General features: G+C 49.3%; 1 protein-coding gene and 1 long non-coding RNA gene across 4 annotated transcripts in view; both read left to right on the plus strand.

Annotated features, from left to right (window-relative positions):
- The first annotated feature begins 13,284 nt into the window (after nt 1-13,284).
- On the plus strand, nt 13,285-94,142 carry DNAJB6 (DnaJ heat shock protein family (Hsp40) member B6). 3 transcript variants are annotated; one of them, XM_058428598.1, is made up of 10 exons: nt 13,285-13,428; nt 34,490-34,580; nt 39,108-39,217; nt 42,475-42,534; nt 43,345-43,455; nt 58,535-58,666; nt 61,151-61,292; nt 61,824-61,894; nt 86,574-86,780; nt 92,801-94,142. In XM_058428598.1, exons 2-10 carry the CDS (start codon nt 34,516-34,518, stop codon nt 92,881-92,883), a joined length of 981 nt encoding a protein of 326 aa, XP_058284581.1. In that variant the 5' UTR covers nt 13,285-13,428; nt 34,490-34,515; the 3' UTR covers nt 92,884-94,142. The 3 variants fall into 3 exon arrangements, with proteins under 3 accessions (XP_058284581.1, XP_032609125.2, XP_058284579.1); XM_032753234.2 differs by lacking the exon at nt 92,801-94,142 and having other exon boundaries at nt 86,574-86,902; XM_058428596.1 differs by lacking the exons at nt 13,285-13,428; nt 92,801-94,142 and adding an exon at nt 19,625-19,718 and having other exon boundaries at nt 86,574-86,902.
- Nucleotides 94,143-120,098: 25,956 nt separating this feature from the next.
- LOC131383039 (uncharacterized) overlaps nt 120,099-129,353 on the plus strand; it is a 16,749-nt gene continuing 7,494 nt past the window's right edge. The window contains exons 1-3 of the long non-coding RNA XR_009212744.1: nt 120,099-120,337; nt 122,987-123,089; nt 123,733-123,848. This is a non-coding gene — a long non-coding RNA (uncharacterized LOC131383039). The remainder of the gene's footprint in view (nt 120,338-122,986; nt 123,090-123,732; nt 123,849-129,353) is intronic.

Below are 129,353 nucleotides of genomic sequence, written 5' to 3' on the forward strand. Positions count from 1 at the left end.
AAAAAAAAAAAAAAACAAAAAAAATCTCTGATCCCCGAATGCTCCGGGAGACTGATTTAATAATAAAACTCCTGTCTCCCTCACAGTCTGCTCTGGGTGAATCACCCTTTCTCCATTGCAATTCCCCTATCTTGATGAATCGGCTCTGGGCAGCGGGCAAGGTGAGCCCATTGGGCGGTTACACAATGAGTGCCCAGAGCCTTTGATCTTCTAAAAAAGTCACTCACCTCTCTAGTGTGTCCATGTCCAATTAAGCCACTGTCCAAGAATACGTTCGTTCATTCACACATTCCATAAATATTTGATGGACACCAGGAGGGCGCGGTGGTTCACGCCTGTAATCCCGGCACTTTGGGAGGCCAAGGTGAGCGGATCACCTGAGGTCAGGAGTTTGAGACCAGCCTGGCCAACATGGCAAAACCCTGTCTCTAATAAAAATACAAAAATTAGCTGGGCATGGTGGCGGGTGCCTGTAGTCCTAGCTACTCGGGAGGCTGAGGCAGGAGAATCGCTTGATCCCACAAGGCGGAGGTTGCAGTGAGCCAAGATTGTGCCATTGCACTCCAGCCCAGGAGAAAAGAGTGAAATTCCGTCTCAAAAACAAAACAAAAAAAACAGGAGATAATTTTCAAACAACTTGGGGACACTTACCTATGGGTTACATACCAGCCCATATTATTGAATAAATGTTTTCTTGGGAGAGTCAAAAGACAAAATTAGGCCGTGCGCGGTGGCTCACACCTGTAATCCTAGCACTTTGAGAGGCTGAGGCAGGCAGATCACTTAAGCCCTCTTGGGTAGGAGTTCAAGGCCAGCCTGGGCAACATAGTGAGCCCTTATCTCTACCAAAAATACAAAAATGAGCCAGGCTTAGTAGTGTGTGCCTGTGGTTCCAGCTACTCAGGAAGCTGAGGTGGGAGGATCGCTTAAGCTGGGGAGGTTGAGGCTGCAGTGAGCTGAGATCAGGCCACTGCACTCCAGCCTGGGCAGCAAAAGAGCAAGAGTTTGTCTCAAAAAATAATAATAATAATAAGTGAATAAAAATAAGGAAAGCTATGGAGAAAAGGTACCACTTGGTGAATACCTTTTGAAGGTTTGCAGGTGTTCACTTGATTATTTTTTCTTTTTTTTTTTTTTTTGAGACAGAGTCTCGCTGTTGCCCAGGCTGGAGTGCAGTGGCGCGATCTCGGCTAACTGCAGGCTCCACCCCCCAGGGTTCACACCATTCTCCTGCCTCAGCCTCCCGAGTAGCTGGGACTACAGGCACCCGCCACCTCGCCTGGCTAATTTTTTGTATTTTTAGTAGAGATGGGGGTTCACTGTGTTAGCCAGGATGGTCTCGATCTCCTGACCTCGTGATCCACCTGCCTCGGCCTCCCAAAGTGCTGGGATTACAGGCATGAGCCACCGCGCCCGGCCTATTTTTTCAAATTTTCTGTAGGTTTGAAAAATGAAATCAGAAACTGGGACAGTGTTTTGTGTTTTGTGTTTTTTTTTTGTTTGTTTGTTTGTTTGTTTTTTTTTTTGAGACGGAGTCTTGCTCTGTCGCCCAGGCTGGAGTGCAGTGGCGCGATCTCGGCTCACTGCAAGCTCCGCCTCCCGGGTTCACGCCATTCTCCTGCCTCAGCCTCTCCGAGTAGCTGGGACTACAGGCGCCCGCCACCACGCCCGGCTAATTTTTTGTATTTTTTTTTAATAGAGACGGGGTTTCACCGTGGTCTCGATCTCCTGACCTCGTGATCCGCCCGCCTCGGCCTCCCAAAGTGCTGGGATTACAAGCGTGAGCCACCGCGCCCGGCCTTGTGTTTTGTGTTAAAGGGATGGTCAGCTGGCACATGGGGCCTCTGCAGCCTGGCTTTGGGCCCTTGGACGCTGATGACCCCGCCGTGCCCAGGATCCCTGGGTGGCTCCCTTGGGCTGCAGGTTGAGCTTGTCAGGGCCTGCCCAGTGGCTGCTGGGCAGGGACAGGGAAAATCCTGCCCTGTCATTTCATAGGGCTGAGCATCAACTAGAAAAGAAAATTTCCCAGATTTCAAACTTCAAAAAAGTTGGGGAAGTGTGGGGAAAATCTACTGATTGACTAAAAATGAGAAAACATTCCCTCTGGAGGGGACGCAGCTTCACAGGCTGAGTGCTAGAGAAGCTTGGAAGAGCAACGAAGGTCCGGCTTTAGTTTCCTCAACAGAATCTGCCTGTTCTTTCACTCTGCTGATCACTCTCAGGGTTCAGGCATGAAGAGGAGAGCTCAGCGTTCTGAGCCCAGGACAGTCACTTCCTTCTGGCTCAGCTAAGGGTTCCTGGAGGCGTTTGCTGGTGTCTGAGCTCTAAGGTGAGGAAGCTCTCGGCCCAGTGCCCTCACTCACCTGCCTCTCCGGATCCAGATCCAGAACTGCCCATGAATCCCTTCGTGGATGTCTCAACCTGTTTCCTCTTTGAAAGATGAGGCCTCTGTATCTGGTACCGTCTGAGACCCCTTCCTGCTGGAAATCTGCCTGATTCTTTGCCAGTCCAGCCTCATTACAGAACTGACTCAATTTATGGCCCGTGGAAGAAAATGAAAGGGACTGTTTAGGGACTTTACATACTCTTAGGACCTTTATTAAAATCCCATGTCCTGGCTGGGCATGGTGGCTTAGGCCTGTAATCCCAGCACTTTGGGAGGCCGAGGCGGGTGAATCACCTGAGGTCAGGAGTTGGAGACCAGCCTGGCCAACATGGTGAAATGCTGTCTCTAATAAAAATACAAAAATTAGCCAGGTGTGGTAGTGGCTGCCTTTAATCCCAGTTACTCAGGAGGCTGTAGCAGGAGTATCGCTTGAACCCAGGAGGTGGAGGTTGCAGTGAGCCGAGATCCTGCCACTGCACTCCAGCCTGGGTGACAGGCGACAGTTCTGGGATTACAGGCATGAGCCACTGCGCCCAGCCAAAAAAAAAAACTTTATTAAATTATAAAAAGAGAGAGATGGCCGGACATGGTGGCTCACACCTGTAATTTTAGCACTTTGGGGAGGCCAAGGCAGGTGGATCACCTGAGGTCAGGAGTTCGAGACCAGCCTGACCAAAATGGAGAAACCCCATCTCTACTAAAAATACAAAATTAGCTGCGCATGGTGGGTGCATGCCTGTAATCCCAGCTACTCGGGAGGCTGAGGCAGGAGAATTGCTTGAACCCGGGAGGCGGAGTTTGCGGTGAGCCAAGATTGCGCCATTGCACTCCAGCCTGGGCAACAAGAGCAAAACTCCGTCTCAAAACAAAAATAAATACATAAAAATAAAAGTACAAAGAGATGCAGAGATGACTGGAAGGAAAGGGAGCCAGGTCCTCTGCACCCTGGCCTCTTTGAGTGCACCATTGTGGTCAGCACCAGAGTTTTGAATTGGCAGGACGTCTAGTACTCCTGGTTTAACCCTCATGGTTTGAATTTCCTCTCAAATAGCATAACAGAGATTAGTCTGCTCTGAGTTTGATGCCTCTCATTACTCCATGGGGCAGCCCCTTCCATTTGGAGAAGCATTGATGAAAATTATTGCAAACACCCACCTCCTCTGTAAAGCTCCCCCGTGTCTGTCACCCTGATGACCTTTTAGAGCCCAGGCAGGGACCTGAAGGCTACTGCTAGGGGCAGTTTATAAGGGGGGACTACATGTCCCTCAAGAGAGGCCACGAGTAGCATAGATTATGCACGGAGCTGTGGTTGGCCTGGAAGGTCACCCCGAGGATCTCATCCTGAGCTATGGTTGGCCTGGAAGGTCACCCCAGGATCTCATCCTGAGCTATGGTTGGCCTGGAAGGTCACACCGAGGATCTCATCCTGAGCTATGACTGGGCCTGGAAGGTCACCCCTGGATCTCATCCTGAGCTATGATTGGGCCTGGAAGGTCACCCCTGGATCTCATCCTGAGCTATGATTGGGCCTGGAAGGTCACCCCTTGATCTCATCCTGGCTCCCGCTCAGTGTAGGGCTTGTCTTTGTTTTGTTGAGACAGAGACTTGCTCTGTAGTCCGGGCTGGAGTGCAGTGGCTCCATCCCAGCTCGCTGCAGCCTCCACCTTACGGGCTCAAGTGATTCTCATACCTCAGCCTCCTGAGTAGCTGGGATTAAAGGCAAGCACCACCACACCTGGTTAATGTTTATATTTTCAGTACAGTCAGGGTTTCACCATGTTGGCCAGGCTGGTCTTGAAGTCCTGACCTCAAGTCCCGATCCACGTGCCTCGGCCTCCCAAAGTGTTGGCATTACAGGCTTGAGCCACCTTGGGCTTGTCTTTGAGATGGAGTCTCACTCTGTCGCCCAGGCTGCAGTGCAGTGGCGCCATTTCAGCTCACTGCAACCTCCATTTCCTGGGTTCAAGTGATTCTCCTGCCTCAGCCTCCTGAGTAGCTGGGATTACAGGTGTACGCCACCACACCTGGCTAATTTTTTTTTTTTTTGTATTTTTAGTAGAGACGGGGTTTCAACATGTTGATCAGGCTGGTCTGAAACTCCTGACCTCATGATCTGCGCGCCTTGGCCTCCCAAAGTGTGGGGATTACGGGCTTGAGCTACCGCCCCCGGCCTGGGTTTGTCTTTTGTTGTTGTTGTTGTTGCTAAGGCTGGTCTGAAGCTCCTATGCTGAGTGATCCTATTGCCTCAGACCTTCAAGTAGCTGGAACTATAGGCGTAAGCCACCACAGCATTCTGAGCCCAGAACTCTGAGCTCAGAGCCTGGCTTTTGCATTTTTATACTGTGGTTTTTGAAAAGCAAAAGTGTTTAATTTTGGAGAGATCTAATTTATAAGTTTTCTTTTTTTTTTTTCTTTTGAGATGGAGTCTCACTCTGTTGCCCAGGCTGGAGGACAGTGGCGCAATCTTGGCTCACTGCAACCTCTGACTCTTGGGTTCAAGCAATTCTCCTGCCTCAGCCTCCCTCGTAGCTGGGATTACAGGTACCTGCCACCGTGCCTGGCTAATTTTTGTATTTTTAGTGCAGGCGGTGTTACACCAACTTGGCCAGGCTGGTCTTGAACTTTTGACCTTGCGATCCACCTGCCTCGGCCTCCCAAAGTGCTGGGATTACAGGCATGAGCCTCTGCGCCCAGCCATGGGAATTTTTTTATTTTATGGCAAATGCTTTCGGTATCCTGAGCAAAAAAACTCTGCCTCCCAGAAAGTCTCAATGATTTTCACCTGTTTTCTTCTAGAAGTGTTATTGTTTCAGATTTTCATTTGAGTTTGTGATCTCTCCTGAGTTAATGTTTGTATACAGTGCAAGGTAGGGATATTTATATTTATTTTTATTTTTGGAGATAGAGTCTCACTCTCGCCCAGGCTGGAGTGGAGTGGCGTGATCTCAGTTCACTGCAACCTCCACCTCCTGGGTTCAAGTGATTATTGTGCCTCAGCCTCCCAAGTAGCTGGGATTACAGGCATGCACCACCATGCCCGGCTAATTTTTGCATTTTTCTTAGAAACAGGGTTTCACCATGTGGGCCAGGCTGGTCTCAAACTCCTGACCTCAAGTGATCTGTCTGCCTCGGCCTCCCAAAGTGCTGGGGTTACAGGCATAAGCCACTGTGTTGGGCCACCTAATTTTCAAAAGTTTGGTAGAAATGGGGTCTCACTATGTTACTCAGCCTGGTCTTGAACTCCTGAGCTCAAGCTATCCTCCTGTCTCGGTTTCCCAAAGTGCTGGGATTATAGGGATGAGCCCCTGCATCCAGCGGAAATAAAATTTTTAAAATAAAACTCTTGCATTTTTTGATGGCAGCCCTTATATACTTGGTGTTATTATTACTACTATGAATGATATTGAAATCACAGTGAATGCCAACTTGTAAAACATGAAATACAGAATTAGGCCGGGCGTGGTGACTCATGCCTGTAATCCCAGCACTTTGGGAGGCCGAGGCGGGTGGATCATGAGGTCAAGAGATTGAGACCATCCTGGCCAACATGGTGAAACCCTGTCTCTACTAAAAATACAAAACTTAGCTGGGCGTGGTGATGCATGCCTGTAGTCCCAGCTACTTGGGAGGCTGAGGCAGGAGAATTGCTTGAATTCGGGAGGCGGAGGTTGCAGTGAGCTGAGATGGAGCCACTGCACTCTAGCCTGGTGACAGAGTGAAAACTCCATCTCAAAAAAATAAAATAAATAAATACAGAATTAATTTCAGTTATGAGCAACTAAGTTTTAACTGATAAAATAGAAAGCCCTTAGCAAGGTCAGGAGCTCAAACATGGCCGGGTGTGGTGGCTCACACCTGTAATACCAGCACTTTGGTAGGCCAAGGTGGGTGGATCACGAGGTCAGGAGATTGAGACCATCCTGGCTACGGTGAAACCCAGTCTCTACTAAAAATACAAAAAAAATTAGCCGGGTGTGGTGGCTGGCACCTGTAGTCCCAGCTACTTGGGAGGCAGAGGCAGGAGAATGGCGTGAAGCAAGGAGGCGGAGCTTGCAGTGAGCCAAGATCATGCTACTGCACTCCAGTCTGGGCAACAGAGCTAGACTCCATCTCAAAAAAAAAAAAAAAAGAGCTCAAACATGTATTGCTTTATATCAAAATAATGATTTGGTTACATACTTTGATCTGGGAAGGGTAGGGAATATCTCTTCAATAGAAATTTGGCCGGGTGCGGTGGCTCATGTCTGTAATCCCAGCACTTTGGGGGGCCGAGGCTCGTGGATCACCTGAAGTCAGGAGTTTGAGACCACGCTGGCCAACATGGAGAAACCCCGTCTCTACTAAAAATACAAAAATTAGCTGGGCGTGGTGGCGTATGCCCGTAATCGCAGCTACTTGGGAGGCTGAGGCATGAGAATCACTTGAACCCAGGAGGTGCAGGTTACAGGGGGCTGAGATCATGCCACTGTACTCCAGCCTGGGCGACAGAGCGAGATTCTGTCTCAATAAATAAATAAATAAACCAAAAACAGGCACATGCCTGTTGTCCTAGCTACTCAGGAAGCTGAGGTGGGAGGATTACTTGAGCTGGGGAGATCAAGGCTGCAGAGAGCCGTGATCATGCACTTCGTTCTAGCTTGGGCAACATGGTGAGACTGTGTAAAAAATATATTTTTAAAAATAAATACAAATGAAAATATTATTTCAATTAAATTGATTATAATTGAAAATTATAATAATTTGAAAACAGTAAATATTTTATTGAACCTGAATCTGAAGCGCTAACACAGATTCAACATATTTCTAGGGTAGATGGCAGGTCTTAAGGCTCAGCTCTGTTGAAAGGGACGGTGTCTGTGAAACTAACTGGAGCCTCCTGGGGCCAAAACAATTTTAAAGCTAAAGAAAAATTAATAGAATAGGCTGAGTGTGGTAGCTCATGCCTGTAATCCCAGCTCTTTGGGAGGCTGAGGCAGGTGGATCACTTGAGGTCAGGAGTTCGAGAACAGCCTGACCAACATGGTTAAACCCTGCCTCTACTGAAAATCCAAAAATTAGCCAGGCGTGGTGGTGCATGCTTGTAATCCCAGCTATTTGGGAGGCTGAGGTGGCAGTATTGCTTATACCCACTTGAACCCTGGAGGCGGAAGTTGCAGTGAGCTAAGATCATGCCACTTCCCTCCAGCCTGGGCGATAGAACAAGACTTCATCTCAAAAAAAAAGTGCATATATATATATATATATATATGTGTATATATATATGTTTATGTCTATTAAACATATATTTTGATATTTTTACTAAATATATATATTTTTAAAACATTAAACATATATATCCATTTTGATATTTTTTATTAAGCATATATATGTTTAACGGCAATATATTCACATAGTTTAAAACATATTCCGTGAATATCATTTTACCCTCGGCCCCTCTGCTCTGTATTTTCTGCCCCATTCCCCAATGTCTTAAGTGTAATTGCAGAGTTTCTTATACAAATGCATGTTCTTTTTCTCTCTCCTTGCTGTACACACTGTTCTAATGTTTTAAACCTTGCCTTTTTTTCTTACTTAGCAACATATCTTGATGATGATAAGATAAAGTGATTTCTAAGAATATATGTGAATAATTCTGTAATACAGTGAAAGTTCCTTCCTCCTGGCCTCAAGTCATCCTCCCACCTCAGTTTTCCAAAGTGCTGGCATTATAGGCATGAGAAAGTTCCTGTTTAGTGTGTTTGAATAATCAGGGATTAAGCTAATATTTCTCTTTTTTTAAGCTAACATTTCTAAAACGAGCAGTGGGTAATTTATTTTGATGGCAGGAAACGTAACAAGTAAAACACTTATATATAGGATTCTTCAAAGGTAATCAAATCTTAGGTATTCTTTGACAGTTTTGATTTACATCCTTTCCTCTGAGGGTTTGAGCACAGGGATTTCATTAGAGAAACATTAAATAAGTATGTGTGTGAAATACCACAGTTCTCATACACTGCCCTGTTTATTTCTGATACCAGTACAGTAGCTATCCTTCTTCCTATTTTACAGACAGGGAAACCGAGGCTTGTTGATGTGGGTAAAGTCAGTGCGTCATCAGCCCTAAAGTTTTATTGGGCATCAGGGGATGCGGGCACCACAGGGAACCATGCCTCGTGTCCCTGTGGTCACTCCTCAGCCTCCAGGCTGGCCCCAGTCAGCACTGGGCCCTCTTCCCTCCCCCCAAGAGCAGAGCTGCCCTGCAGCCTCTGTGCTTGCTGGCCCATGAAGCTTCTCGGTCCACTTTTGGCCTTGAACATTTCAGCTGCCTTCAACCCCCAGGGCTCCCTGCAAGCCATTACCCCAAATCCATCCACATTCTCCATGCTCCTCCTTTCTTTCTTTTATTTTTTGAGATGGAGTTTCACTCCTGTTGCCCAGGCTGGAGTGCAATGGCGCGATCTCATCTCACTGCGACCTCTGCCTCCTAGGTTCAAGTGATCCTCCTGCCTTAGCCTCCCGAGTAGCTGGGATTACAGGTATGCGCCACCACACCCAGCTACTTTTTGTATTTTTAGTAGAGATCAGGTTTTACCATGTTGACCAGGCTGGTCTTGAACTCCTGACCTCAGGGGATCCGCCCACCTTGGCCTCCCAAAGTGCTGGGATTACAGGCATGAGCCACCACGCTCGGTCTCCAAAGACTTTTCACTCCTATTTAAATCTTTTCTGGGATAAGTCCTTGTCATTGAAAGATCTCATTGTTTCAAAAGAGTTAATTAAATATTACCATTTAATCTCCAAGGTGTTTATACCTGTCCTCCCTAACTGCTATGTGAAGTCCATCAAGGATGGGGACCTTGTTTTGTACTGGTTGCTTTGTTTCATGATAAAATTTATTGTATTGACATGCTTCTTAAAAATTATGTATGTATTTATTTGGAGACAGAGTCTTGCTCTGGCACCCAGGCTGCAGTGCCATGATGACTGTTCACTGCAGCCTCAACCTCCTAGTCTCAAGTGCTCAAGTGATCCTCTTACCTCAGCTTCTTGAGTAGCTGGGACTATAGGTGTGTGCCACCATGCCCAGAATTTTCTTTTTTCTTTTTTGTTTTTCCAGAGACAGAGTCTTGCTTTGTCACCCAGGCTAGAGTACAGAGGCATGATCTCTGCTCACTGCAACCTCTGCCTCCCGGGTTCAAGTGATTCTCCTGCCTCAGCCTCCTGTGTAGCTGGGACTATAGGCATGTGCCACCACGTCGGGCTAATTTTTTGTATTTTTAGTAGACATGGGGTTTCACCATGTTGGCCAGGCTGGTCTCGAACTCCTGACCTTGTAATCTGCCCACCTCAGCCTCCCAAAGAGCTGGGATTATAGGCGTGAGCCACTGTGCCTGGTCATAATTTTCTATGTATTTATTCTTGAGACAGGGTCTCACTGTGTTGCCTAGACTGGAGTACAGTGGTGCTCTACTGAAGCCTGGACCTCCCTGGGCTGAGGTGATCCTCCCACCTCAGCCTCCTGAGTAGTTGGGACTATAGGTGTGTGCCACCGCACTTGGCTAATTTTGCTATGTTTTGTACAGATGGAGTTTCACCAAGTTGCCCAGGCTGCTGTCGAACTCTTGAGCTCAAGCAATCTTCTTGCCTCGGCCTCCCAAAGTGCCAGAAAAAAATAAATATTTTTTTTTTTTTTTTTTTTTTTGTAGAAATGGCGTCTTGTGGTGTTACCTAGGCTGGTCTGGAATTCCTAGGTTCAAGCAATCCTCCTGCCTCAGCTTCCCAAAGTGCTGGGATTACAGGTGTGCACCACTGTGACCAGCCTGATACACGTTTTAATAAGTGTCTCTCTGTGTATATATATATACACATACATACACATATATTTTCTTTTTCGAAGGGGGAAAAGCTATTTGTGGCTAGCCTACCACTTACAATGTAAAATTCATGTCTGTGCTGCCTACATTTCAAGATTAGCTCACAATCACTGTAGGGACGTATTGACATGTAAAATGTCCCATGATAGTACTGTCTGTCCACACTGAGATGGAACTAAACCTCCATCAACCTGCAAGCAGATAGGTTACATGTGACAGTGCCAAGCTGTGCATATATCTGAAATTCCAGTCTTTGCTGAGATTATTTTAGGTTTTATTATGAGATGCCCATACTAACACAAATTATTATTTCTCCCCTTTGAACAGTCATTTATATAACCAGTAAAAAAAGACAATAGAGGCTGGGCTTGGTGGCTCATGCCTGTAATCCCAGCACTTCGGGAGGCTGAGGTGGGTGGATCACCTAAGGTCAGGAGTTTGAGACCAGCCTGGCCAACATTGTGAAAGCCCATCTCAATTAAAAATACAAAAAATTAGGCATGTATGGTTGCTCATGCCTGTAATTCCAGCTACTCAGGAAGCTGAGACAAGAGAATCACTTAAACCTGGGAGGTGGAGGGTGCAGTGACCCGAGATTGTGCCACTGCACTCCAGCCTGGATGACAGAACGAGACTCAGTCTCAAATAAGAATAGAGAATCCAGTCAGATTTTCCTTTGCTAACTGATCATTTGCTAGAAATGACATGCAGTAATACAATCAAAGTTTAAGAAACACAAAAAACGAAACGAGCACAGCGGCTCATGCTGGTAAACCCAGCACTTTGGGAGGCTGAGGCAGGAGGACTGCTTGAGCCCAGGAGGTCAAGGCTGCAGTGAGGCATGATTGAACCACTGCACTCCAGCCTGGGTGACAGAGCAAGACCCTGTCTCAAAAAAAAAAAAAAAAAAAAAAAAAAATAGGCAGTATTTCATTTTGAAGTATAACAATTACAGCCATTAACCAAGTGTTTCAGTTGTCTAAAACGAGGCGGGTGTAGACGGAAAATTTTCCCTGTACTCTCCGAAGGTTTCACAACTGAGTCTCTGAACTAAGCTGACAATAAACAGATTCGTAAAAGTATACAAATCTATAACATGTACTAGGGCATCCCAGAATCCAGTGAGATCTGGAAGCTTATGTAGCCCCTTCATAGAAGAGAGGGGAGGCAGATGCAGGCAGCTCAGGGGAGAGAGAATGATTTTTTGCTTTCAGAAGAATAGGTGGTGGCCTGGGGCAAAATCTGTCTGGGTGTGGAGCTGACGTCCCTTGAAGCTCTTCTCCCGTGATACTGGCTCATTCTTCCCAGTTGATGAAACTTCCAGGGAGGGGGTCAAGACAATTGAGTCCCTTTGGGATGATCTGTCTTTATGTAGATAATCGGGGATTCACAGAATGCCCCTCCCTGCACTGGCAGGTCCCCATGTGCCCTGTTTGAGGGCATACCAATGTGGTAATCAGTGAACTAGTTAGTAATCAGTATCCTAATATGGTATAATTCGGGGTGGCATTTCTCCAACTCTTTCATTACTAACCAGCTATTTTAAACCAAAAGTGATTCAAGTGTTAAAGTGCCTTTTACTTGAATATCTTCCAGGCCTAAATGATCACGAATTCATAAGTGTTGTTAGTTCAGAAGGTGGCTGGGCAGTCCCCCCAGAATTCAGTGTCAGCATGCCACAGGATCTGAAGTTCAGGAAAGGTGTGACAAAAAGGGATTTTTCTTTCTTTCTTTTTTTTTTTTTTTTTTTGAGAGAGCGTTTTGCTCTTGTTGCCCAGGCTGGAGTGCAATGGTGTGACCTCCGCTCACTGCAACCTCCTCCTCCTGGGTTCAAGTGATTCTTCTGCCTCAGTCTCCGGAGTAGATGGGATTACAGGCATGCACCACCACACCTGTCTAATTTTTTTTGCATTTTTAGTAGAGATGGGGTTTCTCCATGTGTCAGGCTGGTCTCGAACTCCCAACCTCAGGTGATCCGCCCCCCCTTGGCCTCCCAAAGTGTTGGGATTACAGGCGTGAGCCACCGAAAGGAAAGCATAAGGTGGGCCAGGACTAAGCCAACACAGTAGCAAACATCTGGCTGAATGCTGGAGAGGAAGACAGTGGGAGATGCAGGACAGGCTCCATGCACGATCTGCTTGTTGGCCTCCTTAGGCTTTGGGTCTGCGGGACCCTTTCGCTACTGGGAACGGGAGCCTGTCTGACTGCGCGGGGTCTGAGGCTCCCTGCTCCCGCTGGTCACCGTCTACACGCATGTGGTGTTGGTCTCCAGGGTTAGAACCAGAACCCCTGAGGACGCGGGAAAGGCTGGGGAGCCTGGGGATGACCTAAAGTCCAGCGATCAAAATGCGCCGCGTTTTCAGGAAAACTACTGCCACGATTTAACCTAAAAAGCTTCATCTGTATTTTCTGCCACAGTTTGCTTCCGTTTCCTTCAGTCATTACTCCCTGGCGAAGTCTCCACGCGCTCCCGTTCGCCGGGGAACTTAGGGTATCTGGGCTTCCCTAAATTGACGAGCGGGGGCCAGCGCCTTCGCCCGCCTTCCCTGGCCGCCGCTTGGTTTGTTTTTCCTCCCCTTCGGGGACTTCGCCCGCGCCCCAGCTTTCGACCCGCTGTGCGGAGATGCCACCCAGCTCCACCGCAGGACCGCGGAGCGAGAGGCGGCAGACGCGCTCCGGGGGCCGTCGGTCAAGGGGAAGATGAAAGGCGCGACGACTTCGCGGTTTCCAGAATGGGCTCCTTCTAGCCCAACAATCACTGCCATTTTGAATCTTCTCGGCCTTCTCTGCGCCTTCCGCGCGTCTGGGCTCCCCGATACCGTAGACCCGGCCCCGAGCTCCGCCCCCTCGCCCTGGGATTCCCCGCCCCCTCGCCCCCAGTCTCCCGGCCTCTTCGGGGCGGCGGAAGAGCCGAGAACCTTCGCGAAGGTAGGGCGGGCGCCTCCGAGATTGGGCCCACGGTATGGGCAGTGGAAACTGCGCATGCGCGGCGTCAGGGTCGGGCGGAAGTTGACGTCGCTGTGCCGCCGTTGCGTGACGCATTTCCTGTTTGTTGTTGGAGAAAGGAGAGAAAGGAAAGCGCGAGGAGGCGCCGCCACTACCAGCGCAGCAGTCCTGGAGCTGTGAGGAGATTCGGGCGGTCACCCTGCCTCCCCTGCGTCCCGCCACCGGCCGCTTCCGTCCTCGGTGAGGGTCTGTTCCGAGGGCCGGGGGGGGTCGCCTAGGGCCCCGCGCGCGCCCGGCAGACGGCCGACCTGACCCGGCGCCTGGCAACAGCGCGGGGGGTGACCGGGGTCGCCGGCCGGGGAAAGGACTGGACGGGGCGGGGGCCGTGGCCGGGGTTGCGAGGCGAAGGGTGGGCGGGGTTCTCTGGGTCTGGTCTGGGGCCGGGGCCGGGGCTGGGGTCTGGGGCCGCCCGGCCGCGTCCTCCCCGCCCGGCGTCCTTGCCGGAACGCGGCCCAGCCTCCGCGGCGGCGGTTGGGGGTGGGGCCCGGCCTGGGAGCGGCCGGCTGGGGCTCTGCTGGGGCTCGGCTGGGCCGGCAGCGTGGGAGGCATGGAGCGCCTTCTTTTCCTGAGGCTCCCGCGCTCGAGTCTGAAACCAGAAACGCGAGTGGCTTGCGGAGCAGGAATGCTGCAGCCGTGCCGCCAAGTTCGGAGGGAGACGAAGCAGGTGGTGGACCGCAGAGCCCTGTTTCTAGAACTCTGGACGGATTGTTCGGAAGTTTGTGGAAGAGCAGGCTGCCTTTCTTACTCAGAACGTTTGTCTGCTTTGCTTTGCGTTAAAGAATCTGCACCGTAGTTGATGCAACTGAAGTTTATATAACAAGTTTACATTAACTCTCACCCAACTAAGGAAGAAGGTCGGTGACACACGTAGTGTAAACTGCACACCATATATTGGCTCGAGAAAGGTTTCGGCGCTAGCGAATTTTTTAAAGGATGGGTTTGCTAGTCAGACGTAAACTTCTGTGCTAACTTTCTCACGTAAACGAGGCAGGAAATAGCCCGAGTAGAATGATCGTGCCACCACCGAAGGGATGCCGCCTGCGAGCTGGGAGGCTTCAGCCTGTTTGGGAAGAGTAGGCTGAGCGGCGCTCTTCGTAGTTTTCAACGTTTTTATTAATATGAGTTGCGAATATTAGTAAGGATTTGTGGCTACAATTTAAGCCAAATTATTGATTTAGTAGAAAAGTTAGACTGAAGACCGAAGAAAGGAAACAGACTTTAACCATTAGAACTTGATTGCTGCTGCTTCGTGTTTAACCGCACTTTTCCAAATAATGTTGCATATCAGAACGATTCATGATTTCTGAAAGGAATTATATGCATCCGCCTTACTCCTCCGCAAGTCCACCCGTCTCGTGTTCTCTCTGGGTTTACTCCAGACTTTTTTTTTTTTTTTTTCTGAGACGGAGTCTGTTCTGTTGCCCAGGCCAGAGTGCAGTGGCTCGATCTCCACCCACTGCAACCTCCAGCTCCCAGGTTCAAGCGATTCTCCTGCCTCAGCCTCCTGAGTAGCTGGGGTTACAGGTGCTCGCCACCACGTCCGACTAATTTTTGTATTTTTAGTAGAGACAGGGTTTCACCGCGTTGGCCAGGCTGGTCTCGAACTTCTGACCTAAAGTGATCCGCCTGCCTCGGCCTCCCAAAGTGTTGGGATTGGAGCCGTGAGCCACCGCGCCTCGCCGACTCCAGACTTGTTTCCACTCCTGAGGGCCTTAAGCTCCCTTGGAGTTCGTGCTTTCACATTTTTTTCTGCCTTCTGTGATAAAGGGATGAATAGTTTTTATGCACACTTTAATGAGCTGTGGGGTTTTGTGGATTATGCCGACTGTGAAATTTGGGAAGTAGCCTTAAGTTGGTAGATGCGGAGACTTGACCGGAAGTGGGAGAACAAAAGGGTTGAGAAGCTTTTGAAAAGTGTCTAACTAGGCTTAATCTGTGCTGTGGAAGATGAGAAAGTTGGGAATTTCAGAGGGCAATGGTCTTAAAGAATTTGAGATGAGTTCAGCACTCTTTTCAAAACAATCAGTGTTTTAAAATTTATTTTCTTCTGGATATGAAAGTGTTAGGTTTGGGAAGTAATTCTGGCTGTACGACAGTTTTTCCGGAACACTACGTGGGGAGTATTGTTGAATATTGTGAAGACTAAAATATGGATATGGTTGGTATTACAGTGTGATACCTGTAACTGAGTGGCGTACATTAGCTTTCATTTTTAAGCAAGTCCGTAATTCCCTTCTATTAACTCTGTTTTGGACAGTTTCAAACGAACAGTGGTACCCATCACTCTCATCAGTTTTCAACCTAGATAACCCAAATCCAGGTCTGAGGTGGGGGTGGAATGGTCAGTTTGCACCTTTTTTTTTTTTTTTTTTGAGACGGAGTCTTGCTCTGTCGTCCAGGCTGTAATGCGGTGGGCGCGATCTCGGCTCACTGCAAGCTCCACCTCCAGGGTTCACACCATTCTCCTGCCTCAGCCTCCCGAGTAGCTGGGACTACAGGCGCCCGCCACCACACACGGCTAATTTTTTTGTATTTTTTTTTTTTAGTAGAGACGGGGTTTCACCGTGTTAGCCAGGATGGTCTGGGACTCCTGACCTCGTGATCCGCCTGCCTCGGCCTCCCAAAGTGCTGGGATTACAGGCGTGAGCCACCGCGTCCGTCCGTGTGTGTGTGTGTGTGTGTGTGTGTGTGTGTGTATGTGTATGATGGAGTTTCGCTCTTGCCCCTGCTGGAGTACAATGCCACCATCTCGGCTCACTGCAACTTCACCTCCCAGGTTCAAGCGATTCTCTTGCCTCAGCCTCCCAAATAGCTGGGATTACAGGCATGTGCCACCACGCCAAGCTAATTTTTTCTATTTTTATTAGAGACGAGGTTTCACCATGTTGTTCAGGCTGATCTCGAACTCCTGACCTCAGGTGATCCACCCGCCTCGGCTTCGCAAAGTGCTGGATTACAGGTGTGAGCCCCCGCGTCCGGCTGTCGCTTTTTAAGAGTATTACAAGAGGGCACTTCAAAACTTGGGCAGGTATTTTTAGTCATCTTGAACGTGTCGCTGTGGGCAGAGTGTCATCGCGGGACCTCACAGACACCTTATTGTCGTCTGCTGTAAAGGTCAGCTTCTATATTGGTTAATGCTTACAGATACCTGTTGAGGAATAAGAGAATGTAATTAAGGCCGGGCGCGGTGGCTCACGCTTGTAATCCCAGCACTTTGGGAGGCCGAGGTGGGCGGATCACGAGGTCAGGAGATCGAGACCACGGTGAAACCCCGTCTCTACTAAAAATACAAAAAATTAGCCGGGCGTGGTGGCGGGCGCCTGTAGTCCCAGCTACTCGGAGAGGCTGAGGCAGGAGAATGGCGTGAACCCGGCAGGCGGAGCTTGCAGTGAGCCGAGATCGCGCCACTGCACTCCAGCCTGGGTGACAGAGCAAGACTCCGTCTCAAAAAAAAAAAAAAAGAGAGTGTAATTAGCCTTTGTATTTGTGAGTTGACGTTTTGACAGGATTTTTACTTCTTAGTATTTATTTGCATCGAGGTTACACACTGGATTAACAGCGTTTTTTAGAAACGTTTGTAAAACTTTTTCATTTCCTCGGAAATGATTCTGTTCAAAATCTGGTTTGGTTAAATTTGTCCAGGACCCCACCTGGTGGTGAGAGGCGGGTAACTGCAGGCTCATTAGCGAGTAAGAATAGGATCAGTGGCAGGATTTAGCAAACGGTGTAGTTCCAGGATGAATAGAATTTGAGAATATCAAACTCAAAAAAATGAGGTTAATGAGAAGAAAAGCAAAGTTGGTGAAAACAAGAATATGTTAGAAACGATGATGTAGGAATGGAAAAATGACAACGCCTACTTGGAGAAAAGTGAACTAGTAAAAATGTGATTTTTTGTATTGATATTAATGAGGTGTTTTGTCAAACAAAACCCTTTATGTTTTTGTATGGACATAAATCACTGTTGACCTATTTCGTGTTCCTGGAGATATCCTACTTGAGAAGGAAGATTGATTGATTGACTGGTTTACTTGAGATGGAGTCCTTGCTCTGTGTCCCAGGCTGGAGTGCAGTGGCGCGGTCTTGGCTCACTGCACTCCTGGATTCAAGCCATTCTCCTGCCTTAGTCTGCCAGGTAGCTGGGATGACAGGCGCGTGTCACCACACCTGGCTAATTTTTGTGTTTTTAGTAGAGACGGTTTCACTATGTTGGCCAGGCTGGTCTCGAACACCTGACCTCGGGTGATCCGCTGCCTCGGCCTCCCAAAGTGCTGGGATTACAGGCGTGACCCACCGCACCTGGCTTTGTGTGTGTGTGTGTGTGTGTGTGTGTGTATGCGTGCTCAGGTGGAATCGCCCTGTGTGCCCAGGCTGGTCTCTAACTCCTGGCCTCAAGTGATTCTTCCATCCCGGCCTGTTAAAGTGCTAGAATTACAAGTGTGAGCCAGGTGCCTGGCCAGATTTTAGAATTTTTTTTTTTTTGGTTGAGATGGAATCTCATATTGCCTAGGCTGGATGCAGTGGTGCCATCTCGGCTCACTGCAGCCTCTGCCGCGCGGGTTCAAGCGATTCTCCTGCCTCAGCCTCCCGAGTAGCTGTGATTACAGGCACCTGCCACTGCGCCCGGCTGATTTTTGTATTTTTAGTAGAGATGGGGTTTCACCATCTTGGCCAGGCTGGTCTTGAACTCGACCTCGTGATCCACCTGCCTCGGCCTCCCAAAGTGCTGGGATCACAGGTGTGAGCCACTGCGCCAGGCCAGATTTTAGAATTCTTAAGTTCTGTTTCAAAATTACATGTCTTTGGAAGAGTGATTTAGTTTACACTACATATGATTTTGCCCCCATTGATATTTTTCTACCTACCTTTTGCCACCAAAGGCTTAAATTAAAAGAGTGTTTTATATTTGTGTTGTGCATATACACGTGTGTGCTCTAGTTGGTATGCTTATGAACTGTTTACTAATACTTATCCCTCTCTGCCACCTTGAGATGGCATATACCACTTGGGTGGGCTTTGAATCTGAAGTTACTTGTGTTTATAGGAATGTCCAGGACACAGAGTGCTCAGAAAATATTGATCGAATTAGATTCTTTCTAGTTTGTCTGTGTCCTGATGACCTTCCTGTGATTAATAATGGAATGCAGAATTCAAGAAAGTTGGAAAAAATAAGTTTCAGCAGCACTGGAGACTGAGTACTTAACCGAGTGTTGCTTTGTTTATTTTAAAGTCTCACACTGTCACCCAGGCTGGAGTGCAGTGTCATGATCTTGGCTCACTGCAACCTCCACCTCTGGGGTTCAAGTGATTTTCCTGCCTCAGCCTCCCTGATAGCTGAGATTACAGGCGTTCGCCACCACACCTGGCTAATTGCTGTTATTTAGTAGAGAGTGGGTTTCGCCATGTTGGTCAGACTGGCTTGGAACTCCTGACCTCAGGTGATCCACCTGCTTCGACCTCCCAAAGTGCTGGGATTACAGGTGTGAACCACCACTGCGCCTGGCCCTCTTTTATTATAATAATAATTTTTTTTTGAGACAGGGTCTCACTCTGTCACGCGATCCCAGTCACCCCACCTCCGCCTTAGGTCCAAGTGTTCTCTGCCTCAGGTCCATAGTGGATTACAGGCACCCCACTATTTTTTTTTTTTTGAGTTTCACTCTTGTTGCCCAGGCTGGAGTGCAGTGGTGCAATCTCAGCTCACTGCAACCTCTGCCTCCCAGGTTAAAGCGATTCTCCTGCCTCAGCCTCCCGAGTACCTGGGATTACAGGCATGCACCACCATACCCAGCTAATTTTGTATTTTTAGTAGAAACAGGGTTTTGCCCTGTTGGTCAGGCTGGTCTCCAACTCCTGACCTCAGGTCATCCGCCTGCCTCGGCCTCCCAAAGTGTTGGGATTACAGGTGTGAGCCAGCGCGCTGGCCTAACTTTTGTATTTTTAGTAGAGATGGGGTTTCACCATGTTGGCCAAGCTGGTCTTGAACTCGTGACCTCAAATAATCCACCTGCCTCGACCTTCCAAAGTGCTGGGATTACAGGTGTGAGCCACCAAGCCTGGCCTATTATGATTTTTTAATGAAAGAGAGTTAAGCTTGGAAGTATCTAATAGGTGATGAGTGCCAGTTGAAGGAATGGTCTCTGATCTTGAGTAATGGGGAAATAACTTCCTGTGTTCGTTTCAGAAATATTTTAGGACATACTGGGTAAGAATGAAATAAGTAGGTGATGTGTGTGATAAGGAATGAAAATTCACTGCTGTGGGTTTTTTTTATCCTCCCTCTCTGTACTTTTTTTGTTTTTGCTTTTTTTTGGTTGTTCGGGACCAAGTCTTACTCTTGTCACCTAGGCTGGAGTGCAGCGGGGTGATCCTGGCTCACTGCAATCTTTGCCTGCCAGGCTCAAGCAATTCTTGTGCCTCAGCCTTCTTTCTGAGTAGCTGGGATTACAGACGTGCACCACCACACCCAGGTAATTTTTTTTTTTTTAGATGGAGTCTTGCTCTGTTGCTCAGGCAGGAGTGCAGTGGCACTATCTTGGCTCACTGCAGTCTCCACCTCCCAGGTTCAAGCAATTCTCCTGCTTCAGCCTGCCGAGTAGCTGGGACTATAGGCGCTCACCACCATGCCTGGCTAATTTTTGTATTTTTAGTAGAGAAGGGGGTTTGCCATGTTGGCCAGGCTGATCTTGAACACCTCAGGTGATCTGCGTGCCTCGGCCCTCCAAAGTGCTGGGATTACAGGCGTGAGCCACCTCGCCTGGCCTCAGGTGAATTTAGAAACCACCTTTTTTTTTTTTTTTTTTTTGGGATGGAGTCTCGTTCTGTTGCCCGGGCTGGAGTGCAGTGGTGCGATCTCAGCTCACTGCAAACTCTCTCGGGTTCAAGCAGTTCTCCTGCCACACCTGGAACTACAGGCGCCACCACATCCGACTGGGTTTTGTATTTTTAGTGGAGACGGGGTTTCACCATGTTGGCCATGCTGTTCCTCAAACTGTTGACCCCAGGTGATCCACCTACCTTGGACTCCCAAAGTGCTGGGATTATATGCATGAGCTACCCACACCTAATCTTTATGTGACATGTTTTTTAAAAGTCCTAAACTTAAAGGTCATTGAATTTATTGGAGAAGGTTATTTTTGATTAATGGCGATTAGGCTAATTCTTTTTGTGGTTTTAATAGAGATTTTTCGTTTTTTTAAACTTGATTTAGATGTATTGCTTTTGGAAATTGCAGAAATTAGCAAACCTAGTTTTCCTAAGAAATATTTTTTCTTAATTTCTTAATTGAAAGGTTTTCTATAGCTTCCTTAATAGACAGTAGGACCTAGTTAATAGAAGTTTAAAGAAGTTTCATAATTGCTATTAGAAATGTTAATTATGGGCCGGGTGCGGTGGCTCACACCTGTAATCCCGGTACTTTGGGAGGCCAAGGTGGTCAGATCATAAGGTCAGGAGTTCAAGACCATCCTGGCTAGCATGGTGAAACCCCGTCTCTACTAAAACGATACAAAAATCAGCTGGACGTGATGGCAGGCGCCTGTAGTCCCAGCTACTCGGGAGGCTGAGGCAAGAGAATGGCGTGAACCTGGGAGGTGGAGCTTGCAGTGAGCTGAGATCGCTCCACTGCCCTCCAGCCTGGGTGACAAAGGGAGGACCCAACTCAAAAAAAAAAAAAAAAAAAGAAATGTCAATTTTGTAGTTAAAGAATATCTTCCTGCTCTACCCAAATTCTTTTCCAGCCTGAAGTGATTTGTTTTTACATTTTTATTTTAAAAAAATTTATTATTTTTGTGATAGGGTCTTGCTCCGTTATATAGGCTGGAGGGCATTGGTGCGTTCACGTCTCACTAGCATCGACGGCCTGGGCTCAAGTGATTTTCCTGCCTCAGCCGCCCCCAGTAGCTGGGACCACAGGTGCACACTACCACACCCTACTGAGTTTTTATATTTTGTAGAGACAAGGTCTTGCTGTGTTACTCAGCCTGGTCTTGAACTCCTGAGCTCAAGTGATCCCCCTGCCTCAGCCTCCCAAAGTGTTAGGATTACAGGCATGAGCTACCGTACCCAGCTGTGATTTCTTTTAAAATGCCACTTTACAGCACTGTCACTTTTATTTTATCATTTTTAACTTTAAAGTTTTTTATTTATTTTTATTTATTTTATTTTTTGAGGTGAAATTTTGCCCTTGTTGCCCAGGCTAGAGTGCAATGGAGTGGTCTCGGCTCACTGCAACCTCTGCCTTCCAGGTTCAAGTGATTCTCCCGCCTCAGCCTCCCAAGTAACTGGGATTACAGGTGCCCTCCACCACACCCAGCTAATTTTTGTATTTTTCGTAGAGACAGGGTTTCACCATGTTGTCCAGACTGGTCTTGAATTCCTGACCTCAGGTGATCCACCCGCCTCAGCCTCCCAAAGTGCTGGGATTACAGGCATGAGCCACGGCACCCGGCTTAAAATTTTTATTTTATTTTTTATATATTTTTTTCTGAAACAGGGCCTTGCCCTCTCTCTTGTCCAAGTTGGAGTGCAGTAACACGACATGGCTCACAGCATCCTCGATCTCCTGCGCTCAAGTGATCCTCCCATTTCAGCCTCGTGCTTTGCTGGGAGTACAGGCGTGTGCCACCCCACTCAGCTAATTTTTTTATCTTTTTGTAGAGATGGTGTCTTACTGTGTTGCCCAGGGTCTCAAGCTCTTGGGCTCAAGTGATCCTTCTGCACATTTCCAAGGTTGTTTAACTCTTGTGTCTTTGCTGTCTGGAAGCTTTTTAGTGTGATGTATTCCCACTTGTCTGTTTTGGCTTTTGTTCCCTGTGCTTTTTGGGGTCATATCCAAACAAAGATTGCTGAGAGGCCAAATTTTAAATTGTGTTTAATTTTAATGACTTCAGATTTAAATAGCTGCATTTGGCTTATGGAGTCTTTTGAGCTGCACGGTTTTGAAAAGGTTTTTGCCAAGTGGGGTTCTAGTGGACACCTATGCTTGCAGAGCTCTGATGTGAGTGATCTGCTGTAGAAATTACTTCTTTTGATTTAGTATATGATTTTAAAATGCAGGTGATGCACTGGTTTCTTGGTGAGGGAAGCTGGTTTTTCCTGGCTGAGCTTCTGTAGGGTGGAGGGCTGGAGTCCAGGCTCTCGCTGGGCAGGGAAGGCAGCTTGACTGTGCCTTCCAGTCCTCCTGAGGGCCCCCGTTTTTCTGGGATCACCCGTTTTCTGTAATGTGCATTGAACACAAGGGCCAGGAGAAGAGGGAAGTAGAGGAGCTTTGTCCTCTGTTCTCATCCTCACAGTGCTGGGCGGGCCACAAGGATTCTGGGCCAACCTTAGGGAGATGAAGGCCTCTTAAAATGTTTTATTGCCACAGATGGTGTCTTTTAGGAAATAAATCCATGTATTTTACACTTAAATGATATTAGGCTACTCCGGGCACACTGCCTATGGGGGTAGCCCTGCTCTGCAAAGAGTAGTAAAAAAAAAAAAAAAGAAAAAGAAAAATAATGTTAAAGATTCAACTTAGTTTCTCTGTGAATAGGGAAACCATCCAAGTATGTATCAAATAACACCAATCGGTACCTAGTTGTATATCTTGATGAGGCAACTTTTTGCTTAAAATTGGTTTGGAATGCAGTAGTATTTCTACAGCTTCAGGCTGCTTTATCATCTAATACACAGTTGGATATTTAATATATAGTTTTATCAGTTTTTTTTAAACACTGTTTTTGAGAGGTCTGAGGGAAAAAAACAGTGTTACGAGAAATACTTCTACAGGGAAATACTGATAGAAATGTATAGGTAGCTTTGAAGTTCTGAGGTTAATAAATAAATTTGAATGCAGGTAACCTTTCATGGAGTTTGTCAAATTTTCAATTGTGTCTTACATCAGTGATGACTCTGAAGCAGTAAGGAGTGAGTTAGCTTGCAGCAAACAGTGGGGATTGTTGCAGCATCAGCACTTCAGCCGGCTCTGCAGGTTTCCTTGGAGATACATGTGGATCTCTCTTTCTAGACCTTCAGCTATTTTCTTTTTCTTTTTTTTTTTTTTTTTTGTGACGGAGTCTTGCTCTGTTGCGCAGGCTGGAGTGCAGTGGCGTGATCTTGGCTCACTGCAAGCTCCACCTCCCGGGTTCACACCATTCTCCTGCCTCAGCCTCCCAAGTAGCTGGGACTACAGGCACCCGCCACCATGCCCAGCTAATTTTTTCTATTTTTAGTAGAGACAGGGTTTCACCATGTTAGCTAGGGTGGTCTCGATCACCTGACCTCATGATCCACCCGCCTCGGCCTCCCAAAGTGCTGGGATTACAGGCATGAGCCACTGCGCCCGGCCAGCTATTTTCATTTTGTTGTTTCTGTAATGCGTATTTGTATTTATTTAATTTATATTCTAAATTTGTTAGTCTTACTGGCATTTGATGAAAACTAAAAAGGTAATTTTGGGATTTCAAGTACTGGTGAGAGAATGTCCCATAGTCTTGAGCACTGGAATTGTGTACATGGACGGCATAGTGCCATGGGTACAGGCTAGTGTGAGTTCTGGAGGCAAACTTGGATTCTTACTGTTTTTAAAGATGCGGTGTCTTTGCTGTGTTGCCCAGGTCGAACTCAGACTCCCGGGCTGAAGCCATCCTCCTGCCTCAGCCTTCTGAGTCACTGGGCCTTCAGGTGCACGTGACTGTGCTTGGCTCAGACTTGGGTTTTGAACTTGCTCGAACACTGACATTTAATTCCTTTGAGCCCTCGTTTCCTCACCTACAAACGGTAACTCACAGAATGACTGTGATGGAATACGTACCTGTAACAGTGGGTGACACATGAGTCAGTAACACATTGTTGCCCCAGCTCGTTTCCCCCTTAATCAGCTAATAACTAAGCCTCAATTATTAGTAAACTAATTGAGTATCATGTGACATGATGATTAGCATGTCACGTTTAAAATTACCTGTTGTCATTCGGGTTATAAGAAGTTTGTTTATTTATTTGTTTTTTTGAGATGGAGTCTTGCTCTGTCACCCTGGCTGGAGTGCAGTGGCGTGATCTTGGTTTACTGCAACCTCTGCCTCCGGGCTCAAGCGATTCCTCTGTCTCAGCCTCCCGAGTAGCTGGGATTACAGGCGCACACTACCATGCCCAGCTAATTTTCGTATTTTTAGTAGAGATGGTGTTACGTCATGTTGGTCAGGCTGGTCTTGAACTCTTGACCTCAGGTGATCCACCTACCTCAGCCTCCCAAAGTGCTGGGATTACAGGCGTGAGCCACCACGCCCGGCTTTATTTTATTTTTTTGAGATGGAGTCTCGCTCTGTGGCTCAGGCTGGAGTGCAATAGCGTGATCTAGGCTCACTGCGACCTCTGCCTCCCGGGTTCAAGCAATTCTCCTGCCTCAGCCTCCTGAGTAGCTGGGATTACAGGTGCCCACCACCTTGCCCGGCTAATTTTTTGCATTTTTAGTAGAGACGGGGTTTCGCCATGTTGGCCACGCTGGTCTCGAACTCCTGACCTCAGGTGATGCACTCGTCTTGGCCTCCCAAAGTGCTGGAATTACAGGCGTGAGCCACCGCGCCCAGTCTTATTTTTTAAATATTGCCATATTTTAAATAGGAATGGAAGATTTCTGCACCAGTTGTAGCGTTTGTGGATGTGCATGGAACCCTGTTGGTGAAGTTTTCTTGCCTTGGAGAAGGACCCTAAACAGCTTCCTAAATAGCTCTCCTGTCTGCTGCTCGGTTGCATTCCTGTCGTTTCTGATTCCGGCACGTAGCATTTGGAGCATCTTAGTAACCCTGCCGTCCAGTCATCACTCTCTTAAGTCCATCTCCCTTGTAGTTAGAAGTTATCTTTCCAAATACTCCTGTTGACTTCACACCACTGCTTAACTCTTCTACAGTTGCGCCTTGTTCTTTCTTGTGCTGACTCCCTCCCCTCCCTCTTACTCCCAGCACCCTCACACTGACGTTCCACCCTACTAACTTGCTGCGTCCCACGTGGGCTGTGTGCTGTCATTCTTTTGCTTGAGCATACGCTGTTACTTGTGTGTGGAATACTTTTGCCTCTGTTCTCTGGCTGGGGAGCTTACTCTTGTTTTTCGTTTCATCAGTAAAATGTCAGTGTTAATTTTTCCTTTCCTCATGGTCTCTATACCATCTCCCCAGCACTCTGTGCATATTTGTCTTTTTAAACTTTTATTTTTTGTGTAGATGAGGCTTTGCTGTGTTGCTCAGGCTTATCTGGAATTCCTGGGCTGAAGCAGTCTTCCAACCTCGGCCTCCCAATAGTGCTGGGATTACAGGTGTGAGCCCCTGCAACAGCCATGTGCATATTTGTCTTAATTGTGAACGACTGGTTTGTTTACATGCCTGTCTTCCACTAAACTTGGTGACTTTTATTATTTCCAAAGCTAGCATAGTGTGTGTTATAAATAGTAAGTTTGTATGGTTAAATTCAATCAGAATGACAGTGTTCTTTTAATACTAGGAACGCTTTGATTGGTTGACTAATGGGGCCAGTCTCACTAAAATGAAACAGTTGGGCAAACTGTGACCTTCCCTTCCCTTGAGAGTCTCACCTGCCCAAAGGTAATGGGAAGGCAGGACCGTGACCCCAGGTTAGAAAACAGGGGACTTAGCAGAGTTTTATTACTTTTTTTTTTTTTTTTTTTGAGTCAGAGTCTTGCTCTGTCACCCAGGTTGGAGTGCAGTGGTAAAATCACGGCTCACTGCAGCCTAGACCTCCTGGGCTCAAGTCATCCTCCCACCTCAGCCTCCGGAGTAGCTGGGACCATACGCTGTGCCATCATGCCTGGCTAATTATTTTATTTTTTGAGACGGAGTCTCGCTCTGTCACCCAGGCTGGAGTGCAGTGGCACGATCTCAGCTCACTGCAACCTCCGCCTCCCGGGTTCAAGCAATTCTCATGCCTTAGTCTCCTGAGTAACTGGGATTACAGGTGCACGCCACCACACCCAGCTAATTTTTGTATTTTTAGTAGAGAGTGTTTTGCCATGTCAGCCAGGCTGGTCTCGAACTCCTGGCGTCAGGTGATCTGTCCGCCTCAGCCTCCCAGAGTGGTGAGATTTCAGACATGAGCCACCGCGCCTGGCCAAAGCCCGGCTAATTATTTTATTTTTAATAGATTCAGAATCTCCTTTTGTTGTCCAGGCTGGTCTTGAGCTCCTTAGCTCAAGCGTTCCCTCTTCCTCTTTCCCCAGAACACTGGGATTACAGTCATGAACCATTGCACCCTGCCCGAATTTTATTGTTAATTGTAGCATCCTGGTCCATATTCCCGTCCTGATCGGAAAGAGAGCTGTGGGTCTTGTTATCTTTTGTTGGTGACAGTTGGACTGTCCCTGGAGTATCTGTGTTGGATTGGGGGCACTAAGACATTACAACATTGGAGCTTGCTCAGAGGGGAGGGGCCAAGTAGGTCAGGGTTTCTCAGGAGGAACTGTGAAGAATTCTAAGGGTATATGTGCCTAGAGACAGAAAAACTTGCCAAGATAAAGCCCCCAAATATCCAAAGGCAACTATGCGGAAGAAAAATTGAACCTGTATCGCATAATTTGAACAAGGACCAAAGGGTGAAAATTCCTTGGAGACCCCTACTCCCCAGCATAAGGAAGAATTCCTGTAGTTAACTAAAATTCAGGGCTTGACTTTGGAGATAATGAGTTCCAGTCACTGGCGTTTGTTCAGACAGAGAAAGGTTGCACTAATTAGTGATTATTGAAGTGTGGATGCCTTATGAGTCAGAGCTTGAACTTGGTGATATAAAGTTCCTTTTATTTAATAAGAATTTGAAGAAGACGCCCAATATGGCACTTTTCTCGAAGTACTTGTAGACAACAACCTTTTTTTTTTTTTTGAGATGGAGTCTTACTCTGTCTCCCAGGCTGGAGTGCAGTGGTGCGATCTTGGCTCTCTGCAACCACCACCTCCCAGGTTCAAGTGAGTCTCCTGCCTCAGCCTCCCGAGTCTTAGCTGGCGTTACAGGTGTTAGCCACCAGACCTGGCCAGAGACAACAACTTTTTAATTCTGAGATTCTGTAGTAACATATGCCAGACATTAGCCAGCCAGCTGCTTAACTTTTGTCCAGCCTTTTTTTTTTTTTTTTTGGAGACAGAGTTTCGCTCTTGTTGGCCAGGCTGGAGTGCGATGGCGCAATCTCGGCTCACTGCAACCTCTGCCTCCCAGGTTCAAGCAATTCTCTTGCCTCAGCCTCCCGAGTAGCTGGGATTATAGGAATGTGCCACCATGCCTAGTTAATTTTGTATTTTTAGTAGAGACAGTTTCTCCGTGTTGGTCAGGCTGGTCTTGAACTCTCTACCTCAGGTGATCCGCCCCCCTCAGCCTGAGCCACCATACCCATCTTGTCTTTGAATACTGTCTCACTGTTTTTGTTCTGAGTCTTTGAAAAGAATGTTAAAGGTCAATAGTAGTTGGAAGAATTAAGCCTGACAGTCTCCCAACTCATGGTTTTACCAAAAACTCTATTAAAAAACTGTTGTGGGCCGGGCGCGGTGGCTTGCGCCTGTAATCCCAGCACTTTCGGAGGCCGAGGAGGGCGGATCACAAGGTCAGGAGATGAGACCATCCTGGCCAGCATGGTGAAACCCCGTCTCTACTAAAAATACAAAAAAAAAAAATTAGCCAGGTGTGGTGGTGGATGCCTGGTAGTCCCAGCTACTCAGGAGGCTGAGGCAGGAGAATGGCGTGAACCCCGGAGGTGGAGCTTGCAGTGAGCTGAGATTGCGCCACTGCACTCCAGCCTGGGTGACAGAGTGAGACTCCGTCTCAAAAACAAACAAACAACAAAAAAACTTGTTTGGCCGGATATGGTGTATGCCCGTAATCCCAGCACTTTGGGAGGCCCAGGTGGACGGATCACCTGAGGTCAGGAGTTTGAAACCAGCCTGGCCAACATGGTGAAACCCTATGTCTACTTAAAAAAAAAAAAAAATACAAAAAATTAGTCGGTGTGGTGGCACATGCCTGTAGTCCCAGCTAGTTGAGAGGCTGAGGCAGGAGAATTGCTTTGAACCTGGGAGGCGGGGAGGTTTCAGTGAGTCCAGATTGCGCCGCTGCACTCCAGCCCGGGCGTCAGAGAGCGAGACACTATCTCAAAAAAAAAAAAAAAAAAAAAAAAAAACCAAAACCGTTGTCAGTTTAAAATATTTACTCCAAATTGTGGCTCACGCCTGTAATCCCAGCACTTTGGGAGGCTGAGGTGGGCGGATCACAAGGTCAGGAGATCGAGACCATCCTGGCCAACATGGTGAAACCCGTCCTTACTAAAAATACAAAAATTAGCTAGGCGTAGTGGTGGGCACCTGTAATCTCAGCTACTCCGGAGGCTGTGACAGGAAAGTCGCTTGAACCAGGGAGTTGGAGGTTGCAGTGAGCCAAAATTGTGCCACTCTAGCAACAGAGCAAGACTCTGTCTCAAAAAAATATATATGTATGTATATATATATAAACTTTTTTTTACTTCAAGTAAGCTAGGAGTATTTTCAGTATTGCTGAAGGCTTTACTTAATCATGCAGTGTGTTTGATCGTGGATGACTCTCTCAATATTTATTCAGCTGAATGTGGAATGAGGTGGTATGATAATGGGGGTGGGGGTGATTGGAGCCAAAGTCCTTCGACTGTTCCTGCTGGCTCCCTAGTGAGGGTGTGGCATCTCTGCAGATGAGTTCTCCTGACTGTGCTCAGGCAGCTCTCTGTGCCCATCGCTGCTGCCTGCTTTTCTCTTTCCTTCCCACTTCCTCATTGTGTGAGACCATCCACTCCGTGTATTACTAGTTCCTTTCTACTTCATCACAAGCAGGTAGCACTTAGGATGTTCTAGATGGCGCCCAGGGCTTTCTTCCTTTGGAGAGCATCATCTATAAATAACTATGGAAGTGGATGTCACCCACTTCACAGGGTGGGGAAGCAACCACAGTGAGTAGGTAGTTTTCCAGGGAACCACGGCTTGTTTACAATAAACACCCAGTTCACTTCCAAGTTTCTACGCTGTGAACATTATTGCTTCCCTATATGGGGAAGGCAGGGTGGTAAATCCTTGATTCTTAGTGCTTGCTGGCTTTTTAGAGTGACATGAACTCAAGAATTTTAAATGTAGGTTTTAAATTCAATTCAGTCAGTTCACTTCGAAGCCCACATTCTCGTTAAGGTCAGGAATTGTCCTATCAATTTTTTTTTTTTTTAATTTTTAAAATTTTTTGTAGAGACAGGGTTTCGCCGTGTTGCCAAGGCTGGTCTCGAACTGCTGGGCTCACGCAATTTGTCCACCTCGGGCTCCTAAAGTGTTGAGATTACAGGTGTGAGTTACCACACCCGGTCCAGTTCGGTTTCTGTGTCCTTCTGACGTACGCTTCGTCTTTTTGAACTTCTTAAACTTTATTTTGAAATAGTTTTAGGTTTACAGAAAAGTTGTAAAGATAGTACAGGGATTTTCCTGTATACCCTTCACCCAACTTTCCTTAATCTTTCTGTAACTGTGGTAACTATGGTGAATTTCTCAAAAGTAAGCAGTTGACACCGCTACAGTACTGTTAAATGTGGACTTTATTCATATTCCACCTGTTTTTCTGCTAATGTCCTTTTCCTGTTCTAGAAACCATCCGAGGAACACAGATTGTATTTAGTTGTCATTTATTCTTAGTTATAGGTTGTCTGTCTCCTTGTTTTTCTTGACCAGGGGCGTGTGTGTGTGTGTGTGTGTGTGTGTGTGTGTGTGTGTGTGTTTTGTGGTAAGTTGGGCCTGGTTAGTGCTTGCATGGGAGGTAGGGTCTCGTTCTGTTGCCTATGCTGGAATGCCGTGGTGCAGTCATGACACACTGCAGCCTTGACGACCTTCCTGGCCCAAGTGATCCTCCCACCTCAGCCTCCTGAGTAGCTAGGATGACAGACACATGCCACAGCTACTTAAAATTTTTTTTTGTTGCGCAGAGTTCTCACTGTGTTTCCCAGGCTGATCTTGAACTCCTGGGCTCAAGCAGTCCTCCTGCCTCGGCCTCCCAAAGTGCTGGAATTACAGGAGTGAGCCACTGCACCTGGTCTGAGTCTGTGATTTTTGGATAGCTTTTTAAATTTTCTTGCTTGATCTAGCATTAGCCAGTATAGTAAATTTTTATTTCAATCTAATTCTGAATTGACTTGTCCTTTATAGCTGGTTTTGTCCAGGGTAGGACCACAGATTGTATGTGTTGTGATAATAATCTACACATTTATTCATTTTTGTTTCTTTTGAGATGGAGTTTTGTTCTTGTTGCCCAGGCTGGAGTGCAATGGCACGATCTCGGCTCACCGCAACCTCCGCTTCCTGGGTTCAAGCGATTCTCCTGCCTCAGCCTCTTGAGTAGCTGGGATTACAGGCATGTGCCACCACGCCCGGCTAATTTTGTATTTTTAGTAAAGACGAGGTTGCTCCATGTTGATCAGGCTGGTCTGGAACTCCTGACCTCAGGTGGTCCACCCACCTTGGCCTCCCAAAGTGCTGGGATTATAGGTGTGAGCCACTGCGCCCAGCTATTCATTTTTAGTTTTAATTTTTTTTTTAAATTTGTTTTCATTTTTTTGGAGACAGGTATCACTCTCACCCAAGCTGGAGTGCTGTGGCACGCTCTCGAACAGGTCTCCAACTCCTGGGCTCAAGGAATCCTCCCACTTTGGTCTCACAAAGTTCCGGGATTACAGGTGTGTGCCACCGTGCCCAGCCAATATCTGCACATTTATAAGCTGACATCTCTGAGAGCACAGGGCAGGATGAAATTAGAGGCTGCCGAAGGTCAGGGTAAGGGATAATGATGCTGGTGAAGATAAAGAACAGTGAATGAATTTCAGATATTTCAGAGGTAGACTTGACAGAACTTTGTGATTTATTTGTGTCTGCGTGCTGAGTGTAGTGATGTTGGCGAAGGTGAACATTTCACAGGCACCTCGGAGCTCAAGGTAGAATTTACTAGAAAAAGACCAGGTATGTAGGAGGTGGGGAGGATTAAGAGTTAAATTTTGGTCGTGTTCTATTTAGGATGTCTGCTGGACATCGAAGTGGCTGTGTCAAATAGTCATCTGTCTATTTGTGTCTGAAGTGCCCAGGAGAGGCCTGATCTTGGAGCTTACATCTGGGAGTCATTGCTAAGTAAATGATACTTATGTAATGGGAAAGGATGAGAACCCACATGTAGGATGAGGGTTGGCCTTGAGCCTTTAGCGTTCCCATAGTTTTCTTCAGCCGGCCAGTGGAGGGGTGAAAGTTGGTGATGGAAGGCAGATGGAGAGAGAAGTTGGATGAGGAGAGTTGGGAAACGTCTGTGGGTGGTGCTGTGGGTTTTTTACTGACCTTAAATAAGAGCCTCCAGTGGCAGGCAGTGGGGAGCTGCAGCAGGACTGGGGGATGAGTCCAGGCAAGGAAGTGGAGCGGCTAAGGGTAAGCGGTGCAGGAGGAGCGCGGAGGTGAGGGCGTCCACTCCAGGGGGTGGCCCTCATTACTGCCTTTATGCTTGCTTTGTAGGGTAGCCTTCATTTGGTAAGGAAAGTAGCCATTTGATGGAGTGCTGCATGAATACTGGGTGCTGTTAATGGATGCTGCACGTACATGACAGAGCAGGCTTTCAGTGAGAGTGTTTTTGGTGGTGAAGTAAATCACAGCATTCCCCAGCTGGCCATGCGGCCCTTGCCCACACCCATGTTCTCACCTCTGTGCTCGCTGCCTTGGGGGGGTGTCTTTCTCCCATTCCCACCACCACATGCACAAACACAGGCACCCAAGTGCAGGCAGAAGATGAGCTGTTTGGACTTGGGAGGGCACGTGTGCTTGGTGTGTGGCACATTGAATGGTCTCTTGCTATATATAGTGCTCAGAGGGGATGATCCAGGTGTCTGGCATGGGAAGATTGGTACTGAGATTTCTGCTCTTGTTCTGTTAGTGAGAGTGGATTAGCAGCTTCCCCCTGTTTCTGCTAGGTACTGCCGCTGGCATCACTGCCAAAATGCCACCTCAGATCCTTGGCAGCAAACTGGAGCTCGAGTGAAAATAACCTCACGTAGTCACTCAGCCAAGGGAGTTGAGGGAGACGTGAAGAAACGCTGGCTTTCCTGCTGCTTGTTGGCTGCTCTGCCTTATGTGCTGTGACTGATGGGCAGGTTTTTAGTTACTGAAAGAAGATTGCGGTGTTCCTACTTATGGGAATCGACTCCTGTCTTTTCTCTAGAGACTGGTTGGACTTGTGTGGCCTGAATCCTGTATGTTGCCATGTCATTCTAACTACCAGGGAGGAAATCTTTCATAATTGGGTTTTCCTTAGCTTGTAACTTATTAAATAAAAAAGTCCCTAATATTTTATATTGAATATTTCCAAATGGAGTGGAAAGAACTGTGCTGTGGGATACCCTTAGGCTCATTCTCCAATTAATATTTTATCTTTGTTTTATTATGTATCCAGCAAAACTGATAACGTTAAATTGGAATAATTATAAGAAAATAGGAACCATAGAAGTTTTTTTCTAAGTTGTAATTTTAAAAATACTGGGAACAGATCTACTTAAGAAAAAGAACATTTTGATGCTCTAAATTCTATATTTTGTAGTTGGCATATTAAACTTAACACCTAGAATCTTTGCTGTCATGTATTTGAAGATGTACATTTCTAAGTTTGATGTTAGTCATTCTGTTGAATTGATAATGTAGTTTATATACATCTAAATAGATCCTGATTTCCATTATAGTTTTTTGTTTTTTTTTGATTAAAGGACTTCTATAAAAACAAGAGTTTTAGGTCAAGGTTTGGTGGCTCATGCCTGCAGTCCCAGCACTTTGGGAGGCTGAGGTGGGAGGAATTCTTGAGCCCAGGAGTTTGAGACCAAGATCAGCAACAAAGTGAGACCCCGTCTCAATGAAAAAAAAAAAAAAAAAAAACAACCAAGAGTTGAAGTTTCCACAGATGTTTCTTTGTGGCTTCGTGATACTGTTTTTTTTCTTTCTTTTTTTTTGAGACAGTCTCGTTCTGTCGCCTGGGCTGGAGTCCAGTGGCATGGGCTGGAGTCCAGTGGCACGATGTCAGCTCACTGCAATCTCTGCCATATGGGTTCAAGCAATTCTTCTGCCTCAGCCTCCCGACTAGCTGGGACTACCGGCGTGCACCACCAGACCTGGCTAATTTTTGTATTTTTAGTAGAGACGGGGTTTCACCATGTTGGCCAGGCTGATCTCGAACTCCTGACCTCAAGTGATCCACCTGCCTCGGCCTCCTAAAGCGCGGGGATTACAGATGTGAGCCACCGCGCCCGGCTATGCAGATTCTTGATCGTTGGTTTAATAGAGTAGGTTAGCCAGTCAAATTTAAATAAGTAAATTGGTTAGGAAACGTCACATCTTAAAGCAGCAGTGTGTGTGTACTTCTTCCTTGTGGGACCAGAGGCTACATCTTCCATTAGAGCTGGCAGAAGCAGAATGGGTTTCATTGTACATTTTACTGCCCGGGGAAGTAACAAGGTTGAACCACATAATCCATAGGGGAACTTAGGGAATGAATCTCTGCTGCTGGTTTTCTACCTTCCAGTTGGTAGTGATACTATCTAATTAGTGTGGTCAGCAGGGCAATATTGTATTTGTTTGGTAGAGGAATGGATGGGAGCTTGGAACCAGAGGGTAAAGTTAGGCTAACTACTGTGTAGTCAAAGGTCTTTCTCTCTTGGGAGATGTGTGGGAGGGCTTTTGCTGTTCCCTTGTGTGGGTGACAGAATGGTGGAAGGATGGCTTCCTATTGTTCCCATGTGAAGTTGGTTCAGGGCAGGGACAATGTGTTTGTCCTTGGAGCCCCGTGGTCTTGCCTGATGCCTGGCACAGGAATGCATTGAATGAAAGAGGTAACTGACATTCCCTGAGCACAGACCGTGTCTAGGAACACATGACAGACTTTGTCAGCTAGTGGTCAAGTGGCACGGAGTCTCTGCCTCAGAGTCACCTGTTGTTTTTATTTAGTTTAGGCTATTATTAGGCTATTTCAGAGCTTTTTTCCCCATATCTAGAAGGGTCTTAGGGCATGAATCTGGGAACCAGTTCCCAGACAAGGTCTTGGCCCAGCAGGCTAGTGGTTAGCTCTAGTGGAAGTTCTCTCTGTAGGCCAGTAGGTGCTAAGGTGACACCACCCTTTCCTCCCTCTCCAGACCCATCCCACCACTGTGACTTGCCCATCCCCAGCAGCCTCATCACTGACCACCTGTTTTTACTTGCAGGACCCATTCCAACAATCTCTTAAAACATGGTGGATTACTATGAAGTTCTAGGCGTGCAGAGACATGCCTCACCTGAGGATATTAAAAAGGCGTAAGTAATTTCATTTCTGAGATAATGCATTTTCACAGTGGTACATTGGTAATTGAGTAGTATAACTTCTTCTATTGCCTATGAAAACGGCTTTTAATGTAGTATACCAGTCTTTGAATGGCACATAGTTTAATTTGACAGAGCAGTTAACAAGGAGCATTTGCAGTCTAGGCCTGGGCTTTGCTCTTCACTAGTCAGTCACTTGGTTTATATCTGAAGTCGCTGATTATTTCACTGAGGATGCGAGATAATCCCAAACATCTTTTACATTGGACTTTGAAAATGGAGCTGACTTGGCACTCTTGAGTGCCCCTTTGCAAGGTAGGGGCCCAGAGTACATAGCACTCGAATTTTCTTGCTGTGATTGTTGGGCTCCAGCCTATGCCATTGGAGTCCCTTCTGATTCATATGAAAGTTTGAGAACTGCACCGGTGCCTGTTATACCTGCATCTGTGTGACCAGGGCCTGGCCAGTGTGAGGATGGCAGTTCCAGCCACAGAAAGCTCTCATGGTAACATTAGTCTGTTTAATTAATAAGGTGTTAACTGTGAATGTAGAGTATACAGCAAAGATGTCATGAAACAGATTGTTAGATTTTAACATAGCTAGAGAGCAGTTAGCCTGGAATAGTTGGAACCAACTTTAAAAAAATTGTTAATAAATAACGAAGTCTATACTGCTAGACTTAGTGGGTCTGAAGATAGAATTAACTTTTTTGGGGGCCAAATAGTTCATTTTGCTTAATTTTTAAATTTTAATAAAAATACAGAGTCTCAATATGTTGCTCAGGCTGGTCTCAAACTCCTGGGCTCAAGCAATTCTCTCGCCTTGGCCTCCCAGATTGCTGCAATTATAGATGTGAGCCACTGTGCGTAGCTGAGATAGTTCATTTTAAAATGCTAAATTACGGCCAGGCAAGTGGCTCACACCGCTAATCCCAGCACTTCGAGAGGCCTAGGTGGGAGGGTCACTCGAGCCCAGGTGTTTGAGACCAGCCTGGGCAACAAAATGAGATACTGTCTTGACTAAAAAAAAAAAAAAAAAAAAAAAAAATAGTTGGGTGTGGTGGCATATGCCTGTAGTCCCAGGTGCTCCAGAGGCTGAGGCAGGAGAATTGCTTGAGCCCAGGAGGTTGGGGCTGCAGTGAGCCCTGTTCTTGCCACTGCACTCCAGCTTGGGCAACCAAGCTGAGACCCTGTCTCAAAAAAGCCAAGTCAGGACGGCTGACGTTGCCTGAAGATTATTTGAAACCTCTGCCGAGGAACCTAGTAGAAGCAGTCCACTGAGGAGAGGTCAGGCAGGCCCTGATGCTGTGACCAGTGGAGTGAGGTTTCCCACACTTTGAGGAAGCCTGTGCTGCACACTTTAGGCTCACACTATTCTTATCAATAGTGTTAACAGCCAGTAATACTTGACAGATTATAGAACGAAGATAGCTGGGAATACTTTACTCCTCTTGAATAAGTTAATGGATGTATTAGTCTGTTTTTACGCTGCTGATAAAGACATACCCGAGACTGGGAAGAAAAGGAGGTTTAATTTGACTTACAGTTCCACATGGCTGGGGAGGTCTTATAATCATGGAGGAGGGCGAAAGACACTTCTTACATGGTGACAGCAAGAGAATGAGGAAGAAGCAAAAGCGGAAACCCCTTATAAACCCATCAGGTCTTGTGAGGCTTATTATCAGGAGAATAGCACAGGAAAGGCTAGTCCCTGTGATTCAGTTACCTCCCCCTGGGTCCCTCGCGTAACACCTGGGAGTTCTGGGAGTTACAACTCAAGTTGAGATTTGGGTGGGGACACAGCCAAACCTTATCAGTGGATAAGCATATTATGTGTACAGTATTTTCAGTAATGATGGAAATTACATACCTTTATGATAGCGGTCATTAGAGAGTAGATTGGTTTTAGTTATTTCTGAGAACATACAGGTTGCTGAGTGTCTCTAGCATGACGCTGAAGTAGGAATTTAGAAAAGGCTGTTACCTATAAAAGCAGTGAGATTTCCTGCACTCCTGAGTGTACAGTTGTATAAATGCTGATTTTTAAAAATGAGCAGAATGATAGCTATGGGGTGCATGCTGTTAGAACAGTCTATTTTGTATACCCTTGGCTTTGTGTGTGTTGACAGTTTTTGTTTGAGGACTTAAAGGTCTGTGGCTGCCACTTGTTATGCATCTCTCCTGAGATACCAGACTCTTCCTGTGTTTGAATCACACACCATGGGCCTTCCTTCCTTGGTGCTGAAGTACTGGTGTGCAGGTCCAACAGATCTGAAGGTCAACATTCAAAGTCATTTGGCACTGTTCACACTTGCATATCATGTTGTATTACACCTTGATTTTTAAATATTTTAGTAGTGTATGACTGGGGCATACACAGTTGAATCTTGTCCTGCTCTCATCCATTACCAAGTTTTCATATGAACACTAGATGGTGGGTAGTACTGCACAGTAATCATTTTTCTCTTGTCTTTTGTATGGTCTGTTACTTTTGATTGAGGATTTCTGCACATTTAGGGTTATTTGATCCACTGCTACATGTTTGGTTTTTTTTTTTTTTGAGACGGTGTCTCGCTATGTTGCCCAGGTTGGAGTTCAATGGCGTGCTCGGCTCACTGCAACCTTTGCCTCCCGGGTTCAGGCGATTCTTTTGCTTTAGCCTCCCGAGTAGGTGGGACTACAGGCGCCTGCCACGACGCCCAGCTAATTTTTATATTTTTAATAGAGACGGGGTTTCACCATGTTGGCCAGGATGGTCTCAATCTCTTGACCTCGTGATCCGCCTTCCTCAGCCTCCCAAAGTGCTGGAATTATAGGCGTGAGCCACCGCGCCCGGCTGCTACATGTTTATTTAGGTCCACAGTGACATAAATTACTGTTAAGTATTCTGGACTCCAGCTTTAATCAGATTTTAGTATGGTTAAGCCAAGGTTTTGTTGAACATGTTGTAAGTTAAATTGAGCCACAACAGCTTTACAGTAATAACTTACCAAGTGTTAAAAGCGCTGTCAGATTAGTATACTAGTCTGAGATTTTGAGGGGTATGCTGCTTCTCTTTTTTAACATTACCCTCCTTTTGAATATATGCTGATTAGGTTTTGCTAATTAGACTAGAGGATTTTTTTGTATTCATTCATTCAGTCATTCATTCATGTATTCATGTTGAGCCGGAGGCTCGCTCTGTCAATAGCGTGGAGTTCAGTGGCACGATGTTGGCTCACTGCAGCCTCTCCGTCCTGGGTTCTAGCAGTTCTTCTGTCTCAGCCTCCTGAGTAGCTGGGATTACAGGCACGCACCTTCATGTCCGGCTTTTTGTATTTTTAGTAGAGATGGGGTTTCACCATGTTGGCCAGGTTGGTCTTGAACTCCTGACCTCAGGTGATCCACCCGCCTTGGCCTGCCAGAGTGCTGGGATTACAGGTGTGAGCCGCTGCACCTGGTCTTTTTTTTGTATTTAAATAGCATGCAATTATTTGGTCAGTTGGAACTCTACAACAGAATATGACCTTGGTTATAGAATCTTTGTAGAAGTCAGTGTTTTACCTCTGTTTAGATCTTGAATCTGGCACAGAGGGTGTTTGAAAGATTCTGAGATCCTGGCCTGTTTGGTGGCAGGTGACTCACCTTTGGCACACAGATGAGCTAAGTAGTGGGCTGGCTGAGGAAGTAGGGTCCTGGGAATCAGAACATGGAAGGATATGAATGGTGATGTTGGATCTTGTTGCTCAGTGACCCAGGCCTTTTTTTCCCTTTTTAAACATTTTTTGAGAAGGAGTTTCGCTCTTGTTGCCCAGGCTGGAGTGCAATGGTGCGATCTCGACTCACCACAGCCTCTGCCTCCCGGGTTCCAGTGATTCTCCTGTCGCAGCTTCCTGAGTAGCTGGGATTAGAGTCATGCCCCACCACGCCTGGCTAATTTTGTATTTTTAGTAGCGTTGGGGTTTCTCCATGTTGGCCAGGCTGGTCTCGAACTCCTGACCTCAGGTGATCCGCCCACCTCCCAAAGTGCTGGGATTACAGGCGTGAGCCACCACGCCTGGCCTTTCTCCTTTACTTCATGTACTTGCTCAGTCTTGTCACTGTCAGTCTATGTTGTGGACACTGTGATCTTCATTTTTCTCTCTCTAGAGGTTCGTTTGTATTATGTTATCAGGATTTTGTTTCTAAAACTTTAATGAATATTTTTACAATTTTAATTTTGAGACGGTCTTGTTCTGTCGCCCAGTCTGGACTGCAGTGGTGTGATCATAGCTCACTGTAGCCTTGAACTCCTGGCCTCAAGCAGTTGTCACACCTCAGTCTCTGGAGTAGCTGGGTCTGTCTGGCTGCACGCCACTATTCCTGGCTATCTGGATTTTAGAACTTTGTGTATTTCATTAGGAAAGGGAGGTTTTACAATTAAAACCAGTATTCATCTCACCAGTTGGCAGCTCTGAAGCCATTCTCGTGGTTAATGTTTGTTTCAAAAGCATAGTTGATTTCTGGATTTAGAATGTGATCAGTATCCTTTATTCTTTCCAAGATATCGAAAACTGGCACTGAAGTGGCATCCAGATAAAAATCCCGAGAATAAAGAAGAAGCAGAGAGAAAATTCAAGCAAGTAGCGGAGGCATATGAAGTGCTGTCAGATGGTGAGTGACAGCGAGCTGCTGAAGGACCCTGAGCGGACATGCTGGAGTGCGGAGTGGGTGTTGGGATCCTCCTCAGGGTAGCACAGTATGGACTCAAGTGACTTGTTTTTGATGCCTACTGGATTTTGGGCCCTTCTGAGAGGTTTTTACTTTTCTCGTGAAGATTTGAATTGATTTAGGTAACCACGAGTGCTGAGGAGCACCAGGGCTTCTAGCAGTTTCTCTTAGGATGGCTGTTTTAAAACAGGACTAGACATCCTGGCTTTGAGGAACCCGGGAGAGAAGAGGTTGTGGGACTCAGGTCACTGTGCATGTGGTGTGCCTGCCCCCGTTGTGTGTGATCATTCTGACCTTGCTCACCCCCACTGGCTTATACAATACCATGCCAGTGGAGTCAGCTTTACTACTTGAGAGGATGTCATTAGTTCCCAAAAAGAGCGGATGGAACATGCAGCTAAAATTTAGATTTCACATTTCAGGCCTGTCTTCCCCTCCTAGGTCTGGAGCAGAGGTGTTGTACGTTACTGGAAGCCAGATCCATTGGCCTAGTTCACAAATTGGTGAGGGGTCAGAGGTCAGCCATCGCCTAGATGCAGTTGGGGTTCCATGGGGAAGTAAAGGCTCTGCATGGGGCCTGGGGTAGGGGAACAGTGATGGAACTGGAAAGCCACACAGTGCCCCTGTCTGCTGCAGTGCTGGGTGGCCTGTTGCGAGCAAAGCCCGAGGCATTTTCAAGGTTAGGGATGGACTAACTGAACCCTGGAAGTGGGCACTTGGTTAGGTTAAGTGTATCTGCATATGGTCAGGTAATTGGCCCTTATTTACAACAAAATTTTTTTTTTCTTTTTTAAAGAACCTAATTTGAGGCAGAGGTTGCAGTGAGCCGAGATTGCGCCACTGCACTCCAGCCTGGGCGACAGTGCGAGACTGTCTCCAAAAACCAAACCAAACCAAACAAAAAAACCAATCAGAAGGAACCCAGTGTAAGCTTGCCACCTTCAACAGCTACCAGGACACCACCAGCTTTGCTTTCTCTGGTGACACTGTGGCCCACCCCCTTTGTTTTAGAGGAAATCCCAGACGTTTTACTTCAGAAAATATGAAAAGACATAAAAACACTGATATTTGAAATCTTCTTGAAATGCGGCATTTAAGGTCTTGAACTGTTGAGCTTATTCATTGGAAAGTTTTTTTTTTTTTTTTTTTAAAAAGAGAGAGGATCTTGCTATATTTCCCAGGGAGGCCTTGAACTCCTGGGTTGAGGTGATGGTCCTCTCCTCAATTCCAAGCACCATTGCGCCAGGCTTGTTCCCTTGGATTTGTGTGCTGGAGTGACAGGAGGGCACAGGCCTCAGTGTTGCCATCTTGGTCTTCGGCCCTTGTTGTTGGTGTGCTAATCCAGTATTGCCAGATTCAGGATTTTAGGGACTAGTAACATTAGGAAAAGTGAGGACCAAAATGAAGCTTCATATTTGATAGAGCAGCTATAAACTACCACACTGAAAAGTCGCTTGGTTCTTTTGGGAGGTGTATGGGGTGTGTTTTTCGTGTCCTTTTAGGCAGCCTTCAGTGCCAGCTGGAGTTGTCTTCAAAACATGGTCATTGTTCTTGCCATGGCACTGGCTGCCTGAACCTGCTTGCAAGTGGTTTGTTTCTAAGCCTGTTTTCCCATTTTGTGGGATGTGAGATTTTCTTTTACTTTTTAAAAATTGAGAAGGGGTCTCACTCTGTTGCCCAGGCTGGAATGTAGTGGCACGATCACAGTTCGCTGCAGTCTTGACCTTCCAGGATCAAGCGATTCTCCCATCTCGGCTTCCTGAGTAACTGGGACCACGGGTGGGTGCCACTGTGCCCAGCTAACTCTTTTGTATTGTGTTTAAAGGTGGGATTTTGCCATGTTGCCCAGGCTGGTCTTGAACTCCTGGGCTTAAGTAATCCACCTGCCTTACCCACACGAAGTGTTGTGTTGGGATTATAGGCGTTAGCCACTGCATCCAGCCTGAGATTTTTTGAGGAACGCAGATGGTGTCATGTCAGAAGTACCGGTGCTTCTAATGTCATTGTTTTTGTTCTGGGCTGTAAGTAGCATTTGGAGTGTAAGTGTGAAGACTGTCAGTGGAAACTGGCACGCTAGCCCCAGGCCTTGCATCCGGGTGGTCTGCTTCGAGGGTGAATGAGCCTGTAGGGTGTTAGGTTGGCCCCTTTCTGGCACATCTACTTTCTTCCAGTTGCCTAGGCCCTGGCATGTTTGTTTTTGTGCTGCAGATACGGTCCTCTGATTGGATTTTTGTAGTAAAATGGTGCACCTCTATGGTTGGAATAATCTTGTACTTGGTCATGTGATTTTAATGTAGCATGCCTGGGCTCTGTGGGCAGTAGAGTGAAAGAAACGATCTCATGGAATAAAGAAAAAAAAAATTTTTTTTTTTTTTTTGAGACGGAGTTTTGCTCTTGTTGCCTAGGCTTGAGTGCAGTGGTGCAATCTCGGTTCACTGCAACCTCTGCCTCCTGGGTTCAAGCAGTTCTCCTGCCTCAGTCCCCTGCGTAGCTAGGATCACAGGCATGCGCCACCATGCGTGGCTAATTTTGTATTTTTAGTAGAGACTGGGTTTTTCCATGTTGGCCAGGCTGCCCTTGAACTCCTGACCTCAGGTGATCCTCCCTTCTTGGCCTCCGAAAGTGCTGGGATTACAGGTGTGAGCCACTGTGCCCGGCTAAGTTTTTTTTTTCCCCCCTGCTCTTGTTGCCCAGGCTGGAGTGCAATGGCATGATCTTGGCTCACCACAACCTCCACCTCCCGGGTTCAAGCTGTTCTCCTGCCTCAGCCTCCTGAGTAGCTGGGATTAGAAGCACCTGCCACCATGCCTGGCTAATTATTGTATTTTTACAAGAGATGCGGTTTCACCGTATTGGCCAGGCTGGTCTCAAACTCCTGACCTCAGGTGATCTGCCCACCTTGGCCTCCCAAAGTGATGGGATTACAGGTGTGAGCCGCTGTGCCCGGCCGTAAATACTTAAATATTTGTAATAACTTGTAAAAATTCAACATACTGAATTTTTTTTGAATTGTTTTTCAAGAGAGAGGTACAGAAAGTTTTCCCTGTTGCTTTGTTTTGTTTTAAAGAAAGGGTGGCCATACTCCTTGAAATTCAATTGTAAAACATTGAAAACCGATTTACAACTTGGGACATACCTTATCTGTTGAATTAAGGGTTTAAAAGGAACTTGGCCTTACTGACTTTTCTTTAAATTTTTAGCTAAGAAACGGGACATCTATGACAAATATGGCAAAGAAGGATTAAATGGTGGAGGAGGAGGTAAGTACATGAGTGTTTTCTTTGAAGACAAAAGGTCTTGGCAAGTAAGTTGTTTGTAAATCACGAGTCTCTTGGTCAGAGTCGATTTTGTATCAGTAAATAGAGATGCAACGTAGAAAGCGAACTAAATTGGGGAGAGGACAGAGAAATTGATAGCATTTAAAAATCTTTTTATGAGACTAGAAGTATATGTTGATGTGCTTTTTATAGATAGGAACAATTTGTAACCATACTGCAATATATTGTGAACATACAGCCTTAGATCAGCACTTGACGTTATGTCAAAATATCCTAAGGGTTTAAAGAGCAGATTTTCCTGAAAAGCTAAAATAATGACCTTGAAGGGCGTAGACTTTGTCTCCAAAAGTTCCCATGGTCACTGGGCTGTGACCAGCCTCCCCAGGGGTGTTGGGAAATTATTGCTCCAAACCTACTGGGGCCACGCGGCAGCTTCTGTGGCTCCAGGAAGGCAGTTGTCAAAGTGGATGCAGATACTCTTGGTCTTCATAAACCTTCATAACAAATCATAAAAATGGTGTGTAATGTTACATGTTATATGCCGATCACGGATTTAGAGATGGTGAAAAGTAGTGTCGAAGGGGCCACTGCTGCACTCATATGCCATCAGCGCTGGGCACGCTCACTTTGTGTCAGTACAGGGCTCATGTTTTGAATTATAGAGAACTTCAGGTTTATGAAATATTTTTGTTTTTATTAGATCATGATTTGTATAATGTTCTGTCAACAAAGAATTCTTTGCCTACAAAACACCAAAATTCATAAACTAAAAGCTGTGTTGTATTTGTGCAGGTGGAAGTCATTTTGACAGTCCATTTGAATTTGGCTTCACATTCCGTAACCCAGATGATGTCTTCAGGGAATTTTTTGGTGGAAGGGACCCATTTTCATTTGACTTCTTTGGTAAGTTAATCATGTGGGTTGACTTGGTGTGTGTCCATGACCCAAGTGAGGGCTTAGTATGGCCTTTCTGTTGAATTAACATTGTATTTTAGGCTGGGCATGGTGGCTCATGCCTGTAATCCCAGCACTTTGGGAGGCTGAGGCGGGCAGATCACCTGAGGTCAGGAGTTCAAGACCAGCCTTACCAGCATGGAGAAGCTACGTCTCTACTAAAATACAAAATTAGCTGGGCATGGTGGCGCATGCCTGTAATCCCAGCTACTTGGGAGGCTGAGGCAGGAGAATCACTTGAACCCAGGAGGCAGAGGTTGCGGTGAACTGAGATCGTGCCATTGCATTGTTGCCTAGGCAACAAGAGTGAAATTCCCGTCTCAAAAAAAAAAATAAAATTGTATTTTGTCATGAAACTTTGTATTTAAAGCAGCATTGGACTAGCCTGAACAACATGGTGAAACCCTGTCTCAACAACAACAAAAAATACAAAAAATTAGCTGTGCGTGGTGGCATGTGCCTGTGGTCCCAGCTACTTGGGAGGCTGAGGTGGGAGGATTTGCTTGAGCCTGGGAGGTCGAGATTGGGCCACTGCACTCCAGCTTGGGTGACAGAGCAAGACCCTGTCTGAAAAAAAGCAGCACAGGAGCTGTAGAATCTTTTCTCTTCTTCCTCTTTGAAAATTTGTTTTAAGTTACAACTTGAAAAATTAAAATAATAAAGGGCTTAATGTATTTTTTTTGTTTGTTGTGTATGGCCGTAATTAACTTGCTTTTGCCCTCAGATGAAACAGTGGTAAGGGCACGGGTACTGGTGTCTTGGAAATGTTGTTTCCCATTGAACAACCTATTTGTGTGTGAATTTGTCACATCATATTCCTGTTAAAATCATTAAGCATCATAGTACTGTTGGCAAGACCTTTATCCGTAGACACTGTGTGTGAGGACTGTTGTTCAGAGCTTGCAGAAAGGCACCTCTGGAGCAAGACTGCGGAGGCCTTTGCTGGGACAGAATGGTTTTGTTAAGGGAGACAGCGCTGTTACAGCTGCTGTTTGATTGTAGGAAAATGGATTTCTCATCAACGGCATCTGAGTCTTGATGCCTGGTCCTAGGCTTTGGTGTATGTCTTGGGCATAGTTTGGGTCAGGCACTTTTGTTAGCTGTCTCCTGTTAGAGCCTTCTCAACCACTGGGACTTTCTGAGTGATGCGCTGGGTGACCTGAGAGGTCAGGATTAAACATGTACTCCTGTAGCTGTTTTTGTCTTTTGACTTACTGAGAAGGAAGCACATTGTGTGTTTACCTTCTTCATTGCCTGGAGCATGGGTGAAGAAACTGAACACCACCTGCAACCCCCAGGAGGGAAAGAGAAGAGCAGTTGTGTCTACAGATAATACAGGGGAGACACGTGGAGCTCCTGCCTGCCGCAGGCACGAAGAAGCAGAATCACTCTCATGTCTGGTAGGTCTTGGGCCTTTTGCATGGTGCAGTTCTTCAGTGTATCTCAAATGGGGATTCAAAGAGGTTGTTCTTACACCTTATTATGGGCTGGCTGGCTTGAAGAAAGCCCCTTTCTGAGGGAGGAAGGACAGTCAGTGGCCTCTAGCATTTTCAGGGAAACTGAAGCTAAGCAGGGGATTTCAGATCAGGGCACCGGGAGACTGGTCTGCTCATCGTTTAAGTGCATTTGCTGTAATCACTGTTGCCATCAGCAGAAACAGCTCAAGAAAGAACCATGTTTACATCCATCCTTCATCGACCCTCACAGGCAAGAAATATTTCTTTAAGAAAAATAATTTACGGATTGATCTCTGTCTTAAAAATGACCTTTGCGTCTTGCTTTAGCCTTCAGCAAACTGCATTTGTTGCTTTGCAGGACAGGGCAGTGTTGGGGTTGAAGTCCTGTGCTCTGATGCGTGATTCTCATGGAGACCAAGCGAGGAAGAAGGCCCACTCTTCCAACACCATGGCTTCTCTTCTAGGGCACACGAGGTGAAACAGGCTGTCCTCGTGACGTCTGAGACCAGGCGTCTTCAACAGGCCCTTCTTAACGTTATGATTAAACAGGCCTTTTTAAACATTATTATTAAACAGGCCCCTTCTTAACATTATGATTAAACGGCCCTTAACATTATTATTAAATGGGCCTTTCTTAACATTATTATTAAACAGGCCCTTTCTTAACATTATTATTAAATGGGCCTTTCTTAACATTATTAAACGGGCCCTTTCTTAACATTATTATTAAATAGGCCTTTCTTAACATTATTATTGAACGGGGCCTTTCTTAACATTATTATTATACGGGCCCTTTCTTAACATTATTATTAAACGGGGCCTTTCTTTTTTTTTTTTTTTTGAGACGGAGTCTTGCTCTGTCGCCCAGGCTGGAGTGCAGTGGCGTGATCTCGGCTCACTGCAAGCTCCGCCTCCTGGGTTCACGCCATTCTCCTGCCTCAGCCTCTCCGAGTAGCTGGGACTACAGGCACCCGCCACCACGCCCGGCTAATTTTTTGTATTTTTAATAGAGATGGGGTTTCACCGTGGTCTCGATCTCCTGACCTCGTGATCCGCCCGTCTCGGCCTCCCAAAGTGCTGGGATTACAAGCGTGAGCCACTGCGCCCGGCCAAACAGGGCCTTTCTTAACATTATTATTAAACGGGCCCTTTCTTAACATTATTATTAAATGGGCCCTTTCTTAACATTATTATTAAATGGGCCCTTTCTTAACATTGTTATTAAATGGGCCTTTCTTAACATTATTATTAAACAGCCCTTTCTTAACATTATTATAAAACGGGGCCTTTCTTAACATTGTTATTAAATGGGCCCTTTCTTAACATTGTTATTAAATGGGCCCTTTCTTAACATTATTATTAAACGGGCCCTTTCTTAACATTATTATTAAATAGGCCTTTCTTAACATTATTATTAAACGGGCCCTTTCTTAACATTATTATTAAATAGGCCTTTCTTAACATTATGATTAAACGGCCCTTTCTTAACATTATGATTAAACAGCCCATTCTTAACATTATTATTAAATGGGCCCATTCTTAACATTGTTATTAAACGGGCCCTTTCTTAACATTGTTATTAAACGGGCCCTTTCTTAACATTATTATTAAACGGCCCTTTCTTAACATTATTATTAAATGGGCCCTTTCTTAACATTGTTATTAAACGGGCCCTTTCTTAACATTATTATTAAACGGGCCCTTTCTTAACATTATTATTAAATGGGCCCCTTCTTAACATTATGATTAAACGGCCCTTTCTTAACATTGTTATTAAACGGGCTCTTTCTTAACATTATTATTAAATGGGCCTTTCTTAACATTATTATTAAACAGGCTCCTTCTTAACATTATGATTAAACGGCCCTTTCTTAACATTATTATTATTTTTTAATTCAAAGGGGAAGGGTCCCTTAGTGACTGAATTGTAGCCAATTTTTGTTTTCCTTGGGGAAAATAATCTGATACACCAAGCCATAGAGCAATTACTTGTAAAGAAGATACAGAGATTTAATTAGATGTGAGTGAATATGTGAGTTTTTACCCCTAGTCCAAGGAGAGAGGTGCTAGTCTTACTGAAATGCTGCACTGTTAAATGCTCCATTTTACATACAGACCTATTTTAAGACCCTGTGTTTCCCATGATTAGTGTGGCAGTGATACTTGTTCATTGCGTTCTTGTAGGTGTTCTAGATGACTTCCATTTTCAGGCTCTCAGGATTTACACACAGGGGAAGCTGCTGCTCCTTGGCTACTATATGTATGTAGTCACTGTGCAGCCTGCTGGCGGTATGTTTAGTGTAGATGGGTGTGGATGCAGAGCCAGAGGGATTTCTGCTTATTAATGATGTAGTTCAGGGGTCAACACCCTGGTCTGTGGCCTGTTACGAGCTGGCCTGTTAGGAACAGGAGGTGAGCGGCGGGCAGGCAGGCAAGCGTTACTGCCTGAGCCCCACCTCCTGTCAGCTCAGTGGCAGCATTGGAGTCTCATAAGGGCACAGACCCTATTGTGAACTGCACAGGCGAGGGACCTAGGTTGCGCGTTCCTCATCAGAATCCAGTATCTGAAACCATCCCCCTACCCCAACCCACCACCCGCTGTGTGGAAGAATTGTCTTCCATGAAACCAGTCCCTGGTGCCAAAAAGGTTGGGGACCGCTGTTGATAAATCATATTTACTAGACCTGGTGTACTTTCCATGTGACAAAAAAGTAGTTTAAAATCTACTGTAAGGTATTTCCGAGCTGCACTTTACGTTTATCAGAATGCAGAACCCCTGCTGTAATTCAGACCTCCCTCATGGTAGGTGGGGAAGGGTGAAGGGGTGCCGGGTGTTGGACACACGGTATGCAGCTCTGTGCCTGAGCACCAGGCAGTGCTCATTGTCACGCTGTGGCCGAGGAGACTTGGGCCTGCGGTGTGGAACCCGTCCTTTACAGCAGAAGCCCTCCCAGGAGAGGTCGTGGAGGCGGATTCTAACACCAGCCTGGAAGGAATGCTGCCTCTGAATTGGAGGGATACAATCAAAACTGCTGAGGCTAGGTGACTGTTGAAATTTCCAGAATGTAGAGCACATGAAAATGAGCTCTTGTCAAAATGTTAATTGGAAAAGTTTATTAATAGGCAGTGGACCTATTTGAGTTAAGATGATCTCTTTATTTTATTATTAGAGGACCCTATTGCTCAGTGAAATGATGTTCGAAGATAGGAAAGAAAGGGTACCTGATAATAGTGCCTTTTGATCCCATTACTCATAGCAGGCATTACCATCTGGGAAAAGCCTGTGGGTTTAACTTCACATTTTTATTTATATTCTTGGAAAACCAAAGCTAACCTTCAAGGTTTCCAGAGAGGCCTTTTATTTTAGCAGTGCAACAAGTTTCGTTTGTAAAGCATCACTGTGGTATGAATGATGCTCTGTAGCAATAGGGGAGGAATCCTGTGGTATGTAGAACCAAGGAAAGCAGACTTCTTGGAGGAAAAATGAGTGCATTGAGGAGAGTAACCTGCCTTTCTGACCTGTGATTAAATGATGATAGTGAGTCAGTCATTTTACTCTCCCAGGGTTTGAGGAAGTGGCCAGTGAGGACTTGGAGCCTAGTGAGGAGTTAGTAGAACTGCCCAGGGTGGAGGAGGCCACAGAGGACAGCCCTGGTGAAGAGAACAGTGAGGCCTTGGATGTGATGATATCCAGCGAGGACCTGGCGCTCTCTAGTGAGGTTGAGGCCTGCACAGGATGTAACTGGGGCCTGGGTGAGCCCTCAGCAAGGAGCTGGGGCTCATATCCAGCGAGGACGGGGCCAGCCCTGGAGACGCAGAGGAGCTCAGTGAGGAGCACGAGGAGCCGCTGAGTGAGGAGCGCAGCGGGCCAGAGCTGGGGTGCTGCCGGCAACACCATTAAGTGTCAAGGAGCTGCCCGAGCTGGACTGACTGACAGTGTATCTAGAATACAATGGTTTCCTCTAGTGCCTTGATACTGTCCTTGGTCAGACCACCTCAGCTGCCTTGGAGATAGAACTGAAGAAGCAAGAGAGGGAGGTGGCAGCCCTGAAGTACAGGCCGGGCGTCTCGTAGGCTCTTTCCCTAGAAGCCAGAGCACAACCCTGAAGACAGCCTTGAGTTTGATCCGTACCACAAACCAGGGGCTTAAACTACCAAAATGTATCATCTCCCAGTCCTGGAGGCTGGCCGTGTGACAGACACCCAGGTGTTGCAGGGCTGGTTGCCTCTGAGGCTGAGGTGTGTCCCATCCCGCTCCAGGCCCTTCTCCAGCTGTTCTTCTCCCTGTGTTTGCAGACAGATGTCCTGTCCGATGTTGACATCATCTCCTCTGTGTCTGTCTCTGTGTCCATTGGATTTAATGTTTGAGACGGGTTTCATTGTGTTGCCTAGGCTGGCCTCGAACCACTAGGCTCAAGCAGTCTTCCTTCCTCAGCCTCCCAAGTAACTGATCACAGGCAGGAGCCACTGTGCCCAGCCACAAGTTCCCCCTTTTTATAAGGACATCATTTGTATTGGATTAGTGCCCACTGTAATGATTTCATCTTAACTTGTTAATCTACAAAGAGCCTGTTCCCAGTAAGGTCACATTCACAGGTACTGGGGATTAGGACTCTAGTATCTTTTTTGGGGGCCATGATTCAACCACTTTAACATCATATTTCTAACGGGTGGATTTTTGTGCTAGTCTTTGAAATTCACAGCCAAGCAGCAAATTTTGAAAGGTGAAAGAAGGAGGAACTTTTAAAGTTAGACATGTGCCCTCACCCCTCGCTCCGAGACGGAGTTTTGCTCTGTCACCCAGGCTGGAGTGCGGTGGCACGGTCTCAGCTTACTGCAACCTCTGCCTCCCAGGTTCAAGCGATTTTCTTGCCTCAGCCTCCCAAGTAGCTGAGATTTCAGGTGCCCACCACCACACCTGGCTAATTTTTGTATTTTTAGTAGAGACGGAGTTTCACCACGTTGGCCAGGCAGTCTCGAACTTCTGACCTCAGGTGATCTGCCCGCCTCGGCCTCCCGAAGTGCTGGGATTACAGGTGTGAGCCACCGTGCTTGGCCAAAGTTAGACATGTTAATGAGAGCTAGAAGTTAGGGGTCAAGTACAGGCATGGGAGTGGCACAGCAGATTGGATCAGTGTGTGCTGGTGACCTGGACCCACTGTCATTACACGGCGCTATAGCAGTTTGTTTGTAATGAGTGTTCTTTGATTACTTTAGGACAGAGTTCATACACATGCACACCTACACACAAGTCACTTAGAAGAAGTTAAGGAGTCTTTTTAAATACACATAAAAACATCACATACTAAGCCGGGCATGGTGGTGCACCCCTGTAATGTCAGCTGCTGGGGAGGCTGAGGTAGGAGATTCCTTGAGCCCAGGAGTTCGAGTCCAGCTTGGGAAAAATAATGAGATGCCATTTCTAAAAATTTAAGAAAGAAAGGTTAAAAAATGAAACCGTGATGTACGAGACTGGTTTCGGGCTAAAGTTGTTGGAATCATCCTTATGTGTAATTTCACATGGTCATGAAGCAGCGGGCAGTCCCGCCCAGCGTCCCCACATGCTCTTCCTCTCACCTGGTGAGAGTTTCTTGGAGAACATGCCAAACTCATGTATGGTTGTGTGCATATTTGAGAACTCCTCGTGTTGAGATGGAGCTGTTTTTTGGAAGTATCTCATTTTTTTGAGATGGAGTCTCATCCGGTCGCCCAGCTGGAGTGCAGTGGCGTGATCTCAGCTCACTGCAACCCGTATCCCGGGTTCAAGTGATTCTCCTGCCTCAACCTCCCAAGTAGCTGGGATTACAGACATGTACCACCGCGCCCAGCTAATTTTGTATTTTTAGGAGAGACAGGATTTCTCCATGTTGGTCAGGCTGGTCTCAAACTCCTGAGCTCAGGTGATCTGCCCACCTCGGCCTCCCAAAGTGCTGGGATTACAGGCATGAGCCACCGTGCCAGGCCCTTCATTTCTACTGAAAATTATCCTGGGTAGTGAGGATGGGTGCCATGTTAGTGGCCTGCAGCTTCTTTTGTGCTGTTTTTCGGTACCTACTTGGTCATTTCAGGACCTTTGTTTCCTCTGACCTCCTTCCTTAAATAGGGAGAGGAAATGGTTCCTGGAAACGGTCATTTTGAGAATTTTCTCTGCTGTGAGAACTGAGGCTCTGGCTACCCCTCTACAGGGCTTGAGCCATGCCATGAGAGTTTGTGGGCAGTGTTTCTCTGGTGGTTTCCTCCCTTGTATTTTGTGGTGTTGGTCCCCCAGCAGGTCTTTGTATAGTGTTTGGTTCACATTGTTGGCATGACAGTCACCTGAGCAAGACGTTGCCTGAGTCCTTTGTAGGTTTGTGGGTTTTCGCATCATCTGTTTCCAGTGGGATTTTGGTCCCTGGTGAACTTGTGGACGACTCCAGAGATTGAGATAGTTGCCGTATCCTGAGTGCTCCCAGGAGGAGATGCTCTGGGACTGCAGGTGCAAGATGTAGGAAGAGTGGTTTAAAGTTGAGGCTGCAGACAGAGCTGATACTGTGTTGGGCTTTGACAGGGTTAGGGAGTACCAGCATTTATAGGAAGTATGATAGTGTAGGGGCACAGTGAGGTGGAAGGTGTGATGGTGGAGGAAAGATGTATCAGCCATCTGCGAGTAGGGCTCAGAAAAGAGCCCGGAGCCTGCTGCTGTTCTGGTGGTTTCTTCCCTGAGGAATGAGGACTGTGGTTGGGAAGAGGCCCATTCCTCCTGACGCCAGTGTTCCTCATCTCATGTCGGCCCTTTTGCATGTGAAATAGAATAATTTGATTCCAGTGCATTGTGGATTCTTTGACTTCGATAGATTTTTGTAACTTTGGAAACAGATTACTCTAACCAGACCTAGGATGTAACTAGAAATTATACTTGTAATAAAAAACAATTATATGGGAAGCCGAAAGTGGTGGTGTTCATTTAACAAATATGGCGTGCCTGCCGTTTAGTGCCAGGCACTGTTCTAGGTACTGGTTCAGCAGTGGAGAGAAACACTGAAGCCCCGTTCTCAGGGTGTGCAGTTGAGGGCGGAGCTCTGGCCGTGTTCTTCATTTGCTCCCATTGCATATTGTATTCCAGATTCCTAACAGTTATGTTGTTTGCTACTTCTGAAAATGTGAGTGACACCATTCAAAACATGTGAGTTGTAATAAATGAGTGCCTGGTTTTGAGAGGAGTTGGGAGAGCAGAGGAAGTCTGTCTTTCATGCTTGTCTTTTGAATCTCAAGTGTTTCTCCCTTTTGAGGGCAGCTATCTAGGTTTTAGCTTTGGAACTTCAGGAGAGAGTGACATTTTCCTTTGTTTGAAATAGCCATGATGCTTTTTCAGTTTTGTTTTGCTGTCATTTTTTTGTTCCAGCTTTTCTCTGCACTTGGGGAATTGACAGTGAGTCCTGAAATCATGACAGCAGGCCTCTCCTGGGCCGTGGGCGGGAGTGTGCTGAGGAAGGGCGAGCTTAGTGCTGCCCTGCACTGGTGCTGCTGTGAGATGAATGCGGTTGGTGGGAATCCCCTTCGCTTTGTTGTTAAGCTGTTCCTGTTCCATCAGGTTCTCATGCTTGGTAAAGCTCAGAGAAAATGTGTGGGTTTAAAACATGTTCTCCACTTCCTCAGTGTTCTTCTTTAAGTTTGTATGTGTGTAAATGTTTGTTACATGTGTCTTGTCAGTTTTCTCACACTGTTAAATTCATTGTATATATATATATATTTTTGGTCATAAATTTGTGACTGTTCTTTAGATTGTCAGTTTAGTGCATCGTTAATGTTATGGGCCCCTTAATGCATTGGTCTTAGTATTCCTCAGGGAATAGCATGATATTGCAAAGTTTTAAAGAAGCTCTTGCTATACGATGCCCAGAACATTGAAATGGAAAGAGTGTCGCAGAAAAGAGTCAAACTCTGTAAAATATTTGAAGAGATATATTCTGAGCCAAATATAAGTGACCATGCTGGTGATACAGCCTCAGGAGTCCCGAGAACATGTGTCCAAGTGGTCAGGGTGCAGCTTGGTTTATACATTATAGGGAGGTATGAGACATCAATCAGATTATACCTGTAATCCCTGCACTTTGGGAGGCCGAGGCGGATGGATCGTTTGAGGTCAGGAGTTCCAGACCAGCCTGGCCAACATGGTGAAACCTACCTCTACTAAAAATAAAAAAATTAGCCAGGCAGGGTGGCAGGCGCCTGTAATCCCAGCTACTTGGGAGGCTGAGGCAGGAGAACTGCTTGACCCGGGAGGCAGAGGTTGCAGTGAGCCAAGATCGCGCCACTGCACTCCAGCCTGGGCGACAGAGCAAGACTCCGTCTTGGGAAAAAAACAAACAAAAAGAAATACATTGTTTTGGCCCAGAAAGGCAGGACAGCTCAAAGCAGGGGGACTTCCAGACTGTTGGTGAATGAAAACATTTTCTGGTTGACAATTGGTAGAGTTTGTCTAAAGACCTGAGATCATAGAAAAAAAGTGTTCAGGTTAAGATAAAAGATTGTGGAGATGAAGGTTCCTTTGAAGTCTTATAGTGGCTGCCCTTAGAGACAATAGATGACAAATGTTTCGTTTTCAGACCTTTAACATGTGCTAGACTTCCAGTTAATCTCTTCAGGATTGGGAGGGTCTGGAAGAAAAAGATCTAGCCATGTTAATAGACTGTTCACAGATGCACATTTTCCCCCACAAAGGATGGCTTTGCAGGACAATTTCAAATGGTTTGTAGGGCATGACTCCCCAGGCCCTTTAGGTAGGAATTTGGGCAAGATAAAAAATCAGAACTTAGTCCTCAAGAGTTAAATCCTAATGCAGTCTGTTTCAAGTAGTGTTTGTACCTCAGGATATGAAGTTAAGGTTTGAAGACCCATTTAAAGATGCTTCTAAAGAGATGAGCATACATGTTTTGCTTCGCAGAATCTGCGTGAGTCTAGAGAAACTGCCACTGGGGGTGAAACGTGTATTACAAGGAAGGTGCTCATGACTAACCCCCACCACTGTGGAGGCTAGCCAGGAAAACCTGTCAGGGCTGGAGCAGTCTCCTCCCCCGGGGTGGGGTGGTGTGGGGTGGGGATCCCAGGCCCTCAACTGATTGGTTGAGGCCCATCCACATTAGGGAGGCAAGCTGCTTTACCAGTCTCCTGATTCAAATGCTAATCTCATCCAGAATCACCCGGAAGGATTTTTGGCTCAATATTTGGGAACTCTGTGCATGGCCCAGTCAACCTGAACATGAAATCAACCACATGTCCATCTCTTGTCAACTTGGCACCCATATGCATTTCCTTAACCCAGGGCTTAATTGTCAAGTGAGGACAAGAACAAGGTCACAGCCACCTAACATGATCCACTATCCTGCAGACAACCAAAAGTGCACTAGCCCCTTGCCCAGCGAAGGTCACGTTCTCCTGGGATGTTTACGGTTCTCCTTGATACGGGATAACTTAATAGGCAATACGTGTATATTACATAAGAGGATAAGAGAGGGAAGAAAACTGATATGTGCTTAAATATGACATGCATAGATTATATATGACAAATATTGGTCACAAAATGAGGAGGAAATACTCCAGTCATTGATGGTCCTCGTTCCTGTAACTGGTTCTGTGGACACAGCCGCTTTCTTCCACTGCCCGTTCTGTGGTCTTGTGGCCTTCAGCAGGCACCTCACTGGTTGTGGTTCTTTCTGGTGAGGTAAAGTAAAAAAGAAGTTGGTAGCACATTTGATTAACAAGTGTCTTAAGATTTATTGCTAAAGTATAAAAGTATGATTAGTTGTTTATAAATCCAAAAGTAATAATACATGCTGGGTTTAAGAATTTGAAAATGGGAATGAGGTGAGAGGAGGAGGAGGTCTTGCCCCTCCGCCCCAGTTGGAGCCCCACGGGAGCGTTGTAGCACGCGCTGTGTAGTTGTTATGCCCACAGGCCTCCCTGCCTTTCTCTCCAGCTCTGCTAGCCACGAACACTTCAAGTCGGCACTTCACACGCTTGCTTGGCTGTGCGTGGTTATGCACACTCAGCAACTTAGTTCCACGTTTGGGATGAGTTGAGTTCCCTGATGTAGAATTGCTGGGTTGAGGGCTTTTTATAATAAAAATACTGGTCTTATTTTGGGGGGCTGAAGGTTTTAAAAGCTTAATACATACTTCTAGATTGCTTTTCAAAACGACAGAAACCAGCACGTGATAAGTAGCTCTTACTTGAAATAAGGACTTGTCTGATCTCAAGTAGCAACTTTTAACTGTATATAATTATAAATATTGAAATTATTTTAATGTTTCTTAGCACTGTTTCTGTTATAAATGAGACTTCATTTTTAGGATAATTTGTGATTTTAATATTTGAAGTTCTACGAGTTAAAATTCAGTGAATACCTGAATTGTAAAAAATTATATTTAAGCTACAAAATGTCAGTAGAGAAATAAACAAGATAAAGATTTTTTTCATACAAGAAAATGGAACGGAAAAGCATTGGCCTTTTCATAACATACTACTCAGCCAGCTTTTGAGGTAGCTTCTGTAGATGATGATATTATAATTATGAATGTCATTGTCTTAATTTAGCTTAGAATGCAAACCAGTTAAAATCACTTGGTTAATACTGTTATCACTGAGACACGGGTTCAAGATGCATCTAAAAGCTCAGTTCCTTGTGGACAACTTTTAAGGGTTTAGTTGCCATGGATTTAAAGAAATTGTAACTAAACCAATGTTTTAGCATTGATAAATGGGAAATTGCGGAAGGATATAAACGTTGTAGAGTGTGTAAAAGAATAACTTGATTTAGGGACTCAGGTATGGACAGTGAGACTGGCCACGTGAGTTCCTTTCTCACTGTCACACTCTTACCCAGGTTGGAGTGCAGTGGCTGTCGACAGGTGTGATCATATCTCCCTGCAGCCTTGAATTCCTGGGCTCAGTCTTGCCTCAGCCTCCCAAGGAGCTGGGACTAAAGATTTGTGCCACCACACCTGGCTAATTTTAAAATTTATTGTAGAGAAGGGGTCTTGCTATGTTGCCCAGGTTGGTTTTGAACCCCTGACCTCCAGGGATCTCTCCTGCCTTGGCCTCCTAAGGAGCTGGAACTACATACAGATCTATGCTAATGTCCTCAATTTATGGAAATGCAGAAATGCCTTTTTTTTTTTTTTTGAGATGGACTCATGTTCTGTTGCCCAGGCTGGAGTGCTGTGGCGTGATCTCAGCTCACTATATCCTCCACCTCCGGGGTTCAAGCAATTTTTGTGCCTCAGCCTCCTGGGTAGCTGAGACTACAGATGCCCACCACCACTCCTGGCTAACTTTTTTGTATTTTTAGTGGAGACAGGGTTTTACCATGTTGGCCAGGCTGGTCTCAAACTCCTGACCTCAAGTGATCTGCCCGCCTTGGCCTCCCAAAGTGCTGGGATTATAGCTGTGAGCCACTGCACCCTCCCGGAAATGCTTTTTAATGGTCACCTCCTAGGGGAGATGAAGAGAGTTACCACAATCAGTTTTAACTGTATTTGTAATGTTTGTTTCTTTACCTGGGAGGATATATTGTAGATATGTCAGATAGAATACTTACTGACACAATGATGTGCAGGCTATGGCTGCAAAGTAGAAAGTTTCTAAATAGAATGCTTGGATTTTTATTTGAATTGGGTGAAGTTTTTGTGTCATAGAGAAATTCACAAAATGTTCCTAGTTTTAGGTAAAAGGTTAGGATTTAACATCTTTGCTTTTGTTCTTTCTTGTCTTTGAATAGAACAGTGGGGGATGGTAAGGTCTGTTTGCAAAGTACCTATGACCATCTTACGATTATTTTTATGGGCGGGGGGCGTTGACTGTGGAATGTGGGCAGTAACTTGCACAGTCGGTAACTGTTTGAGTAACTTCTTGTTGGCATCCCCGTTCTGGCACTCCTCCTCTAGGTCTCCACCTCACACGCTGGCTTGTGGGTGGAGGGGCGGGTTGGCCTGTGGGGTGTCCGGGCACTGGCTATGCATGCCTTCTTCCTCTTCTATCTCTTGGCCACCTTTTCCAAAAAGTCACCAGTGACCACTTCTCCCAATGTTTGTTTCTTTGGGATTCAGTGTCTTGGGCTTGGCATTGGGTAAAGCCGACTGGCCAATTTCATTCTGATGAGCTCTGTAGTAGTCCGGTGTGGACCTCTGCCCTCCCTGCTCTGCGGAAGCTTCCTCAGCCTTTGCTCCTCACTATTTACTATTTGTGGGTCCTGGGGGTACCCAGCGTCTCAGGATTTTGGCTGCCCACCTGTACATCGGTCCTTTCAGAGTGTGGTCAGAGTCAACCTCAGGTACTGCTTTTCTCTAGTCACTGAATTTTTTTTAGTAGAAACAAAGTCTTGCTATGTTGTCCAGCCTGGATTCAAACTCCTGAGCTCAAGGAATCCTCCCACTCAGCCTCCAGAGTAGCTGGATCAAGACACTCTTGTTCATAACCTCAGTTGCTTCATGAATCTCGATTTCTGCTTGATTTCAGTGCTTGCTGTTGTATCCTTGTGTGCTGCGGTGTTTATTGTTAACATTTGTGACTCAAATGTATCCACTGCCTGCTTTGGTCGCTCTGCCCTGCAAGTAGGCCGTACTAATTCCGTAGTTGGTCCTGGCTTGCCTTTGTCTTTACCTTGCGTGCATTTATGTCTTAATGCATCTATTAGGATTCCTTGCTTTTATCACAGGTTTCTCATTTTTCTGAAAAAATTACAGTAATTACCAACGCAGAACCCAGGTAAATTAAAAAGGTTTGTATACTTTATGAATTTTTAGTAAGTACTCGTTGATTGTTAATAGCAACGGAGGAAAACATAACAGTCAGTTATGATCTTGATTTCCAGGAGCACTTTGCGTTTCCCCTTGGCAGCGTGATGCTTCCTCACCTCGGCGATGTTCTGTTGAGACACGTTCAAGCGTAATCTTACGTCTGCTTGTTAACATTTGTTCAGATTTGATTTCAGCTAATCCTTAAAAGTTTTTTGAGACATCAAACGTAGAATAAAAGGAATTTCCTTTGCCGAAGTTCATGAGGTATTTACACTTAGCTTACATGGCCACCCCGTTCCTTGTGTGTGTGTGTGTGTGTGTGTGTGCACGCGCGTGTGCGTGTTAGGGTAATCCATTTTTCTGTTTCTGAATTGCTTTGGAGAAGGCAACTCAGACTCCAAGGAACACAACAGCCGCCGTGTGAAGGTTTTCTTACTTTCCCAGTGGTCGCGGCAGGAACAGCGTCTAACAGGACCTCAAATCAGTGATGTGAAAAGAGCTGAGTTTCAAGTGCATATTGGTGCTCCATAAAGAATGTGTATATGTGCCGTTTTTTAATTAAGCCTGGTAATTTATTTGATATAATGTATTGTAGTTTTAGTTGAATTAAACTAGTTAGTAAAACTGTTGGTGAGGTAGTATTTCAGTTACCCTGTAGATAAGCTCTTTTGTTACAACCTCTTAAGTTTTTTGTCCCTGAATATGTTACAAACATCTATTTTCTCTTACTGTAGCTATCACACGAGGAAAAAAACTTGAAAAAAAGACTTCATAATGTGTGTTTATGTTTGATTTTAGAAGACCCTTTTGAGGACTTCTTTGGGAATCGAAGGGGTCCCAGAGGAAGCAGAAGCCGAGGGACGGGGTCGTTTTTCTCCGCGTTCAGTGGATTTCCGTCTTTTGGAAGTGGATTTTCTTCTTTTGATACAGGTATTAAATCCCTAGGTTTAATCTCTGTTATCTTAACAGCAGTTAGTACTTATAAAAGCATAATACTCTTTTAGTTAGAGTACTTTAAAATATGTGTATACCTTTCGTAGAATAGCATTGTAGATTTGCCAGCTTTTTTTGGTATACAGGTCTGCGCTTAATAACCTACATTTTCTCCTAATCTTCCTAAGAATGTTGTACTTGGAAATCTTCTCCTCTTAATATAATAATCAAGGCCAGAATGTAATGAACAACTTTGTTGAAAAGGGGCAACATATGTTCTGTGTCAGTAGGTGGAAAGTAGTGCACTTGGAAAATCTCACCAACCTTCATGCTGTCTAACCTCCTTTGTAGTTAAAACAAAAGTGCACAAATAGCATCCTAGGAGTGTCCCACTGGATGGAATCGAAGGCTGGGCCTTACCACTAGCCCAGGCCAGGCTCACTCACTAGTGAAGTGTCAGCCTCGCGCACATAGCTCTTCATAGTTCACCGATGGAAACACAGCTTGTAGACTGGAGTAACGTGAATATGCATATATCATGATATGCCTGTGTGTTTAGCCTGAAGAGTTAGAATCCCACTTTCCTCTGAAGCTCATCCAGTTTCTCTTCACAGGGGAACTTTTTTTCCTTTTTTAAATTTAAAAAGAGTCTCATTTTTAGTGAGTGCCATTCTTAGTGTAGTGGCATGGTCTCGGCTCACTGTAGCCTCCCGCCTCCTGGGTTCAAGTGATTCTTGTGCCACAGCCTCCTGAGTAGCTGGGATTACAGGTGTGTACCAGCAGGCCCAGCTAATTTTTTATTTTTAATGGAGACTTTTTTTTTTGTATTTTTTGTATTTTTAATGGAGACAGGGTTTTTGCCATGTTGGCCAGGCTGGTCTTGAACTGACCTCAGGTGGATCCACCCGCCTTGGCCTCCCAGAGTGCTGGGATTACAGGCATGAGCCACCACTCCTGGCTTGGAGCTGCTGTTTTGATTCTCTCATTTTTATTTTTAAGCCTCCACGATAAGAATTGGGAGAGCTTGTTATATAGGATTCCTTCCTCATCATGGTCAGAATTTTATTTTCTTTTAACATTTTGCTCATGCCAGCTAGGTAAGTAGTGAATTCTGCTCGATTGGACCTCAGTTTTGATGTGCTTTCCCTCAGCAGATCCTCTCATTTGATACCATGGAATATGCTGACCACAGGTTAAGAAAGCTAGTTAAAAATGCCACGTAAATAGTCCTTTTAAAAAGTAATCAGTGGCTCCTGTGTGTGTGTGTGTGTGGTGGAGGTGTAAGCCTTCTCCACTTCTGAGATGCCTTACAAAGTATCACAAGAATAAATACTTAGCGAGGCTTAATCTAGACCAGTGCAGTAGCCACCGCCACGTGTAGCTCCTGAGCCCTGGAGGCCTGGCTGCTCCTAATGGAGATCAGCGGGAGTGTGAAATAGTCATTGGGTTTCAAAGATGGAACGTGGAAAGCAGTGTAAAATATCGCAAATGATTTTGATTTTTTTATTTCCGATTGAAATATTTTGGATATACTATATTAAATAAAATACTAAAATTAATTTCACTAGTTTCTGCTTTCTAGTGAAATCATTAGAAAAGGTAAACTTAACGTACCTGGCTCACGTATTTCTTCAGGACACCACCAGCCCTAGACAGTATCTGGGCCTAGATGATTGAATCATGTTCAGAGGTATGCGTCAGTTGTGTTAATGTGAGGATTTTGGAAGCAGGACAGAATCTCTAACCAGTAGACCAGCTTTAGTATCAAAAAATAGGTTTGCTTTAGTGTAACTTGTGCAGTTTTTTAGTGTCCACGCTGTGATAGTGTCCATAGTGTATAGTTGAGAATGGTGTTCATGAACCATGGTTTTTCAGATGAATACTTGGAGTGTTCTTTCTACAATTATTTTAGTTTTTTAATAATTTAGATTCTTATCCCCTGTGGTCCTGTGGCAAAGAGAAGGGAAGCCGGTTAGGTTTGCTGTTCTGTGGTGGTGAGGTCACTCTGTTCCTGTGGGGTAAGGGTGTTCATCACAGTCCATGGAGTTTACAAGCCACGCCAAAGCAAACAGAGCTTTGATACTGAGGCTGCTCTGCTGGTTGGAGCTTACTACCGGTCCTGGTTCCAGAATGTTCACATTAACACAACACATGTGCTTGATGGTGCCAAGCAGACCACCCACAAGCGGGGGCTATCTTTGGCATGTCAGGAAAGCTGCTCGGGTCCCGCGAAGCTCTGCATGAGGAGAGGGGGAGAGGCTGCACTCTCACATTCCCCTAAAGTCCCCACCGAGGGATTTGAGACACAGTCTTTCCCCCTGGGCACCCCAGCACTTCGGCCGAGGCCTTGCTAGTTGTGTGGTTTATTACTCAGCGGTTCTATGCCTTAACATTAAATAGTCTGCTACTGAACTTTCAGACTTGTCTTTGCATTACTAGTTGACATATTTCTCTAAGCATTTTTCTTTTGTTTTCCTGTAGGATTTACTTCATTTGGGTCACTAGGTCATGGGGGCCTCACTTCATTCTCTTCCACGTCATTTGGTGGTAGTGGCATGGGCAACTTCAAATCGATATCAACTTCAACTAAAATGGTTAATGGCAGAAAAATCACTACAAAGAGGTACTGTGGTATTCTGCATTTTATATTTTTAGTAAGCAGGCATAATGTTTCACTGGTGCCATGTTGCACGTCTCCCAGAGTGTGAAGTAGATAGAGGTTGTTGTATGCTAAATCTGGCGCCATGAAAACCTTTTGCTCTCCAAATTCATTAATTAAAGCTTTTTCTCTTAAATGTTACTTAACTGTTGAATTATTAGAGGGAATCTTTAATGTAATATAGTGTAATAAGTTTCCGCAGCATTGTTAAAATGGTAAAATGGAAAATCATTAACAGTAAAGCCTTTACTGTTTTATAGCCTCTGCATGTATTTAGCATCCACCTGTACAGTATTTGAGACACAATTTATTTTGTCAGGTTCTATTTTAGCAAAGGAAGATGTATTATTGTTCACAGGTTGGCTTCAGCCATGTTTTTACAGCCTGAAAATTACTTACATTCATGGTGTATTTCAGTAATGTCCTTAAACAACTTAGCCTCACACATGCATTTTCTTTACCAGAAAGGTTTTTAAATGAATTTTTTTCCTACAGAATTGTCGAGAACGGTCAAGAAAGAGTAGAAGTTGAAGAAGACGGCCAGTTAAAGTCCTTAACAATAAATGGTAAGGAGCAGCTGCTGCGCTTGGATAACAAGTAGTTCAACGCACGCGCTTAACAGAAATGTTAAACTATAACAAGCACCATTTGAGGATTAACAGGAACATTTTTTTGAAGATTTCAAACGAACTCAACTTTCAGTATAATTGTACCTAAAGTATTTATAAACAGCTCATCGGAGCCTCTATTTGTCATAGACTTTTGAGTTGATTGTTGGGACCACATAATAGGACCATTTTTTTTTTGTCTTTAAAATTGTTGTAAATCTCTGTATGCACTTTGCTTTTTTATTAAACGTACTCTAAGGTGAGTCTTGACTCTTTAGTGTAGGACAAGATTGTACACTAACACCAGCATGGACCTGCTTTTCATTGTGTCTGAAATGTGAGCCACGTAGTGTCGGCCTGCTGTGAAGTTAACATTGCCAGGACGATTCTTCTACAGAAATAATTTCAATTTTTTTCAGTATTTAGTAGTGAAAGATATTAATGCATTAATGGTAATACATTTCTGGTTTAATATAAATTAAGGATGTTTTCTAGTTGTGCATGAATGCTGGCAACTTAGTAAGTTTTGACAATTGTTTAAATATGTAATGTTAAGCTTAGGTTTAAAACAGTAAAGCTGGTAAACTGGGTCTTTGTTATTTGCTTAAAAAAAAAAAAAAAAAAGAAAATAAATGCGAATGTGTTGGTGCATTCTTCCTGAGTGGGATCTGGAGCTTTTTTGTGTCTGTGTATGATTTGTGCCTGGGCTTCTAGTGTCACTTTAATAGCGTTTCGTGCTGTTCATTCAGGTGGACGCCACACCTCAGTTACATGTAGACGTTTTCTTCAGTATATTTGAAGTGTATGAAGATTTTCATATTGTAAGTTGCGATTTAGCAATTGATCAAGCATTTAATTATGATAACATTTCTACAGGAGAGAGAAGAAACCATTGTATAATTTTTCACTCTTAAAGTATGTTCTAGTTTGATGTAAGATCACTTATGGATCTGGGTGCGGTAGCTCACGCCTGTAATCCCAGCACTTTGGGAGGCTGAGGGGGGTGGATCACCTGAGGTCAGGAGTTCGAGACCAGCCTGACCAAGATAGTGAAACCCCTGTCTCTACTAAAAATAGAAAAATTAGCTGCGTGTGGTGGCAGGCGCCTATAATCTCAGCTACTTGGGAGGCTGAGGCAGGAGAATTGCTTGAACCCAGGAGGTGGACGTTGCAGTGAGCCGAGATCGTGCCATTGCACTCCAGCCTGGGAGACAGAGCAAGACTTCATCTCAAAAAAAAAAAAAAAAAAAAAAATCACTTCTGGACAGTATGCATGGGACAGTCATGGAATTATTTAGGAGTGAGAAAAAATAAAGGTCTTTTGTTTCTCAGTTTGTAATATCTTTCATGATTACCATTGGTAACTAGAATCCTAGCTGTAGTGAATATTGACTGAACTAGACTTTGACTGGATTTAAAACTGTTTTGTTTTGGAACTAAACAGCGTGAAAACCGCTAGAAGGACAGGCGGTTCCCTGACAAACAGCGTGTTCCATCTGTGCTGGCTTTGCAGGAGGGCATAGAGATTGCTTGGGATATGCCAGAGCCCTTAAGGAACCTGACGTGCTGTTACTGATCAGTAAAAAATATTTTAAGGAATTTCATAGGAGCTCAAAAAAGCATAGCAACAGTTGAGTATTTGGGGACAGTTGAAGTACAAGAAGAACAACGAGTGATGTGCTTGTCTGTTGTGTCAGAACCCAGCACGCGGCACTTCCTGTCTCTGGATAAGGTAGGTATGCACCCATGGCACGTGCGGGAAAGCGGGACAGCGCCCTCTAGTGTTGGAAATCCCACCTCACAACTAGCATTGTGCGATGATAGAGCGCGCTTTTGTTTATGCCATCAGGACTGGTGGCTGCTTTGTTACTAAATGAGAAATTCAAGTAGATGCTTGGACTTCGGCGTTTTGTATTTTTCATTAGTGGGCGGGATGAGTCAGTGCAGCAGCCTTGAGACATCCAGGGATGTCCAGAAAGACCAGGAAAATGAAAAGTCTTGACCTTTAATTGTTGAAGTAAACTAGGAAGCATTTTGCTATAGCGTTGGTACTACACAATTTTAGAACACATTTGGTTATTCTAGACTTTGTGGAGTGTTTCATGCAACTCTAGCTGTGAACAGTTTACTCAACATGGTGTTACAGGTAAAATATGTTTGACTCCTAAGGAATCTTTCTGGTGAAAAATTTTTTTTGAGGGGGAGGGAGCATTCATTTGTACTTGGGAAAATTACTATGGTTTTTTTTTGTTTGTTTGTTTTGCTTTGTTTTTAATTTTGAGACAGACTCTTGCTCTGTCATCCAGGCTGGAGGGCAGTGGTGGATCTTGGCTCACTGTAACCTCTGCCTCCCAGGTTCAAGCAGTTCTCCTGCCTCAGCCTCCTGAGTAGCTGGGATTACAGGCACCCGCCACCACACTCAGCTAATTTTTGTATTTTTAGTAGAGATGGGATTTCACCATGTTGTCAGGGCTGGTCTGGAACTCTTGACCTCAAGTGATTCGTCCACCTTGGCCTCCCAAAGTGCTGGGATTACAGGCGTGAGCCACTACGCCTGGCTGAGAAAATTACTTTTATTCTGTTCTTCTATTGATAGAAGTTTAATTTTATTAAGTTACTAATAGAATAGAAAACCTGTTTGTTGCTGTCAAATCTTACACCTTTGATTTTTAAACCCCATTAAGTTTATTCCTAGAGAATTCAGTCCAAGCGTGCGTGGGAGCAGCTTTGAAAAGTTAGGGAATGGCTTTGAGCATTGATACCATCACTCAGGTAAGTGATGACTTGGAAGAATAATAGCATTTGATTTAAATGACAGTTTCTGGTAAATTCAACAGTCTCTACTTTCTGTAGTGTTGAGCGCCTTTGAAAATAGGAAGCTGAACGCTCCTTAACGGCATGTATCTGGTTGTGCACAGCCCCACATGGTCTCATCCGTTCTGGGATGTGCCGTCTGCTGTGTTTGGTTTGTGCTCAACTTCCCTGTTTGAGATTCTAAGTTTTATTTTTATTTTTACTTTTAGTTTTTTGAGACGGAGTCTTGCTCTGTTGCCCAGGATGGAGTGCAGTGGCATGATCGCGGCTCACTGTAAGCTCCGCCTCCTGGGTTCACACCATTCTCCTGTCTCAGCCTCCCGAGTAGCTGGGACTACAGGTGCCCGCCACCACGCCCGGCTCATTTTTTTGTATTTTTAGTAGAGACGGTGTTTAACCGTGTTAGCCAGGCCGGTCTTGATCTCCTGACCTTGTGATCCGCCCGCCTCCGCCTCCCAAAGTGCTGGGATTACAGGCGTGAGCCACTGCGCTCGGCAGTTTTAAAGTCTTTAATTTTTAAAAATACTTCAATAGCTTTTGGTGGGGGGGCGGTAAGTGGTTTTTGGTGATGTTGATGCATTATATAGTGGTGAATTCTGAGATGTTAGTGCTGCTATCACCCAAGCAGTGTGTGTTGTACCCAAAGTGTAGTTTTTAAATCCCTGTTTGGCATCTTTTTGTCTGGAGGGCTCAATAATCTGCATTTTTGTCATCTGTTTTCCTATTCCTTGTGGTTCCCCACCCCCTGTTGGTTTGATTTGAGTGATGGATTATTCCTTGTATTTCTATCCTTTATAAAATTTAAGCTTTTTAGATTCCAAAGATTCCAGGCTTGATTTTGGAAGCTTGGAGTTTTAAATAATCTGAAAGATGTCAATCAATAGTGGCATCATGGGCGACTCGTCGTTCTTCCTCTTGGAAGTCCTTCAATGAGTAGATTTTAGAAGTGGTTAGAGTTAGTGTCACCATTTGCTAAACTTACCTGTGCACCTAGTGTGCTGAAGTAAATGTTCCTTACAATGTGGTAACGCTTGAGGAACATTGTGGGGTGATTGTCTTCCCAATCAATTTTAATTTCTGTTTATTAATTAGAGCTTTAAAATGTCTGCTTATCCTGTCTTGATTACCTTCTAGCTATCATTTCTCTCCAGGGAATACTGATCTTGTTTTAAGCACTATAGAGTGAATTAGAAACATTTTTATTTGCAGAGGATTCAGCAGTAATAATTGGCATATTATTTCTGTTATTGATTGGCAGCGGTGTTGAAATTTAGTCATTAGCATGTTGAGTGACAGAGTGGAGGCAGATGTTATTTCTGGAGGTTTTCAAGCACAAAATTATGTTTAGTTGATTTGTGTACTTGATTTTGTGGGGTCTAGAGGGGGCTGAATTACATAACCCACTGCTGTTTGTATGTTTAAAAATGAAGGCCTGAGATCTTACCCTTTGGGGTCTTGGTTTCAAAGCCTTTGGATATGGTATTCCTAGCTGTTCTAGGGACGTGGGGGGAACTAGATGTAGGCCTTGGTACTAAAGTGTGACCAACGGTTGAAATGGGGTAGACCAAAGTCTGTCATTTGGCTACGTTATTTTGTCTTCCTGTTTAAAAAGGTGAAAAGAGGGAATGTCACAGCAGCTATTCCTGTGTTAGAAATCTAGACGTCACTGATTTCCAGACAGCAGTTTATGATTGGGCGTCAGAAGGCCTGTCCTGGCTTCTGTGCTTGGGTCAGTATTTGCTGCCTTTTGTGCAGGGTATCAGTCGGTCTTACCTAACTGTTCACTAAGGACTCGACTCTGAGCTTTGTGGCCTGGGCAAGTTGCAGACTCAGGGGAGACCCCTGACTGCGCTTTGCTCTTTTCCCTGTACCCTGATTGGGAGAAGATTCCTGCCCTGGAGTGCAACCCCCACAGGAATGCAGATCCTGTGAAGGTAGTAATTCTTGTCTGTCTTGCTGCTGCTGTGTCCTGGCAGGTGTGCCCTGGAAGCATCCCGTGAGTGCTTGTTGTGGAAACCCATACGGTGGTTGCCATCCCACAGCCCTTGATTCAGAGAAGCCCTGGACCACAGCTGCGTGGAGTGTAGAGCAGGGACTCACTCCCTGCACCCCTCCTGCTGTGCAACCTGCGGCCCAGCCTGCTGTTGGAGGCTTGCCATGTGGATCCGAAGGACCTGTGTCTTGGCTTACAAAGATTCTCCACTCCCGGGAGCCCTGACTAGCAAACGTCTGTGTAGTGTTGATGCCACACTGCAGTTGTTAACATCGCGTCCTGTTAGGTTGGTTTCTTTCTTAAACAGGGCAGCACTGTCATCCCATTCCCCCACCTTGTCCTTCCTATTCCCCCTAGCTGGTTACTGAACCGACTGCCATTCAGGCACTGGTGGGAAATCACTTGCAGAACTTCCAGAACTTCCAGAACCACAGAGACCGGAGATCTTCTGAAGGAGACTTTGGTGCTGAAACATTGCTGCAGAAATGTGGGGCAGAACCTCCTTCCTGCCCGTCTCACCCAGGGGATGTGGTTTGCTTCCCGTGTGGTCAGTGCCATGCTGCAAGCTCTGAGAGGTGACCTTTTCCTCTGCCTTCCCACAGCTGCCCTGAGTTGGCAAGAAGTGCGTTGCCTGAGGACAGGGTCTAATTGGTAATGGCGTATGGGGGAGATGTGGCTCCTGAGGCCTGGAGCATTTTCATTCATTCATTCCTTTGTATTATTTTATATTTTACTTAACTTTTGGACCAAGTCTGTCTCTCTAACCCAGGCTGGAGTACAGTGGTGCAGTCATAGCTCTCTGTAGCCTTCAACTCCTGGGTTCAAGCATTCCTCCCACCTCAGTCCCTAAGCAGTTGGGACTACAGGTGTGCGACACAACGCCTGGCTAACTTTTTGTATTTTTAGTAGAGACAGCGTTTTGCCATGTTGCCCAGGCTGGTCTTGAACTCTTGGGCTCGAGTGCTTCACTCACTTTGGCCTCCCAGAGTGCTGGGATCACAGGCATGAGCCCCCACTCCCAGCCCAGAGCATTTTACACTAAATGTCAGGACATTGCTGGTAGGAACAGCAGTTGGAGCAGAAGCTCGGGGTGTGGTCATCAGGGAACTGTGGAGTTTGCAGCCTGCGTGAGACACGTTTCTTACACGCATTTCCGCCAAATTGAGAACTTTGCTGCTTGTCAGCTCTAAGCCAAATAACTTCTTACCCAAAACTTTGGGGGTGCTTTACGTAATGCCAGGCCTCTGAGAAAGTCAAATGCAGAACTTGAACGAGAAAGTGCTATTTTCCACCAGTCTTTTCAGCTGTATCTTTCAATGTCCATAGGTCAACGGTCCCTGCACAGATGAATTGGCACTGGACATGGTCTTCCGCGGTGGCTGCTGGGGGCTGAGCGTTCCCTGCCAGTCCCTGCCAAGCAGGAAAGACAAGTTTCCCCCAGTTGGGGTCTGTGCCCAGCATGAGAGGTCTATCTAGTGAGTGGCTGGGCACAGTTGTCCCTATCCATGGCTGATGGCTGGTGGCAGTTAGCACCCACTGGGTCTCAGCCCACGTTTCCCATGGAGCCTGGCAAAATATTGGTGTCCTTTCCCACATAATATTTAAGGTATTTGGGTAGAGTCTTATGTATTTGTAGGAGCAGTTAGTTAAATTAAGTACCTAGAAGTTGAGTAATTGGCTTGAGAAATGTGTGCACTGAAAATTGGTAAGTTACCAGGCGCAGTGGCTCATGCCTGTAATCCCAGTGCTCTGGGAGGCTGAGGTGGGCTGATTGCTTTGAGCCCAGGAGTTCAAGACCCGCCTGGGCAACATGGTCAAACCACGTCTCTACAAAAAATACGAAAATTAGCTGGGCTTGGTGGCGTGCGCTTGTAGTCCCAGATACTCGGGAGGCTGAGGTGGGAGGATCAGTTGAGCCAGGGATGTGAGGCTGCAGTGAGCCGTGATCACGCCACTGCACTCCAACCTGGGCAACAAGGAGACCCTGTTTCAAAAAAAAAAAAAATTGATAGTCATAAATGATTTCTTAGAAGGAGTCTTCTCCTATCAACAATGGATTGGGGTCTGTGTCCTCACACTTGCTAGTACTGCCTGTCAACAATTTCTAAAATTTGCGTCTTGGCTATCCAGGGCAAGCATCTTGTGTCACCTGCGTGTGCCTCTTTTTCTGTGGACTTACTCTCTTGATTTTATAGGAGCCCTTTACATACTGGTTGATTAGTCCTTAGCCTGCTGTGTTGAAAGTGGGTTTTTTTTTCTTTTTTTTTTGTTCACGTGACTTACTGTGTGGTAGTCTTAATTATTTACACAGATGTGTGTGTGCGCACGTGTGCCTGTTACAGAGCTGCCCCATATTTTTATTTTGTAATCCTGTGTGTGTTTACTTTAATTTACTTGGAAAGGTTGTTGTGTGGAAAACAGCCAGCTTTGTCCCAGACTTCTTGCCTGTATTGTCCACCGCGTTTCTGCTGGACTCTCGTCCTGTCTGGTTTCTTGCACCCTGTATGGATGGCAGTGCATCCGGAAGCGCAGCTCATTTCCAGCTCGTTTCTAGGCCAGTCTTCGTCGTGCTTTCAAATGAAAGGTGCAGTCAGCGCGAGGAACACCCCGTGTAGATTGGGGAGAGCCTTTGACACCTGAGAGCCATGTGGCAGACTAATGTTTTTTTTAACATCCTGTTTTACAGACAGCTGTAAAGTGCTGTCTTAATACATAGGTGTGCACATTTCTTCATTGTATCAGTACATGAAGCTGGGAATGCTGTCTGTGTGTGTTTTCTGTTCTAACTTGTTATGGAAAACCAGGAAGTCGGTAAGCCTTACATTGCTTTTTATCTCATCACTTTAGTCTTGGTATTCTGATTTTATTTTATTATTTTTTTTTTTTTGAGACGGTGTCTTGCTGTGTCGCCCAGGCTGGATGGAGTGCAGTGGTGTGATCTCGGCTCAGTGCAACCCCTGCCTCCTGGGTTCAAGCGATTCTCCTGCCTCAGCCTCCTGAGTAGCTGGGATTACAGGTGCCTGCCACCACCTCCGGCTAATTTTTTTGTATTTTTAGTAGAGACGGAGTTTCACTGTTTTGGTCAGGCTGGTCTCGAACTCCTGACCTCAAGTGATCCCGCCCTCCTCGGCCTCCCAAAGTGCTGGGGTTACAGGTGTGAGCTACCGTGCCTCGCCTGTTCTGATTTAAAAAAGAATTGGAATATCATATTTTTTACGATTGGAAAACTCTATAAATTTTCTCATTTTCACCCTTACTTTTCTTATTGATGTATTTTTGTCTTGTTTTCCAGCAGGCTGATTTTAGTATTTTACTGTGTCATTGTGTTTCTGAGAAAGATTAGTTACTGTGTTTATGTCCAAAAATTCCTCTGCATGGCACTGTTGGGTTCTCTTGTACCTTGATTTTACTTTGGGTTTTAGATTGTGTGGAGAGGGTGAGGCTTCCGGCCCTGTGATCTTGAGGCTGAGTTGGGAGCTGTCCGTGCCCTGCCTACCCCAATACCAGGTTCAGCTGCCTGTGAAGTCATTTGTTTCTGGCACATTTCCTCGTTACTGGTATTTTTTAATCATTAAAAATGTTTTTAAATTATTGATAGTAATCGTACGTATTTGTGGGGTGCATGTGTGCAGTGGGTGATCAGATCGGGGTGCATGTGTGCAGTGGGTGATGATCAGATCGGGGTTAATGGCAGAGCCACCTCAAACAGTTACTGCTTTGTGTTGGGAACATTCGGAGCCTCTCAGAAAACTTTTATTTCCTAAGCTGGTTTGTTGAGGGGTTTTCTTTCATATCTGTTTGCTAATTTATATATTCACTGGAAGTATCCACGCTGTTCTGAGGCCTGTGATCACGCCTTTCTCATTCTTTACATTTGTCCATGTCTGTAAAGGCTTCTAAGTGTTTTCCTGTTGATTTAGTTTCTCTCAAAAGAATAGCTTTCTAATATAACATCTAATTATTATCCTAAGTTTTTCTTCCTATTCTTTTGGTTAGTTGTGCTTCTGCAGAATATTTATTTGCAGCACTTTTGTTCATAAATAGGAATTTTAAGAATTGCTTTTAAGTTTGACTTGTAAAACATTTTTGTTGATTTCTAAGTCGTTTGTTCTTTTAAATTTCTATTTTCATTCAAAACATAACCCATATGACATCTGTTTTTTGGAAGGAAGAGTTAAGAAACAGCAAATGTTGCCTTGTCAATTCTGTGAACTTGTATTCTACTAGAGTTTTTTCTATCTTGGCTAAGAAATGCTGCCCCTGTGTATCTACCTTAAAAAATATTTAAGTCCAGGCGTGGTGGCTCATGCCTGTATTCCAGCACTTTGAGTGGCTAAGTGGGTGGATCGCTTGAGCCCTGGAGGTTGAGGCTACAGTGAGTCGTGATGACACCCCCACGCTTCCCCCCCGGGGAATGGGGGGGGACCCTGAAAAAAAAAAAAAAAAAAAAAAAAAGTTGAAAATATGAATCCATCTAGAACATTTGTGTGAGGTGGCCTCACTTTTTCCTCTATGGACAATTTGTCCTTCCTCCACGATGAATTGTGATTTAATTTTTAATGACTTGCTTGTCTGCAGCTTTTTTGGGAGGAACTTTATTGGGGTTTCCCCATCATGAGTACATTTGTTAAGGATGGGTGCGATTTCCTTCTCGTGAAGGAGAAGCAACACATCACAAGAGCAGATTTTGTCTCCGCCTCTCAGCGGAGCTTAGAACCATACAGAAAGTGGGCCAGGCGTGGCCGCTTACGCCTGTAATTACAGCACTTTGGGAGGCTGAGCTGCATGGCAGGTGGATTGCTTGAGCCCAGCCTGGGCAACGTGGTGAGACTCTGTCTCCACAAAGAATAGAAAATATTACCCGGGTGTGGGGGTGCACGCCTCTAGTCCCAGCTCCTCAGGAGGCTGAGGTGCGAGGATCACTTGAGCTGGTGGAGGCCGAGGCTGCAGTGAGCCAGGATGGCACCACTTGGCACTCCAGCCTAGGCAACAGAGCAAGACCCTGTCGCCCCCGCCCCCGCCAAAAACCCCAGAAAGCAGAGAGTTAGCTGTTTGTCTTCCCCATCCGGTATTATCAGGGTTGGAAGCATACTTGAGAGGACTACATTTTATGGGCAGCATTTTGAGAGGGGGCTGGTGGGGGGTTTGGTGATGGGCACATCTGGCCACTTAATGTAGTTAAAGCAATAGCAACTGAATTGAAAAGCTCTAACATGAATTCATTGTTTCCTCTGTTATTTGACTTTTAACGTTAACATATCTAGTTCTGCTTTTGTCTGTCTTTTAAAGAGAATTGCATGGGAAGCTTCTCTGTTTTTCCTGCGGGTGCAGGAGCTTAGCTTTGGGCCCCTGAGTTCAGGCCTTCTCAGCTCTGATGAGCGTCAGGAGAGGCAGTTGGAGGTTGAATCTGGGTGGTGTATGCCTTCTTACGGAAGTCCCTGGTGGGAAGACTGGGGAGCTCTGAGAAGAAACTAGAATGACTTGTCATTACATTTTTGTGTGGAATAAGATTTAGATGTCTTTAGAAAAATAAAATTTTGTGAATATGTGAGTCTGCAAAAGTTACAACATTCATTTTACCTTTTTTGCTTTCTTTTTTTTGAGACAGAGTTGTGCTCTGTCCCCCAGGCTGGAGTACAGTGGGGCGATCTCGGCTCACTGCAACCTCTGCCTCCCTAGTAGCTGGGATTACAGGCCTGTGCCACCACACCTGGCTAATTCTTTTTGTATTTTTAGTAGAGAAAAAGAGTTTCACTATGTTGGCCAGGCTGATCTTGAACTCCTGACCTCAAGTGATCCACCTGCCTTGGCCTCCCAAAGTGCTGGGATTACAGGCTTGAGCCTGTAATTTTTTTTTTTTTTTTTTTGAGACGTAGTCTTACTCTGTCACCCAGGCTGGAATGCAGTGATGTGAACTCGGCTCACTGCAACCTCTGTCTCCCGGGTTCAAGCGATTCTCATGCCTCAGCCTCCTGAATAGCTAGGACTATGGTGTGTGCCACCACACCCAGCTAATACTTTGCATTTTTAGTAGAGACGGAGTTTCACTATGTTGCCCAGGCTGGTCTCGAAACCCTGACCTCAGGCAATCTGCCCGCTTCAGCCTCCCAAAGTGCTGGGATTACATGTGTGAGCCACTGTGCCTGGCCCCATGTTCCTTTTCAAGATTTATTTTAATGATTAAGTGGGCAACAGTTAAATCCCTCCAGCGCCGCAGCCTAACCAGGGAGCGGGGCAGTCTCAGGGCGACGTGTTTATTGAGGACGCTTAGATGCCTAGGGTTCCATTTATAAAGAGTTCTTGAATAAAAATCACACTTAGACTTTATGTAGTGGGCAGCTAGAAACAGGGAACTAAAGACTTTTACTCTCTCTGCCTCCAGCAAAGCCCAGGCACCCCACCCAGCACCATGCTGTCAGCCGTGGGGACGGGCAGCCCAAGGCCGCAGGGAGAGGGGCCCCAGGAGGCCTGGCCCTGCGGGGTGAGGCTGCAGTGCACCCTGGGCCCCCTCCTCTGCTCTCAGTGTGAGAGTCCACTCTCTCTGCTGCCCTCTGGGGTACTCCGTGGACCGCAGCTGTGTCCATACTAAAACATGACCAAAGGCTGTAATTTCCGGCTTTCATAGCCCTGGAACCTCTGTCAGGGTAATTGTATATTGTGAGTTCCTGGGAAATGGGCGCAAATCAAAGGGACCCAGCTCTGGGAAGGGAGGCCACAGAGTATCCCCTGAGACTGAAGAACTTCAGACAGTTCAAGTCTAAGGGGTATTTCAGGCATAAACATCCACCGCCCGCCTCCTTTTCTACGTGGGAAGGCCGACGCCACAGTGTGCTTTAGTTGGTTTCCATCTGAAAAGGGTCCCGAACCTGCCACAGGACATGATGCCAGTGGTAGCTGAATGTGCCTCACTCCAGGCCCTCCTGGAATTATCCTCACCACTTGGCTGAGGGATGCTGTCCACACCCCTGTCACCGATGTGGATGTGTGCACGCGGTGTGTGCACAGAATCCAGAGTATCACGATGCTGTGCCATGGCTGCCCCTTTGAGGCCCGTGTGAAGCCAGCCCCGTGCATCTGTAGCTACCCCTTGAGGAGTAACCCGAGCTGCGTGCTTCCTGGGAAGTTACTAAGCTGCACTGAGGTGGTAACAGCAGTGTGTGGCCTCCACCTCACACCAGCATTTGGCATCTCCTTGAACCTCTGTTGTGCACCAGCCCCTAGGAGACACTGAAGAGCCAGACCCAGTCAAGGCCGTCCAGCCAGGGAGAGGGGGGTGCAGGTGAACAGTGTCCTGCAGGTGCTGGGCCGGAACCTCTGTGTTGCTGCGGTGGTGTTTTCCGTCTGACACGAGCGGGATGCCAACCCCAGCAGGGCTTCTGGGAATCTTTTGGCCTTTTGTTGGCGGGGCTTCGTGAGCCTCTTATGCTGGGAGGAATCCAACAGGAGACTTTCCTCCTCATTGTCCTCAGCCTTCGCCCGTGCTCCGGTTTCCTCCTGTGTCCCCATATGTGCTCCAGTGCCACCATCCCTCTCCCAGCCGGGCCCTGGGCACGTCCCCGTGCCGTCAGCCAGCGTGCTCTTGCAGCAGTTATTTCCAAACCGACCTTCACATCTTCATTCCCTGGAGCCACCTCTTCGTAAGTAGCCATGAAGGGTTAATTGTGGCACCTGTTCTCCCTCTCGACCTCTGCCCTTCGTCCTTCTCAGTTTAGCTTCTATGTCACGAGCCCATCACGTGGCTGGCAAAAGCAAGTCACTCTCCTGTTTAAAACTGTTCAGGAGCCTGGGCGTGGTGGCCCACGCCTGTAATCCCAGCTACTCGGAAGGCTGAGGCAGAATTACTTGAACCGGGAGGCGGAGTTTGCAGTGAGCTGAGATGGCGCCACTGCACTCCAGTCTGGGCAGCAGAGTGAGACTCTTATCTCAAAACAACCAAAAACCTGTTGAGCCTTCGTACCTGCTCTGCCCTGTGTTTGAAGCCAGGTTCCTAGCGTTTTCCCAGCAGATGGGGTCTACCGTTCCAGGGCTGTTCCATGTGCCTTTGTGTCTGCAGAGTGCAGACAGACAGCGCTGCCTTGCCACATGGTTTGGCGTCTGTCCACCCTCGAGCTCCCTAGGAGTGAGGGCAGGGTCTTGCTGGGTGTCCCCAGTGCCTGGCACACATGAAATGTTTGAATGAGCCGATCTTCTGATGGGCCAGGCATGCATTTTTGGTTGTTTGAATAATCCGCAGTGTGTGAGTGGTATTCCTAATTTGTGTAAGTAGGGGCTAACCCCCCTCTCTCCCCAAAAAAAGTCAAAGAAAGGAGCAGTCTCCCCAGGGGCCTCGTGGATTGTGCGTATTTGGGAAAAGTGTGTTTTTATCTGCAGGAGTTTGTTTTCATCTGCGTGTTATCAGCCAGGCTCCTGCACTCCATTCAGACTCCATTTGGGGAAGAAACTGGAGCCTCTGATAAGATGGCCATGCCCGCGCGGCAGCTGGAGAACATTCCTCTAATAGCTTCTAGATGATTTCAGTGTGTTTTTGGCTTGGGGGGGGGATGCTGGCAGATCTTGTTTCTGTTTTTAAATTTTATTTAACTGTGGTTACAAAACAAGATGTTTTCTGGTATATTTAGTTCCCCCAATAAAAAGAAACTTGAACGGTTGTAACCAGCCTACATTTTAGTAATTTATAAGGTTTAATATTTAATTCATGCACAGGAAGAAGCAGAAATTATACCCAAACCGTAAATTATCTATGGGCTGTAGAATTAGAAGTGACTTGTTTTTGCTACAACTAATGTGTATTGCCTTTTCCGTACAAATTGCTAAACTAAAATTGTTTAAACAATTAGTGGTAAATTTCCAAAGAAGAGTAATTAATGGTATTACATGGAAAGTTCTAAAAGGCTACATAGAAAGATTTTAGAAAATGGTTGGCTTTCAGGAAGTGGTGTTGGTTCTAGGAGGGTGAGACTGAATGGCAGTGAATGCCCTTTTTTGGTTTTAACTTGGGGAATTTTAGGTTAATTTGTGAGAAGTTGAGTTGTTAAGGATGTTTGTAGAAGTTCCACTGACACGTTTGTTGGGGGCTCTTCATGTGAGATCTTGCACAAGTCAGGTTGCTTGACTGGAAGGTTCTCAGCAGCTTTTGCAGGGCGGTCCCTGTGGCCCCCCGCCGTCCCCTGCCCCGTCTGGTGATGCTCATGCCTAGAAGGGAAGTCTTTCCTCTCCTGATGAGTAGGTGCCAAGAAAGTGGCCCTGCCCCTGCTTGGTGCTAAAGAACAGCCCTGACCGCATGAGGACGTTTTGGCCAGTGGTGGTCCACGTAGACCGCAGGGGTTGCATAAGGTTAGGACGGCATTTTCACTGCGTGTAATCCAGGTTGGTATCCTTGCCATTGACCTATAGCTGCTTGCAGCGCTCAGTGCTGGGATGGCAGCACAGGTTTGCGGCCTAGCAGCAGTCGGCCGGGCCCTGCAGCCTAGGTGTGGAGTGGGCCGTGCCCTCTAGGCCTGAGTGCGGTGACATCACCTAACATACCCCTCTTTCTAAGCTGCGTGTGACTATATATCTATAGATCTCTCTATCTATATATTTTTTTGGAGATGGAGTCTCACTCTGTCGCCCAAGCTGGAGAGCAATGGCACAGTCGTGGCTCACTGCAACGTCCGCCTCCTGGGTTCAAGCGATTCTCCTGCCTTAGCCTCTGGAGTAGCTGGGATTACAGGTGCGTGCCACCACCCCTGGCTAATTTTTGTATTTTTAGTAGAGACGGGGTTTCACCATGTTGGCCAGGCTGGTCTGGAACTCCTGACCTCAGGTGGTCCGCCCGCCTCGGCCTCCCAAAGTGCTGGGATGACAGACATGAGCCCCCACACCCGGCCTGTATTTTGTCAGGAGAACATCAGCATGAGTTAAGTTTATGATGCAGGTGTTCAAAGTTTTTGTTTAGTTGGGGAAAGTGCAGTATTTTGTACCACCCAGTAAAGCCTTTGTAAAGCCAAAACATGAAGTAGATATTGATCAGTAATAAGGTTTTAATACAGTTGGTTTTGCCTTTTTTCGGTTTCTTTGTGAGCTGCAGTAACGGGAAAGCAAGTTCTAGGGAAGTGTGAGCATGAGGTGCTGGGATGCCTGGGTTCCCGCGCCTTCGTGTACACGCTCGTGTGTAGGGAGGTCTGAGATGCGGGATGCCTGGGTCCCTGTGCCTTCGTGGACGTGCTTGTGTGTGGGGAGGTCTGAGCATGGGGGATGCCTGGGTCCCCGCGCCTTCGTGGACGTGCTTGTGTGTGGGGAGGTCTGAGCATGCGGGATGCCTGGGTCCCTGCGCCTTCGTGGACGTGCTTGTGTGTGGGGAGGTCTGAGCATGGGGGATGCCCGGGTCCCCGCGCCTTCGTGGACACGCTTGTGTGTGGGGTGCTGTGATGCTTGCTCTGCAGCAGGGCTGCTGGTGGAGAGGTTTCGCTGGCACCGAGCTCTTCTCCTCGGCGTGGCTGTCGGCTCTGTCTTGGTCATCCTTCCCTGCTAGGTGTCACTCGAAAGGCGGGTCCTAAACTTGGCAGGAGCTTCTAATGAGAAGGTGCACTTGATCCTCGGGTGGGCTGTGTTTAAGTTCTTGGCGCCGGAATTACCTTTGTCTTGCGGCCTCTGCCGCTGATGGTCTGTGTCTCCTCACCAGGCTCACCGCCGGGGCTCTTGCGTCCGCCTGGCGCACATCAGCTGTGGGTCCGGGATGAAGCCTGGGTGGAAGTCGAGGGTGTTGATGAGGCACACAGGTCATGAGGCAGGCCAGAAACTGTGGGTGGGCGAGACGTGAGTGGGTCATGGAAGGATCTTTCTGTGAACCCTGCAGAGGGGCCTAGGCACCAACTTTAGGTCACAAAGGTGTGGAAGGCAAGTGGTGCTGGAGCTCCCACCCTGGCCAGCCCTTGGCTTGTTTCTATGTGTGGCTATGATCCCGGACTCTGGATTTCTAGGAAGCTGAAAAGGTTTGATGACCTCTTTCTGTCTTAAAGGGGGAGGTGAGGTAAAACCACTCCTGAGAGCGACTTACCCGCTGTGGTCCCCGCTTTGCCGAAGCCCCGGGTTTTGATGGTGCTGGCAGCTGTCGGCCTCCTCGCCTCTGATTGCTGTGGCCCACCACGAGCCCCTCACCTCCTGCAGGGCTTACTGTGACCTGGGCTGCTCCTCCTGTATCAAAGGATTGCTGGCAATCAGAGCTCTTCAGTCGCGTACATGATTTATATAATTTATATTTTTTTCTTTTTTTTTTTTTTGAGAAGGAGTTTCACTCTGTTGCCCAGCCTGGAGTGCGATGGCACCATCTTGGCTCGCCGCTACCTCCGCCTCCTGGGTTCAAGCAATTCTCCTGCCTCAGCCTCCCGAGTAGCTGGGATTACAGGCACGTGCCACCACGCCCGGCTAATTTTGTATTTTTAGTAGAGACAGGGTTTCTCCATGTTAGTCAGGCTGGTCTTGAACTCCTGACCTCAGGTGATCTGCCCGCCTCGGCCTCCCAAAGTGCTGGGATTACAGGCCTGAGCCACCGTGCTTGACCAACCTAATTTATACTTCTTAAGGAATGGAAAGAGCACAGAGACCTGTTCATATGGTGGATGTAGCAGTTTTTAAAAGCGAATGTAGATTTGAAGTCACGACATCTGTGTGTGAGTTTTTGAGGACATGGTTCAGCATGTAAAAGAGAAAGTAAATCAGGTGTAAAAATGTGTCAAGGTGAGTGGAGCTAGGGGAGAGCTGTGGCGTAAAGCATTACACAATAAAGAGAGTCCTACCTATTAGAAACAGGTGGGAACAGGACCGAGGCGGCGTGAGTGTGCCCTGACCTCTGCAGCAGTGGCCCTCCTGCCGCCGTCTCCCCGCGCCCTTCCCAGGCCTGTTCAGTTCCCCAGCAGCAGGCCGGCGCCCCGCCTACCTTCTCTCTGTTGCAGAGGCTGACTCTTCCTGGATGTGGGCCCTCTCAGATCGGTTGGAAGCCCGGAGCCCACAGGCTGCTTATCTTAGCAGAAGGCCTTGAGGCCTCCTTCCCCCACGGTCGCTGTGATGGAGGGAGCGTGTCCACTCTCTGTAGCTTCAGTTCTTCAGGCTGCTGTTGTGTTGAGAGTGGCTCTGCTGCACTCCGCCTTGATAACTGGGTTTCATCCTCGTTGTATTTTCTTATTTTTTATAGAGATGGGGTCTCCCTATGTTGCCCAGGCTAGTCTCGATCTCCTGGGCCCACGTGATCCTCCCTGCTTGGCCTCCCAGAGTATGGGGATCCCAGGCGGGGTCCACCCTGGCCTTGTCCTCATTTTAAAGATGAGGGGACAGTGGAAGCACAAGGAAGGCGCCTCTTCTTCCCTGAGCTGCACCCCTTCCACGGGCACCCATGCTTCCATGGGACCCATGCTGCCTGTGCAATGGCGGGTGCAGCACAGTCCCACTGCTGAGCGGCTTGGCCTGCAGCGAGGACCCCTGCACCTGCCATGCTCTCCTGCTGGCCGTGGGGCGAACGTGGGGTGAAGGGGTTGCCTGTGGTGGCCACAGGGCCATGTGTGCTTTGAGTTAGGAGGCATGCTGGCCACGGCATGGGGCAGGCGTGGGGTGAAGGGGTTGTCTGTGGTGGCCACAGGGCCATGTGTGCTTTGAGCCTGGCGCCGTCATGCTATGCACGGCGTCCATGTCCATTCAGAGACAAGCACCTCCCAGGCTGGCCAGACCGCTCACACCACCTCCACCTCCGTAGGCTTGAGGGAGCTGGGTCCTAGGGGAGGGTTGTGGGAGTGGCAGGAGAAGTAGCTATGTGTCTTGGGGAGTCACTGTGTCTTCCATCCCAGGGGCCTACGGTGCATGGGTGGTCCCAGTTTAAAACAAATAAGGAATATGGGGCCTGTGGTTTCTTATTTAAAGTAAGCCACTCTTTGGCCCCTGCACTTTTTCAGGGCAGGGTAAACCGGAACGTTGTTAGAATTGGGAGCAGTCATCACTGTGGGCCACGGAGAAAGTCCACGGACCCCCATTTTCTCCATCAGCCTTCGTACTGTGAACCAGGAGTATCTGAGACCGTCTCAGTCAGTGTAGAAAGTTTATTTTGCCGAGGTTGAGGACACGCCCGTGACACAGCCTCAGGAGGCCCTGACGACAGGTGCCCGAGGTGGTGGGGGCACAGCTTGGTTTTATACATCTCAGGGAGACATGAGGCGTCCCTACACGCAAGATGTACGTTCCAGAAAGGTGGGACAGCTGGACGTGGGGTCAGGGGTTTCCGGGTCATAGGTGGGTAAGACAAATCATTGCATTCTATGAGTCTCTGATCAGCCTTTCACTGAATACACAATCCACATGTGAGAGGGGTAGGGGAAGGGCCACGTGTGCCTTAGTCTGGCTCAGTGAGACAATAGGGCAGAGGAAGCAGTCAGATACACGTTTGTCTCAGGGAAGCAGAGGGATGACTTTGAGTTCTGTCCTTTGTCTGCACCTGTGAAGGTAAGCTGTCCACCGACATTGCCAGGGTGAAATCGCACACAGCTGCTCTAGGGTAAAGATCGTGAGCCCCACAGGGAGTTCCCTTGTGAGGGAGGTGTGTGACTTTTTTTTTTTTGAGGCATTGTCTCACTCCTGCTGCTCAAGCTGGAGTCCAGTGGTGCAGTCTCAGCTCGCAGCAACCTCTGCCTCCTGAGCTCACGTAAAGCGATCCTCCCAGCTCAGCCTCCTGAGTAGCTGGGACTACAAACGTGCACCCCTGCGCCCTGCTATAGCCACCTTCTTTAGGAATAAAATGGGAGGCCGGTGTGCCCGACGCAGTTCCCAGCTTGCTTTCTCCCTTTTGCTGAGTGATTTTGGGGTCCTGAGATTCATTGTCCTTTCACAATGCCTTGTTTCCCAAATTAGCAACAAAGGAGAGCGGTTATATTTGCCCTGGGGCTTTAGGGGGAAGTCCCTGTGTGGACTCCCAGTGGAAGCAGAGGCTGCTCCAGAGACTGCGGTGCCTTCCTGTCCACCCTGACCCAGGAGCCTCATTGTTGAGGGAGGGGCACTGGCTGTTTCTTGAGGGTGGGAAGGAACACCTTTTCAGCCTACTGTGCAGGGTTTTTTTTTTTAAGGCAGGATTTCTGTTAACCCAGGCAGGAATGCAGTGGTGCGATCACAGCTCACTGCAGCCTCGAACTCCTAGGCTCAAGCAATCCTCCCAGCTCAGCCCCCCGAGTAGCTTAGACTACAGGCATACACCACTATGCCTGGCTAATTTTTTCTCTTTTTTTGTAGAGATAGGGTCTTACTATGTTGCCTAGGCTAGTCTCAAACTCTTGGGCCCAAGTGATCTTTAGCCTCCACTTTAGCCTCCCAAAGTGCTGGGATGACAGGTGTGAGCTGGCACTTGCAGCCCCACTGTGCAGTTTCTTTTTCTTTTTCTTTTTTTGAGACAAAATCTTCATCTGTTAGGCTGGAGTGCAGTGGTGCGATCTCAGCTCATTGCAGCCTTGAACCCCCTTGGCTCAATTCTCCCACCTCAGCCTCCAGAGTGGCTGGGACTGTAGGCGTGCAACAGCGCACTGGGCTAATTTTTGTATTTTTTTTTTTTTTTTTTTATAGAGATGGGGTCTGTTTTTTTTTTTTTTTTTTTTTTTTTTTTTTTTTTTTGATAAGGAGTCTCGTTCTGTTGCCCAGCCTGGAGTGCAGTGGTGCAATCTTGGCTCACTTCAACCTTTGCCTCCCAGGCTCAAGCGATTCTCATGCCTCAGCCTCCTGAGTAACTGGGACTACAGGCACTTGCCACCACACCCGGCTAATTTTTGTATTTTTAGTAGAGACAGGGTCATGTTGCCCAGGCTGGTCTCAAACTCCTGACCTCAAGTGATCCGCCCACCTCGGCCTCTCAAAATGCTGGGATTATAGGCGTGAGCCACCGCGCCCGGCCCGGACAGGGTCTTTCTGTGTTGCCCAAGCTGATCTTGAAGCTAAAGCTGGTCTCAAACTCCTGGGCTTAAGTGATCCTCCTGCCTCAGCCTCCCAAAGTGCTGGGATGACAGGTGTGAGCCACTGTGCCAGCCTGTGCAGTGTTTTTAAAAGGATTTGGTGTAACAGTAATTTGTGTGAACACATTGATGTGGTCTGGGCCCTTCCCCGCACGAAAGAACTAATGGAATCCTCAGAACTGCAGGCATGTTGAGCGCCAGAAGCAGGGTCCTTGGGTCACCGACAGGCCGGCCTTGGTGGACACATGCTGCAGAACACTGCCTCCAGGTCCTCCTGCATGTGGGACGCGGCGATGGTAGAGATAAGAAGGTGATGTGGCGGGGAAATTCTGAATCACACAAGGGTGTGTTGTGCAATAGCTGCGTGAGCTCTAGCAGGATGTTCGAGAGAATGTCCTGGGGGGTCTTTGCCATGGGAGAGGGTGTTGCTGTGGGAAGTGTGCTGAGTTGTGCGTTCCTCGGCCCTCTGCGTGGCGCCTGCTTCCAGGCTGTGCATGAGGCTGTTGTTCTGTCCTGGGATGCTGGCAGGAGTGCGGGTCTGTACATTCCCGTATCTTGTGAGGCACGTTTCTCAGCATCAGCAGCCCCAGCTCCTTCCTCCTCGTGGTGAGTGGGAGGTGAATGGGCCAGGGTGCTGGGTTTCCAAGAACACCTGCCTTGCTCTCTGTGGGGATCCACAGAGAGTTCACGCAGTGGCCCTGTCAGCCCTGAACACGGAGAGCCACTGCCTTTGAGGCCCTGGGGGTATGTCTGGAGAGCCTGTCATGGCGTGGAGCTCACCGTGCAGTCTCCTGGGACCTTGGCAGACCGCACCAGGCTGCATCCTGTGCCAATTAAACCCGAACCTCGGGGCTGATCCCGTTGTGGCCAGGAGGGAGATCGGATAATGCTGGGCCTGGGAGGGACCGGGAGGCCGAGTCTGAGGTGAGGGCCATGGGGTGGTGCTTGTTCCGGTTCTCCTGCAGCCGGTCTGTCCATCCTGCCTGCTGTGACTGCTCTCCAGCCACTTTCTCTTTTTCATTTTTCTTGTTGGAAAGCTGTAGAAGGCGGTGGGGTGAGAACGCTCCATCCACAGTGCAGGTTAGAACCTTGGAGGTGATGGCTTTGCCTGTCGGTGAGGTGAACAGAGCCTCCAGCAGTGCCGGGCATGTAGCCGGGGCAGCTGCGGCAGGAGGGTGCCCAGAGCCTTGGCTCTGAACAGATAGAACCATCGAGGCCAAATCAGGCAGTCCTCCTGTTCAGACCAGCTGTGTGTCCCTTTTGTCAGACAGCTGATGACCCCTGCTGGCACATCTGCGTCCCAGCCATGAGGCGGCCGCTCCCTGTCCATGCCGGCAGTGCACCGTGCTCACGGGAAGCTCGGTGTGGGGGTTTGGAGCAGCACCACCCTGCATGACCCCCCAGGTGATGCCAGGGAGATCTGGATAAGGAGGTCCTCATCTCCACCTTCATCTTCTTTCCTCAAGTCACTCTTCCTGGCACCTCACTAACCATGAGGTTTCACGGGAACCTTGGGGAGTCCCTTGTGTGCTTGGCCTGGGGACACAGGACTGTGTTGGACCGCTGTAGCCAGAAGGGTTTTTCTAGAGACCAGACCTAAGCAGCTGCTGTCCACCTGCCACGTGTGCCAGCCCCGCCCTCCTCCCAAGTGAGTGGGGGAGGGAGGCTTCTGGGTGTTGCCAGGACCTGGCTGGGAGCGGAACAGCTGAGCTGTGCAGGAGGGGATGGGGCGCAGGCATCCGCAGGAGCCAGGCTGCCCTGTGGATGTGGGTGTGGAGCCTGCACCTTTCTCCCCCAGTCACTCCAGGGCTGCTCTGAGCCTGCAGCCGGCCAGCTCAGCGGCCCGGGGTTGGAAGGCACGCAGCGTCCATGCCTGCCCGGCGGCCTCAGCCTCTGAGGAGACGACGCAGGGAGCTTTGGACGCTGCAGGTGTCTTCAATATTCATTTTCAAAATATCAGTCTTAAGTCTCAGTGTGGCCTTTTTCTAAACAGACGGTAAATACAAAACCTCCCCCAGAGCAGCTCTGAAGGCAGCGCGTTTCTGTTCCTCCGCGGTGGGAGGAGGCCGGGCTTTGAGGGCGGGAAGCCCTGGTTGAGGCTGGACCCGAGGCCTGGCCCTCCCCAGGCGATGGCAGCCCCGGCTGACCCACAGCCCTCTGAAGACAGGTCCTCGGACACCCGCCCGGGGGCGTGTTTTCACCTGCGGACCAGGGGTGCGGGGGACAGCTGGGAGTTGGGGGTTCCCAACCGCAGCTGAGCTGGAAGTGCAGAATTTCAACTGGCAGCAAGACTGGGCTTCCCAGATCCAGGATGAGCCAGGATGTGTGGGGTTACCCTGCCCGCATTTTCCCTCTGAGTGGAGTGGGGCGGGTGAGCGGCTCACGCTTGGCTCCGAAGCTCCCTGGGCACCGGGGTGTGTGACTGGGCCAGGCAGGGGGCGGCTCTTCTGGCGGCAGTCACAGAGCTCACGCTGCATCGCTGTGCCCGGGGAAGACTTCACAGCTGTGGATATTTAGGATCCAGTTCAGTGTGTCACACACCAGAAACTTTAAATTTTTTTCTCAAATGTTCTACATTAGTTGGCAAAGTATAATTCTTAAAAGTCATGGCGGAGTATTGGGTGTGATCCTCCTGGAGGCAGGAACGGGCTTGGCACTGGCAGGTTCCGGCTGGCCCTGTGCTGCTGTGTGCGTGGGTCCCCTCGTCTCTCCTCTCTCCCTCCAAGGTGGGACGTGGTACCCTGGGAGCACCTGTGCTGAGTTTCTCCTTGGTGTCCAAGGGGTTGGGACAGCCCAGGGTCCACAGGTGTCACCGGGGCAGCCTGCAGATGCTTCTTGGCGATGCGGCCCCTTTGAGTTTCAAGGTCAGATCTGGAAGCCACGTTGCCACACAACAGCAAGTTTGCAGCACTGTCACCACGTGTCCCGCTCTCCTGCCAGGGTCCAGGCAGCTGGGAAACAGCTTGGTTTGCTGAGAAGCCACGTCCCGGTGTCCCTGTCCCAGAGCCCTCCTCGCTCCCAGCCTGCAACTGGGGCCTGGTCAGGGGGCCCTGACATGTTTCCTCCTGCTGGGGGTGCGCTCAGGAAGTGCTGTATATGCATGGCACCCGCGTGCACGGCCTGTGTGCTGAGGGCTGTTTTCCTTCACTCACGTCATAGAATCACAGACAGCAGCCCTGCCATCTGTTTGTTCTGCAGGTGAGCACGGGAGTTCCCAAGGGAAGAACTGGCCCCGGGCTAGGTGACCCCTCTCAGCTCAGCAGTTCTGTGTGATGCTGAGAGACGTGCGTGCGTTCTCCTGGTGCAGCCATCTCAGCAGGGGTCCTGGGGGTCCCCTGGCAGGACGCACGGGCCGGGTGTTGACAGTGGGGTGTCATAGGTGAAGCCTATGGGGTGTCTGTCACAGCCTGCGTTTACACTGCTTGGTTAAATGGTCCCCAAAATCATGTTTCTGTGTTCAAAGTGTGGGGAAATAGGATTGGGGTAGAAGGTGACATCTGAGGCCTGCGCCTCCTCTTGGGTTTGCTGAATTCCAGAAACGATTGAGCCCTGTGGGCGCTGTGCTGCAGCTTTAGGGTTTTGTGAGGCTTGCCCTCCCCTCTGGGGACACACAGCCACCAGGTTGCGAGTTGCCCAGGTCTTGGTGTTCCTTGGAGATGAATTTCTGCACTTGTGTGGGGGTCTTCCTTAGGCGAGCATCACCGTCGTGGTCTCCAAGGACCAGAGCTTGGCCTGAGGGGACAGCCTGAGAGCAGGCTCCTTCCTGACCTTGGAGCCGGTTCTCTCCGTTGTGGTTGAGCCACATTTGAGCTCCTGGGGGCAGGCCCTGGGCCTGGCTCTCAGCACTGGAAGTGGTGTATAGGCCAGTTTAATTGGAGAAGCTCCTGAGTGTCTGTCGATCTGTCAGTCCATTGGGTTTCAGGCGCATTTGAGTGCTCCTCAGTGCTTGCGGGGAAGCGAGGAGGACGGGGCTGCCCCTGGCGTAGACTCTCTGCTGTGCCACGGGAAGGGTCTAACTTGCTTTACATCTGCGCAGGGCTCGGGGCCCGAAGTGCTGGGTGCGACACGCTTGCTTCTGGAGCTCTGACGCAGCTGCCTCCCTCACATCCACACGGCGACTGCCACTCAAACTTTACAGTGGAGATCATTCTGTGAATATTGTTTTCTTGTTTTTATTCCTCGTATCCATCAGTGTTTAAAATATTTTTTCGATATTTCTCTTTTTTAATGCATGGCCTTCCAATGACTTTTTCTGTATTTCAAAAGATTAATAAAAGCACAACTTTTCAGAGCATTGAGGAGCCGGCCCGTCTTGGGTGTGTGTGTTGTGCGGGGCCAGAGCTGGAGCTGCACTGCAGTGGCCGGGATGGCCCTGCCTTGGGCGGGGCTGTGGCTCCTGTGGGCGCCGCCACTGCTGCCACAGATTTATTCCAGCACGAGGCGGAGAGGGTGTGTCTTCTGTGTGTGAACTCTGAGGATGAAATCGCCAACTGGACCCAGAACCATTCTTCCCCAGGGTGGCCCAGCTGGCTGGTTTTCACAGTGAACTTGTCAGCCCTGGACCGTGATTTCAGTGGGGCACACTTAGTCTTGGAAAAGGCGTGTTGACTATGCCAGAGCTGGTGGGGCGGGGAGCCGCTTCTTCCAGGAGAGAGAGAGGGGGATTTTCAGATGACTCACTTTTTCCCCACTCTCGGAGGATTAAGTTCTGGCCCCAGTGGTGCCACTGAAGAAAGGAGATAACCTCTTTCTCCTCCCCAGAGATGACGCCTCGGGATTCAGGGAGATCGTGCGGCCAGCTTCCCTCCCTCTGCTCTGGATGGGGGCCGGCCGCCGCCGCTCACTCACTCTCTCTCTCCCGCTGTGCCTGCAGGTGTGGCCGACGAGGATGCCCTCGCTGAGGAGCGCATGCGGAGAGGCCAGAACGCCCTGCCAGCCCAGCCTGCCGGCCTCCGCCCGCCGAAGCCGCCCCGGCCTGCCTCGCTGCTGCGACACGCGCCTCACTGTCTCTATGAGGAGGAGGGCGAGCAGGACCGACCTCGGGCACCCGGGCCCTGGGACCCCCTCGCGTCCGCAGCAGGTGTGCAAAGGGAGGCAGCCGTGGAGCAGGCCCAGAGTGAGACTTCTCTGGGTGCCAGAGGACAGCGAGGACACAAACCGCGCCTGTGCTGCTGTGTTCTGACCTGAGCGGGCGTGGGCGGCCGGGCGGGGCGGGAGGAGGTAGCTTCGCTCTGCTCCTCTCCCGCTCGCAGCGCCCCACGCCATGTTGGCTCCGGGCCTCCTACCGTTAAAACGGGGTCCGCGTGTCCTGTACACAGTGTGTTGCTCCGCAAAGGATGACAGAGCTGCCACGGCAGTGCGAGGTGCTGCTTTTACCGTAGACGTGCCTTTTCGTAGCTTTCAGCCTAGAGCTTGAAGCCTGTGGCTTGGGCCAGGTGGTCTCGTGCTGGTGGGGTCTGCATTTGCCCCTGCCCCTCCGTCAGCTTCACCTTCTCGTGCCTTCTTCTGCGCTGGGTGCGGAACAAAAGACCCCTCAAGTCAAGCCTCCTTGTGAAGCGTAGTCTGCCTGCCCACCCACCGTGGGGTTCTTGGCCGCCCTGCCCTCCTCCCACCTCTTAGGGAGCCGGATAGTCTCTGAAGTGAGTGCCCCAGAGAAGTTCTGGGTCACCCTGGGGACGTGCTGTGCATGTAGGCTTGGCCCTGACTGCGTAAAGCCCAGGGTCCGTTGAGTGTGAGTCGTGCGTCAATTGGAAGTATTTGTGCCCCTTCTGGTTCTTATCACCGCACGCAGTGAGGTGACCCCAGCCGCTCATGTCGCGCAGGAAGACATGCATGGCTGATCTCTGGGTTTGGGGCACTGAAGCGGATGTCGTGAGGTGACTTCTGTGGACTTGGGCCGAACAGCACTGTCTAAGCAGGACATGAAAAGAAGGGGGGAGCGTCTCTCCTTTTCCCTTCATGGAACTTTCTATTGAAAAATTAGCCCCTTCCAGCCCTTCTCGGATGAAGCACAGTTGCCGGTTACGCTTCCGAGGAGGACGGAAGGTGCACCCCCAGCCGTGAGAGCCTCAGGACGTACTGCCTGTGGGTGGGCACGGCAGCCCCCCGAGCCGGCCGCCCACCTGCCGTGCTGCGCTCGCTTTTGCCGTGTGAGTCTGTGCTGTGTCATTGAGTGACAGACAGAGGCAGTTGCAGGCTGCATGCACCCAGAAAGCACTCCCCCTTCACTGGGTGGGGTTGGGGAGGCTCCCCAGGATCCCTGCACTGAGCGGGCGTGGGGGAGGCTCCCAGGATCCCTGCACTGAGCGGGCTGAGCGGGCGTGGGGGAGGCTCCCCAGGATCCCTGCACTGAGCGGGCGTGGGGGAAGCTCCCCGGGATCCCTGCGCTGAGCGGGCATTGGGGACGCTCCCCAGGGTCTGTTGTGCGCTTCTGGTACTGAAGGGTCTGATGGCCATAGGGAGGGCGCACTGTTTGTCGATGGGTCTTTGCAAAGTGCAGGATAGAGCAGGGTCGTAGCTGTGGTGTCCCTGAACCACTGGGGTTAGGAGGCCACCGGAAGCCTGGCCTGCCAGGGGCCTTGTGATTTCCCAGGCCCCGAGAATGTGGTGTGCAGGTGTGGGCCCCTGGGGGGAGCCATGTTTAAAGTGTGGTGAGGCTCCTGGAACAGCACCCACCGCAGGCCCGAGGCCACACCTGTATATGGGAACTGGGCCGGTCTTCTCCTCCCGGGCCGTCAGCGCCTGTGGCTGTGGCTGTGGGCGGGACTGATATGGGCAGGCAGGCGCTGTTCTCCCCACGCCTCACGGCTTTGCCAGTTTGTACCCTCGGCTTCCCTGCCATACACCGTTTCTGAGGGGGAAAACTGGTTGACTGCTCAACACAAATCCTTACAGCAAAGAGGCCAGCGATGGCTTTTGTTTCTGCCCAGATCCTCTTTGTGGATCTTCCGTCCTGCGGCTTTTCCTCTCTTTCCTTTCCTTTTTTTACATCACTTCATGAGATCTTGAAGACACCAAAGTAACCATCAAAGATTTAAAGACGTGATTTTTATACAAATATATAATGAACACGTCGGAGACTTTTACTTAAGTTCTTAGTGAGAGATGACAAAGCTGACTCAAAGGATGAGTCAAGAAACCACTGCAGAGTTGGAGACAGAACTGGAGTGAAATTGCAAAGCAGGGTGGTTTTGCTCTCTGCAGAGGCCATTTGCGACTCAGTCACCAACTCCGGTGTCAGGGCGCTGGTGGGTGACAAGGAAGAGGTTGAGCAAGCCTCTGCCCCTGCAGGCTCGCTCACTGTGTAGGGATCAGAGCACCTGCACCACCAAATCCGAACAACTGTACATGTTTACAGACAAGGGCACGTGCTAGTGTGGGAGTGACAAAGTCACACGGGTGCAGACCCCTCAGCTCCAGCCTGCTGGGTGTTCTGACGAGTGGACTTTGTAGCGCTAACACAGGCTCCTGAGTCAGGATACTGGTTTGCTGCATTTCTGCATCACTGAAGGTCTCACCTTCCCTGAAGCCCCTTGTCACAGAAAACCCATGACTCTCGGCCAGGCCTCTGGGTGCCTGGAAGATCCCACTGTCATCTTTTTGCGGGATTTGCATGTCCTGGGCAAAGTTCCCGTAAAAGGAATCCAGTGAGGAGACCAGCCACCCGGCAGTATTGATGGCCCCCGCTTTGGCCTCCAGCCTTCTGACCGGTCCTATCGGAGCTCCCAGGAGTGAGCGAGCTTCCGCTCATGGAGTCACAGCCAGGTGTGCAGCCCCCAGGCCTGGGCGGTTCTAGGGCATGATTTTTTTAGGCTGGAAATGAGCTCTCACTTGAGATGCACCCCTCAAAATACCGAGCGTACTGCTTCTGTGAGAATTTCCCCTCCTTGTGTCTGGTGTGATTGACAACGGGTGCAGCCAGTGGAAGCAGGAATGTTGGGGAGCGCGGGGTGCAGGGGGTGCCCCATCCCAGTCAGCGGAGCAGCGGGTCGGCGGGGAGCACCTGTCCCTGCTGCGTGGTGCGGGGTCCCCGTGGCTGGCATTTGCCGCGCTCGCTCTGCCTTCGTTCAGAGGAGAGGCACCACCGGGAACCCACCGGGTACTCACTCAGGCTTTGGAAAGGCCGAGCGATGTTTTGTGTTTGTGAATTGCACACATACGCTAGGAATATCAAGAACACGTAACTGTGAAAAAAGGAAAAGTAAAATGACTGAACAGGAAAGAAAGAATAAAGCAGGTCCTTTATTTTTTTGGCTGAGGAAAGCAGCCTGCCCTGGAACGCTGTAGAACGTCTCCCTTTTTGTGAAGCACAACATGGAGCTCTCAGAACTGCAGATGGGGATCTAGCCCTGCCCTCAGCTTCAGCAGCTCGAAGTTTATCTTTTTAATGAAACTAATTTGTGTATTTGTCCTTAAGGGTTTTCAACGTTTCCAGAAGTCGTTTTCTTTTTTTTTTTTTTTGAAACGGAGTCTCGCTCTGTCTCCCAGGCTGGAGTGCAGTGGCATGATCTCAGCTCACTGCAAGCTCCACCTCCCGGGTTCACACCATTCCCCTGCCTCAGCCTCCCGAGTAGCTGGGTAGCTGGGACTACAGGCACCCGCCACCACGCCCGGCTAATTTTTTTTTGTATTTTTAGTAGATACGAGGTTTCACCGTGTTAGCCAGGATGGTCTCGATCTTCTGACCTCGTGATCCGCCCGCCTTGGCCTCCCAAAGTGCTGGGATTACAGGCGTGAGCCACCGCGCCCGGCCAACCCAGAAGTCGTTTTCTATCAGGACAAGTTTTTAAGTAGTCACTGGTGGGAGAGCATGCCTCTGTGGACTGTGCCTGAGGCTGGCGGTCCCACGAAGGCCCAGAGCCCGCGAGCCAGTGCCCAAGGCCATGTCTGATTTGCAGGAGGTTCAGGTGACAGGAAGGCCTGCTCTGTTTTTCTCACTTCAATTTTGGACTTTTTTTTTTTTTTTTTTTTTTTTTTGAGACAGTCTCATTCTGTTGCCCAGGCTGGAGTGCAGTGGCGTGATCTCGGCTCACTGCAACCTCCGCCTCAAGGGTTCCAGCGATTTTCCTGCCTCACCTCCCGAGTGGCTGGAACTACAGGCGCTCGCCACCATGTCTGGCTCATTTTTGTATTTTTAGTAGAGATGTGGTTTCTCCATGTTGGACTGGCTGGTCTCGAACTCCTGACCTCAGGTGATTCCCCTGCTTCAGCCTCCCAAAGTACTGGGATTACAGGCATGAGCCACCGCGCCCGGCAATATTGGAGTTTTGAAGAACACCAGAAAGTGGTTTCCTTGTAGCGGACCCGCCCCTGCCCACCATCCCGGCAGCCCCAGGGGGGTGAGGGCGACTGCAGTGTGGTCACCTCAGGCTTTCCGTCCCTAACTCATAAAGGACCAGCGGCAGCAGTTGCTTTAAAGGAGTTCCTATGACTCCCTTTGTTCTGGGGTCTTGGTAAAGTTTGCTTTGCTGAAGCGGAGGAACCGCCGGCGGTGCTGACCCCTCACCCCGCCCCCATCCCACGGGGTCCCTTGGGTCCTGGGGCACGAGGATCCCCTGAGGGACACAGCCTCCAAGAGCTGGCTCCTCGCGACGGGGGTCTCCTGGCTTCCTCCCGCTTCCTTTCCTCTGCGTTTTCCGCAGAGCTGCCTCCCCGCTTTGGAAGCAGGTACTCAGCGGCCTCTGCAGCCGCCAGCGGCACACAGGCCTCTCTCTCTGTTCTTTCTTTCTTTCCGTAACTGTAACTTGAGGCACATTTTCTAAATATGCAGCATGTGGAAAGCTTGGCGGTTCACAGAATGTGCATCTCGTGCTGCTCCCGTAGGGCGGTTAGGACTCGCTCGGCTGGCAAGGAAGGTGGCAGCCTCCACTGTGCACCGGCCACAGGCGGGTGTGGTGTGGTGTGGTTGTGGTGTGGTGTGGTTGTGGGTGGGGTATGGACTGGATCTGCAGGCTTGTCCCTCTCTCGTGGAGAACTGTCGGGGTCCAGGCAGTGCTCAGTGGTGAGAGCCACGGCACAGTTGAAAGTCCACATGTGTTTGCCCCACTGTGGTCCAGGACATGCGTGAGCCACACTCAGTGGACTTGCACGTGTGACGTGTTGGTCAGCGTGGCGGCCCCTCAGCTGGGTGTGGAATGCATCTGATTGGAGCCCGGCGGCCGGCCCACCATGATTGTGATTCTCTGGGGCGAGTCCTGAGTGTGGGCAGGTCCTCAGGCCCCCGAGAGGGCTGTGAGCTGGCTCCTCCCTGTGAGGCCCGATGCCACCATGTGAAGTTGTGTGGGTCTTTGGAGAGTTCTGGCAGGTCGAGGGCCCGTGCGTGTGGGACCCAGGCCTGCCCTGCCTGCTGCTGGCCATGTTCCCTGTGCCCAGTCATGTTGACATTTGTGGCCAAATTCAACATCAGGCCTGTTTCCTGCACCCACGTTGGCACACACTGAGTTCGAGACAACTTCTGCAGAAATGAATCCAGAGGTGTTTATTTCTGGCGCGTTGGATCAGATGTTCAGAGGGTGGGCGTCTTTCTCCGTGCGCTTCAGCTGATCAGTCAGTGTCAGCCGTTGACTTTAGCAACAGGGAAATGAAAGACTTTACTCAATAAGAAATGGGACTTTCTCACGCTGGATGGCACAGAGCCCGCAAACGTGAGGCCAGTCCACACCAAGGCTTTGCCTGCAGAAAGGCTGCACTGTGGCCAGCGGGGGAAGCGGAGGAGACACCTGTGGACACCCTCCCCACAGGTGGGCACGCCTTTGCACAGGCCCAGTGTGTGTTCTGAAGGAGAGCCCAGGGCGGGGTTTCGGGACTGAGGTGCAGCCGTGCCCAGGGTGGGCTTCTAGCTCTGCCGCTGGGCGGAACTCGGGTAGGTGGGAGTCCTCACTTCTCTGCAGGGTGGTGAAGCTCTCTGGGAAGTGTGAGCAGTTCTCAACGTGCACCTTGGAAAGTCAGCGCCCATTTTGAGGTTTAGGTGTGGCCAAGATAGACGACTTCATTTTGTTGCTTTTTGTTCTTAACATGGGGAGATATTTAGAAAACATATTTGGCTCTTGCTGGGGAAGCAGTGCTGTTCCGCACAGTGTTTTACAAGCCGTGTTTCCTTAGGATTGAAAGAAGGTGGCAAGAGGAAGAAGCAGAAGCAGAGAGAGGAGTCGAAGAAGAAGAAGTCGACCAAAGGCAATCACTAGACTGGATTTGAGGCACGCGGTGCACCCCAGACGCTGGCGCTCCACCGTGCTCGGCATGCGGTCGTGCACACGCGCTAGGTAGCAGCGTCGGTCAGGACTGTCTCGAGGCCACACTCGCTCGGCAGGATTATGCAATCACGGATCAGTCAGAGCAGGGTCAGGAGACGGGGCTGACGGCACGGGTGGCGGGGATAGACGTTTGGGATGCGGCCGCGACTCTCTGCTTCTCTCCAGCTCTCAATCTGCTAGCATTTTCCTCTAGTGCTTCCGGATCCTCTTCATTCTTTTCGGCTACTCCACCACTCCGCATGCTGCTGGAATATTTCTAGCTAACTGAGTAACATTCATGAAACGAGGCTTTCTGTGGCGGTGTAGTGTTTGGAATTAGAAGGTAATTCAGTAGAGTGTAACTTAGAGAATATTGCAAGTGACACATTGAATCCTGCCCATCAGGGCACCTTTTCCTCAGAGCAATCCAGCCACACGAATAGAAGGCTGTCGTGAATCACATCAGATGTAAAATCATTCCTTCTGTTTACTCTTTTAATTTTCATCCTCTGCAGGTAGTGCAAATTCAACTTCAAATATGGTGTAGGTTTTGCTAGATTCCATATTTTTTTCTTGGATTTTTGCTAACTATTTTTAGCAAAAATTTTTTGCTCAGCGGCACGCTCCCTAGTGTCCATGGGCTAGGGCTGTGCTGGGGAAAACGGGCCGGTATTTACACATGCGCAAAACACCCAGAGACGGCGCAAGGAGGTTGAACTAATGTTTCGGTTCGCGAACATTGACTCCTTCGGAAAGTCACTTCATTCTAACGAGATGTGCCCACTTCCGGACATTATTTCATTTGCATGATGTATTGCTTCTTCACTTTTTGTTTTTATTGAGCACGGAGTAGAATTTCAGGGCTGCCTTGACTTCTTCCCTGCATGCTCCCTCTCAGTGACTTCCCTTCCCTTTCACATGAGGATCTGCTGTTCATGTTGCTTTCTCCTTTGTCCTCTTGGACTTGAGGGCATTGTGAAAAGCTTTGATGTGATTTTAAAATGCCAGCAATTTTAATCTAGCAGTGTTGAAGCTGGGAATGTTTTGGCGCAATCCATGTAGCAGTGACCCAGGCTTGGGATCCAGAAACAAGTGTGACCTGTGATTTTATTTAACACAACTTTGCCAAAGAGTTGTCTTTGTTTATTTGGTTTTGGTGGGGAGAGGGGTGGGTATTTGATGCTTTCTGTGGACAATGTAACCCTAAACACGTGCCACCTACATAAATAAAACATAAGCATATTGAATACAGCTTGCCTGCCGTCCTTTGTAAGCGCCAGTAAGTTGCACTGTTAAGACTGATTAAAAATAAAAGCAGTTCTTCAACATTATAATTATGAAGGATAAAGTGGTGTTTTGCAGGCAGAAGGCTTGCTTCTGAAATGCGTCACTGTAAGGTAAAAACATGACTTTAAAGCTAACATCCCCAGCTGGGCAAAGTGGCTCACACCCGTAATCCCAGCACTTTGGGAGGGCAAGGTGGGCAGATCACCTGAGGTCAGGAGTTCAAGACTAGCCTGGCCAATATGGTGAAACCCCATCTCTACTAAAAATACAAAAAATTAGCCGGGTGTGGTGGCACACGCCTACAATCCCAGCTACTCGGGAGGCTGAGGCAGGAGAATTTCTTGAACCAGGGAGGCGGAGCTTGCAGTGAGCCAAGATCACACCACTGCACTCTAGCCTGGGAGACAGAACGAGACTCCATCTCAGGAAAAAAAAAAGGCCGGGCGCGGTGGCTCACGCCTGTAATCCCAGCACTTTGGGAGGCCGAAGTGGGTGGATCATGAGGTCAGGAGATCCAGACCATCCTGGCTAACACGGTGAAACCCCATCTCTACTAAAAAACACAAAAAATTAGCCGGGCGTGGTGGCGGGCGCCTGTAGTCCCAGCTCCTCGGGAGGCTGAGGCAGGAGAATGGCGTGAACCCGGGAGGCGGAGCTTGCAGTGAGTCCAGATTGCGCCACTGCACTCCAGCCTGGGAGAGAGAGCGAGACTCCGTCTCAAAACAACAACAACAACAAACTAACGCCCCAATGCACAGATGAGGTGGAAACTGCCTCTTGCGAGGTGGAACGCACACATGAGGTGGAAACTCCCGCAGCCTTCGCAGGAGATATTGAGGGTCCCGAGAGGAAAACCTCGTCGACTCACCCTGGCTCTGCCGGCGACCAAGACAGGGCCAGACATGCACTCAGTGCTGACGTCCTGGCGTCCGGCCTTCCTGGTGACAGGAGAAGGTGGTGCAGTAAGTCGCCTTGCAGGCTGGGGTCGGGGGTGTTTTTAAAACAAGATTAGTCCTTCTCAACCGCTCAGATCCCAGAATCTGCTGCTGAGCTTGTGGCGAGGGAGGCAGGTGGTTCGACAGGTTTAGAGGTGACTGTTGTGCCCTCAACCCTGCTCACTTGACCCTCAGGGCGTCCCAGGAGCGTGGCCCGGCTGCCTCAGCAGGGACACAGCTAGGGAACGTGGACAGAGCCTCGAGCGCCTTCCAGACAAGCCAGGCCACACACAAGACAGGCTCTCGGCAAAGCGGCCAGAGCCCCGTCTTCACACGGCCTGGCTGCCGGGTCAGCTTATGTCACCGGTGGGTCCTCCCATCGCTGAGAGGGAGAGACCCCAACCCCAGGAGGAAGAGGGAGCTGGTGTCCATGGAGCCCGGCAGGTGCATGGCCAGCAGGTAGATATCTGCTTCTCAGGTGAGGAGGGCTGTTGGGGTCTACCCAACCCCTGTGCCCACTGCCCCATCCCCCTAGGGCGTGTTCAGGAGTGCCATTGTGCAGACAGAGCCCATGGCAGCTTATGCCAGCATCTGCTGAGGGGGTGGAGAGGGAGCCCGGTCCCTGGGTGTGCTCGGCAGCTGCTGAGATGATGGTAAGGGGGAGTGTGGCACCTGTCATCACCTTTGTGACGTCCCAAGCACTGGGGGCCCTGCGGGGGATGGGGAAGGCAGTGAGATGCTGGTAGGTGGGAGGCAGGGGGGCTGTGGACAGTGTGGCAGGGACTGCAGTTGTGGGACTGGGGTGGGGGGTCCTGGGGGTGTCAGGACCACAATGGGGCTTCCTGGCCACCCCACTGCCAACCCCAGGGCCACCCTGTACGCCGTTCACTTTTGTCAGGGGCACGAAGGGCTGCAGAACCCACTTTCCGTAAGTAAATACATTTAAACATCCTGAAACATTCACACCCTAACCCTAACCTGGGGTCCCATGTGCCTTCCCTCATGCGGGTTGCACAGCTGGAGACAGAATCAGAACCAGGACATGGCGCCGTCACCAGGGAGAGCTCTCTGCTCTTTTGTTCGGAGGCCTGGAAAAGTGGGACCATGATGTGAATAACCACACCTGCGTTTAACACGTTTTGTTTGTGTTTGTTTTTTTGCAATGGAGTCTCTGTCACCTAGGCGGGAGAGCCGTGGCACCGTTATCACACCTCAGAAAATTAGTAATTCCCCCATGCCAGCTACTTCCCAGTCCATTTTCAGAAACTATTTAGTTTTATTCTTTTCTTTTTTGAGGCAGAGTCTGGCTTTGGCACCCAGGCTGGAGTGCAGTGGTTCAGTCATAGCACACTGTACCTTGATCTCCTGGACTCGAGCGATACTCCCACCTCAGCCTCCCAAGACGCTGGGGCTACAGATTTGCCACCATGCCTGGCTAATTTTGAAATTTTTTATAGAGACAGGGTTTCACCGTATCATCCAGGCTGGTCTCAAACTCCTGAGCTCAAGCAATCTGCCTGCCTCAGCCTCCCAAAGTATTGAGATTACAGGCGTGAACCACTGTGCCTGGCCCGTAATTTTTTTGTTTGTTTTTGTTTTTTTGCAGGAGACTGGAGTTTCATTGTTACTCAAATCAGTCTCCCCGGCCTGTAATGTTTTTAAACTAGACTTCAGTCAAGACTACACATTGCATTTAGTTGTCATGTGTATTAGGTCTCTTTTATTATGAAAGATCTTAATGCCCAAACTGTGTGTGTGGAACAGGTAACTGTAGAAATGACTCCCTCCCCCTGGCCCAGAGGTGCACAGCGCCCACCCCTCTTGTGTATCTGCATCCTATCCCCATCATGTTTTTTTGTTTTTTTTGAGACGGAGTCTCGCTCTGTTGCCCAGGCTAAAGTGCAATGGCGTGATCTCCACTCACTGCAACCTCTGTCTCCCAGTTCAACCGATTCTCCTGTCTTAGCCTCCCAGGCATGCACCACCACGCCCAGCTAATTTTTGTATTTTTAGTAGAGATGGAGTTTTGCCACGTTGGCCAGGCTGGTCTTGAACTCCTGACCTCAGGTGATCTACCCGCCTCGGCCTCCCAGTGCTGGGATTACAGGGGTGAGCCCCCGCGCCCAGCCCCATGGTTCTTCTCAGGCCATGACACTGGGATGTGTAAATCTTGAGATAATCCCTGTTGGTGTGGCTAAGCCAGCAACTCCGTAGACCCTTAGCTTCATTTATTTCCTTTTACTTTCAACGTCTAGGATTTAAGAAATGTTTGCTGTAAACATGTGCATGGTTCCAAAGCAAAATTCACAAACAAGGCGCTCTCAGGGGAGTCCGAATGGGCTTTCATTGCCATTTGTTTTTCCTTCCATTTCAATACATTAAACATAAACAAAAGTTACTTTTATTTATAACTTAATTACATAATATTTAAACATGAAGCGATCCTTCACTCCCGCCTTTGCTTTTCATTCCTGGGCGTCTGGAGGGCGGTGCGCCTCACCGGCAGAGCTGCCGCATTCCGGACCTGCCCCTGCCCTCCCTGAGTTGCTTACCTGGATCCTCTGCCCCCTGTGCTCCTGAGAGGCGTCAGGCCTGGGGGCCGGAGGACCTGCAGTCACACATCTCGGCCCAGCACAACCCGTGTGTGGGGCAGGAGATGTGGGCAACCTCCTGTGCGGCGGGAGCCCCGTGTGCACCTGGCGGTCCTGCTGGAGACGCTGAGTGCAGTCACCGTAGGGGTGCTGGGGCCATGCTCCTCCAGGGCGCGGAGGGTCTCTCGCCTCTGTGTTGGCCCTTCCACTCTCGGAGACTGGTAGCTCGTTCATCTCCCGCTGCCTTGCTGTGCAGCAGCATCTGGGGTTACCATTCGTGAGTGGCTGCAGAACGCCAGCCTCCTCATCCTGTTACTCATCCTGCCTTTATCAGCTTGCTGTCTTCAGAAAAGAAGCCTTCCCGAGTTGAGCACGGTGGCTTATGCCTGTCATCCCAGCACTTTGGGAGGCTGAGGCAGGAGGATCCCTTGCGCCCAGGAGTTCCAGACCAGCCTGGGCAAGTGAGTGAGACCCTGTCTCTACAAAAAAACATAAAAAAGTTGGCTGGGTGTGGTGGCACAGGCCTGTAGCCTCAGCTACTCGGAGGCTGAGGTGGGAGGATCATGTACACCTAGCTGTGGTCATGACACTGTGCTCCAGCCTAGGCAACAGGGTGAGACCCTATCTAAAAAAAAAAGTCTTCCCTTATTGACTGGGCATTTGGTTAAACTGAAATGCACCTTCTACCCCATATCAAAAGTATCAATTAACTGGAGTACATTGAGGGCCAAGCCCCAAGAGAAAGCCGTGCCACCAGGGAGCAGTCGAAGGAGCAGGTCACCGTCCGCTCGGAGAAGAGCCACTCACTTTATTAACTTTAAATATTTTATTTCTAAATTTTGGAAGTAAAATCAACATACAGGGAATACATGATCATTGGTAGAAAAACCAGAAACGCAGATACGAAAGCAAAGAAAAGATCCCTGCCACCTGGAGACCTTGTCTTGGTGGACACACAGCAGTCTGTGCTTTACCCAGCGATCTGCTGGAAAGACTTCGCATCAGGAAATAGAGACTTCCATGAATATTTTCGTGGCATGGAATTCCTTTGTACCGAGATGAATTTATCACAGCCAAGTGCCGTTCTTACTCCTGCGGGTTGACTTCCTGTGGGCGGAAATCCTGTTTTATTTATTTTTTTGCTGCTTCTGAGGAGGTTCTTGTTCCTACAGGGTCCCTTCCTGGACTTGTCTGTTGTCTTTGGGGCGGATTCCCAGAAGTGGGATGGCCAGGTCAAAGGTCAGATGAGCGCTCATGCCTGCGAGCTTCTACCCACCTGCACTCATCCTCCCCACGATCTCTCATCCCCATGGGCTCATCCCTGCGAGCTCCTCCCCACACACTCCTCCCCCTGCCTGCCCTGGTCCTTAAGAGGGGCCCTGCCTTCCATCCCTTAGACTTCCCCACTCTGCAGGGGGTTGGTCGGGGCAGCTCCACTGCAGCCCACACTGGCTGTGGACAGAGCAGGGTCCCTGGAAGGCGTCCCTAGATTCATATTTTAGAGGTTTCTGACAGTTCTTTTTATTTGGCAAAACAGTTTTTTATTGCATCTGGAACCCTCCCAGGCGAGCCCTTTGGTTGCACTGAGGAAGGGCCACAGCCGTGGTTCTTGGCAGGTGAGGCATGGACATGGCCTGGCGCTGTGTGGGGGCCCTGTGTGTCCTGACGAGGCCACTCACATGGCTGCAGGGCTGTTGGGCATCTCAGAGGGCGAGGGCGCCAAGGGGCTGGGCTCCAGACGCTGTCCTGGCACGCAGGCGTGGGGAGAGTTGGGCGGGGTGAGCACCCGTGGGATTCCGGGAGGTTATTTGGGGATGGGAGCAGCCCGGGAAAGATGGACTTCCCACGTTTGGGTGCCTTGGGCCCCTCGTCGCTGGGGTTTGAGTGTTCCTGGCGAGGTGCTGCTGTTCTGTGCCCAGGCCAGGGGGCGGTGACGCCCTGGAGACTCCTCAAGAGCAGGCCCTCGCCGTCCCTGGGCGGTCCTGGGTTTCTCCCCATGCTGACTTCGTTTCTTCTGAGGAGAGGACAGAGCGGGGTGCCGCATGTAAGGTGCTGGCCGTTGGATGACACAGGAGGAGCCTTGCTCTGGGGCGCTGCCACTGTCACTGCTGTCCTGTGTAGGTGCAAAACCCAGGGCCAGAACCCCCCAGCCAGGGGAGGTGCAGCCCAGCCTACCGTTCACCTGGGCAGGAAGCAGGCAGGGACCAGGGCTGCCTCCCAGAGCCGGGCAGGTGGTGCCTGGTTTACAAAACCCAAATTCAGGGAGAAGAGAGACCTGACCTGCAGCTTCAGATCCACGCCTAGGCCGGGAGAGGTGGCTGGTGCCTGTCATCCCAGCACTGCGGGAGGATCCCCTGAGACCAGGAGTTCAAGGCTGCAGTGAGTCTCACCCGTGCCACTGCACTCCCGCGTGGGAGACACCGTGAGCCTTGTCTCCAAAACAAACAAACAAAGATCCACACTGATGCCTGTTCTCCACTTCTCTCCACAACGCTGCCTCCTAATGAGGCGGGTATCTGGGTCCACCCCAGGAACCCCGAGGCTGGAGGCCAAGGGGAGTGTCAGCAACCCTGAGGACTTTCATCCCGGAGGGTGGAGGGAAGAGCCTGAGGTAGATGCATGCACGGTGGGACCCCAGGTCAGCAGTCTGTCCTGAGACCCTGCCCTGAGCTGGGGGAGGGTGCGCCTGGGTTCCACCCTTACCTGAGCGCCCCGAGCTCAGGCTCCACCCATACACGGGCAGCGCTCACCCAGACACCCCGGGAGCCTCTCTGCCCTAGACTGGCCCAAGCACCTGCTGGCCCAGGGCAGGGGGAGGCGGTGAAGGGCAGTGGGCTTTGCAGAGAAGAGGGGTGAAGGCCACCCCTGTTGCCTGTGAAGTAGACTCAGGAGCATGGAGCCCCCCCGTGAGCCCAGAGGGGCCTGGCTGACTGGCGCGTGGGTCCCAGGCAGCCCAGTTAGTATTGTGCCCGCCTCTGCTGTGGGGTCCAGCCTGCTTCGCCCCTAGGCCTCCCTTGAGGGTGCTGCAGGGAGAGCCCGGCTGGCAGGTGACTTCTGGACACCCGGACCTACAGAGCCCCGGCCCCTCCACCCACTTGCTTGGGAGCAGCACGTGGCATCTGCCACTCTCCTGCCTCTGCCCTCTCCCTGGGAGGTGCCCTGTCCCTGTTCTGAGCCACTGTGCTTCTCCCTGCGTTCACGTGGATCAGGCAGGAGGCAGAGGCAGACGGCAGAGGGCTCCCCCGTCTGGGCCCCGCCTGGGTGCAGTGTCCCGGGCCTACCCACAGATGCTGTGGGGCCAGGGCTTCCCAGGGCTGCTCCTGTCTGTTGGACAGAGGTGGGGGCGTGGGCGGAGCCCGGGTGAGGGTAGGTTGGGCTGGGTGAGTGCCGGCTCACTTTCGCCTTTCTTTTTCGTAATAATACTTTTTTTCCTTCTTATTTTGGGGAATATATAGGCTGCTGTGAGGCTCAATTTAGCCGGATGTTTGCGCTCGCGTGCTCACAGCGGCACTGGCCACGGCAGCTGGGGAGGGAGTGGATCCCGTGTGTGGGTGGAGAGATGGACGTGCTCCCTGTGCAGTGGGGCTGCGTCCAGCCCTCCAGAGGACGGGTTCTGAAGTGCTGCCCGTGGACCAGCCCTGTGGACACTGTGAGACCCGCCGGTCAGGAAAGGATGAGCGCTGTGTCCTTGTGCTCACAGGGAGTCCCACGGCCGTCAGATTCCTAGAGGCAGAAAGTCGAATGGGGGGTGCCAGGGGTTGGGGAGGGGCTGGGGAGTTGGTTTACTGGGGACAGAGTTTCAGTTTAGGGAATGGGAAGTTCTGGAGATGGATGATGGTGACGGACACCAAGCAGCTCTTCACACCATGGAACTAACTTGTGCACTTAGGAATGGGGAAAATGGTACATTTCCTATTACATGTATTTTGCCACAATACAAAATTATTAAAAAATAAAAAGATGAGGCTTAGCCGAGAGTTGTGTAACTAACAGCCCCCAGACAGAGCAATGGACGACAGAACTGAGAGTGCAGGGACAGGCTCCCGTCGCCTCCTCCGCGGGTGAGAGTCTGGTGCTCATCTGGCTGCCCACGGCCCGCCCCTCCATGCCGCTCCCCTGGGCATGACCTCAGCCTCCTCCAGGTTCCTTCACCTCCGGGTTCTCCTGACCAAGAGTGTTGGGGCCTCAGGCAGCGGTCAAGGTTGGCCCGAGAGGAAGAGGCGGGTGGTGGGGACGAACCTCTCTGTAGGGAAGGGGCCCAGGAGCTGTCTTGGGACCCGGCACCCCCCTCCCAGCTGGCGGCAAGCAGGGACAAGGAGGCCAGGCCGGTCACCTGGAGCAGACGGACACGGCCCGAGGACACGGCTGGGCAAGGAGGGAGAGCGAGGTGGGGCACCTGGCTGGCAGCAGGGACTGGCCTTCGTCCCTCAGGGCCCATCAAGGGTGGAGCTTCCTGGATGTCGTGGGAAGGATGGTGGCATGGTCTGGACCCCATAGGGGCAGCACAGGTCCCAGGGGTCTGGTACTCAGCTGGGCAGCCCCCGCCAGAAGCCGAGCTGGGGCGCAGTCTTGGAAGCGACTGTGTGGGTTCCCCCTCTGCCTGGCTTCGAGGCCGCCCCTTCCCTCCTGTGACTGGACTAGCCCCCAGGCGTCCTCTTGCCTTCACGTCTGCGCTGGCTTCCATGACTGATGCCTGGCGACCAGTTCGCACAGTGGCAGACGGGGGGCTGGGATGGCCATGAGGTCCCTGGGCCCCCACCACCCTCGTTCCCGGGCCCGGCAGGGACAGGTCTCCCCGGGGCTCCCACAGTCATGCAGGCAGTCGTGGGGGGCTCACGCAGGGTGGGGGTGCAGAGCTGGCCGGAGCACTCCAGGGCTTCCTGTGGGTGGCGGACGCTGGGCCGCCTCACTGCGCATCTCCAGCTTGCTGACGGCGTCTCCGGGGGAACGCACCCCTTCCCCTGGCCTGCCTCCTCCCTGCAAAACGCCCAATCTTGCCTCATGCGGCTTTTATTTGAGTAAATAACTATCATAATGGAGGATTTTAAGAGGTGTTTTGACCCACATTCAAACCTGCTGTGGAAAACACGTTTTTTTTTGTTTTGTTTTTTGTTTTTGGAGTCCCAGTCTCGCTCTGTCGCCCAGGCTGGAGTGCAGTGGCGCGATCTCGGCTCACTGCAAACTCTGTCTCCCGGGTTCATGCCATTCTCCTGCCTCAGCCTCCCAAGTAGCTGGGACTATAGGCGGCTGCCACCAAGCCCGGCTATTTTTTTGTATTTTTTGTAGAAACGGGGTTTCACCGTGTTGGCCAGGATGGTCTCGATCTCCTGACCTCGTGATCCGCCCGTCTTGGCCTCCCAAAGTGCTGGGATTACAGGTGTGAGCCACCGCACCATGTTTTGTTTTTAGGCAGTCTCGCTCTGTCACCCAGGCTGGAGTGCAGTTGTGTGATCTTGGCTCACTGCAAGCTCCGCCTCCCAGGTTCAAGCTATTCTCATGTCTCAGCCTCCTGAGTAGCTGGGATTACAGGCATGCATCACCATGCCTGACTAATTTTTGTATTTTAGTAGAGATGGGGTTTCACCATGTTTGCCAGGCTGGTCTTGAATTCCTGACCTCAAATGATCCACCTGCCTCGGCCTCCTAAAGTGCTGGGATTACAGGTGTGAGCCACCTTGCCCGGCCGGAAAACACACCTTTAAAAAATCGAGTCATCCTTTCCCTCCACAGAAGCCACCATGTGTGCGTGGTGCAGTTTGCTTTGGGGACCCGCCTGGGTGGACCTGTCCCGGATCTCCGTCAGGGTCTGGCCGTGAACTACCTGGCATCTCCGCCGAGGCCTGGGGTGCCCCCTGACTGGCTCCCTGCCAGGGGAGGAGGCCTGGGGACCCCCAGGGGCTGCTGAGGTGAGGGGGGCCCAGGACCCGGCTGAGCAGAGTGAGTGGTCAGTGTCCAGCCCGGGCACAGAGGCGTGGGTGTTCACATCAGGGGCTGTGGGAGGGGTGTCCCCAGCAGAGGGAGGAGGGACGAAGGGGCTATCCCAGAACCCTGGGCTCACCACATGGGGCATGGGGCTGGAGGGACCCCGTGAGGGGAGCTGTGAGGGGCCAGCGGCTATGCTGGGGGCTGACTCCCAGTTGAGGAGGGAGGAGGGACAAAAGCATGGTGCCACCCAGGGCACGACAGGGCCCAGGTGCCCAGCAGCCTCCATGGCACAGGATGGCCTGGGAGCCGTGTGGGAGCCTCGTGGGAGCTGGGATGTGGTGACTGTGACCCGCATGGAGTCAGGCCAGGCTCCTGCACCCCTGGGGAGTGGGCGCCCAGTGGGGCTGCGGTGCTGGGGTAGGCTATCCTCGGAGGATGGTGTCAGTGGCTGTGGCTGGGAATGAGGGAGGGGCTGGAGGGGCTCCCTCTCTGCACCTCTGCTGTGTGAGGCGTCGGCTCCACCGAAGCCCATAGCCTTCTCCTTGGTGAAGGCAGCTGTCACCAGGCGTGTGAGGCAGGGCTGCACCTGCTAGGCCCTCAAAGGAGAGGCTGGGACATCTCGCTGGGGCCTGGTGGCCAGGTCTTCTCCAAGTCCCTTGGGCCAGAGTCTGCTGGGGAGACCAGAACTATTCCTACTGTCCTGGGCCTCAGGGCAGGACGCGATGTGGGGACGCTTCCCTCTCTGCCCATGGGGTCCACCCGCGGAGCCCAGCCTGCGTTTCAGGCTCCCCCAAGTCCCAACGTGGGCCTGGTTCATGTCTCATGGAGGGAGCCTGTGGGCAGTCTCACCTCCAGTCCGCAGAGGGAAACACCTTGGACCCTGCGGGTGAGGCTCTGCCCCCGGGGACCCCTCTGGAGGGACCTGGATTGCTGGTGCCTGAAGTGGCCGCAGCTGGGGCGGGAGGCCAGGTTCCCTGGGTGCTCTCTGCACCTTGGAGGGACATCCCAGGACATCCCCAAGTCTCACTGGGAAATCTGCCCGCAGGGATGACAATACTGGTGATTGTGAGGCGTGCGGTTATCTTGCAGAGTCTTCCAGAGCTCATGGAGTAATTCTGGGGTGCTGATCAAGGTCTAGCTCGTGTGAGAGCCGGGGGCCACGAGGAGGGGCACGGTGCACCCCATAACAACAGCGGGAGCGTGGCTGTCGGTGCTGGGACTGGGAGTTCTGTTTGCTGTCAGGGCCCAGAGGCATCCAGACCCTTTGGGAAGGGCTCACAGCTCCCAGGGTCGCCTCAGGCTCACGGAACCACAGGCCCAGTTTCCAGATGACCAACAGAAGCTGTCCTTCCTTGGGCTCTTTCTGGGTTCGCTGCCATTGGCCACATAAAGGAGGGGCCACTGGTTCATTTGAGGACACTGAGCAGGGTGAGCTTCTGAACATCTGGGCTCACAGATCCTGCAGTCCAGACTGCTTGGCACGCTGTGGCCAGAGCTTAAATTGTGGCTGACTGAGCCCCGTTCTCAGCTTAGTTAAAACTTCACACAGCTGCCAGCTCAACAGGCTGCTTATGTGATATTACAGTGAATTAGACAGGGCGAGAGGAGGACCACATGCTAAAGCCGCTCAGTTTGGACCTTCCCAGGATGGATGTGGCTGGCCTGCTGCCAGCTTCCTGGGGGTGCATGGCTGGGCGGAGGCACCGTGGGCAGTGGGCCAGGCTTCTTCAGCTCCCAGGATCTCCCCTCGGGGAGGACCAACCCTTAGGGTCCAAGTTTTGGGAATGGGGGCAACCCCTGTCCCACACAGGGGACGGTGGACCTGCTGTGTAGCTGGGGGAGCTTGTACCGGGTAGAGGAGGCTGACTTAACATGCTCATGAGCCCCTCATGGGACTCCTCCAGAAAATCATATTCCTGTTTGGCCTGGTTACACACAAACAGACCTGGCCTAAGGGCAGTGTGTAAATATAACGTTTGGTCATTTGTTCATTCACCTGTCCATCCATCTATCCATCCATCCACCCACCCACCCATCCACCCATCCTCCCATCCACCCATCTATGCATCCACCCATCCATCCCCCCACCCACCCATCCACCCATCCATTTGTCTGTTCATCCATCAGTTCATCCATCTATCCACCTGTCCATCTGTCCATCCATCCACCCATCCATCCACTCACCCACCCACCCATCCACCAATCCTCCCATCCATTTGTCCATCTGTTCATCCATCAGTTCATCCATCCATCTATCCACTTGTCCATCTGTCTGTTCATTCATCATCCATCCATCCACCCACCCACCTACCCACCTGTCCACCCATCCAGCCGTCCACCCTTTCACCCATCCACCCATCCATTTGTCCATCTCTCCATCTATCAGTTCATACATCCATTTATCCACCTGTCCATCTGTCTGTTCATCCATCTGTCCATCCATACACCCACCCATCCACCCACTCACCCATCCACCCATCCATCCACCTACCCATCCATCTGTCCATCTGTCCATCCATTTGTTCATCCATTCGTCCCTCCTTCCATCCGTCTATCTGTCTGCCCACCTGCCCGTCCATCCCATTCATTCATCTGTGTGTCCATTGCTGGCACGTTGGGGACAGAGAGCCATATACATTGTCATCCTGCCCTGCAGAGGGGAAAGGCAGAATCAGTCACCTCCAACCCACCCTTGTCAGCCCCCCACAGGCCAGTGGAGGGGAGGGCCACATGCTGAACAAGCTCAGCTTGGACCTTCCCAGGACGGAGAGAAGGATCAGGGAGCTTCCTGAATGGGTGTCGGTGGGTGGAGGCGGGCAGGCTGTCTGGACGAGAGTGGCCTGAGCCCGGGGTGGGCTTGTGGGTTGGAGGTGAATTTGTGGGAGGGAGAATTTTGCATGCAGCAGGAAGAGGTGAAGCAAGCCCGGGTGTGAATGGGCGGCTTCTTCCCCACACTTCACCCCTTGTGCTGCCTGTGGAGTGAGCCACAGTGGCCAGCGATGGGCTCACCCTGGGACCACTGTCCATGCTGAGTGGTGGCAGCCACACCCTGGGAGCGCCCCCTCCTGCTGTGGCAGAAACGCAGCCAATGGACAGAGAGAGCTGCTCCCTGGAGCTCAGCTGAGTGTGACAGAGCTCAAGCCTTGGGGCAGCGAGGTTGCTGCATGGCCCACGGGACTCTGTCTTGAAGCGAGACCGTTGCCATGACCGGCATTGGGCGCCCACATACTGAGGTGTTCCTATAGCACAGACGCCCTGGGAAGAATGCCTGTCACACTCCCCAGCGGTCATGAGTTTCCCAAGAGAGTCAGACATGGCCAGCTGCATGCGTCCCACCTTAAACACGTGTGCACAAAAGACACTTCCTGGAGCGGGTGCGGGTGCCACTGTTTGCGGCCACCGGAGACATTGATTCCTTTCCCAAGTCCCTGTGAAGTGTTTGTCTGAGGAGCTGGGTCTGTCAGCCCTTCTGTTCGACCTCTCGGCTCCCTTGGCCTTTGGGGTGAGTCTGCATAGACCTGCCCACGGCGGGACAGAGGCCTTCCCACAAGGAAGGGGCAGCTGCTGTGGGACTGCCAACGTCTGTCTTTCTTGTCGCACAGGTCACCTGTCACCCGACAAGATCACCTACACCTGAAGGGCCACCTGTCACCCAAGATTACCTGTCACTGATGGGCCACCTGTCATCTGAGGTCACCTGTCACCTGATGGGATCACCTGTTCCCTTTCGGCCCTCTTTGGCTTCAAGAGGCCGTGGGACCTCAGGTGTGCATCTGCCCTGGAGTGGTTTTGTTGCGGTTGGGACATAGCTGTGTCCATCTTTTCTTGTCCCTCATCCCCCTGGGACCAGGACTTGGGGACCAGACAGCTCTGAACCCCCAGAGCCATGAGCCAGTGCAAAGTGGGGAGAGAGCAGCCCATGAATCTCCAAAGAAGGACAGACCACCACCCTCTCAGCGCTCCCTGCCTCTCAGTGGTTCCTGCTACTGGCTGCTCCGCCCTCTCCAGGGCAGGCTGACCTCGTTGTCACCTGTCAGGCACAGCAGATGCCCACGGCAGGTGTGAGGTGAGGAGAGAAAACCAGACCCCACAGCCCTGAGTCCTCGCAGAGGCTGCTGGAGGGACGGGGCTGCTCTGCAGGGAAGCTCTGAGGTCAGCGTTGTCCGAGTTTGGGCCGAGGACCTCACTTTCAGTCAGCCACAGAGGCGTCCTGCAGCCCATCACCCACACGGAGAGTGCGAATGGCCCGGCCCAGCCTGCCTGTCTCATGGACGCCCACACCCTCCAGCCCCCCTGAGATCCCCAAGTCCTGTGCAGGGTAATGGTGATCCCTGAAGACATGCCCACCTGCTGACCCCTGGAACCCGTGAGCGTGCCTGCCCGGGAGGCCATCTTTGCAGATGTAACAAGTTAAGGCCTGGAGAGGAGGTCATCCTGGACTGAGAATGCCAGCGAAACCCAACGACAGCCGTCCTTAGAGGAGAAGGGGGAGGGAGACTTGAGACCTGGACGGGGAGGGAGGCCGCGTGGAGACGGAGGCAGAGGTGGGAGGAGTGTGGCCACAAGCCCAGGGATGCCTGGAGCTGCCGGAAGCTGGGAGAGGCAGGAAGGACTGTCCATCCTGAGCCTCATGAGGGAGCCGGCCCCGCCCACACCTTACTCCACTTTGGCTCTGTCCTCCTGGCGGTGTGAGGAGCCCCTGGGCACGCGGGCGCCCCGCTTTAGAAATTCAGTTTAGAAGGTGTGCCTGTGCATCAGTACCGAGGCATCCCAACTTTCAAAACCCCAAATAAAGTATTTTATGAAAAAATTTCATATGTCTGTGTAGCTTCGTGGGAACTTTTATTTATTCACGTGAGACTCCAAATGCTTCACGCAGAAAAACAGCGACAGAAACACAGGATGCAGGGCAGAGATGGCATTTTACAGTGCAATATTTTCAGTGACCACAGGAGGGCGCGTCTATAAAAGAAAACAGGACTCTGCGCAAGTGACCCACTCCACTCCCACCCGAGGCACGCACACATGCATGCACACACATGCACACTCACACACGCACACACATGCACATACACACATGCAGTCATCCACTCACACAGGCACACACACGTACACACACATGCACAGACACGAAGTCACTCACCCACACATGTACACTCACACATGCCTGCACACACACACATGCATTCACACATGCACACACATGCATGCACACATGCATACTCATGCATGCACACCCACACCCGCATGCAGTCATCCATCCACATGTGCACACATGCACTCATATGCACCCACACATGCAGTCACTCACCCACATGTGCACACACACATGCACACACATGCAGTCACCCACCCACACATGCACACTCACATGCCTGCACACACATGCACACACACATGCCTGCACACACGCACACTCATGCATGCATGCATGCACACATACACGGTCATCCACCCACATATACAAACACATGCACATTCACATGCACACTCACATGCAGTCACCCACCCACATGTGCACACTCACACATGCATACAGACGCATGCACACACACATGCAGTCACCCACCCACACATGCACACTCACGCATGCCTGCACACACGTACACTCATGCACACACACACGGTCATCCACCCACATATACACACACATGCACGTTCACACGCACACTCGCATGCACACATGCAGTCACCCACCCACATGTGCACACTCACACATGCATATAAACACATACACACACACAAAGTCACCAACCCACACATGCACCCCCACACCCCCATGGCCACCTAGTAGAGTTAATTAGTGAGTCTTATTTTAATTATGTTCAGGTTAATCAAGGCTAAAATCGAGTTGAAGGGTGAGGGGCCCGAGTGCTTACACGGTCCCATCGGTGGAATAAAATAATTAGTTTAAGGCAGAGTGGGGAGTTTTTCTTGTTCAACAGTTAACATCCAGTCTCTCAACCTTCTAAATGACATATCAAAGGCTTCAGCTTCACAAGCACACAATTTTAAATGATAAAATCAGGCTCTACCAAAAGTTCAAGGTCACTTTTTTCCCCCTACACTCCCATGCCAAAAACATTTCTACAGTTTTTACTCAAATAACGTTTGACAAATGGTAATTTGCGTTCTTCTGGGCTAATAGCAATAAAATCTATTGTTAATATTTTCAGCACCTTCTGGCTAAAATAATCCCATAACCCACTGAACTGTGCACCGCCCCCATAAGTGGTGGTAGAAGGAAAGGTCAGGGCCACCAAACCTATCACACAGCCGCTGAAGTCAGCCACCCTGGCGGCCGGGGAGCGAACGGGAGGCACTTGACAACACCTGTCTTGGAGTTGTTTTTTGAAGCTTTTGTGAGAACATGCAGCCGTTTCCCGAATCCAGACTTTCGTGATCAGCTGTTTCTCCGAGGCGTGGTTGAACGGCCTCATAAGTAAAGTTGGCTTAGAGAGACTGGAAGATGTGGCTTTCACCCAGACCGATGACCGCTCTGCAGTGCCAAAGGGTGTGGTGTCCTGACACCAGGGCCCTTTGCTTCCTATCCACTTGTTACCAAAATCAGGTAAAAAATTACCGAGGTAAAGAAGAAATAAAATAAAAAGAGAAAACACAAAAGTCAAAGCCAAAACTGTCCCAAGCCTAATAATACTTGTGAGCGAAGTCCTCGGCCCCTCCCGTGGTGCCCTCGATTCCTGTTAAAGGGCAGAAGCAGCAGCAGAAGCTGCTGTGAGCTCCAGGTCTCCACCTCATCCCCAACAACCATGCTCCCAAACCAGACAGCAGCAGCTGAAAACCGCAGAGCACCCAGCACTGTCACCAGCCAATCCAGGAAGACAGATCATGCTGAAGACGGGTTTCAGTGCGGATGCAAATGAGAACTCATGCATGTGACTCTTCTTAGCTTTAAGCCTTTTACCTGAGGGTTTATTGTTGGAGTTACAGCAATGTATGGTGATGATAAAGGGTCTCCAGCATCATTCCGTGTAGTAAAAATGATGCTTCATCCGGGAGGGGAGGACTCCCCAGGATCCTACTTCCTGCCGAGCCTCCCATGCCCACTTCTTGGTGTCTGAGGGTGAGGCGTGGAGGTGGCCAGACCATTACAGTTTGCCCGAGCGTCTAGATTTAGGAATTCTGTTGGATTTAGGAGCATCTAGATTGAGGAGACAAGAGCACAGTCTACAAAGAAACTCATCGTTCCTGCTTTCACGTGCTCCTCAGTCTTAAAACCTTTTAATTTTAATTAAAAATAATATTAAAAGTTAAAAAATAATTTAGCTGCCTTGACAAAGTCTTAGCTAAAGTACTAAGCATCTTGGGAGAATATAAATATAAATATTCAGCCAGTCAAATATATTTCATAAAGATTGAGGCGATTGTAGGCTGGACGCAGTGGCTCACGCCTGTAATTCCAGCACTTTGGGAGGCTGAGGCGGGTGGATCACCTGAGGTCAGGAGTTTGAGACCAGCCTGGCCAACATGGTTGAAACCCTGCCTCTACTAAAAGTAACAAAAATTAGCCAGGTGTGGTGGCACGTGCCTGTAATCCCAGCTACTCAGGAGGCTGAGGCAGGAGAATCACTTGAACCTGGGAGGTGGAGGTTGCAGTAAGACGAGATTGCACCATTGTGCTCCATCCTGGGCAATAAAGCAAGACTCCATAACAACAACAACAACAACAACAACAAACACCAAAAAAAGAAACAAGGCAACCAATTCCATTTCAGATTAAGGGGCTGCCTTAGATCCCTGGGATTTTGTTTTTGTATGTAATCTCTACAGTTTACGTATTTTCGTATGTAACTTCTATGGTCAGATCAGATGGCAGGCCCCGTCCCAACGCCAGCCACTTGCCTGCTATACGTTTCCTCTGTCTGCCCTATAGATCTGCCAGTGACATTATAATCTCTTCAGCACGGGTTATATTTATCACAGCCGTTTAGACAGAGTTAGAATTAATTAGGGCATGTAGCAAATGTCAGATCGTTAAATGAAATGGTAAAAAGTAAATTGTGGTTTTTGGCAAGCAAGTATTTCATAAAGTAAGATCCCTTGATGAAAAAGTAATTGCTCTAAAATATATACTTTTATTATCACTTTTAGGGACACAGATTAGCAATTTAAGTTTTAAATTTGATATGAATGGCAATGAAGTCTATCTGCCACAATACAGCATGGAATTTGATGTCTAAAATATTCCTAAAGAGTGACTGAATAGTCAATTAAAATATAGCATTGCTAAGGGCCTGTGTGTGTATGTGTGTGTGTGTCTATGTATGTGTGTGTGTGTGTGTATTTAATGCAAGTCAGTTGTTCTTTGAATTTTAAAAGTCCTTACAAAGAGTTTGGTATGATACATAATGGGAGAGACACTGAAAACTGAAGCTATAAAATACAGGAACCTTTTCAAGGAATGATAGAATTCGTGTGAGGTGGCCCAGTATGGTTAGCACTGAGTGGCCCCCCATGGCTCGCTTCCCTTGGTCTCTGGCCATCAGTGGCGACTGGTGATGAAATCGTTACCAATAGTTTCAGAAATTTCCCAAACTCAATCCCGTCTCCTTCCTACAGTTGATTCTAACGGCACAGAAATGATTTCTGTTTCCACGAGTTCATGCTGCTTGCGTTAAGCGGCTGTGACAGAGCCTGGTGGGGCACTTGCAATTTTTCCTTGTTTTTCAGTTGTTTATGGTTGAAAACACATCTTTTTCAGCATGGAAGGAATTTCTATAGAAGGCATAAGGAATGTGTGTCCAGCAAAGGATCTAGTTTTGAAGAATCGAGCAAGTAACACTCACATATTTGATGGCACAAGAGATTTAACTTAAACAGCTTTAACCTGACTGAGTGAAGTGGCTCATGCCTGTAATTCCAACCTTTGGGAGACCGAGGTGGGTGGATCAGTTGAGTTCAGGAGTTCAAGCCTAGCTTGGGCAACATGGCAAAACCCTGTTGCTACGAAAAATACAAAAATTAGCCGGGGGTGGTGGTGCATGCCTGTAATCCCAGCTGCTCGGGAGGTTGAGGTGAAAAAATTGCCTGAGCCTGGGAGGTGGAGGCTGCAGTGAGCTGAGATTGTGCCACTGCACTCCAGCCTGGGCAACACAGCGAGAGTCTCCTGCCTCCTCCCCGACAAAAGCTTTAATCTAATCAACAGTGAGGTTGGGTTTTCTAAGACATTGCTTAAAACACGAAGTTCCAAAAACGTTCTGGACGACAATGGGGTGGTGGCTTCTGCCTGAGGGGCTGCACTTGCACAGAAGAGGGGACGGTGTCCGGAGTGTGCAGATGAACCAAGCCAGTACCTCATGGTCATGGCCCCCACAGCTCACTGCGCATACACACACACACACACACACACACACACACACACACACACACACACACATGCTGTGAGCACATGCACACATGTGCATGACCACGGGCTCTTCCTGGGACGGGATCAGGAAGCAACTCTGGCCCCAGGCAGCCCCTAGCACATCACCCCCACCCCTTAGTGACTCCGCCCCAGTCGTCCAGCCTGACTGAGTCTTATTTAACTTTACAGACCATTTCCTGAGAAAGCCTCTGTCTAGGAAGGTGGCCATGGAGCCCTTTCTCTCATTGTGTCCTGAGTCCTCCTTTGCCCACCACACAGTCTGGCCCCACTTTCCCCTCCTCTCTTCTCCCCTCCCCATCCTTCCCCTTCCTCTCTCCTCTCCTTTCCTCCCCTCCCCTCCTCATCTTTCCCCTCCCGTTCCCTCCCTTCCCCTCCCCTCCCCGAGCCATGCTGGCTTCACAGCTGAGTCACAGCTCTTGGGGGGCAGTGGGGGGCAATTCCAGGGAATGGCTTGAGGGAAAGGAGCATGTGTTTTGGACTAGACGTGATGTGACAGCCATGTGTCCAGCCCTCACTGGAGGCCAGTCAGAGCTGGCTCTCGTCTCTGGGCAGGGCATGTCCTTTCCCAGATGGGGTTGTTGTAGGAATCCCACTGGTCTAGTGTTTGGGGTTGAATTTGGCCTCCAAAAAGAAGGGTTGAGTCCAACCCAGGTCCCACAAGGACCGCCCTGTTTGGGAGCAGGGTCTTTGCAGATGGATTTGGGCTCAGATGAGGTCATCCTGGAGTCAGGGGGCCCCAACCACTGCCTTGTGTCCTTGGATGGAGGTCACGTGACAGAGGCAGAGAGTGGAGTGAGGCATCTGCAGGTGAGGCATGCAGGGAGGGTCATGAGGTGAGGAGAGGTCCCTGAGAGCCTCCCACACCTTCGAGGGGCATGGCCTCACGGATGCCTTGACCTCAGATGCTGGCTTCCAGAACCGTGAGACACACCCTCTATTGTTTTAAGCCCCCGGTTTGTTAGAATGGTCCCAGGCCCTGCACACTCGTTGAGCAGCTGTAGCCAAGCTCCTGCCCCGTCACTGTTGGGGGCCCAGCAGCGCATGGAGCCTGCAGGCTCTGGGGCTGGGTTCAGGGCTCATCTCTGAGCCCCAGGTTCAGCAGGGGCTCCTCAGCAGGGGCGAGTGCCCCCGACAGAGCAGACTCCTTGGTTTAAATATGCAGATTTGTCTCTGTCTTCAGCTGAAATGGTTTAATTGTCACCTTTGCTACTGGGAGATGCTCATGCTGCTGGGTCAGCGTCCCTGCCTCTCCTCAGCCCGTGTTCTAAAGAAAGTGCCCGGTGGCAACCAAAAGCATCTGAGGACAGTGTTAGGGGCTCCAGGTAGCCAGAAAGACAAGGCCTGCCTTTGGCTTCTCCAGGGAGCACCTCCTTCACCATCACCTCTAGGGAACACCCTATTCACCACCACTTCCATCACTATCACCTCCAGGGGACACCTCCTTCACCATCACCTCCAGGAGCACTTCCATCACCTCTAGGGAGCATCTCCATCACTGTCACTTCCAGGAGCACCTCCATCACCTCCAGGGAGCACCTCCTTCACCATCACTTCCAGGAGCATCTCCATCACCTCCAGGGAGCACCTCCTTCACCATCACCTCCAGGAGTACCTCCTTAGCTGTCACCTCCAGGGAGCACCTCCATCACCTCCAGGGAGCATCTCCTTCACCGTCACCTCCAGGGAGCACCTCCATCACCTCCAGGGAACATCTCTTTCACCATCACCTCCAGGCGCACCTCCATCACCTCCAGGGAGCACCTCCAGCCCTTGCTGGAGGCTGGTCTGAGCTGGTTCCTTCACCATCACCTCCAGGAGCACCTCCTTAACCATCACCTCCAGGGAGCACTTCCATCACCGTCCCCTCCAGGAGCACCTTCATCACCATCACCTTCAGGGAGGACCTCTGTTGTTGGAAGGCAGCACCTCTGTCACCGTCCCCTCCCTCCTGGGCTCCAGGTCATGACTGGTCAGCCTCAGTGCAGCCAAGGGGGGGCTCCAAGGCCTGAGGCCTCTCCGGCATCATCCTCTTAATAAATCTCTCTGTGGCCAAAAACGTTCCACGTCATTTCTTCCTTGATGTCACTTTCCTCACTGAATACCTGATTAATGTGACATGATAATAATTTACAAAAAAAAACTATTTGCCATGAAGCCCAGGTCAGATGTGAGGGGTGTGACCGTCGGAGCAGCCAGTCCTGGAGCCTGCAGCGTCGTCCGCGTGCCTGCCTGTCGTCCGCTGTGGGCTCTGGAGCTAACGGAAGGGCTTGCCGCCAGTGCTGGCGATTGTCTTCCCCAGCCAGAGCCTGCCTGGGCCGCACAGCCGTGGCTTGACTGTCAGCAGCTCCTAAGCGTGGCACAGTCTGTGCTGGTGGCATTCTTGCTTCCGCTCTGTTTATGACCAACACGAGGTCACATCGAATGCGAGAAAGTTAAAGGAAGGATCTATTTTCTGAAAAAAGGCAGCAGTGTTTCTGTGTGGTGGTGACCCCGGGACATCACCCCACCCTGATCTCTTGAGCCGCGGTGATCTCTTCTGGCTGCAGCATCTCCCTCCCACCGGCTGCAAGTCGCAGGAAGACCGCAGGGTCTGAGGGGGGCTCCCGGGTTTCAGTTCCACCTTCCACTCTGCACAACACGATGATGGGCGGTGACTTCACCTGCTGAACTTCAGACGCCCCATTTACAAGACAGAGATGAAGAAAACTCAAGCACACAGTTCCCCAAGCACCTGGCTGGGTTTCAGGTGCCCGGGACAGGTGGGTGGCCCTGCCCACTGGAGCTCCCACTCTGGCCACGCACAGAGCCCAGAAACGGGGTCACCATAAATTGGAACTCAGAGCAGAGAGGCCTTGTGCGGCGGGAGGCAGGCCTGCTGCAGGGCTGTGCACACAGTTCCACTTCCAAAGGCTAAGGAAGCCGGGGCGACACCCACCAGCCTCTCTAAATCCCCCACGCTTGTTTCATAGATGAGGGAATCTGGGCTTTAGAGAGAAGAGCCTGCCAGGCTCACGGGGGCTAGAGGCGTTAGACTCTGGACCCTCCACTGTGGACGGCAGAGTAATGGCCCCGATGACGATCACGTCTCATCCCCAGAACCTGAGAGCGAGTCGTGTTTCACGGAAGAGGGAACGGAGGCCGCTCCTCAGCCGACCCTGAGAGAGGGGCCTGTGGTGGGCTCTTCGGGGCGGCGCCTGACGTAGCGTCTGTGGTGGGCAGTTCCGGGCGGCGCCTGACGTAGCGTCTGTGGTGGGCAGTTCCGGGCGGCGCCTGACGTAGCGTGTGTGGTGGACTTCCCCGGCGGCGCCTGATGTAGTCGCAGGGTCCTCAAAGCCGATGGCCGATGGAAGGAGGCACAGGGAGGGGGAGTCCCAGACGCCGGTGAGAGATTCGGCCGCCGCCGCTGGCTCCGGAGACAGGAGGAGCCCCAAGCTGGGGAAAGGGCAGCTTCGAGAAATTGAAAAGGGCTGGAAACAGATTGTCCCCGAAGCTTCCGGAAGGACCCAGCCCCGAGACACGGTGACTTCAGCCTGGGGAGCCCCGGGCCAGACCTCCGGCCCCTAGAGCTGTAGAGCAGGGTGGTCCCCAATATTTTTGGCATCAAGGACCAGTTTGGTGGAAAATTTGTCCACGGATGGCGTTGGTGGAGGGGATGGTTCTGGATGAAACTGCTGCACCTCAGATCATCAGGCACTGGATTCTCGTAAGGAGGTGGAACCTGGGTCCCTTGCACGCGCGATTCACAATGGGGTTCTCGCCCCCGTGAGACTCCAGTGCTGCGGCTGGTCTGACGGGAGGCGGAGCTCAGGCTCTAATGCTTGTGGTACTGTCACTCCCTCCTGCTGTGCGCCGGCTCCCAACACGCCACGGACCCGCACTGGTCTTGGGCCGGGGTTGGGGACCCCTGCTGCTGGGGACAGACTCGTGCTGTCTTCAGCCCCCGAGCTTGTGGGTGTTCATTTCAGCAGGCTCAGGAAGCTCACACACCCTCAGGTGCTTCCAGTCCCAAGACCCCCGTCTCAACCACCGCGCCCCACCCCGCCCCGGGGCTAGACTGTGCAACACGCCATCCGCATGTGGGCTGCGGAGCTCAGCATGTCTGCGGGAAGGCGCCAGCTGCACGCAGGACCCCACGGTGTTACTGCCCTCCGCCGTCTTCAAGGGCCCAAGGGCTTCTCGCTGCCTCCCGGGCCTGTGTGCCAGCAGGGCTGACTCGCTGTCTCTGTCTGGTAGACGCTTGATTCCCAGGATCACAGGCACACGTGTTCCCGGGGAGCCCCAGCCTCACTCCAGCTAGGACTCTCTCTCCGTGTGCCTCCTTCTTTGGGGTTGAGGACCCTGTGGCGACATCACTTCCCACCCTGGACAGCCCAGGGCGCTGCCTCCCTGCAGCCTCTGCCCTCCTCGGAGCCCCTGCAGCCCCATCGCTGCCCGGACCCCCGCCCTCCGTGGCTTGCAGAGCCCTTGCCCGTGCGTTTGTCCCTCACCTCGGTGGCCTCTGCACGTCGTACTCTCCTGACAGAACCCACTGTAGAGTGACCTGGGCTGCCCAGACCCCCGTAACCTCCCATGTGCCGTTAGGGTGCGCAGGACACAGCTTGCTAAAAAGTGGGAGGCAGGTAAGAACAGCTGAGTGTAAACAGTATTGACTTCTCAGTGGTCATTTAAATAGGCTGCTGCAGATAGTTTAAGACATGGTTACGTGGGTGAGATCCTTCTTCAGTTTTAACTTACGCTGTTTAATTAAAAGTCATGAAATAATGTGGTCACGAGGATGCTGACCAAGACAAACAGCATAGGGCAAAGGCAGGCCAGGGGAGCATCTGCGAGGGTCTAAGGGGAAAGGTGTTGGAGGGAAGTCGGGGGGCTGAGCCCGGAAAGAAGCCCCTGGTCACACAGCCTGGCATCATCTTCAGGGTGGGGGTGCCCCGGCCGGGTGTCTGGGGGGCTGCAGCAAGGCCCTCATGACTGTACCCGTGGTCTCTGCAGTAGAGGAGAGTCCCCCTGAAGGGCTTCCCACTGGCCATCTGCAGAGCCAAGGCAGGTGGGGGTCGCACTCCCCCAGGGCAGAGCAGCGAGGCAGAGCCAGCGGCAGTGTTTGCCCCAGGACCACGGCCCAAACTCAGACAACCACCACCTTGGCGGGCCTGGGGACCCCGGCCTGGCCCACGTCTGCTTGCTTTTTACCTCTTTCCTAAGGTGTAATATACACACCCAAAGCCCAGCTGTTGGCGAGTGCTGCTCAGGGGTGGCCCCGCCTGTGGACTCGGCTCCCGGGTGGCTGCAGGGCGGTGGTAGGGTCTCCGTCCTTCAGGTCACCACCCTTGCTGAGGCCAAGGGGTTGGGAGCTATGGCAGGCTGACCTGAGCCCCCAGCTCTTATGTTGAAGCCCCGTCCCCAGGTGGCTGTGTCTGGAGGCCAGGCCTTTACATCTGTCATTAAAGTACAAGGAGGTGGTACGATGATCCTGACCCGCTCTGACTGGGTCCTTACAAAAGGAGACATAAAGACACAGATGTGCGCAGAGGACTGCCCAGGGGGGACCGGGGTGGAGACGGCCTCTGCAGGCCTAGGAGAGAGACCTCAGGAGGAACCAGCCCTGCCCACACCTTGATCTTGATCTTCTAGCCTCCACCGTGAGAAATATCTGCAGTTGGAGCACCCGCCTGTGGGGTGTTGCTGTGGTGGCCAAGCTGACCGTGCAAGAGGTGCGAAGGGGACAGAGGCCGGGGCACCTCCCAAGGCGGGGAAACTGCAGGGGAAGCTGAGGCGGCAGCAGCTGGGGAGGACTGCGTACAGATGTTTTTCCCCTGTTTGGCTTTTTCTTGCTGTTTAAGCCCTGAGACCCTAGGGATGGAGGGGAGGAGAGATTTGAGTATTTTTAATTATTTAAAATTTTCTTTTTAAATGCTGATGCTGTTCAATAATTAACTTTCTCTAGATCCTGCTGTTTCTTAAATGGAAAATTAAAGGCAAATGGAAGTGTTGAAAAGAGAGCAAAATCAATGACAAAATGCCCTTTATGAAAAGCCCAAACTAGGCGTCACCAGAATGAAGCCTCTCCCACCAGGGTCAACCCTCTGGAGGCTGGGGCTGCATGGGGTGGGGGCTGTGGGGTCCCAGCCGACTTTGGGCAGGACCGTTGCAGGCTGGCCTCCCCCGAGTCCACTTGGATCCTCTGCCTTCACACCGGGAGCCCAGCCCTGTGGGGCTCTGACTGGGGCGGGCGGCTCCTGAGGGAGAAGCTGAGCCGCTGCAGGCAAAGGCTCCGGGGCAGGGACCTGGGGGCAGTGGGTGTCTGCCTGGGCTTCCTCATTCTAAACGGTCCGTCTCCACCATTTCACCTGCTAGTGTTGGAAAAGTCTGTGATGGGCGTCTGGTCCTGAGGCCTCTGCTGGCTGCCGAAGCTGTGGAAGGAGCGGAACAGGAGCCCCCAAAATCTACTGCCCCCCCAAGTTCTCAGCCACCCAATACTCTCTGACGGGCTCTGCGCTGGCTGTGGGGGTCCCCCTGGGGCATGGTCCAGAGGGCCTCACCCTCCCACCCCTCGCCCTGTTCTCCTCTGTCATCACCCGAATGTGTCCCCAGATTCCACCTGCTGAGGCCTGAGCCCCCAATGTGATGGTACTGGGGGGTGTCAAGCTTCAGATGAGGCTGGGACCTCATGAGGGGACCAGTGCCCTGTACCCTGTAAGAGGAAGAGATGCCAGAGCTCCCTCTCTCAGCCTGTGGGTCACAGCGAGAAGGCAGTTGTCTGGAGCTGGGAATCCGGCCCCCACCAGGAACTGAATCTGCTGTCCCCTCTAACTTGGACTTCCAACCTCCAGCAGAGTGTGCTCTTCCAGCCGCCCAGGCGGCCTGAGCTGACCAGACGCCCTTGGTTTTGGTGTGTGGGGCACAGGTCTGAAGGCAAACATGAAGCCGGCGAAGCCTCTGTGCCGATGTTCCCAGGAGTTTTCACCCTCTCGGAAAGTGTCACAGACAAGGACCCTCCCTGAGGGTGTGACAACACCCCTCCTTGCCCTCAACTCTACAGCGTCAGGTGTTTGAAATACATATATACTTTGTGTTTTTTCTAGGAAGATTTGAAACTTCTGGCTTAATCTGACGTTTTGCTGTGGTGGTGATCCAACCTTTAATTGTTAAAATCATTTGATCCTTAAATGGTTAATTCTTAATCATTAGAGTCCCATCATCAGGGAGTCTCTGTCTGCATGGCCTGGAGTATTTCAGGGCACACATGGCCGGGGCTCGAGACAGGCTGGTGAATGGAAGAATAGGTGAGTGGTGAGCTGGCGGTTGTGGGGAGTCTGCAAGGGACTGGGCCCTGTCCCATGTGAGCACGTCCAGGCCGCCGTTAGCATCACCTTGGCAAGCCCTATAGGCTTTTCTCTTTTTATAATCAACCTTATTGAGCTGTAATTCACATAGAATACAATTCACCCATTTAAAAACATACAGTTCAATGATTTTTAGTACATTCACAGATATGTGTAGTTATCAGCACAGTTGATTTTAGAGCATTTTCATCAGCTTGAAAAGACAACTTGCATCCTTTAGTGGCCATGCCCCTAACCCCACACCCAACTCCAGCCCTCAACAACCACTCATCGGCTTTCTGTGCCCATGAGTTGTGGGTTCTGGGGACTTTCTGGAGAATGGGATCATACAGCATGGACGCCTGCAGGCCAGGGGCCCTCCTCATCCTGGTTTTAAGGTTCACCTACATCATAGCATGTGCCTGTGCTTTATTCCTTTTATTTTTATTTTTAAAAATTGTAGTAAAGGGCCTGGTTTTGTTGTTCATGCCTGTAATCCCAGTGCTTTGGGAGGCCAAGCTGGGAAGATTGCTTGAAACCAGAAGTTTGAGACTGGCTTGGGCAACAAAGTGAGACCCCATCTCTACTAAAAAAAAGAAAAAGTCAGGTACGGTTGTGCACGTGTAGTCCCAGCTACTTAGAGGGTGGAGGCGAGTGGATCGCTTGGGCCCAGGAGGTTGGGGCTGCAGTGAGCCGTGATTGCACCACTGCACTCCAGCCTGGGTGACAGATTGAGACCTTGTCTCAAAAAAAAATGTAGTAAATATACATAACATTAAATCTACCATTTAAAAATATACAGTTCAGTGGCATTAAGTGCGTTTGCAACCATCACCACCATCCATCTCCAGAGCTTTCTCATCTTTTCAAAAGGAAACTCTGTCCCCATTAGGCACGAACTCCCCATTCCCCTCCCACCAGCCCCTGGCACCCACCATTCTACTTCTGTCTGTATGAACTTGACAGCTGTAAACATTAATATCTCATCTAACTGGCATCATAGAGTATTTGTCTACTTGTGAGTGGCTTATTTCGCTGAACATAATGTCCTTAGAGTCCATCCATATCGTAGCATGTGTCTGAATTTGTTTCCTTTTTATGAATGAATAATATTCCATTGTATGGATGGGCCACATTTTACTTACATCTGTCAGTGGACACTTGAGTGGCTTCCACCTTTTGGATATTGTGAGCAGTGCTGCTGTGAACATGGGCGTGTAAATATCTGTCTGAGTCCCTGCTTTTAATTTCTTTTTGCATTTATCCAGAAGTGGAATTGCTAGATCGTATGGTAGTTCTGTGTGAATTACCTCTAATTTTTTGAGGAACCACCATATTGTTTTCTACAGTGGTTGTGTCATTTTACATTCCCATCATCAATGCATTAGGGCTCTGATTGCTCTGCATTGTTGCAAACAGTTGTCATTTTCTGCTGGGTTTTTTTTTTTTTTTTTTTTTTTTTTTTGAGACAGGGTCTCACTCTGTTGCCCAAGCTGGAGTGCAGTGATGCGATCTCAGCTCACCACAACCTCCACCTCCCATGCTCAAGTGATTCTCCTGCCTCAGCCTCCTGAGTAGCTGGGACTACAGGTGCCCACCACCATGCCCAGCTAATTTTTGTATTTTTAGTAGAGACGGGGTTTCACCATGTTGGTCAGGCTGGTCTCAAACTCCTGACCTCAAGTGATCCACCCGTCTTGGCCTCCCAAAGTGCTGGGATTACAGGCATGAGCCACCTGTGCCTGGCTTCATTTTCTGCTGTTTTGATATTAGCCATCCTAATGGCTGTGAAGTGGTATCTCACGGTAGTTTTCATTTGCATTTTCCTAGTGATAAGTGATGTTTAGCATCTTTTAACATGCTTATTGGCCATTTGTATATCTTCCTTGGAGAAATATCTATTCAGATACTTAGCCCACTTTAAAATTGGGTTATTTCTCTTTTTGCTATTGAGTTGTAAGAATTCTTTGTATATTCTAGACACCCTTTTCAGATACACGATTTGAAAACATTTTTTCCCATTCTGTAGATTGTCTTTTCACTTTCTGGATGATGTCCTTTGAAGCATAGAATGTTTTACATTTTGATGAAGTGCATTTATTTTTTCTTTTGTGTTTCTTATAATTTTGGGGTCATATCAAAGGATTCTTTTTTTTTTTTTTGAGACAGAGTCTCACTTTGTTGCCCAGGCTGGAGTGCAATGGGATGGTCTTGGCTCACTGCAACCTCCGCCTCCTGGGCTCAAGTGATTCTCCTGCCTCAGCCTTCCAAGTAGCTGAGACTACAGGCGCATGCCACCACACCTGGCTCATTTTTGTATTTTTATTAGAGATAGGGTTTCACTATGTTGGCTAGGCTGGTCTTGAACTCCTGACCTCAGGTAATCTGCCCACCTTGGCCCCTCAAAGTGCTGGGATTACAGGCGTGAGCCACCATACCTGGCCATATCAAATAATTCTTTGTGAAATCTAAGGTCATGAAAATTTATCCCTATGTTGTCTCCTAAGAATTTGATAGTTTTAGATCTTACATTTAGGTCTTTCATTCATTTGAGCTAAGTTTTATATATAGTGTGAGGTAAGGGTTCAATTTTATTTTATTTTTTCACAGGTGGCTCTCCAGTTGTCCCAGCACCATTTGTTGAAAGACTACTCTTTCCCTATTGAACGGTCACAGCACCCTTGTTGGAAATCAGTTGACCATAGATGTGAGGGTTTATTTCCAGACTGTCAATTCTATCCCATAATGAAGAAAGTACCACACTGTTTTGATTGCTGTTGCTTTTTAGTAAGACTTGAAATCAGAGAATGTGAGTCTTCCAGCTCTGTTCTCCTCTTCCAAGATTGTTTTGGCTATTCTGGGCTTCCTGCAATTCTGTGTGACTTCCAGAATCAGCTTCTCAATTTCCACAGAGACATCAGTTGGGATTCTGATAGTGAGTGCATTGAATCGGCAGATCAGTTTGGGGAAGACTGCCATTGTAGCAATGTCAAGTCTTTCAATCCATGAACATGGGTTGTCTTTCCGTTTATTCAGATCTTCTTTAATTTCTTTTAATAATGTTTTTTAGTTTTCAGAGTATAAATTTTACTCTCTTTTGTTAAGTTTATTCAAAAGTATTTTATTTTTGATGTTATTGTGAATGGAATTGTTTTCTTAATTTAATTTTTGAATCACCCATTGCAGGTGTATAGAAATAAACTGATTTTTGTATATTGATCTTATATTATGCTATCTTGATAAGCTTAGTTATTAACAGTTTTTTAGTGGATTTCTTAGGATTTTCTGTGTACGAGATTATGTCATTTGCAAATTTTCCTTTCCAATTTTTTTTTTTTTTTTTTTTTTACATGGAGTCTGGCTCTGTCACCCAGGCTGGAGTGCAGTGGAGTGATCTTGGCTCACCACAACTTCTGCCTTCCAGGTTCAAGCAATTCTCCTCCCTCAGCCTCCCAAGTAGATGGGATTACAGGTACCCACCACCACACCTGGCTAATTTTTGTGTTTTTAGTAGAGATGGGGTTTTGCCATGTTGGCCAGGCTGGTCTCAAACTCCTGACCTCAGGTAATCTGCCTCCCTTGGCCTCCCAAAGTGCTGGGATTACAGGCGTGAGCCGCCGTGCCCGGCTTTCCTTTCCAATTTGAATGGCCTTTGTTTCTTTTTCTTGCCAGATTGCTCTGGTCAGAACCAGTAAAATATTCAATAGTAGTGATGACGGCAGACATGCATGGCTTGCTCCGGATCTTTGGGGGATGTTTTCAGCCCTTCATCATTGAGTAGGATGCTAGCTGTGTGTTTTTTTGTATATGTTCCTTATCAGGTTGAGGAAGAAGTTCACTTCTATTTTCATTTTTTCAGTGTTGTTATCATGAAAGGGTGTTGGATTCTGTCAAATGTTTTTTCTGCATGTACTGAGATGATCATGTCATTTTTGTTTTTTATTCGGTTTATAAGATGTATTACCTTAATTGATTTTTGGATGTTAAAACAGCCTTGCATTTTTGGGATAAAACCCACATTTTTCATTTGTAATTCTTTTTATATGTTGCTGGATTTGGTTTGCCAACATTTTGTTGAGGATTTTTGTGTCCATCTTAAGAGATATTGGTCTAGTTTTCTTGTGATGTCTTTGTCTGGTTTTGGTATCAGAGTAATACTGGCCTCACAAAATGCTGAATATCTGAACAAAACAAAACAAAACAACCTCCCAATGTATCATTTAATGAAGTGCTCTAGAATTTTGCTGGCGGTACACGTGAAATTTTCTAGTACTGCAGTTACTAGATGGCCAGTCCTATTCTACCAACTTTTTGGCTTTAAGATTCCATTTGCACATTGTTTCTGCCTTCTCCAAAGGCTTTGAACGTACATTTAGACCAAAATATTAAAACTTTGACCACTGTGGGTGGCTACATTTCACCTCACATTCATGAAGTCATCAGTTAGTGAGTGAATGAGTCCCCTGCCTATGGAGACCCTCTCCACCCGGACTCCACAGATCCCCTCTGCACGTTCTGAGCTGCAGGGAACTCTGTTTATTCCCCAGCTATCGGAGACGTCTCCAAACTGAAATTACGTCTGCAGTTTCTGCGGGGGCTTCTTCCTTCCTGCTTTTCCATTGTTAATAATTCACTCTTGGTCTTCACAGAAACCTGTGCAGCAGGGGCTTTCACTGCCTTCATTTCTCAGATGAGGAAACTGAGGCTTGCTGAGGATATGCGGGCTGCCCAAACATCTCGCAGCGGGCAGGCCAGAGATTCTGCCCTGGTCTGTCTGACTGTGGCTCCGGGACTCAGCTCCTTCAGGCCGCTGGTGCCGCATGCCTTGTTCTGAGGGCTCAGGGGTGGGAGGCCGGGCAGCTCTTATTAAAACATAGACTCCAAAGCGGGGGCAGTGGCCGTGCCTCTCTCTCCTGCTGCCTCAGATCTGCCACCCTGCTGTCTGCCCTTGCTCATGCCTGAGCTGCCGGGAGGACAATCATGTCCCTTCAGAAAGGACGAGACTCAAGGACCCCGTTCGACTCACTCCGGCAATTTGTTCTCAATCAAAACCATCGCAGTCCCTGGCTGGGAGTCTTGATTAAACCTCTCCAGTGGGTGCCCTGACTCCAAGCCTCGTCCCTGATTGTTTTATTTAATTTTTTCCCACTCTTCTTTCTGATTTCTAGGTCAGGAGTTTGAGGCTCATTCTTGCTTCATTGGGGCTTGGCGGTTTTGTGTCTGGTGTGAGGTTTCTGCCTGGAGGGTGAGGGTGGAAAACCTTGCCCTTCAGCCAGGACTGAAACCCCAATTGACGGCCCTCCCTGACTCTCCGTGTTCCCAGCCCCGAGGCTGCAGGGCCATTCTTCTTGACCTCTCTTGAACCTTCACCCCCTACAGAGCCAGGGTTAAGGGTCACTTTCGCAGCTTCCTTCTGCTGGAGAGAACCAAAGATCTGCTCCCCCTTTGTGTGCAGGGGGTCGCTGCCCTGTGAACGGTTTCCAGGCGCACGGCCGTGTGTCTGTCTTTGAGGGAGAGACTTGTGGGGTCATCTGTCCTGAAATGACAGAGGTTTTCTCCTGTTCTTCCAGCAGCAGCTTTGAATTGGGGAGACAGAGAAGGGAGGAGAGCGGTGGGAGAGAGGAGGAGGAAGAACCAGGGACTGTTAAGGATGGTTGATCTCTTTGTGCCTTTTAGGGAGAGAGGTCAGCATCGGATGGATGGTCATGCCTTCGGCCTCACAGAGGCAGAGGCCACCAAGGGTCACTTCCTTGAGCTCGGGGCAGCCCCAGCGTCACTAGGCCCCTCTGAGAGGCACCAGGCGGCCGCTCCCCATCCCCGTTATGGGGGCACAGGACGGTTGTGCTGGGGACTCCCTCCTTTCCCCTAGTGTTGGGACGGCAGCACCCCAACCTCTTCCTCAACGGTGACAATTCCCAAGGACTATGTGTCCTTAAAAAGGAGGTGGCAAGGCTTTGCAGCACTTTGGTGAGACCAATGTGGACACTGAGGCACATGCCAGCCACTTAGGCCCCTCAGCCTCTGCCTGGAGCAGCGTGGGTCCCTCTGTGGCAAGGCGGCCTCTGTGGACTTGCTGACCATGTGGCAGGCTCTGGTTCCTCTGAAAACTGCCCCGTCCACTGAGAATCTTCCACTTGGGCTCCTGCCAACAGGTGCTGACCTCCCGAACTTTCTGATGGAGGTGAGCTTCCTGAATTCCAGCTCTGTTTTTTTTTTTTTTTTTGAGATGGAGTCTCACTCTTGTCGTCCAGGCTGGAGTGCAACGGTGTGATCTCAGCTCACTGCAACCTCCGCCTCCCAAGTTTAAGCGATTCTCCTGCCTCAGCCTCCCAAGTAGCTGAATTCCAGCTCTTTCTAACTGCACATTTCCCCCTGATAGCACGAATGCTCATTTAAGAAAAGTTGCAAAATACAGTTACAAAAAAGTTTTAAAAAGATGAGAGCCTTATCCCCTAGCGTTAATTATTGTAAATGCTTTAGAGTGTTTTTCCCATCCTTTGATTAATTAGCATGTTTTGTGTATGTACATATTTCATTAAAAACAAAAGTAGAATGCTCCTAGGTACACAGTTTTGGATCCTGCCTTTCCACTTAACGGTGTGTGTCACGGACATTTTTCACATCATTAAACCCTTTTCAAGAACATCATTTAAATAGCTACAGAGCTTTCCATTGTTTGGAGACACTACAATGTATTTTGCTCTTCTCCATTGTTAAAACTTGACATGGAAGTTGCTTCTGAACCTGGCTAAATCTTATATAAACACGTTTTGACAATATGAGGCTCTTTTATGTTCCGCTGACAGAAGGTGCTGATCACAGGCTCCATTGGTCCGGTCTTTGGCCCATGAGGCTGGAGAAGCTTTGGGCACTAGAAAGTCGGTAGAGAAGCCGGGCGTGGTGGCTCATGCCTGTAATCCCAGCACTTTGGAAAGCTGAGGCAGGCAGATCACTTGAGATCAGGAGTTTGAGACCAGCCTGGTCAACATGGTGAAAACTTTTCTCTACTAAAAATACAAAAATTAGCTGGGCATGGTGGCAGGCACCTGTAATCCCACCTACTGGGAAGCTGAGGCAGGAGAATCGCTTGAACCTGGGAGGCACAGGTTCTCAGTGAGCTGAGATCATGTCACTGCGCTCCAGCCTGGGCGACAGAATGAGACTCCATCTCAAAAAAAAAAAGTCGGTAGAGAAACAAGCCCTCATGTGCATATGTCTATGTGTGTATGTGTGTCTGTGTGTGTAGACCAGTGTGCATGTGCATACGTGAGAACAGACCCAGGTATGGACTGGATATGTGGAAATTCCCGACCGGCCTCTCTCTGGGGCTTTTGGTTGCAGGCACAGTGGTGGTGGGCCGGCCCTGGTGGACTGGAAGCTGGGTTTGGGCGGAGGGTCCATGAAGGCTGACTTTGCTATGAGCCCCTGCCATGGTCACGAAAAGCCCACCGATGGGACCCAAATGGAACTCCAGACAGTTCCTCTCAGAATGGAGGCTACCAGGTGTGGGCCGCAGCCTGGGACAGGCTTCAGGGAGGCCTGTGGGGTGACCGCAGATGATGGTGGGGAAGACAAGTGGCGCAGCAGCTGTATCTGCATAAACTCTCCTGTAGTTTCCCGATCTCTCTCCCCTTTGTGGAAGGCGCAGTGGCAACTTGAGCAGTTAGAAGCACTGTGGCCGCGGAGCTGTGGCCGCCACCTGTAACGCTCAGGTGCTCCATCCGTGCCATGTGGCCCCACGTGTGGGCATTCCTTTACTCTGGCAAGTCTGATGTTCGCAGGTGGCTGAGATTATGTTCCTGCTTGCTTGATTTTCAGTTGTTTTTTTTTTTTTTTTTTTTAAAGAGAACACATACAGGATAAAAAAGAAATCTGCAAAGTTGTTTAAAAGAGCAAATATCTTTTTTTGTTTTTTGAGATGGAGTCTCGCTCTGTCGCCCAGGCTGAAGTGCAGTCTCGGCTCACTGCAACCTCTGCCTCCTGGGTTCAAGTGATTCTCCTGCCTCAGCCTCCCAAGTAGCTGGGATTACAGGCACGTGTCACCATGCCTGACTACTTTTTGTATTTTTGGTAGAGACAGAGTTTCACCATGTTGGCCAGGCTAGTCTCCAACTCCTGACCTCAAGTGATGCACCTGCCTCCCACAGTGCTGGGATTCCAGGCTGAGCCCCCGCGCCCGGCCGAAAATAGCAGATATCTTTTGACTCCTACTATAAACTTTTATGAATATGAGAGGAAAAGACATGCACTGACTCGAGTTTTGTGATCACGATGGCTCTGGACAGGATGGGTGCTTTTCCTGAGAGGATGCCAGGTGGATCCAGCCAAGGGAATGAAGCCGGTGCGGTCACCTCTCAACCCTGCGAGACGACGTGTCATTGCAGCCACATGGATCTCAGAGGTCGGTAGATTATTTTAGCAAAAGGTCATAGGTCTCATGCACAAAATCTTCTTCCTTTGTGGCTAATTGCAGGGAAAACAGATAGTTACGTTCTCAATTTACTGGCGCTCCTGTAGCTTCTTGTATTTCCACCGCAAGGCTGCTGTTTGGGTGTATTCATGTTTGTCTGTCTGTCTCTCTCTCTCTCTCTCTGTGTGTGTGTGTGTGTGTGTGTGTGTGTGTGTGTGTGTTTGATAAAGCACAATGAGCTTTGAGGAGTCCATTTAATCCCTGCAGAAACCTAAGAGTGGTTTTAAAATCTAAATTATTGTCAAGAGTGACATTTTCATTTGACTTTAAGGGAAATGGTCCATTTCAAACAAAGACACAAAATTGCACCAGTGTCTCAGGGATGAGATAATTTTTTCCCAGTAATACAAGAAGAACCATTAGTATGAATAGGAGAAAGGGGATTATCTCTCATGAACTTATTTTGAGGAAGGTTTAGAAAGCACCATCCTGGCCAGGTGAGCCCGTTGGCTGGGGAGGGTGTGGGTGGGACACAGGTGAGCCTGTTGGCTGGGAAGGGTGTGGGTG

The sequence above is a fragment of the Hylobates moloch genome, unplaced genomic scaffold (genome assembly GCF_009828535.3).
Source record: "Hylobates moloch isolate HMO894 unplaced genomic scaffold, HMol_V3 SCAFFOLD_1, whole genome shotgun sequence".
Classification (NCBI taxonomy): Eukaryota; Metazoa; Chordata; class Mammalia; order Primates; family Hylobatidae; genus Hylobates; species Hylobates moloch.

Excerpts from the sequence above, each read along its gene's own strand:
- DNAJB6 (XM_032753234.2), top strand. The coding sequence starts at position 34,516 with ATGGTGGATTACTATGAAGTTCTAGGCGTGCAGAGACATGCCTCACCT. Across the intron at positions 34,581-39,107 it reads CCTGAGGATATTAAAAAGGC|ATATCGAAAACTGGCACTGA; the intron begins GTAAGTAATTTC and ends ATTCTTTCCAAG. Across the intron at positions 43,456-58,534 it reads ATTTTCATTTGACTTCTTTG|AAGACCCTTTTGAGGACTTC; the intron begins GTAAGTTAATCA and ends GTTTGATTTTAG.